Source organism: Schistocerca nitens, chromosome 3, assembly GCF_023898315.1.
Source record: "Schistocerca nitens isolate TAMUIC-IGC-003100 chromosome 3, iqSchNite1.1, whole genome shotgun sequence".
In the NCBI taxonomy this organism is placed as follows: domain Eukaryota; kingdom Metazoa; phylum Arthropoda; class Insecta; order Orthoptera; family Acrididae; genus Schistocerca; species Schistocerca nitens.
Window position 1 is genome coordinate 760,471,631 of NC_064616.1, and position 144,179 is coordinate 760,615,809.

Here is a 144,179-nt window from a genome sequence, read left to right on the forward strand (position 1 = left end):
TGCTCGATGAATATCAAATCCATCACATTGCCATCATATGCCGTCCACAGAAAGAAATCCACGACGTACAAATCCGTAGAAAATCCTCCGCAAGCTACCGTACGGTTCATGGCGATGGTAACCCCGTACCATTACCTGTCTTTTCCTTTCCTACTCCACTCGCAAATAGAGCGAGGGAAAAACGACTGTCTGTGTGCTTCCGTATGTCCCCTTACTTCTCGTATATCTTCATGGTCCTGATCCGAAATGTTTGTTGCTGGCAGTAGAATAGTTCTGCAGTCAGCTTCAAATACCGGTCCTCTAAAATTTCTCAATAGTTGTACAAAACATTTTCGGACTTCTTACTATATCAGTTCAGGGTAAAACCTCGAGCTTTCGACAATTACTTCCATCGTCTTCTTCAGGAGCAACTGACTTTCAAAACTGTTTTTTTTTTCCTTTATTGTATTTCAATTCCCCATCGGGGCGGGCTGGCAGCAGCATAGGCGCTGCTCTTCAGCCGAAAGACATAGAACAAAACAATAGAAGACATTTAAAAACAGCAAAGGAGACAATAAGGTGAACATAGATATAAAAAAGGGGAACATCATGGAAGGCAATAGACAAAAAACGGGGTGACTGTAAAATGGAGATAAAAAACTGTTTAAAAGTAGCACACACAAAAAGCCACACACTGCGACGGTTAAAAGAACACGAGGCACAGTATGACTGGAGCATAAAGGTAGCGACGTATGGCATAGCACATAATGTAACACTGACGGCGAACCTCAAGGCAGGACACAATTAAAATCACACCTCTTGACGCACACGAGAAACAGCACTAAACAACACTGATGTGGCACACTGATGAAGAGCAACACAGAGGATCTGCCAGGCGCTAGGAGATGAGGGAGACCTGAAGAAGGGAGGGAGGGGAAGAGATGGGGGAGGTGACCGGGGGGCGCGTGGAGGAGGGCCAGGGAGGGAGGGATGTGGGAAGGAGAGAGGCAAGTATGGGGTGCAGGGTCTCAGGGGAGGGGGGGACTGAGGAAAATCCGCTCTGGGAGAAGGAGGAAAGAGGGAAAGGGGCCCTGGGGAGTGGGGGGGGGGGGGAACAAGGCCAGGTTATAGTTGGAAGGAAGGGTAGATGTCACGGCGAAGTTCGTCATCCGGGAGGGGGAGGCGTTGGAAATTGCCCTGACGAAGGAGATGGAGGGTGTGGAGGTGGAGAGAGGGAGGGATACAGCGATAGAGGCGCGGCAACGGGCGGGGGGTGGAGAGGAAGGAGGAAACCAGAGGGTGGGGGGGATCAAGCCTGCGAACAATGTAAAGGATGCGGAGATGTTGGAGGAACAGGAGGAGGTGGGGGAAGGGGATCAGTTCATACAGGAGCCGTGTGGGGGAAGGAAGGCGGATACGGAAGGCAAGGCGGAGCGCATGGCGTTCAAGGATTTGGAGGGCCTTGTAAAAGCGGGTGGGGGCGGAGATCCAGGCAACGCTGGCATAACAGAGGATAGGACGAATGAGGGATTTGTAGGTGTGGAGGATGGTAGAAGGATGCAAGCCCCATGTCCGGCCAGACAGGAGTTTCAGAAGGCGGAGGCGGGAATGGGCTTTCTGCTGGATGGTCAGGAGATGAGGGGTCCAGGTGAGGTGGCGGTCAAGGGTGAGGCCAAGGTATTTCAGGGTGGGGGTGAGTTGGATAGGACGACCATAAAGGGTGAGGTAGAAATCATGGAGGCGGAAGGAGCGAGTGGTGCGGCCTATGATGATTGCCTGGGTTTTGGAGGGGTTGAGACGGAGGAACCACTGGTTACACCAAGTGGTGAACTGGTTAAGGTGGGTTTGGAGGGTACGTTGAGACCGTTGAAGGGTAGGATAGAGAGCCAGGAAGGCGGTGTCATCAGCATACTGGAGAAGGTGGACTGGTGGGGGTGGCTTGGGCATATCAGCTGTATACAAGAGATAGAGGAGAGGGGAGAGGACAGAACCCTGGGGGACGCCAGCCGTGGGATAAAAGATACGGGAGTTGGTGTTGTGGAGGGTGACATAGGAAGGACGGTGCGAGAGGAAGGAAGCGATCAGACGGACAAAATTGATAGGCAGGGCGTAGGTTTGGAGTTTAAAGAGGAGACCGGGATGCCATACACGGTCATAGGCATTTTGGAGGTCCAGGGAAACAAAAATGGCGGAGCGACGGGAGTTGAGCTGGAGGGACAGAAGGTGAACAAGGTTGAGTAGTTGGTCGTCAGGAGAGAAGGAGGGTCGGAAGCCACACTGGGTAAGGGGGAGGAGGTGGTGTTGAGCAAGGTGCTGATGGATACGGCGGGAGAGGATGGATTCAAAGACCTTACTGAAGACGGAGGTGAGGCAGATGGGACGATAGGAAGAGGCGGCAGAAGGGGGTTTGTTGGGTTTGAGGAATAAGAGGACGCGGGAGGTCTTCCACAGGTCAGGGTAGAAGCCAGTAGAGAGGACGACATTATAGAGATGGGCGAGGACAGTCAGGAAGGAATAGGGGCTTTCGCGAAGGTGACGGTAGGTGACACAGTCGTGACCAGGGGCCGTGTTGCGTTTGGACTGGAGGATAAGTTTAATGTCTTGTGCTGTGATGGGAGTGTTTATGTCAGAGGGGGGCAACTGCCCCAAGTACTGGAGACTAGGAGCAAGAGGAGCGACCGAGGTATCGGCACGTTCCATGACCGCGGGGAAAAGAGAATAATCAAAGTGGGGATCATCGGGGATGGAGAAGACCTCGGAAAGGTGGGAAGCGAAGTGGTTGGCCTTACTGAGGTTGTCAGGAAGTGGGCGATCGTTATGGAGAAGGGGGTAGTGGGGAGCGGAAAGGGAACCAGTAAGACGATGGAAGGCGGACCAGTACTTGGAGGAGTTGATAGGGAGGGTGGCGTTGTTCAAAACTGCTGCAGTGGTGGCGTTATATAGACCAAAGGCGGCTTCTGATTGGTCGGTAATAATGTCATGCTGTCGCAGATGATGTCAACGTCTGCGCTGGTGGCGCCACCACTCCCGCCATAGCATAAACATTGCGACTGACATCTCTAGGTCCCCTCTGCATCAAGAGCTCGCTTCCATGCAACGCTAAGACCATACCACAGTCACATTTGAAGATTTCTTCTTACATTCTTGCTTGTACAGGCTCTTTAATTGCAGAATCCCAGTATGAAGGAGCCTGGGACAACATTTTTGTTTCGTCAATCAATATTTTATGTTTGTTTGTGAGGCTGTGCTCAGCAACTGCAGATTTCTCCAGTTCTCGATTTTTAGTACACTATTTGACGGAAAGAAGTTTTGTCCCAGGCTCCTACAGATTAGGATTTTGTAATTAAGGAGGCTGTAGAAATAACAGTGTGCGATAAAATCTTAAACCGTGACAGCAGATATAATCTTAGGTGTGCAGAGAAGAGCCAGAGATTTTAGTCGCAATGCTTACGCTACGGCGGGAGCAGTGGTACCACCAGAGCAAACGTTGATATTATCTGCAACAGTATGGCGTAATTACCGGCCAATCAGAAGCCGTCTTTGGGCTATATAAGGCCGTCACCAGAGCAGTTTTGATGGTCAGTTGCACTTGAGGAAGACGATGAGGATAGTCGTCGAAAGCTCCAGATTTTACCCTGAACTGACGCAGCAAGAAGTCCGAGAACGTTTTATACAACAGTACAGTCGCGAAAGACTTCGTTCTCATTTCTCAATAGTTTTGCTGGAAACGAATGTCACCTTCCTCCAGGGATTGCCATTTGAGTTCCAGAAGCATCTCCATAATACTTGCGTATTGTTCGAACCTACTGGTAACAAATCTAGTAGCCCGCCTTTGAACTGCTTCCTTTGATCTAACCTGGTACGTATTCCAAACACTCTAGCAGTACTCAAGAATAGATCGCACTACCGTCCTATATGCAGTGTTCTTTACAGTTGAACCACACTTTTCTAAAATTCTCCCAAAACTGACCATTCGCCTTCCCTACAGCAAGCCTCACATGCTCCTTTCATTCCATATCGCTTTGCAACGTGACGCCCAGATATTTAAACGACGTGACTGTGTTAAGCTGGACACTACTACTGCTGTACTCGAACATTCTGGGTTTGTTTTTCCTATTCATCTGCATTAAATTTAATTTTTCTACCTTTAGGACTAGCTGAAATTCTTCACAGCAACTAGAAATTTTTTCCAAGTCATCTTGTATCATCTTACAGTCACTCAACTTCGACACTTTCCCGTACGCCATAGCATCATTAGCAAACAACAGCAGATTGCTACTCACCGCGACCGCTAGATTACTTATGTATATAGAAAATAATGGCGGTCCTTTCACACGTCCGTGGGGCACTCCTGATGGTACCCTTACCTCTGACGAACACTGCCCGTCGAGGATAACATACTGGATCCAATTACTTTAGAAGTCTTCGAGACACTCACACATCTGGAAATCTATTCCTTATGCTCGTGCCCTGCTTAACAATCTGCAGTGGTGTGATGTGTCAAATGCTTCCGGATACCTAGGAAAATGGAATCTGCCTGTTGCCTTTCATCCATTGTTCGCAGTATATCACTTGAGAAAAGAGTAAGCCGAGTTACACATGGGGGATGCTTTCTGAAACCGTGATGATGCGTGGTGGACAGAAAATTTTCGGTCTCAAGGAAATGTGTTATATTGTAAGTCATAATATGCTCTAGAGGTCTGCATTAAAACGATGTTAATGCCATCGGCCTGTAATTTTGCGGGTCCGTTCTTTTTCTCTTGCTATACACAGGAGTCAGCTGCGCTTTTTTCCGGTCGCTCAGGTCTTTGCCCTGGGAGAGGGATTGACGATAAAAGCAAGCTAAGTAAGGGGCCAGTGCGGTAGAGTATTCTTTGTGAAACCGAACTGGGTTTCCTTCTGCACCTAGAAACTTATTTGTTTTCACTATTTTAGTTGTCTTTCTACGCCAGGGATACTCACTACTGTGTCATCCACACAGGACTCTATGCCATGGCCAAGCGACGGTAAATCTGTACGATTATCCCGCATGAACGATTTCTGAAACGCACAATTTAAGACCTCGGCTTTCGTTTTGCCATCTTTGGCTGAAGTCGATTAGCGGGTTTAGAGGAAGTTATTGCATGCGTACGCACATGTCAAACACATTCAAATATATTTAACATTTTCACACATACACTACTAGCCATTAAAATTGCTACATCACGAAAATGACGTGCTACAGACGCGCAATTTAACCGACAGGAAGAAGATGCTGTGATTTGCAAATGATTAACTTTTCAGAGCATTCACACAAGGTTGGCGCCGTTGGCGACATCTACAACGTGCTGACGTGAGGAAAATTTCCAATACACAAACAGCACTTGACCGGCGTTGTCTGGTGAAACGTTGTTGTGATGCCTCGTGTAAGGAGGAGAAATGCGTACCATCACGTTTCCGACTTTGATAAAGGTCGGATTGCAGCCTATCGCGATTGCGGTTTATCTTATCGCGACACTGTTGCTCGCGTTGGTCGAGATCCAATGACTGTTAGCAGAATATGGAATCGGTGGCTTCAGGAGGGTAATACGGAAAACCGAGCTGGATCCCAACGGCCTCGAATCACTAGCAGTCGAGATGACAGACATCTTATCCTCATGGCTGTAACGGATCGTGCAGCTACGTCTCGATCCCTGAGTCAACAGATGGGGACGTTTGCAAGACAACAACCATCTGCACGAGCAGTTCGACGACGTTTGCGGCAGCATGGACTATCAGCTCAGAGACCATGGCTGCGGTTACCCTTGACGCTGCATCACAGACAGGAGCATCTGCGATGGTGTACTCAACGACGAACCTGGGTGCACGAATGGCAAAACGTCTTTTTTTCGGATAAATCCAGGTTCTGTTTACAGCATCATGATGGTCGCATCCGTGTTTGGTGACTTCGCGGTGAACGCACACTGGAAGCGTGTATTCGTCATCGCCATACTGGCGTATCACCCAGCGTGATGGTATGGGGTGACATTGGTTACACGTCTCGGTCGCCTCTTGGTCGCATTGACGGCACTTTGAACAGAGGACGTTACATTTCAGATGTGTTACGACCCGTGACTCTGCTCTTCATTCGATCCCTGCGAAACCCTACATTTCAGCAGGGTAATGCACGACCGCATGTTGCAGGTCCTGTACGGGCCTTTCTGGATACAGAAAATGTTCGACTGCTGCCCTGGCCAGCACATTTCCCAGATCTCTCACCAACTGAATACGTCTGGTCAATGGTGGCCGAGCACAATACGCCAGTCACAACTCTTGATGAACAGTGGTATCGTGTTGAAGCTGCATGGGAAGCTGTACCTGTACACGCCATCCAAGCTCTGTTTGACCCAATGCCCAGGCGTATCAAGGCCGTTATTACGGCCAGAGGTGGTTCTTCTGGGTACTGATTTCTCAGGATCTATGCACCCAAATTACGTGAAAATGTAATCACATGTCAGTTCTAGTATAATATATTTGTCCAATGAATACCCGTTTATCATCTGCATCTCTTCTTGGTGTAGCAATTTTAATGGCCAGTAGTGTATTTGTGCACAAAGTTCATCTGTATCTCTAGCGAATTTCGCACTGACGTTTTGTTTTCACGCAGGTCAGATTTATGTCGTCATATCTCCTGAACTATGTGTCTTACGATAATGTAATTTTGTTCGTACATTCAGCGGCATATGTGGATACTGTCAGCGAAACATGTTGCGGACAGTGTTGGTAGCAAAGAAGTAATTAATTTAAAAGTCTTTCAATATGCAGCAGTTTTACTGCAGTAGCAGCGAATCGTTTTTTGGGGGTATTCAGAGAAAAAAAATTTCGTAATGGTTTAAAATTATGTGTAAAACTTGCTACAAGTCGCTAAGCGCCCACATTCTCAAATAAAGTGTGAGTAAAGTCTGGGTAGTCGCACCTTGTGATCTACTCTACTTGTTCATCCCCACTCCCACTCCTTTGACAGGTAGATGGCTCTTATTCCACAGTGATTATTTCCAGACAGTAAATGGTATCTTTACCCAGTTTGGTTCAAATCGGTCCATTGGTTTAGGAGATGTAGAAGACACATACATACGTAAGTACAGCCATGAATTCTTGGCGCAGACAAAACGGAAGGCCGACAGAGATTTAAATCCAGTGAAACAACAGAGAAATTTTCAAACCTTGCAGCAGACATCAGAAAATCTTGCGGATATGGTCGAAGACTCCCAACAAGAAAGTTTACACACAAGATCATAGCATACATCGGAAAGTTAAAGACAACAAGCAAGTTAAAAAACACCTCGAAAAGCCTGGCTAGAAGCATGAATCAGATTCTACATAAAACACTACGTACATTTTGTCTTAAACCCTTGTTTTGATTCTTGGTAGTTGGCGCTTTAATTCAAGAAAATCCATGTTCTCATTTTTGCGTGAAAAACAGTTACGGATAAATAAGAAATAATGATTTACTTCGCAATTTTGATTCGCTAAAACTAAGAGAGGAATTAGAGTTTTACAAATGTTGCCCCACATATTATTTTTTTCCGCGCATTCGGATAAGTTTTGATTGTTTTTTGCAAAACTCTAATTCCTTTCTCTCAAACTCCACCCTATGGGGAGAAAGGGAGTGTTTTAGTTTTAGCGAATCAAAATTTATGAAGTAATGTATGTAGTTTCTTATGTAGAATCTGATTCTGCGATAAAAAATTGGGGTTTCCATTTGAAATTTTAAAATTGCCTCCCACCCCACCCCCAGGGGACTGGGGTGGTGGGCTAATTTTAGCAGCAGCAGATGTCCCCCTCGAAAATAATCAACTTTGGATTCTACACATTTTTTCGTGTGAAGCTTATTTCTCGAATTATTCTAGTTTGTCAACTTAAAATTATGCCCAGTATGTAGACCGATCTACTTCTTCAGTCTAGAGATGGCTTCTTCCCTTAATTTTGAGGTATAGCTCAAACAGCGGAGCCTGGACGTGAAATCAAGGAGTTGGCAGACAGCCCTCGCCTATGTAGGTAGTGTCTTGTGCCCCACGGGTTCAATGTGCCCCCTCGGGTTCTAAAGACTGTTTCTGAATTTAGTAGTTGGTGGCCTTAAGTAATCAGTCATGTTACTTTTCCAATGCGGAAAGTGCATTCCCAAGAGCCAGTGTGGAATTGTGTTTATTCACTTTCCGGTTGTCTAGGCGAGTTCAAAATGGCTCTGAGCACTATGGGACTCAACTTCTGAGGTCATTAGTCCCCTAGAACTTAGAACTAGTTAAACCTAACTAACCTAAGGACATCACAAACATCCATGCCCGAGGCAGGATTCGGACCTGCGACCGTAGCGGTCTTGCGGTTCCAGACTGCAGCGCCTTTACCCGCACGGCCACTTCGGCCGGCGTCTAGGCGGGTGTCGCGTGTAGGGTGAGCGCGTCCGTGGCCGGTAGATACTGCTCTAACATATCGCAGAGCCAGTAGCTAACTGGAGGATGGTGTTTTACGTAGTGAACAAGAAGGACTTTCCGAAGTTTAATAGAAGCCAATAAATTACATTTTTTTGTGAAAATTCAAATGTTCAAATGTTTGTGAATTCCTAAGGGATCAAACTGCTGAAGTCATCGGTCCCTAGACTTACAAACTACTTAACCTAACTTATGCTAAGAACAACACACACACTCCCATGCCCGAGGGAGGACTCGAACCTCCGGCGGGAGGGCCGCGCAATCCGTGATACGGCTCCTCAAACCGTGCGGCCACTTAACGCGGCTGCCGTGGAAATTCGAGAGTGATGCTTTGCGTGATATTTTCCCTTATTAGCGGTGGTTTGTTATGTGGAGTGCCGGAAGTTGTTACGAGCCATTTGGAGGCGATGTAGAAATTGAAAGTTGTGTACATATTGCAGATCAGTGGCTAGACCTCGGAATCTTGGATTGCTATAGGGCTTCTATTATTTCCTTGGAGTAGTGAGAAGTTTAACCGTGTCTCGTGGGTGAAAGCTAGGCTGTCGATCCTTATTTAGACTGGTTTGGTAGCGTAACAGAGCAGAGAATTAATTCCGGTCCGCCGATAATGTTTCCGACTAAATCCGCAAAACAATACATCGCGTAATGTGTCTCGCTCGCCGCGTGTCGAAATAGGTGCGATGATTCAGCAACGGTTGCGACTGTGACTTAGCTCGATGCCACGAAAGCTCGGAGTCACATTCGAAAGAAATATTTCAACCTCATGCAATTATTTGTTGTTAAAACAAAACACAGTGTGAGATATAGAGGATAAGGCTGCATACGTCGAATGGCACTCATAATGTATGGTGTTATGGCAACCAAACACCACGGAGCGTGAAAGCTAAAGAGATAAATGATTCTGACAAGGAAATATCACCAACGTTACCTTATATTTTAAGGAAAAATAAGTATTCTTGCAAGCTATCAACCCCAGAAATCGATCTCGCGCCAAAATATGGGCCATAATTATGACAGTACGCATATACGGGGTGTAAACGGTATAAGGCGCCAAAATTATACAGATGGTACATCTCGGTGTGCTTCACAAAAAAGTCTAATGACATTTTCTTGTATCATGTACTTTATTTTTGTATTATTAAAACCTAATGTTCGTAGGATAGATAGTATACGCATTTCCGTTTACGTAGCCAACCGACAGTACACGGCGTACCGAGCTTATTGCCTACAATGACGGGGCGGCCAGAGAAAGGCAACGAGCCGACCAGAGGATTGAAATCATTAGACGTGTAAAACGACGTGGTGTGATAATCAGGTGGTACCGAAAAAAGGAATGTAAACGGTTTTTGGGTTGTTAAGAATGTGTAATTCGCTTTACGTGAATTGAATACAACCAGTCTGTTTCTCAAGTCGATAACGAAGGTCGTAGTAGTAATGACAAGCTAATATCAAACACAATGTATTTCCATTAGTACAAATTAAATCAATCACCAAGTAGATAGTTGTGCATTAATTACAATCAACTGTTTCACCTTTTTACGGCAACGCCATAACGAATACTAAATTCACATTATTTTCCTTCTGTACAACAGCATCGTAACGAAAAGAAAACCCATTACTTCGTTTCCTCTTACACCAATACTTTAATAAATGTTCGAAATGACCACCATTCACTTCTACACATGCTTCATTACGGCGAACCCAGTGTCGTCGCACTCGTTCACACACATGCACATTGGCCTTTATGGTATTGGCAGCATCTAAAATCTTCTGCGTCAATTCTTCCACATTATTTACTGGCTCAGCATAAACAAGTTCCTTCATATGGCCCCAAAAGTAAAAGTCCAGTGGATTTAAATCAGGGCTGCGTGCTGGCCATCGACGTGGACCCGAACGCCCGATCCATCGTCCTGGAAATCGACTATCCAAAAATCTGCGTACTCTGTGACCAATGTGGGGTGGAGCACCACCGTGGAGGAACAACATGTTATGACGTATGCCTGACGAAATGTCTTTTAACAACGTTGGTAACAATGTTTCCTCTAGAAACGTTCGGTAATAGTTACCAGTCAAACGATCAGGTAAAACATAGGGCCCAATAATGCAATTATCGACCATACCCGCCCACACATTTACGGAAAATCGTCGCTGAAAATGTGTTGCCACTACGTGGCGAGGATTGTGTACACTCCACGAGTGCATGTTATGGAAATTAGTTATTCCGTCGCGAGTGAAACACGCTTCATCTGTGACGCGTATTTTGTTGACAAAATCACGCTGCGCACTGTGTAACAAAAACCACTCTGATAATTGACGTCGTGGAGGGAAATCTTGTTCTTCCAAAGCTTGTACACGTTGAAAGTGGTAAGGCCGCAGACGCTCCTCTTGCAAAGTGCGATGAACGACAGTGTGCGATATACCCACGTGGCGGGCAATGCTTCTAGTACTCTGAGAAGGATCCTCCTGGATGCGGTCCAGAATTCTTTCCTCAGCTTCCAATGTACGATCGGCGCGTTGTGGGGCTCTGCCTTCTGCGCGGGGCAGTAAAGAACCAGTATCTCTCAATCTAAGGAAATTAAATACGTACTCGTCAGTTGTATTCTGTCATGATGTAACAAAAACGGAAAGCATATCAGAACAGAAGATACGTTTCGCATACGGACAAAAATTTAAAAAGGTGCAGATAACTACTGTACTTTATTAAGATGTAAATGTATAATAATTGCATACAAGTAGAGAATTACAATGACACAAACGTTTGGTGCACAGCAGCAAATGTCTTTCGTGCAGGAAGTCGTCGTTGTGGGAAGCGTTCTCGATAAATTCGTGCAGCTGCCCTCGCAACACCTTTTGCCTCGCCATAAATTAAATGCATATCGCATAGTTCAGCTATATTAAATCTCTTTCCATCCTAACAGTTAACAGAGTTGCAATAACATCTGCACAGGTTACTCGCCTACTGTCGTCGCTCGGTGTATTACAATGACGCGGCCGCTCAGCCCGCAGTTGCCTATGTGTTTACGATTTACGCTCACGATGTCAATACGCGCAGCGGGCAGTAACAGGAACCGATTGCTTACGTACGTGCACGGCCAAGTATCTACTTTTCCAAAACCATTATCCTGAGACGAACTGTTTTTTTTTTTTTTTTTTTCTGGGACAACCGTAGGAAATACGCAAACATGTTACTAGACTTTTTTGTCAAGCATTGCGAGATGTGCCATCTGTATAATTTTGGCGCCTTATACCGTTTACACTCTGTATGACCTTCTGAAGGTACAGATTTTAAATTTCCCGCCCACTTGTTGTTCGTCACTCCCTTCGCTCCACTGCAGCTGCCTTAATGCCAGAGCGCGAAATACCCTACAGCGCGACAGACAACCAGAGCCCTTCTATGCGCGGGCTGTTGAGGACGAGGGAAGTGGATGGGGGAAGTGTTTACATCTGCCAACGTGTAACGAAATCTCGCTCCAGAGCACATGCTATTCTACGCTAAAAATAAGAAAGTAATGTGAATTCGCAATATGTCAGTTTCACCCATATATATGTTTAGTAATATTTAACAATGTTCTTCAGCGATATATACGTATCAAAATAAAAATAAGTAAACGCAAGCAGCTGAATAATTACCAAGAAATGAAGTTAATAAGTTTAGATTTACAATTTAATTATGCCAATCACGTTGAAGATAAGCGCATATCGTGCAAACATACTTCACTTTAACATTTTCAGCCTTAAAATCTGAAGAAAATAACACACAACAGCGGTATTAATAATGAAATACCACTACGTTACTTCCTTGATGACACACCCATTCGTTACATTCATTTACACATTTGTGAATCGCAACATAAAAATGTTCAAATCTAAGAGATCTCTGGCTCAAGCTGTAGGCTATAAACCGTGTATTTGGACATAATGAACAACGGATGTTGCCAGTTTCAAAGCAGCATTTCACAAATTTTCTCACTCATTCCGCTGTACAGTATTTCCCTCTTGGTTAATAAGGGGCTACAACGGGGCGGAGCGAGTAACATACAGGGTGTTTCAAAAATGACCGGTATATTTGTACGGCAATAAAAACTAAACGAGCAGCGATAGAAATACACCGTTTGTTGCAATATGCTTGGGACAACAGTACATTTTCAGGCAGACAAACTTTCGAAATTACAGTAGTTGCAATTGTCAACAACAGATGGCGCTGCGGTCTGGGAAACTCTATAGTACGATATTTTCCACATATCCACCATGCGTAGCAATAATATGGCGTAGTCTCTGAATGAAATTACCCGAAACCTTTGACAACGTGTCTGGCGGAATGGCTTCACATGCAGATGAGATGTACTGCTTCAGCTGTTCAATTGTTTCTGGATTCTGGCGGTACACCTGGTCTTTGAAGTGTCCCCACAGAAAGAAGTCACAGGGGTTCATGTCTGGCGAATACGGAGGCCAATCCACGCCGCCTCCTGTATGTTTCGGATAGCCCAAAGCAATCACACGATCATCGAAATATTCATTCAGGAAATTAAAGACGTCGGCCGTGCGATGTGGCCGGGCACCATCTTGCATAAACCACGAGATGTTCGCAGTGTCGTCTAAGGCAGTTTGTACCGCCACAAATTCACGAAGAATGTCCAGATAGCGTGATGCAGTAATCGTTTCGGATCTGAAAAATGGGCCAATGATTCCTTTGGAAGAAATGGCGGCCCAGACCAGTACTTTTTGAGGATGCAGGGACGATGGGACTGCAACATGGGGCTTTTCGGTTCCCCATATGCGCCAGTTCTGTTTATTGACGAAGCCATCCAGGTAAAAATAAGCTTCGTCAGTAAACCAAATGCTGCCCACATGCATATTGCCGTCATCAATCCTGTGCACTATATCGTTAGCGAATGTCTCTCGTGCAGCAATGGTAGCGGCGCTGAGGGGTTGCCGCGTTTGAATTTTGTATGGATAGAGGTGTAAACTCTGGCGCATGAGACGATACGTGGACGTTGGCGTCATTTGGACCGCAGCTGCAACACGGCGAACGGAAACCCGAGGCCGCTGTTGGATCACCTGCTGCACTAGCTGCGCGTTGCCCTCTGTGGTTGCCGTACGCGGTCGCCCTACCTTTCCAGCACGTTCATCCGTCACGTTCCCAGTCCGTTGAAATTTTGCAAACAGATCCTTTATTGTATCGCTTTTCGGTCCTTTGGTTACATTAAACCATGTTGTCTACAGCACACTTGCACGTTGTGAACAGCACACGCTTACAGCAGAAAGATGACGTACAGAAAGGCGCACCCACAGACTGCGTTGTCTTCTATATCTGTCACATCACTTGCAGCGCCATCTGTTGTTGAAAATTGTAACTACTGTAATTTCGAAAGTTTGTCCGCCTGAAAATGTACTGTTGTCCCAAGCATATTGCAACAAACGGTGTATTTCTATCGCTGCTCGTTTAGTTTTTATAGCCGTTTCAAATATACCGGTCATTTTTGAAACACCCTGTACATCTACTGCGCGTAAAATTTAAAGGCTGTGCATTCATGAAGACATAACTGCATAATATCAGAATTATGGCCCAAATTTTTGCCCGAGGTCTATTACTGGAGCTGATGTCTTACAAGCTTGCTTTTTTCCCTTAAAATATGAGACCAATTTGATGATGTTTCCTTATAAAAACGATACTGAGGTCGCCCTCTGCCACTACTCGGAGAGAGAAACGGACTCAGAAGATCATTAATAACAGCTTCACAATAAATTTAATATTGCAGCGAGAGTGTTTGAAGTTATCTGGAGTCACAAATCTACAGCGTTGGATTCATAAACTGTTCTACTAGCCCCAATACAATTGCTTGGGTATTTCTAAGTGGTATTATCAAACGTCTACAATAGACACCTGAATATAATTCAGTATAGCGTAGATGTGACTGACGAATAAAATCTTTCTCTTACCTACGATAACATCCCACAGACATTACCTAAGTTTTCAACAACGCCGAGCTTCTGCTATCTGTATTGTTGATATGAAATTGTTTCTCATTTAATGGAAGACGTTCGTGAAAATCATACACAATTTAAAAGATGAACCCAATCCATAATTTTGAAGGTACAGCATGAAATTTTGTATCATATTTTACATAAAATTAGCACATTTGCTGTGATGTTCCTTCGACTATACATATTTAACTTTTTACGGAATTTAAAAATTTTATTTTCTTAAAATAAAATATGCACCTATTCTCAGAAACTATAGAAGATACTTCTACAATACTTTCCGCTTTGCATATAGTAAGCTTCTGTCATGAAGCTTTTTTGAATACTTCGAATAGGAAAATTTTAATAATTTTTACTGTAATTCTGTAAGAATAATATAAAATTCACGCAAAACTCCAAGCACATTGCCCCATATTTCAGCTTCCACTCAGAATCCCAAAATTTAGTCTTGAGACAACATTTATTAGATTTATAAGCGCACAAAATTTCATAAGTCTAACCTTCATAGATTCTGAGAAAAAGATATATATACTTTAAAGAACATAAACTTCTGGAATGTTATTTTTCTTTTGTCATCTCTTCAGAAAACCTCAGATTTGTACCCAGGGACTCTTTCCCTTCAAGGCTTCTCTTCTGGTATCTTGTTTTCTGCCTTCTTTCCTTTCCCAGGTCTTCAGCTGACTTTTCAGGTGCAGATAGGCGCTGTAAAGCTATTTTTCTCAAGATGTTTTTATTGATGGTTCAAATGGCTCTAAGCACTATGGGACTTAACATCTGAGGTCATCAATCCCCTAGACTACGTTACTTCTTTGATGACACACTCATTCGTTACATTCATTTACACTACATTTGTGAATCACAACATAAAAATGTTCAAACTACTTAAACCTAACTAACCTAAGGACAACACACACATCCATGCCCGAGGCAGGATTCGAACCTGCGACCGCAGCAGCAGCGCGGTTCCGGACTGAAGCGCCTAGAACTGCTCGGCCACAGCGGCCGGCTTTTTGATTGATATTTCTTGTCTTAAAGCCCATTCTCTCTTATACCTTCGTCCTCCCTAAGTTCCTATCAATAAATACAAGAACTTCATCATAAGTTGCAATCCTGGCGATTACAGCAGGTAAAAATGTGGTTTTAGAGCATCGTTTCCATATGAGTGGATTTAGAGGCTCATTTGGATTCTGGGTTTTTCCATGAAAATACGTCTTTAGAAGTTCAGGGTCTGCCAGAGAGCTGTAAGTGGGCTTGAAACATACAGAATACAATTTGGAAGTCTCTCCTTCTCAATTTGGAGTTTGTTACCCCTCTGAGCCTGTAGATATTTACACCAGCTAATATGGCACAGATGATGAATGGGATGTTCATGTGGAAATATATAGCCCGTACTGCACTTTATATATCACGTACACTGGATAGGATCTATCTGATAGTCTTTCCATAATACACTTGTTGGTTGGTTGTTTTGGGGAAGGAGACCAGACAGCGAGGTCATCGGTCTCATCGGATTAGGGAAGGATGGGGAAGGAAGTCGGCCGTGCCCTTTCAAAGGAACCATCCCGGCATTTGCCTGGAGCGATTTAGGGAAATCACGGAAAACCCAAATCAGGATGGCCGGACGCGGGATTGAACCGTCGTCCTCCCGAATGCGAGTCCAGTATAATACACTTGTAGAGCGTCTATCTTCTTCTTTGTGAGTCTGTTGAGTCCATCAATGCCTTTTCCATTATTAAACTCTTTGCCCTTCATATGACGGACAAGTTTCCTCAGTCTAGAGCCTTATCTCTTCAGGATGTGTCCACAGTCGTCTAGACGTGACACTTGAAAGTTTGCTTGCAAGTAATCCACGGAATCATTGTTCACCGAGTTAGTACTGAAGTGTTGCTTCAAGAAGTAGGAGTGGCAGGAAGATCACATCAAACATTAAATTATATTTTACGCACTTCGGATGCGATTTCATCATTGAAGCTCTGAAAACTTGTTCCGCATGAGTTTTATTAAATAATAAAAAATAAATTGAAAATTGATTTTTTCGATCAATTTCATTAACGGGTCCCTTCAGTGACATCGTAATGTTCAGATATAGATTACTGGCATAATCCGTTAGCCGTTTCCGCAGTCAGCCTCTGCTCCATCTCACTGACGAAACAGGATACAACCAAACGAATCTTGTGTGGTTGGGAGGTGGGAGAAAGCAAAAGACAGGAAGAAACAATGTTTCCGTTAACACAAAACCGGTGGAGTGAAAGTAAGACAAAGTAAGTGCCCAGTAATTACCGCGCAGGAACCTGGACTCGGAGGGGCTTCAGCTGCCTCCACGGCCGCAGCAGCTACTGTCGACGTAATTGAACATGCGCAGCTCGATTACGCTTGCCTAAGCCGAGCACGGAGCCTGGTGTGCGTTTACTGAGTGATACGTCGGGGCGGGCGTCAACAAGTGCGTATTGTTTATCACGTTCAGGCGCGGCGTGGGCACTTAATTCTGAGCGGAAAGCCGCATTAAAAGTGCGGGGCGTGCCGTATCGAGCCCCGCGCCGCCGACCGCCGCCTCATCTCCATGTGCGGTCACGTCCGCCAGAAGTAGATATCACCGCCATGCCTCACTTCACCCCTCACAATTTATGGCACAAATTTTGGCTCACGGATAAAAGCGAAATACGGTTTTATGGCGGGCGTTCCTTTAGAGCTGTCGGAATACCTTGTGAATCGCTTACCCGTATTTTGCGTCTTTGTGGTCGCGCGTGGGATAGCGTCGCAACCTCGCAATGTAGAAATACTCTGTCCGGAGTTTCCGCTTAGTATTCCTATCGCTAAACGTGCTTCATCATACCAGAATCTGCTAAAATTATCTCGCGTGGAACCTTACTTATTCACTTCACGCGTTAAATAATGCATTTCGGATTATTTAATACGCCGAGAGAGTGGATATAGCAAAGCAAACGAAAAAAAATTATTTATTGATCTATTAGGAAGGTGTAAAATGTTGCCAATTTATGAGGGTGTAAAATATTGCCAATTTAAGATTGCCAGAGCAAAAATACACTTCTTGAAAACGTGGTGAGTAATGAGAAATACAATGCCGCTTCAATAAAAAACATTGCAAGTAGCAGCTTAATAAATAATTCCATATCGCTTCGTAATTAAATATTTAGTAATCACTTATGTTGATAATTTCTATTATTATCATACACTGAGGTGACAGAAGTCATGAAATACCTCCTCACATCGTGTCGGACCCTGTTTTTGCCCGACGTACTGCAGCAACTCGAAGTGGTATAGATTCAACATGTCGTTGGAAGTACGCTGCAGAAATATTGAGCCATTCTGCCTCTGAAGCCGTCCATAATTTCGAAAGTGTTGCCGGTGCAGGATTTTGTGCACGAACTGACCTCTCGTTTATGTCCCATAAACGTTCGGTGGGGTGCATGTCGGGCAATCTCTGTGGCCAAATCATTCGCTCGAACTGACCACAATGTTCAAAACAATCACGGACAGTTGTAACCCGGTGACTGCGCGTAGTCTCAGCCCTAAAAACTCCATGGTTGTCTCCAGTTACCATTCCGCGTTCAAAGTCTGCTAATTCCCATCGTGCGGCCATGATGGTGTCGGAAACCTTATCGCATGATTCATCTGAGTACAAATGACAAATTCACCAATGCGCTGCCCTTTTATACCTTGTATACGCGATGCTATCGCCATCTATATATGTGCTCACTATCCCATGACATTTATCACCTCCGCGTATTTATTATTATTGCAGTAACTTTTGTCAAAACATTGACAAAAAATAAAAACATAGTCACAAACAAGTATTTAATTTACACACTGACAGATACCTACTACAAGACATCTGTCAATCTGGCAACACTGCCAACTCATCATAAATATTTTTGTCCGAAGGCAGTTATTTAATTCAAACCAGATACCAAGTATAAATAAAAGACGACTTGTACTTTTTGTTTTACGTTATACTCACAAATAGCGTTTGTTGACAGAGACTGGTACACAAGTATTGGTTGAAGCCGGCCTCTGTGACTGAGCGGTTCTAGGAGCTTAAGCCTGGAACCGCGCTGCTGCTACTGTCGCCGGTTCGAATCCTGCCTCGGGCATGGATGGGTGTGATGTCCTTAAGTTAGTTAGGTTTAAGTAGTTCTACGTCTAGAGCACTGATGACCCCAGGTGTTTAGTGCTTAGAGCCATTTGAACCATTTGTATTGGTTGAACTACTGTATAAAAACATACTGGGTGTTCCTGGAGGAATGGTCAGTATTCAGGGACATGACAGAAACGATCATTTGAAGCAAGAACACGTTTAATGTATATTGTTATTTATTTTGCGTACTATTCAATAAATTGTGAGGTTTACACGCATACAACAATTTAGTAAACATTATGAGATGCGTTTTATGCAGTCTCAGTTGAAAAATACGTATTTTTAACACATTCACTTCTAAGCATTATCGTACACATCACATTACAGCTGAACCACTTCAACAATGTTTTGCTGTTCCTGCACAGATTGTTCAACTACATTTTCGGAAGAAAAATTCGAACTTGGAAGCATATCTGATCCACCCACTGCGCCAAATAATATGGTAAACACTCTAGGATCAGGAATACGACATTTCGGAAAGCGAAGACGGTATTCTTCGGTAGCAGCAGGGGCACCATCATCGCAGAAGCCGTAAACATACACTACATCTGCATATCCTTCATTAACGTAGATGTATAGCATTATAGCCAGCCTGTGTACATAGCTAACGGATGTTTCTCTCTGATACATCCTCAGTCTCTCGCAGTACTTCACCCACAACACACCATGGAGAACGGGGCGTTCGAAGTGTTAGTTTAATGGCAGAAAAGTTCCGAGCAAATAGGTTGAAAATAACGAGGTAGGTTGGGCTAGAGTAAGAAATCAAAGACGCTGGGTGAGTAATAGATATAAATGAATATAAGTATTCGCCGTTAGCCCAAAAACAAATATACATTAAATTTGTTCTACCTCGGAAACCATTCGGAAAAGGGCTTATGTTCATTTGAAGTTTTGTGCTTCAAATGAACGTTCCTGTCATATCCCTGAATATTGATCATTCATCCTGGAACACTCTGTATACGTAATAGCGAATCGAATATGGATGTCACTTATAACCGGTCAACTTTCATTACATTATCTGCACCCTTAATTAAACATTCTTCACTGCAATGTTCGGTTTCACGCAGACACGTTTCACATTGCATGTTTCTCTTTCTCACCCATCCCTAATTTTAGTCCGTTCAAACATTTTCAAGTAGATCAACCTAGGTTACCTTCATTAGATGAAACTCTGAAAGCTTCAGTCGCTATTGATATTTTTGGTTCACACTGCCTGGATTTACTGGGTAACTACTCTTACTTCAGTCTTCATATAATTGATTCATAGGCTACAGTCTTGTCTCAGTTCACCTCACTAATGATAGGACGTTAGCTCATAAGTAAACAACTAAACATCCGTCTCCTCTATTAGTGCATTTTCATAATCGATTACGAAGATTTGACTCTGGAAATTAAACTGGTTAAAAAAACTATATCGATAGTCATCAAAGGGAATTACTGATTTTGGTAACGTAGAAACATAACTGCTTGATGAAACTGAAAATGCGCCGACAGATAACACGAAGAAAGAAATATGCTAAAAAAAAGAAAAGAAATTGACGGAGGTATAAACTGTTCCGGTACCATTAGAAGATAAGACTTCTTTTAGTGCCGATCGTTTGTACTCAATGAAATACGAACGTTGCAAGATACGCGTAAACGAGTGCGGGACGATCGCAAAGTGTTTAATTAACACGGCTGACTCTCTTTCGGGAACTTAAAGGCTGTGGCATGCTCCTTACAATTTGATTACGTCTAAACCTGTTCCTCAGCTTTTCTCATTAAATATCGTATATGCTGCAGACATTCCTTGGGAAGCGAAGAGCGATACAGTCATTTTTTATCCCTCAGAGTCGTCCTGTCGTTTGGAACTAAGGTGGCCAGTGCAAACCGGTCCGCAAGGTATAAATTTATACACCCGAGGCGCTACGTTATGTAAAATAAGGAAATCGTGTTCTCGATGTCTGCCTCCGTGTCGAAATGAGATCTCAATAATTCCATTCTGTGTACAGCATACAACGTAAATAGGCTCTGTTTAACCAAGATTTGTGATTTGCCAATCATAAACCTGCGTGGGATTCGGATGAAGAAGAAAGTTTCCTGCCACTCAGATCAAGGAATAATTGAGCCTCTGAAAGTCGCTTACCGTCAATCGATACATACCGCAACTTTGATGGATTTTACCTTTAGGGGATAGGTTAACGATACGCCAACCAAAGCTGGGAAAATTTTTGTTTTATTCCCGTTCTTAAGTTCCGCCGTAGCAACCTGCTTCCAAATATTTTATTTAGCTCGGTGTCACTCAGCAATATATGAACAAATAGTTATAGGTACGGAAAGCTGGCTAAAGCCGGAAACAAGTTCAGCCGTTTTTTTTTTTAAATGACCTAATAGTGTTCAGAAAGGATACATTGAATACAGTTTGTGGTGGAGTATTTATTGCTGTCAGAAGTAGCTTACCTTGTAGTGAAATTGTTGTAGATAGTTCCTGTGAAATTGTGCGGGTTAGAGGTTATACTTGACAATAGGACTAAACTATTAATTTGATCGTTTTACCGACCCCCCGATTTAGAAGATAAGGTTGCTGAACAGTTCAAAGAAAACTTGAGTCTCATTTCAAATAGATACCCTACTCATACAATTATAATCGATGGTGACTTCAATCTACCCTCGATATGCTGGAAAAATTATACGTTCAAAGCCGGCGGCAGGCATAAAAGTTCATCCGAAATTGTACTGAACGCTTTCTTAGAAAGTTATTTTGAACAATTATTTCATGAGCCCACTCGAAGCGTAAATGGTTCCGACAGCATACCTGACCTGTTAGCAGCCAATAATCCTGGACAAATAAGGAGTATCAAGACGAATACAGGGATTAGCAACCACAAGGCAGTTGCTGCTAGGCTGAATACCGTAACACACCCAACCACTCAAAAGAAACGCAAAGTGCATCTACTTGAGAAAGCTGATAAAAATGCTCTTGACGCCTTTTTTAAGAGACAGTTTCCACTACTTCCGATCTGATCATGTAAACGTAAAAAAGAAGTGGAATGATTTCAAAGAGATAGTATGGACGGCAATTGAGAGATATATACCACATAAATTAATAAGTGATGGTACTGATCCCTCGTGATACACAAAACGGGTCAGATCACTGTTGCAGAAGCAACGAAAAAAGCATCCCAAATTTGAAAGGACGCAAAACTCCAAGATTGGTAAAGTTTTGCAGAAGTTCGAGATATAGCGCGTACTTCAATGCGAGATGCTTTTAATAATTTCCACAACGAAACTCCGTCTCCTAATCTGGCAGAAAACCCAAAGAGATTCTGGTCATACACAAAACTCACCAGTGGCAAGACGCCATCAATACCTTCACTGCGCGATAACAACGGTGAAGTCACTGATACCAATGCCGCTAAAGCAGAGTTATTAAACACGGTTTTCCGAAACTCCTTCACCAAAGAAGACGAAGTAATATTCCTGAATCCCAATCAAGAACAACTGCCAAGATGAGAAACATATAAGTAGATGTCTTCGGCGTAGAAAGTAGCTTAAATCACTTAATAAAGGAAAGGCATCCGGTCCAGATTGCATACCAGTCAGGTTCATTTCAGAGTATGCTCATACAATAGCTCCATATTCACCAATTATATACAACCGCTCGCTCACAGAAAGATTCGTACCTAAAGAATGGAAAACTGCTACAGTCACACTAATGGTTCAAATGGCGCTGAGCACTATGGGACTCAACATCTTAGGTCATAAGTCCCCTAGAACTTAGAACTACTTAAACCTAACTAACCTAAGGACATCACACACACCCATGCCCGAGGCGGGATTCGAACCCGCGACCGTAGCAGTCCCGCGGCTCCGGACTGCAGCGCCAGAACCGCTAGACCACCGCGGCCGGCTAGTCACACTAATACCCTAAAAGGGAAGTAGGAGTAATCCGCTGAATTACAGGCTCTTAGCGCTAATGTTGATTTCCAGTAGGGTTTTGGAACGTATACTGTGTTCGAACATTATGAATTACCTCGAAGAAATTGATTTTTGACACATAGTAAGAAGGGATTCAGAAAATATCGTTCTTGTGAAATACAACTAACTCTTTATACTCATGAAATAATGAGTGCTATCGACAGGGGAACTCAAATTGATTCCATATTTCTGGATTTCCAGAAGGCTTTCGACACCGTTCCTCATAAGCGTCTTCTAACCAAACTGCGTGCTTATGGAATATACTGTAGCCTCAGTTGTGTGACTGGAGTAATGATTTCCTGTCCGAAAGGTCACAGTTCGTAGTAATAGACGGAAAGTCACCGAGTAAAACAGAAGTAATATCCGGTATTCCCAAAGGAAGTATTATAGGCCCTCTATTGTTCCTCATCTATATTAACGACATAGGAGACAATCTGAATAGCCCTCTTCGTCTTGTAAAGTCATCAGATGACCAAAACGAATTGCAAAATGATTTAGATAAAATATCTGTATGGTGCTAAAAGTTGCAGTTGACCCCGAATAAGGAAAATTGTGAAGTTATTCACATGTGTACTAAAAGATATCCGCTAAATTTCGATTACACTATTAGCCACACAAATCTGAAGGCTGTAAATTCAACTAAATACTTAGGGATTAGAGTTACAAATAATCTAAACTGGAACGATCACATAGATAACGTTGTGGGTAGACCAAACCAAAGACTGCGATTGATTGGCAGAACACTTAGAAGGTGCAACAGGTCGACAAAAGGGACAGCGTACACCACGCTTGTCCACCCTGTTCTAGAGTAATGCTGTGCGGTGTGGGATCCGCATCAGGTGGGACTGACGGATGACATCGAAAAAGTTCAAAGATTATCGCGAAATAGAGAAGACTGTGCCACAGACATGATAGGTGAATTGAATTGGTGTTTTTCATTGCGGCGGGATCTTCCCATGAAATTTAAATCATCAGTTTTCTCCTCCGATTGCGAAAACATTCTTTTGGCACCCATCTTCATAGGGAGAAATGATCACGACAAAATAAGAGAAATCAGGGCTCGTACAGAAATATTTAAGTGCCCGTTTTTCCCGCGCGCCGTTAGAGAGTGGAACGGTAGAAAGACAGCTTGAAGGTGCTTCATTGAACCATTTGCCAGGCACTTCATAGTCAATAGCAGAGTAATCAAGTAGATGTAGATGTAGAATCATGCAGCGTAAGAACTGACCAAGTGAAATGGTGCAGTGCTCAGCATACTGGACTCGCATTCGATGGGACGGCGGTTCAAATCTACTTGTGCCTACACGGGTTTTGATTTTCCATAGTTTTCCTAAATCACTCCAGCCAAATTCTGGTATGGTTACTTTTAAGAGGCAAGGCAAATTTCCTTCCTCATCCTTGAGACGACAGATCCGAGTTTGTGCTATGACCTCCTTGTCGATGAGATGTTAAACCTACGCTTCCTTCGTTTCTTCGATAACAACTGACATTGCGCCCAAAGCACTTCCTGATGCCACAACGCCACTGAAACTACACTAAGAGAGCAAGTCTTGCATCCTTACCCAGTACACTTCTTTAGAAATCTAGAATTGCCTTTGTGTGCTAGGTGGAAAATGTCATTCATAGCTAAACAAACGCCTCTTAGGTAGAAAATGTCTCAGAGAAGACAGGACTAAAGCGTCCAGCGGATAGCCACTGCTCTACTGACTGTAAAAAGCTCCGATTCATTTCGAAAGTAATGTAAAGCTTGTTAAATGTGACATGTTAAAAGTGTGTTCCGGACAAGAATTCGGAGCTGAAACCTGACTTTCGTAGGCAGTTTTTACAAACTGAGCCACCGAAGCAAGGCTGTCGAATCGTCTCCTACTTTCAACTAAAAATCGCTTCCTCTCCATCACTTATGAATACCACAAAGACTCCTGCAATGTTGTGTGACTAGTGCCTCCGGAAAAATTATTTTAACTTTATCATTATAATCAACATAACGCAATACAGTCGACGTAGTCGATTTCTGATTATGGTCACTCGTTACATAGGTAATCAATTTGAGTCATGTTATTGGTAGAATTTGTAGTCACAGTTATTTGACCCAAGGTGGTTCATTGGTAATGGCGTGCATTTGCTGATAACCGCATTGTGCATAAAAGTCCTAGATTAAATCGCAAATATGTCTGCACTGTCTCATGGTTTCTTATGATAATTCGTCCATCGGTAGACGCCGGTAATTTCGTTCCGTATTACCCAAGAGGAGGCGGGAATACACGTTAATGCCGAGATTCACCAATATGCCACTCACTGTCGACATAATCAACAGCACAAACATGACAGTACACTCTGCAAACACTCATGGTGATTGTTTACACTGAACAGTTATGTTTACGATAAAACAATAATACCTCGCAGAAGAAAGGCATCTACACATACTAAAAAAAGAAAAACTATTCATACAGTAGACTGAAAATCCCGTAGAGGAATCCCAGCCAATAATGACACGCAGCAGACTTTTTTCTAAGCATGCATACAGTCCATACTTACAGCATTCCCTGTATTACCACCCTGAAGTTACATTTAATTCAAACTAATTACTGAACCCTTTCTTCCACAAGTCTTGCTTGGATGGCTGATTAAGCACTGCCTTATAAACGCAGATGAGCGAATTCGACACCTAGTCTAGCACGCAGTGTCACCTCGTCCCATATAAATACCACAACTTATACAAGAACAAAAATTACGGGATTCAACTCATAATATGTCTCCCGTAAGATTGAGATCAGATAGAAATTCTGAAGTGATACCGACATCGGTAGTGTCAAATAAACATTTAGTTCACTTCCGTAGTGGGTGGAGTACTAGAACTTTACAAAACGTACACGATTTTGTTGATGCTGCCCACGGGAAGCGGGATCATTGACCACTACCTAGATCAGGAATACTAAGTAATTAAACTACTGGTCAATAGTTTACGCTACTCTCTAGTCCGCAATTATGAAAAGTCAATGAGTTCTAGAGACTATTTTGTGCACACCCTCTCTCTTCGCTTGGTTAGTTGCCGCACTCTGCAGAACTGCCTCTGCCAGTGGCAATAACATATGAACCTCAAAATATTGCCGGTGTTCTGTCGCTTTTATGGTAAATTCATCAAATTCCCCGATAAACCGAGCAATATGGCGTAATGGTTAAGGCTCTGTAGGAGCGGAGAACAGATCCCGTTCTAATAATCCATACATAAATTTTCCATAGTCTCCTTACGTTTGCTAATGCGACCCCCGGGATGGCTCCTCTGAAAAGAGAAATCGGCCAATTTTCTTCCCCATTAATATCCTATCCAGGATTGTGTTCTAATGACATATTAGTTGATGAAACATAAATTCTAATCTTTCTTTCTTTCCGCCCAATCTCTAAAACAATCCTTATTAGGAAAGATTTGATCACAGCCCATATAGAAGGCTTAAATTCTTGACACTTACTTATAGTTACCGTCTCATAGAGTGTCCATTCAACACAAAAAGTAGAAAACTGTCTCTTCTCTTAAACCATAAGAGATATTGGGATAAGCATTATCTCCTAAATATTCCGTCATATTAACGATCGTCATTATTTTGCTAAAGGAAGATCGCTTTTTCTTCCGACAGGCCATGTGGCTATGTGGTGGTTTTAGGTTCGATTCCCGGCTGATGCAATTTTTTAAGCTGGTTCTACCAGCCAATCAGTGAAATTTAAAATACATAAAGATAGGAAAAATCGCTGGTTCGAGTCTCGTTTCGCTCTTTACTTTTGCATTTTCTCCTTCTGCTCGAATACTTGTGTCATTTAAATATTTAAATTTATCAAGTATATGGCAATTAATAGACATCTAATTGTTATTGTATGAAGATACACGTTCTTACTTCTAATTACATATCGCACACAAAAATCCAGGTTTTTTTTTTTTTTACAAATATAAATTCGTAATTACTGAGCTTTTATAAAAGATTGTTCAAATTTAAAAAAATAATAAATTCAATTCTTTTTCATCCTTAGGTATTTTACGCTTCAGTAATACACTCCTGGAAATTGAAATAAGAACACCGTGAATTCATTGTCCCAGGAAGGGGAAACTTTATTGACACATTCCTGGGGTCAGATACATCACATGATCACACTGACAGAACCACAGGCACATAGACACAGGCAACAGAGCATGCACAATGTCGGCACTAGTACAGTGTATATCCACCTTTCGCAGCAATGCAGGCTGCTATTCTCCCATGGAGACGATCGTAGAGATGCTGGATGTAGTCCTGTGGAACGGCTTGCCATGCCATTTCCACCTGGCGCCTCAGTTGGACCAGCGTTCGTGCTGGACGTGCAGACCGCGTGAGACGACGCTTCATCCAGTCCCAAACATGCTCAATGGGGGACAGATCCGGAGATCTTGCTGGCCAGGGTAGTTGACTTACACCTTCTAGAGCACGTTGGGTGGCACGGGATACATGCGGACGTGCATTGTCCTGTTGGAACAGCAAGTTCCCTTGCCGGTCTAGGAATGGTAGAACGATGGGTTCGATGACGGTTTGGATGTACCGTGCACTATTCAGTGTCCCCTCGACGATCACCAGTGGTGTACGGCCAGTGTAGGAGATCGCTCCCCACACCATGATGCCGGGTGTTGGCCCTGTGTGCCTCGGTCGTATGCAGTCCTGATTGTGGCGCTCACCTGCACGGCGCCAAACACGCATACGACCATCATTGGCACCAAGGCAGAAGCGACTCTCATCGCTGAAGACGACACGTCTCCATTCGTCCCTCCATTCACGCCTGTCGCGACACCACTGGAGGCGGGCTGCACGATGTTGGGGCGTGAGCGGAAGACGGCCTAACAGTGTGCGGGACTGTAGCCCAGCTTCATGGAGACGGTTGCGAATGGTCCTCGCCGATACCCCAGGAGCAACAGTGTCCCTAATTTGCTGGGAAGTGGCGGTGCGGTCCCCTACGGCACTGCGTAGGATCCTACGGTCTTGGCGTGCATCCGTGCGTCGCTGCGGTCCGGTCCCAGGTCGACGGGCACGTGCACCTTCCGCCGACCACTGGCGACAACATCGATGTACTGTGGAGACCTCACGCCCCACGTGTTGAGCAATTCGGCGGTACGTCCACCCGGCCTCCCGCATGCCCACTATACGCCCTCGCTCAAAGTCCGTCAACTGCACATACGGTTCACGTCCACGCTGTCGCGGCATGCTACCAGTGTTAAAGACTGCGATGGAGCTCCGTATGCCACGGCAAACTGGCTGACACTGACGGCGGCGGTGCACAAATGCTGTACAGCTAGCGCCATTCGACGGCCAACACCGCGGTTCCTGTTGAGTCCGCTGTGCCGTGCGTGTGATCATTGCTTGTACAGCCCTCTCGCAGTGTCCGGAGCAAGTATGGTGGGTCTGACACACCGGTGTCAATGTGTTCTTTTTTCCATTTCCAGGAGTGTACATTCCTTGGACATGCACCTTTGTTTACAATTTTTCTAGGTCTAGGAATTGAACCTGCATTACGCATTACACACGCATTCTACTGCACAACCACAGGGCTTTTCGAGATAAATCAACCTTGCTTTAGTTTATTAAAGACAGTCAGAAAACTTCAAAATTGATTTTCCCGTTACATTTTGAGAGTTGTATCTAAATGCTTCTGAAAAGTGATATTTGAGTTCTAATCTTCTAGCATCACACATATAAAAAAATACAAAAATACGATGGCCACGTGGTCCCGTTGTTAGATGCATTTACTTGAAGTTAGGTCAGGTGAAGCTACAGAGCCAATCAAGTATCCGTATTCCTCTTGTGTGTCTTTCAGACATGGTTGTCTGTCAATGGAGTTGAGGGCTATCATGCTAAACGTACTGATTTAGAAGGTGCAGTAAGGTAGCGAAGTTCTGCACACAACATGTTGGGAGCCTCCAGTATCGTTCGTTCAAAAAATGGTTCAAATGGCTCTGAGCACTATGGGACTCAACTGCTGAGGTCATTAGTCCCCTAGAACTTAGAACTAGTTAAACCTAACTAACCTAAGGACATCACACACATCCATGCCCGAGGCAGGATTCGAACCTGCGACCGTAGCGGTCTCGCGGTTCCAGACTGCAGCGCCAGAACCGCGCGGCCACTTCGGCCGGCTATCGTTCGTCTGTGAGGGATGGTGACGTAATGTTGTTCCACTTTATTACATATAAACATTTCTCATATGAGGGCACCTTACGTCAGCTTTGGTCTGGCGACCAAAGGGATCAACCACATCATGAACTTTTGAATGTTGCTTTGTTGGTATTCTGGGGCGCTGCTGAATCTCGTAACAATTCTATTATGGAACAGTGTAAAGTTTTTCAAAATTTGATTTATCAAATATTTAGTAACATAGATCAAAATGTATAAAATGGACAACTTTGAAGCGTAAAAAGGTATTTAGGAGACTTTCACTCAGACCAACAAGAAACATACCACTAGCGAAAATTTTGGGAAGCAGTTACAAGTTCAAATCTTATAAATTCGTATTAAATGCGAAACCTATTGTTAATGAAACAGAGATAAGCTGATAAAGTTAACAATATATAAAGATTTACCATACTAAATTTTGGAGTTTCCGCTGTTAATTAAATTTAGAAAACGAGCTATTTCGAATCAGTCAGGGATTATCTCGAGGCTGAAGGGTGGTGAGACCGACGCCACGGAAGCCATTCTTCGTCAGACGGTAGAGAAGAGGTATCAGTCACAGGGGCTGGCGGTGTTGGTGTTGGGTGGCTGGTTCAAATGGCTCTGAGCACTATGGGACTCAACTGCTGTGGTTATCAGTCCCCTAGAACTTAGAACTACTTAAACCTAACTAACCTAAGGACATCACACACATCCATGCCCGAGGCAGGATTCGAACCTGCGACCGTAGCAGTCGCACGGCTCCGGACTGCGCGCCAAGAACCGCGAGACCACCGCGGCCGGCGGTGTTGGGTGGAAGACCCACGCCACTGAGAGCGACAGCGACTGCTGGAGCAGCCAACATTGCTGCTGCGCCACGCCGTATACTTTTATACATCAGTTGAAAAAATCACGAGTAGTTAATACTTCTTTTAACTGGAATATTGTCGTACCTACCGCTGTCAGTATCTGAGTTGAAGATGGCTGCCACCCACATAACAAGGTAGAAGAGTGCAACGCCATCACCGCTGAACTCGTAAAAATCCAGAATGGACGGAAATTAACAGTGAATAGTTGAACTGCTCAGAGTCGAGTACATGGTAGATCGAGTTTTTTGTTGTCACCTTCAAAGTTTTCAGAATGCATCTGCTTGGTCATTCATGAAAGTTATTGGTGGATTTCTGATGATCATATCTACCTTCGAAGCGAATAAACGTAATTTCAGTGCTATCTTCCGAAATGCTCTGTTTTTCTAACATATTATCTGACAGTGACCAGAGGAAACTTACGGTTTCCGCAGACGTCTGTGCACCGAAAACGGCGGTGAGAAGATATCACAAGCAAGTGAACTGAAGCGATACCAGGTTACCAGCACATTACATCAGTAGTGACTTAATTCAGTTTATTCATCTACATCCCTCAAGAAACCGACGCTACCATAGTAACTTTTCAATGCATTTTAACTCCCTTTTTCATGAAACTAATCCGGTTTCTATAATGAAACAAATTATTCAATACATCTAAGAAAATTTAATGTGTCAGTCTGTTGAGGTAATGCTGAGGGAGCTTACTCTTTCTGCAAAATGAGAGCTGCTTTTCATCGTTGTTGCATTGCCTATGTATGGTGCTCAGTGTTCGATCACGGGTGGAGGAATCATCATTATTTCATATAATTATTACGCATAATCCGAGTTTTAAACCAAAGGTAACTACAAGAAACATTGCAAATGTGCTAAAACTATTACACGGTATATCGGGAACAGGGGGTTTCGTTCTGATCAGCCGTCGCCAGCTGGGGAGAGTATTTGTAGCATCCCTGCACGCGAGGGAATGGGGCAGGTTTTTTTTACGTCATCAGGTCAGCGCACCGCTCCACCGAGGCATCACTACTTCGATAATTTTACAAATACGACAATATGAGCGATACGCCGTGATAGTTGGCGAAAGAAAACCAAACTAAAAAAATGTCCCATAGCCGAGATAGGCATTAATATCGTCAAAGAATCATGGACGACATCGTTACAGTTGCCATGTGGAAACCGAGTTTCGTGATATCATCTCCATGCCAGAAGGGTGCAGTGTTCCAACATGACGCCTTGATATATATCTGATCGCGATGCGAAAGTTTGAGTCCCTAGGCTTATTGTAAAGTAAATTCGTATGGCATTAATAGTTGGGAGACCCCGAAGGGTAGGTTCACCTGCCTAATTGGAAAGTTTATTCTTGACCTTTGCGCTCGCACACACCTTTCCGTCGCTAAATACGAGAACTGTCTGGGTAGGTCTATTTGTTAAATGCAGATGATTGCAGTGTGTGTCTGTGTCTATGTCTGTGTGTGTGTAGTGTCGTAGAGTCATATTCGTGTTGTAGTTTGAGAGAGAAGGGAGAGGGTGAAACCCTGAGACGTCACATAGCCTACTCCACCCGAATAGCGCCATGAGGACCGTCGAGCTTAACGTTTCCATTCGCCGGACGGATCATTATCATGCTCTCACTTCATGAAACACTGTGGAGACGTCTGGAATTTAATCCAGGACATTGGCGCAAATACTTGTGAACGGGGAGTTTACACCATCATCGCTCCTGTGCTCTCTGCCGTAAAGACAAAGGGAAAGTTGTCAACAATACTCGGCGTACAACCAAATACCGACCACGCTCGGTGGTGCATAACTTCAGTGAGATGACGGGAACCGGTGTATCCACCTCAGCACATCGTTGACGTCAACAGTTACTGATGCCCACTCGAGTTGCTTACCACACAATTGCGCAGAAGGTGCTGTTCCTAGAGTGGTTTGGCTGTGACATCACTCGATAACAGACATACTAGGTGGAGGATGGTGTGTGGCCGGCAGCCGTGGTGGGCTGTGGTAGAGCTCCTGATACGTCCTCTAAGAAAAATTATAAGTTACTGTGCTGGTAAACCTCTTACGTTATTTGATTTTCAAACAGCTGATCAGAACTAAACGTACTCAGACTTTTCTCTCTTTACTTATTCTGATCAACACTAAACTGACACACAATATTTTTAGCGCAACGCAATCTGACTTTCAAAAATCCCTACAAAAGAATGGCCCTCACTAACAATAACCTATACCTTTCATGAATCACTTACCTCACAAAAATCTTCGTTACTCGAACTACTGCAATACAGCGAGCGCCAATACTGGCAGCTAAATAAAAGATTCTAACTACTGAAGGCATTAACTACTGATAGGCATAGTTAGCAAATGAAAGATTTTGATAGAGAACAAACAATGCATTTACCTTAATAATGTTCAAAAGTGATCTCATATATATATATATATATATATATATATATATATATATATATATATATATATATATATATATATCAGTTCATGATATGCAGTATTACAAATTTACTCTTTCTGATGGACACACGTCCAGATCGTCCACTCTCAAAATTCTGCCATCTCTCTCCTCACATCCACCACTGCTGGCGGCTCACCTCCAACTGCGCAACGCTACGCGCTGTTCATATCCAACTGCCCAACAGTACAATAGCGAATATTCCAACAATGCTAACCAGCCACAGACTGCACACAGCACAGTCAGTGATTTTCATACAGAGCGCTACGTGGTGTTACCAACATAAAAACCTAAACAGCCAACTTACATTCCCACCATTTGCTGATTTTTCTATCCCTGACTGACATCGCCGGAAATGTGACGGAGGAAATATGCCGTTGCCTGTGCACTCGGATACATACTGGACTACTACACAAGAGGATTTAGTTATTACGTCCGATAACCTGGCTTTTGATGGGTGAATATTCTGGTTAAAGTACTGTGTGCTGTTTTGAATTCTGGAGGAATTAGTTCGCGCGGACAGGCTATGAACTAAGGCGCCTGTACTCTCACTGTTGTTTCAGTGTGTAAAAAATCATAGTATTCGTCAAGCTCAGTAACGAACACTGGCATTTCCAACAGAGTACTAAAAGCTTGTTCCCAACAAATAAGTAGGATTCTCAGCCACATATGTAGTAGCTCACTGAAACAGGGCATTTTTCTAGATAGACTGAAATACACTATCGTTAAACCATTGCATAAAAAGGGGATAGGTCTGATGCTAACAACTACCACCCAATCTCACATCTGACAGCTTTGTCCAAAATTCTTGAAAGAGTAATGTATTCAAAGAGTAGCATCACATATTAGTAAAAATGAAGTACTAACCAAATGTCAGTTTGGTTTTCAGAAAGGCTTTTCAACAAAAAATGCTATATATGCTTTCACTGGTCAAATATTAAATGCATTGAATAACCGAACATCACCTATTGGGATATTTTGTGATCTCTCAAAGGCTTTTGATTGTGTGAATCATGAAATTCTTCTAGATAAGCATAAGTATTGTGGTATGAGTGGGACAGTGCACAAATGGTTTAATTCATAATTAACTCGAAGAATGCAGAAGGTTGAAATTAACAGTACAGAGAGTCTACAAAAACCACCAGAGTCCTCTAGCTGTGGAGGTATCAAGAATGGTGTCCCACAGGGTTCCATCTTGGGTCCCTTACTGTTCTTAATATATATTAACGACTTACCACTCTCTATTCATGCAGATGCAAAGCTAGTTCTTTTTGCTGATGACACAAGGATAGTGATCACACCCAACAAGCAAGAATCAGCTGAGGAAATTGTAAATAATGTCTTTCAGAAAATTATTAAGTGGTTCTCTGCAAATGAACTCTCGCTAAATTTTGAGAAAACACAGTTTATACAATTCTGTACAGTAAATGGCATAACACAATTGATAATTATAGACAATGAACAGAAGTCTGTTGCTAAGACAGAATACTCAAAATTTCTTGGTGTGGGCATTGATGAGAAATTGAATTGAAAAAAACACATCGATGAACTTCTGAAACCGTTAGGTTCAGCTACTTATGCTATTTGGGTTATTGCAAATTTTGGTGATAAACATATCAGTAAATTGGCCTAGTATGCCTGTTTTCAATCACTGCTTTCATATGCCATCATATTTTGGGGAAATTCATCATTAAGAGAGAAAGTATTAATTGTACAAAAGCGTGTAATAAGAATAATAGCTGGCGCCAACGCAAGATCACCTTGCAGACATTTATTTAAGGAACTTGGGATATTCACATTACCTTCGCAATTCATATATTCACTTAGGATATTTGTCATTAATAATCCATTCCAATACAAAAATAACAGCAAACATACAACACTAGAAGAAAGGATGATCTTCACTATTCTGGATTAAATCTCACTTTGGAACAGAAAGGGGTGAATTATGCTGCCACAAAAATCTTTGGTCATTTGAAAAATAGTATTAAAAGTCTGACAGATAGCCAACCAATATTTAAAAGCAAATTAAAAGAGTTTCTGAAAGACAACTCCTTCTACTCAGTAGATGCAGTCTTATATATGAAGTAGTACTTGCAACAAAAAAACAAAAAAAATGTAAAAAGGAAAAAGAAATAAAAGAAAAAATTAATTACTTATTTTGTGTAAAGGAACCTTATGTTAAAGTGACACGTTCCACGTCATTACGAAATGTCGTATTCATGATCTATGGAACAAGGATTAATGTATGTATGTATGTACACTTCACTGACGTTAGCATGCAGAGCCATAACCAGCATAAGTTTCGCATGTTTCGTGACCACCCAAGCAATTTATTCATTATTATTGTTTGGAAGTTATAAAGAGGCTCCCCATCTAGCCCCTAAGCTGACTTAATGAGAGGTGATTTATGTCAAGTGCTGGACGCCACCAAAGCATGAGCGTTAATTGTTGACTATTGTCAATGACGATGGTATGACATTAGCTCTGGATTCTGAGAATTTTTGTAAGGATCCGTAATGTTGTTCAGTTGCCTCATTCAGCTCATCCAACCTGGTTTAAAGTGAAAATATGCTTAAGTTTGCACAGTTATCAGAGTGACCACCGAAGTTAGGTTGCGTTCTGCGCTTAAAGTGATGACTTCTTCCAAGAGTTAAAGACAGTTTCAGAAAAAAAGAAGAAAGTTCTCTACAGATCGAGAAGAAAGGGCAACATTTACACGGTCTCCTGTTCAATGTAGAGACAGACAGTTTCATGGGTGTCAAACGAAGGACCCATTCCAGTCCTAGTGGTAGTCTGTACAACATACCCACCATCATTACACGATGTCAAAAGCAGAGTACCCTTGGAAGGCACCGTGCCTTCTTCTCTGGAAATCTGCAATAAGGGTGGAAGTGCTTATGGTAGGTCACCAGGCAAAACCTATTACCGTACAAGTGAGCGTGATTCCTTTTACACAGCGTAGCAAGTAGCTAGGGCCTACTTTTTTATTCTTTCTCTGGACAGATGAAGGTGGCTAGATGGCGTACGCAATGGTGTACTCTGTGGTATCTTAGTTATTCTATAGCAAAATAGCAGCAACTAAGAAGCGTCTGTAGTTCGTACAGGGTGGGACAAATAAAAGTGGCCCAGAGAACAGAATACCAGGATACAAAGAAATAAAGCATAGGAAAGGAATTACAGTACTATCTTGACTATAGCAGATGTTGAAAGTGACCACCATTCATCTACTGGTACTTCTGGGTTCTGGTCAGCAAGTTGTTGAAGGCGGATCGAAAATGGACTGCTCGAATTACAGCACTCTCATCCGAAATGTTCTGCTGCATTTCTTGAAGTCTGTGACGATTGTTGGGATACACCGAGGGCTCCCCACACAAAGGAATCCACACTGACAGACCAGATGACCTGGGTGGCCAGCTAGGCCCGCGACAAGACTGATCTCTGCTAACAACTCTGTCAGGTGTGAAACTGTGTTAATGTGCTCGAAGGTAAGGCCGACTGTACGGTCAGTTGCTCCATCATGTTGGAAGTAACTGTAGGTCTTTTCTTCCTCCGTTAATGCATACACTCACGTCCAATCGTATTCTGTCGCCGGGACCACTTTTTTGCCCCATCCTGTACAAGAGTTTTGCGGCGTCTGTAGGCTGGTTGACATGGGATAGCCTATAACTGGTGCTTTATTTTAAAATAAGTTTGAGTGTAATCAACTGAAATATGACTGTTTTATTACCTAATGTTTTCAAAGAAAAGTGGCACCATATGCCGATTGAAAGTGGCATAGTAACTAATTTTACCTAATACGGATTACAGTTCTTTGAAATTCGTTATTGTTGGCATTATGTCGATGGCAGTTAAAAGATGTTATGTTTGTTTGAAGTTCTCTTTGCTTATGACATTTCCTAAACATCCGACATTTTCTTAAAGGAATTCGTAGTTTTGTAGATGCCGCTACAGTGCAACTTCCAACAATTGTCTGAGTATGATGACAAGCTTAGCCATTGTAGTTGCGCTCTACGAAAACTACGGTTCTGTAGCTTTGGTATAGGACTTAAATTATGTAGTAAATTGAAGGGTTAACGGTAGTCTTGGTAGTTCTAGTAAGGAAAGAAACATAAATGAATGTGTGGAAGAGGAAATGAGTTTCTTTGTTTCTTGTTTGTTTGTTTCTTTGTCTGTCTGCTTTGCACATAATTAGAACCGCACATCGTTCAGTGTCTATCCATTAAGTATTTGAATAGCTGCTCGTGTAACTACTGTGCTTTTACATAACCAAAGCAATTACTTTTGATGCACAAATACAGAATAACTCTATAATTATTGTTGTTATTTTGTACTCAGTTGAACATTGTTCAGTATGATCAAAGAGCAAGAGTTTCCTTTTATAAGTGATGATTGCGAAAGTTGTTTAGCAATAACAGAAACATGTTCTGTACAAGCTCGACGAAGTATTGGAGCGATGTTTGATGTGTTCTTGGTATTAGTGTCATTTAGACTCGATACATTGAAGGTAGCAGTTTTTATACGTTTTATTAGGAAAAGTGATATTGACAGTGAATCCTAACATCACTTATATATGTTTGACTAGCGCAACCTGCGACCGTTAACAGTTAAGCAAACGTAAAATACGTGGTAAATTAGTGTTACAATACAATATCTGAGTAAATCAATGTTACAATACAACTTCTGAGCCCTTCTTACGTACGGTTTAGTTAGCATAAAGCTAAATTCACCTCGCCGTCTGCTTGAACTCCTTAGCTTGTTGTGGGTTTTACTGATCGTGTACTGTAAGGCCATCGGTTCCTATAAAGAAGAGTTCGTATTTGTGTTTTACATTCTGAACTCTTATTGTTAGCTTAAGGCTTTGTTTTGTACCTGCATCTGTCAGTGTACAATACTCATTTACGTTTATTAGTGTCATTTAGATTCGATACATTTAAGGTAGCTGTTTTTATAGTTTTACTAGGTCATTTTGGCGTGTACGTAAACGCTTGTTTATATTATAAATACGAGGGTAATCAGTAGGTGTAGGTTATTGTTTAATTCGTTAATAATATTCACTATATGGCCCCTAGCAGTTTACTGTATGTCACTGTATTATTCTTTAGTATTCACTGGATGGACCCTAGCATGAAAATAAGCACCAGATCTAGCTTCTACCATACATTTTTATTATTTTTGATTGTCGAATGTCCTTTCTGCCAACTAGAGTGTAGCTGTTAACCTTGTGTGGCAGTAGGTTTCCTTAAATTTCTTACATTAAATAAGTTATTAGCTACATGGATAGGGACTGTGTCTGTTGTGTGCTGATGCAGAAGAAGTTGGTCACAGTCCAAACGCAGCTGGAAGCTTTGTTGGCCACAACCAACAAGATCCAGAGTGCCACCTTGAGGTGCGGTGGAGATGGGGTTCCAGGGGCAGCCTCTGCTGTACTAGATGTGCAGGGGGGGATGTCACAGGTCTCTGCCACTGAACCGATCTCAGGTGCGACTGAGCCGGCCGGCCCACTCTCACCTCAGTGTGGGTGGCGGACTGTGTCGACGTCTCGAGCCTCAAGGCGAAGGCTGCACGGGTGACACAGGCTCCTGCCAAATCCCATGCACCTTGCTAATAGATTCATTGTGCTATCTGATGCTGGGGGTGAGGCTGAGCATGATCAGGATGCACCTTCTGCCAGGATTGTGACCGCTCCTTCAGTAATGTCCGGACAGGCACGTCGGGGTAGGGGTTTGTAAGTTATTGGGAGCTCCAATGTTAGGGGGGTCATGGAGCCCCTCAGGAACATAGCGGCTAGGACGGGGCGGAAGGTTGCAGGACGCCCCTCCATAGATCAGGGGTGCACTACACACAGGAAGCAGCTATATGGACAGCACAGTACTTGTGGCATGTACATGGGGGTTTTTTATATTAGGTTCCTCCCTACGGGAAACAAACTGTTGCACTAAAAAATTACCAGTTCATGACACTGATGTAGGTGTACAAACTGTAACAATTGTTAGTTCGCCTAAACATGTCATTCCAAAGGATTTAAATGTGCTAAATCTCATGTTAGTAAATTGTCGAAGTGTCTGTAGCCAGATCCCCGAGTTACTCTCCGAAATAAACAGTAGCAATGCCAATATTGTATTAGGTACCGAAAGCTGGTTGAAACCAGGTATAAACAGCAGTGAAATTTTGAACTCTGATTGGACAATGTTTATGAAGGGTAGGACTGATGATATGGGAGGTGGTGTGATCATTGCAGTTAAAAGCTGTTTAAACGCAGCTGAGATCGATACTGGGTCGGACGGTGAAATAGTCAGAATAAAGCTGTCAATCAGACAAGGACTGACCATCGTATTAGGATGTTTCTATAGACTACCAGCATCCGCAACAAACGTCGCAGAACGTTTCAGGGAAAGTCTTGAGTACATAGGAAATAAATATCCAAATTATCCATTAGTTATATGTGGAGACTTTAATCTGGCATCCATTGACTGGGAAAATTATATTTATCACACGGGGGCAGAAGCAAAGACTCGTGTGAAGTTATTCTAGGAGCGCTCTCAACATACAACCTTGGGCAACTGGTTGGAAAATCAACTCGAAATGGGAACATATTAGATATTAGATATCTTAGCGACAAACAGACCTGATCTCTTTGAGGAAGATAATCTAGAAGAAGGTATTAGCGACCATAATGTCGTTGTGGCTTCTATGTCAGTGGAAGGTGAAAAAAAAAAAAAAAAAGAAACAGCGTAGTGTTGTCTTGTTTGGGAACGCAAATAAAAGTGTCGTTAATGAATATCTTTATAGTCAGATCAATGCATTCACCGCAGGACACAAAGATATTGAGCATCTTTGGTTGGAATTTAAAGGTATTGTTCACCACATGCTAGAGAAGTATGTGCCTAGCAAATATAGAGGGGAGGGAAAGGATCCACCTTGGTACAACAACCACATTAGGAAGTTGCTGAGAAAGCGGAGAATTTTGCACAGTCGTTTTAAACGTAGTCACTGCGCCGCGGACAAACAGAAATTATGCGAAATGAAAGCAGCTGTCAAAAGGTCAATGAGAGATTCTTTTAACGAATTTAAAAGCAATATTTTATCTGCAGATTCTAAAAATAACCCCAAAAAATTTTGGTCGTACGTAAAATCTATGAACGCTACAAATAATTCAATGCCTTCTCTTGCTGACAGTACGGGTAATATAACGGATGATGATAAACAGAAGGCCGAAATTCTAAACCTAGCTTTCAAAAACTCGTTTACGGTAGAGGACTGCAGCGCCATTCCCTCTTTCAATTATCGAACAAACGCAAGGATGGCTGACATAGTGTTTAGTGTATCTGGGAATGTAAAACATTTAAGATCCTTCGACGCCGGGAGGGCATCTGGCCCAGACAGTACAAATATAGCACCATTCTTATCCACGATCTATGAGAGATCATTGGAACAGCGGGAAGTTCCACGGGACTGGAAGAAGGCCCAGGTCATAGCAATCTATAAAAAGGGTAGAAAATCGGATGCACATAATTACCGGCCAAGTTCAGTGACATCAATTTGTTGTAGAATCACGGAAAACATTTTGTGTTCAGACATAATGACCGTTATAGACTCTGAGAAGCTCATCGGCGGAAACCAGCACGTTTTTAGGAAACAGCGGTCATGCGAGACATAGCTGGCCCTCTTTGTGCATGATATACAACGGGTTCTAGATACCGGCTCCCAGGTTGATGCCATATTTCTCGATTGAGTTCCGCACTGTCACTTGCTCCAAAAAGTGCGCGCTTACCGTCTATCCGATGGCATATGCGGTTGGATAGAAAGTTTTCTGACAGACAGAGAGCAGTATGTCGTCCTGAATGGGGTGACTTCAACAGAAACAAGCGTAACTTCAGGTGTGCCCCAGGGCAGAGTAATAGGTCCGCTGCTTTTTACGATATACGTAAACGATCTGGTTGATGGTACTGACAGCGGCATTAGACTGTTTGCCGATGATGTTGTAGTCTACAGGAAAGTAGTATCACACGAAATTTGTGATCAAATCAACGAGGATTTGCAGAAAATAAATGCGTGGTGTAATGACAGGCAGTTATCTCTCAATATTAGTGGTAACATCCGTCAATTATTTGGGTGTGACTATTCGAAATGATCTCAGATGGAATGATCAGATTACACAAGTAACGGGCAAGGCGAAGTCTAGATTGCGGTTTATTGGTAGAATCCTGAAACGATGCAGTCCTTCAACAAAGGAAATTGCTCACAATACGTTAGTTCGTCCAGTCTTAGAGTATTGTTCGTCCGTATGGGACCCTTACCAGATGGGTCTCATTCAAGAGATTGAAAAGGTCCAAAGAAGAGTGGCAAGATTCGTGACTGGTACATTTAGCTATCACGAGAGTGTTACAAATCTCATAGAAAGTTTGAAGTGAGATACACTTGCAGATAGACGACGCGCTAAACAAAAGGAGCTGCTCACTAAATTCCGAAATCCGATCTTCGCCGAGGATGTAGGGCTTATATTATTACCACCAACTCTTTCAGATCGCGCAATGATCACCATTAAAAGATAAGGGAAATTAGAGCTCGTACTGAGGCGTTCCCTTGTGCGGTCCTCGAGTGGAACAGAGGGGGGGGGGGGGGGGGGGGGAATATGACTTTGCTGCGAATTGTGCTCTCCGCCACACACCACTTGGTGGCTAGCTGCGTATATATGTAGATGTAGATGCATTTTTTAAAATTATACCTTTTTTGGGTACTATATGGAAAAAGTGTACTGTTTTAAAATTTTTACTACAAAACCCTTCTGTTCCAAATTACAAATCAATAATTTTTAATAATACCTGAATTACCTAATGACAGTTCCAGTTTTGTTATAAATACTGTTTATTTTTAAGTAACAGACAGGAGGATAACTATGTAGAACGAAAAAATTCCATAGGATATGCGGCCCTTTTATATCCACTGTTCCGGCCTAGCATCAAGTGCAGGCCGCACGGGATTAGCCGAGCGGTCTTAGGCGCTGCAGTCATGGACTGTGCGGCTGGTCACGGCGGAGGTTCGAGTCCTCCCTCGGGCATGGATGTGTGTGTTTGTCCTTAGGATAATTTAGGTTAAGTAGTGTTTAAGCTTAGGGACTGATGACCTTAGCAGTTAAGTCCCATAAGGTTTCACACACATTTAAACAACAACATCAAGAGCAGGCACGTCGGCCCGAAACGGTGGAGCAGAGAAGGCTATGAGACGACGTCAGCCAATAGAACGCTGACTAGGACGACACAACGACAGGAGCGCCACCTGTACGAGGAGAATATAAGCGCCGCTCCAGCGAGCGTCGGCCGCACTAGAAGAGCTTCACTGGAAGACGAGCAGTGATCCAAACGATTTAGCTGTGACTTGTGATCTATTAACGGCATGGAAATTGTGTACAGGGTGTTACAAAAAGGTACGGCCAAACTTTCAGGAAACATTCCTCACACACAAAGAAAGAAAAGATGTTATATGGATATGTGTCCGAAAACGCTTAGTTTCCATGTTAGAGCTCATTTTATTACTTCTCTTCAAATCACATTAATCATGGAACGGAAACACGCAGCAATAGATCGTACCAGCGTATCGATGGACATTCATTATTTGCATGTAACCAATTGCTTGCGATACCTCCTGTAAAAAAGCAAAGTTAAGTATTGTCAATTTAATTTACTGTAATAAAATCCCTTAATAAGATTTGCTTGAATTGTTGTCTAGCTGTCCGAGAAAACTGCTTCCTAGGCACCCTATATTAGACGAGTGGGCAGGATCCCACACCCACATTCAGTTTCTAGATGGTTCACCGCTTTCGGTTTCTGGGGTACTTTAGTAAGGTACGATCTCATATACAGAGTAAGCAATTGGAATGAGGTAACGCGCAATAGGTATCCAACACATCTGACGTACTAATAACGCGGTTACGAATTCAACTGAACAAAGGCACTAGAAAAACTACCGTTATCTACGCTCACTTACGATAGTCTACAGTAGCCTAAAGAAGTTGTGCAACTCCATTAGCAATATAATCATGCTGAGTGACACCTCTCTTTATAATGTCATCTCGTGACACCATATCGCTTCATAGAGGGATTAGTTGTAGATAAACTCCAGGTAAACTTGTTTAGGAATAATAGTTGACTTCCACCACATTTCAATAAAAGTTCTCTATACAGGATAATGGGCATGTACCAGTTATAGTCTCAGTGTTAATCGTTGCTTTAAAATATCACATTAAGGGTTTGTTTACTGCTGAAGGAGTTCCCCACCGGCTAGATGCAGTCGTTTTGATGACATCGAATGTTTCTTTCTGGTCGAATTTTGTTTCCATGGTAGGTTTTACTGGCGTGAGTGCGGCAGAATTTCGACTCTGCTGAAGAATACATAAAAATATTGCTTCATAGGCAATTACACAACCTATACAGGTAACCAAAAGAGGGACATAGTGCCAGCAGAGATTATATAATGCCAGAAATGTAGTTACGTAAAAACAGAAAAAGCATTATGTCCAAAAATATTCTCAACTGTAGCGTTGTTCGCTACGAGTTCATTGAGAGGGTAAGACATTTTTCCGCGCAACTCTTCCATTTTGAACCGCTTCTTCAGCGAACTGTTTGATATTTGTAAGCGACGAAGTGACGACGGATATCAAATAACAGTAGATACAGGTAATAAGCTCGTGTTTCTGTATCTAAATGAAACTGGTCGCAGTAGCTACATGGCCCTGGTTCGGCCATCTGCCACCTGATACGTACATCATTAGACGGGTCCACATAATGTGTCATGTTTCGGAAACTATCAGAGTACAGAGATATAACGCTGTTGTTAAGCAGGCCTCGTCCAATATGGTTCAGATGGCTCTGAGCAGTATGGGACTTAACATCTGAGGTCATCAGTCCCCTAGAACTTAGAACTACTTAAACCTAACTGACCTAAGGTCATCACACACATCCATGCCCGAGGCAAGATTCGAACCTGCGACCGTAGCGGTCGCGCGGTTCCAAACTGAAGCGCTTAGAAGCGCTCGGCCACAGCGGCCGGCCTCCAATGAGAAAGTCACTGTATATGCTGAACTCAGCTGTAAGATAACGCGAACATCTGTTAATTCTTATGTTTCCTACAATTGCTGCTCCCCAGCCCATGTCGTATCAAAAGGCCGAACGATTCCTAAGACGTCTAACGCGGACGGGCAGTTCAAGAGCCTCTCTACTCACATCGCTGTCGAATCCGAACCCAACTACAGTGTTTGGACAAAACTGTGGAAACACTGCGAGAAATGCATGCTTGAACATAAATGAAGACGGCAGCTTGCGCTATTGCATGTGACCATGAGCGCCGTCACAAATGTCAGTCGTGGTCACTCTAATGTTCTCTGTAGTTGTGAGTCCATTATGTCGCGGTTAAGTGAATTTAAACTTGGGCAGATCGTTTGTGCTCGTGTGGTGGGTTCTTCCATAAACAAGACAGGTGAAGTGTATGGTGTTTCAGGAAGCACTGTCTCCAAGATCCATACCGCATACAAGGAAAGCGGAAAAACATCATTTACGAAGTCACAACGCTGAACAAAATGTGTGTTGAGTGATCGCAACAGACGGTAATTTAAGAGGACTGTGACGAAAAATAAGAGGTCGAAAACTTCAAAAGTCACTGCAGAACTTTATGTCGCACTCGCCAACTTTGTCATCACCAAAACAACACGAAAGGAGCTCAATAAGCAGTGAACTGCAGGAAGAGCTGGAATTCCAAAACCAATCATCAGTAATGAAAATGCCCGAAACAGGAAAATAAGGTGCCAAAGATATAAAACAGGGTTTTTGAGCAATGAAAGAAAGTCGTTTGGTCGGTTGTGTCTTCTTTCACACTGTTTCTAACATCTAGCCGAGTTTGCGTTCCAAGAGCGGAACATGTCGGGGGTTCAGTGATGCTTTGGGCAGCCATATCGTGGTATTCATAGACACCATGAGTACTCTGCAAGGCCACATTACTGCCAAGGATTAAGTGAGCAATTTAGCTGATCAGGTTCATCCCATCGAGCAATATTTGTTCCCCAATGGTGATGCTGTGGTCCAAGGCTACAGGGCCACTGTTAAAACAGCTCGCATTGTCCAGGACTGGTCTTGTGTGCACGAGGATGAGTTGTTGCACCTTTCCTGGCCACGACAGTCACCAGATCTCAGTACTATTGAGCTTCTGTGGTCTACTTCGGAGAAAAGGGTATGTGATGGCTATCCACCTCCATCATAGTTACAAGAACTTGCCGCTGTATTGTAGGAAGAACGGTATAAGATTCCATGGAAAATCGTACAGGACCCGTATTTCTACATCCAGAAATGTTTAGTAGCTGTTTTAAGTACCAACGGGTTTCTACACCATATTGTGCATGGTTATGTGTTTTATTTGTAGTGTTAGGTATTTCAGTCTACTTCCTGTATTTCTCAAAGTTAACTCTTTATTCAGCACGGTTTAGTGACTCAGACCGAGCTCACAAATAAGCTCATCGGACAAAATATGAATCACTGACCGCTTTGAAGTGGCGTGGATGTTATGTATCTGATACCAGGCAGCCATGTGGCCCTTCGCCGCCGACGTAGGTCATGGCAGTCAAGTAGTGTGTATGTATATATGAAGACGGTATCTGTTCTTTCGGACATGTCCGAAAGAATCTTCATATATATATTGTTAAGGCTCACCGGCCTTCAGTGCAGATGCACAAACAGTGCCCGAACTCTTACGGGAATCGGCAGTAAAGCAACGAGTAATGAGTATAATGGGCAGGGGCACTATGAATATAGTGTGGGGCAATAAGTTGAGAATGTGGGTCTCACGGGAGGCGTGCCAGAGATAAGTCCCTGCAGTCGCACTATGCTGTATGTCCTCGGTGGCTCAGATGGATAGAGCGTCTACATGTAAGCAGGAGATCCCGGATTCGAGTCCCCGTCGGGGCACACATTTTCAACTGCCCCGTTGACTTATATCAACACCTGTATGCAGCCAGGGGTATTCATTTCATAGTGTGTATGTGCCAGTCAGTTGATGAAGTCAATGCAATAAAATTGTCCTTCGTGGAGACGAGACAGAATGACAGAACAGAGTTATCGTATTTAGATAGTGCCCGCGAATCTGTCGTGATGAAGTTGCCCGATTTGTTGATGTATCAACGTGGTATGTCCAACGCGCATACAGGGGTGGTTTACCTCTCGCAACCATTTACTATGGCATAAGAACAGTGATCGTGAAAAGATGTAACTATCACGAATCGGTGACGAGCGACACCCCTAATCAACGACAATGTGTTTCAGACCGGACAGGTATTGCTCTGTTAGTGAATAGAGGTCAATCTCAGCCAGTTTCCGTGTGAATACTGTGAAAGGAGCTGCATACAATGGACATTTGGAGTCTGAAACCTCACAAAATGCCATTTATGACGGCGGAACATAAAACTGGGGCCAAATAACACCGAAACTTGAGGATAGTTAACTGGAGATATGCAGTGTGGTCCGAGAAGTAGCGATTTTTCTTCTTTATAAGTGACACAAGGGGTAGAGTATACTGTTGGTCCAGTGAGTTGTATAACATGCCTTGTTGAAAGGTGTAGTTTACTCTCTAGATGATTCTGTAATGTTTTGGTTGTGCTTTTCGTACCATGAATTGGGTCCACTTACTCAAGCTTCCGGGAACATGAACCTGTATGTTTATTTCAACATGCTCAGAAATGAAGTGTTGATCTTTTTCATTTTTATTTATTTTTTTCATCTGCATCCTGAATCCTATATACATCCTCCCGTCCTCTATAGTGACAACAGCTCTTTTCACAGGGCTCCAATCATACGTTTGTTGTCTGATGTACGCTTAGGCACGCTGTGTCGTTCCTCGACTGTCAGCTAAATCATCCCAAATTAATACCACAGAATATACCTAGGAGTATTTGGAAAGAAACGTAGAAATCAGCATTCCAGCAGTTTGGTAGCTCTGCGGTGACTAATCGTCTATGAATGGCTTCAGCAGGATGTGGTAGACCTGAAGAAACTTCTACTGTCTGTGTGTCGCCAGATTGAAGTCATTATCAACGCTTGAGGCAGCATTAGATTGTTTTAGCGACATGACTCCTGTGGACGATTAATAGTTTTCCTGATCATTTCATTTCCCTGCGCAGAGTATACACAAAGGAGGAACTTCTCACTGATTTTTCACATGCGTGTGCTCAGGTTAAGGACCGTAAAAATGAGCTCTGATCCGCAACACATCAGCTGTCTACTAGAGCTTCGAAATGCATTGCAGCTGGCCGTTGCTGTTTTAATATATTTTGTGAGGAAATTTACGAAATTAAACAAAACATTAGATCACAATGTTTCATTTACTGTTACCTGCATTACTCTTGTTCCTCACTATTTGCGTTAGTTTCCTCGGAAACTGTTAAGAAAGTGACACATGTTCATATAACATTTTTTGTTCAGAGTTCCTGATACTGTAATTCCTGAAAGGATGTACCTTTTCTCCTGACTCACCCTATAGCCACACCATTCAATTACTATAGATAGTAGTAGTAATAGTGGGTCCATTCTGAATTGTATTCCAGTAACATGTAGCAGCAGTTCTCAAACTGTGGGTGAACATCTTCTGGGGAGCAGAAGGAACGATGTTCCTAAAATTCAGTACTGTAATTCTTCTTCCTGATTTCTTAAAATGTATTTAAAGTTGTAGTAATTCCCAAAAGAGATACTTTTATTTAAGACACGTTAATTCTTGCCAATGGGGAAATAATGTGCATTAAAAAAAGTGCCGTGGTGTAAGAAGTTACTACAGTACTGTGAACCGCTTTCGTTACAAATGATCTTCGACGAGATTGTAAACGTAATGAAATCAAAGCAAAACATAAAATCATTTGATTACTAATTATTGTAGTTTCTAGACGACGTGTGTAGTTCGGTCGTGGTGAGTAAGTAAGCTGTTGCTTCCATGATTTTAAAGTAAATGAAAAATTAATTTAGGGGTTGTGCAGATGGATTCAAACGTGTGGAGTTAATCGAAGGTTGCAAACTAACGTGAAGGGCGTCCGTAGACCTTTAGATATGTCAAAGGGAGCGTCAGGTTCAGTACAGTAAGAAAGGTATCGATTGAAACCGAAATTCTTAGAGCTGAGTTATTGTTCAATGTCGCCGTCATACAATGGAACGAGGACACTAGGATGGTACCCCATAAAGAAACACTAAATTTTTGTGGCTGAGATAAGAGATCGTCTTTTTACCGCAAATGACCCACGGCGACTGCTTTTTCTTCACGTAGTCCGTACCGATAGCGTTGAACGCTGTCTGTATATTCCTTAATTTTGAGAGGTGGCATGAGCCCCCTCTCATATTTCTATCTTACGATTTTCCTCCCTAATTGCATGCGGTGAAAAGTTGCTATTCCTTCATATGCGGACTTCCCACGCAGTGTCTCTCGTCACCCGGGTGGTCCGGTGACAGGCGGGCTCTGCTGATCTTGAAAGGGTAAGCCGACGGGTGTGAGGGAGTCGAGTGAATGCTTTCCAGACGCCGACATTGTAGAATAGCGGCGGAGACACGCTCGCAGGGGCCTGAAGTAGCGGCTGGGCTAGAGGTTCCGTTACTTCGCAGAAACTTAGCAAAAACACTTTCTGGCAGGCTACCAGCGAGGCGTGGGAATGACTTGTGTTCCCAAGCAGCCTGGGCGCGCAAATTCCCGCGTTTTCCGCCGCTTTTCGAGTTGCTGATTGGAACGTTTAACCACGGCCACTGTCGTGGGGGCGGGAATGTTCTGTGTTCGGTTTGTACGGGTGCTCTTGTGGTAGTCGGCTCTCGCCTTTCGGTCGGAGTAGGTTACAAGACTGAGCTCTCGCTGCTCTGGACAGCCTGCCTTCCGTTGGCTGTCTAATATACTTTTATTTAATTGTAACTGTTTGACGAAGTTGCTGAAGTTTCGACTTCAACGTAACTTTCCGAGTACAGTTGGCAATTGAGCGTTCTGCGTACAAGCGGCCTATGTTGTCTGTTTTGAGCAGTTTTGACTAAAGTTGACTGTATCGCAGTTACAGTGTGACTTCGCTTGTTAAAATCAATCACTGTACCGTCAGTGATTATGTGGCGAGCCTTCTTCGTCCCCCTCAGAGGCGCATTTGTATTGCTAGGAAGTCTTTAGTCTGGAACAACCAAACCAGGATAATTAGTTTCGGGCTATACTCGCGACATTATCATCACCACGACGGGACGACGAAGCAACCAGCCATCGCCTCCGGTACACCAGATCGTGTTCTGGCAGTTAAGAAGACAGTTTGGTAACGTATGTCCGCAGCACTGGCAGATAGGGATTTTCCTAGGTGATAATCAGAGCTCAGCAGAGTGCGCCTGTTCGTCTTTTTCTAACTTTGTTCTGTCTTGGGTAGCAGCAATAAATGTTGGGTTGGCTGTGTGTTTTCTCTTAAGATTTGAGTTGCAAGGAATTGGCTCCACATACCACTTCGTCATAAATGTCACAATCTAGTTTAGGGACAACTTCACCTTCACAGCATTTATTTGAGTATCCAATTTGAACCAATTTGATGTATTGTAAATGTTTCATGTGTTTTGTTTATTATTTTGAGTTTAGTCATAATAAATCATATTGTTATTTTGGACAGAACTTTCATTCTGTTAATCAGTAGAGCAACCCTTTCATTTCTCACTACATTACTGAAACTTTCCTTTATTTAATTAATGTCTATCAAACAAAATTATTGCAGGTGCCAAACTCTTTTGTACTCCACTTGCAGGGTCGATTACAGTCAGTTCGCGTTTCTTTTTAATCCATGTGCAACAGCAAATGTCGGAGTTAGAATAGGGGGGGCTTAGAGCATCCTCTATATATGAAGATTCTCAAAGAATTTAGTGTTAAATACACTGCTAGCCCCGGCACCTCGCAATTTATTTTCATTAACGAGAAATAAATAAATAATGGCCGCATGTTCTATCGAAGGTATTTAAAATTCCTCTTCACAACTTCTAAAGTGCGTATTTATTTTCACACGTGCTTTTCGTTTCTTTAATTTAAAATATCGTCGCTGGTAGCATTTTTGTCTCATTTTCGCTTGCATCTGGAAATGTCGTCTACCTGCTCATTTTTCAGACATACCTGCGTTTGGCTCTGGTGTTTTTAGTTTGCAGTGTTACACATTTTATGAACTGAAATACATCACAATATGAATCTCAATAGCGTCTGTTCACGTGAATCCACGGAACGTAAATAAACATTAATGGTGCTATGTCTTTCCGTATTAAGCCAAAGAAATCAGTGTCGCACTTAGAAATGCCTGGAAAATATGCAAGTAGACGTAATTTCCAGATATAACCGGAAATCATACAGAAATGCTACCACTAACGCTTCAAATTAATAAAAAGTAACACTTATGGTAATATGAATAAGTATATTTAGTATAGTTTCAAAGACGGAAGTTAAATACCTTTAATAAGTGTAAAGAAACTAGAGAAACTACGGTACCACAAGTGAAGAAGCTGTATATTCTGTTTATGACTAGGATGCAGAAACTGAAAGCCTGATTTACTCAACTCGCGGATATTCTTGAAGTACCACGTGCCCACTCGTCTCGGGAGATGGAATGCCCGATGTGTCTGGCTCCATTTCGGGTCGGGCGTCGTAACCAATATGCAATTTCTCTCGGTAAATGAATGTAAATGTCGTGTGCCTAGGGCCTCCCGCCGGGTAGACCGTTCGCCGGGTGCAAGTTTCTCGATTTGACACCACTTCGACGACTTGCCCGTCGATGGTCATGAAATGATGATGATTAGGACAACACAACACTCAGTCCCTAAGCAGAGAAAATCTCCGACCCAGCTGGGAATCGAACCCGAGCTCTGAGGAGTGACATTCTGTCGCGCTGACCACTCATCTACCGGGGGCGGACTATTTCTCTCGCTCTCAAGCTGCCATCAGGCGCCATCTCTCCAGCATGGCAGCTGCCTCCATTTCGGTTAATCGTCAGTACAGTAGTACGTATTAAGCTGTCAGCTGCTGGTACTTCGGTAGAAACTCTCGTCGAATTTCAGTGTTTGCATCTTCAACATTGTATTTCGCTCTATGTGAATAGTTTAGAATGAAATGGTACAATTTAGCTGCCAAGCAACTACGTTTCCACTGTAATAGTTTTAGAACTGCAGGATGACATATTTGTATCTCTAGTTCGTCACGTGCTTCTGTCTACACTCTAAACGGCGTATTCCAACGTTTCTAAACACCTTTCTTCCATCAGGTGCAGGGGAGAGAGGGTTGTACATTGAAACTCTGTTCAGACTTTCACCTTTAGCAAGCTTTGTAATAGAAGTTTAATATATTTTCTTACTCCATTTTGAAATAAAAGCATTCACTTCACGTGTGCTACAGTCTTTTTCTGATATTACAAAGATTACTCCGGAAAAATAAGCTTTTTACAATTGTGAAAACCGTTCCAACGTGCAACATGGTCATGTACCTAGAAACAAATATTCTGTTCGAATTTAAAAGTGTTGCAGTCGAATAAATCTTGTCAATACTGTTCTTAGTAGGCTATGTGTTACATTATTACTCTACTATATACCAATGATCAGTAAGTAAAATCATATTAAGAAGAAATATTACTAAAAAGCAATTGCAAGTTTAAAATATTTTGGAATAGAAACTGTTATCGCCCTCCAGAGTGGTCGAGAGGTACTAGGCGCTACAGTCTGGAACCGCGCGACCGCTACGGTCGCAGATTCGAATCCTGCCTCTGGCATGGATGTGTGTGATGTCCTTAGGTTAGTTAGGTTTAAGTAGTTCTAAGTTCGAGGGGACTGATGACCTCAGAAGTTAAGTCCCATAGTGCTTAGAGCCATTTGAACCATTTAGAAACTGTTATCAGCTAACACAAGTTGCCATTAGGGATACAGGAAAAATTGTTAAGACATTAAAGAAACTAAGGTAATTTACAAACATCGCCTGTTTCATGGAAAGAGACCTTCCGTTACAAGGTAAAGGATGATTCACGAGTGACGAAGATCGGCTTAACCATTCACACGTTATGTAAATAGTTTTAAAGCAATACAAAATTTTGCTCACAATAACACTCTGCAACAGAAGAATTAACGATATTCTCAGAAAACAAAGGGCGTCCAAAAAGTTTTGCACAGTCGTCTCTAATTTTTTTATTTTTTGCAGGAGGAGAATGAAATTTTTTGTGAACGTACTTGGAACGTTTAGCTATACATTGAGCCTACTCAATGTAGCCTCCATCAGCTGTGACGCATCTGGCGGAACGTTTTTTCCATGATGTACATGCACTTTGGTAAAATTCTGGGGATTGACTTTTACACCATCGCTTGACACAGGAAATAAGGTCTTTCTAACTATCAAATGTTTTACCGCGCAGGTGGACCTTCAGGCGACCAAAGAGGTAAAAATCATACGGAGCCAAGTCCGGACTGTAGGGAGGATGAGGAACAATTTTCCAACCCATTTTCCTGATTTTCTCCTGCGTCGTAAGCGCTGTCTGGGGTCTGGCATTCTCATGGTGTAGTCTGATGAGCTGACCCTGAAGCTGTAGCCTGTGGGTCTTGATGGCACGTCGCAGCTTGTCCAGTGACAAACAGTAACGGTCCTGCTTAATTGTGGAGCCAGGTTTCAAAACGTCAATGAAAATGACACCACACTGATCCCAGAAGAAGGAGGCCACCACTTTTCGGCCTGCTGTTCGTGAAAGACTTAGTGTCTTCCTCCGAGGGGAGCCTGGATGACGCCACTCCATGGATTCGGTTTTGCTCTCAGATTCGCACAAAAACAACCATGTTTCATCCTGGGTAATGACGCCGTCAAAACAATGTTTCCACTCTTCAGTAAAGGTTTTCATTAGATCCTCTCACACATTCTTCCTCATCATTTTCATTTCTCTTGTCAATAAACTAGGCACCCAACGTGAACAGATTTTGCTGTACCCTATGACTGTACCAGTGATACCACACTACCAAATGACAAGCGAGTCATTTCAGCAAGCTGTCGTGTCGTCACACATCTGTCATTTTGGATGATTTGATCAATGGTCTCCTTATTCACATCACTCACTGCCGTCGATGATCTACCGCATTGTGGATTGTCCAGTAGAGAGAAATCACCTTCTTTAAACCTCTGCAACCACCGCTGGATACTGCTGCGATCCATTGTGTCCTCTCCATAAACAAGGAGCAACTTCCTGTGAATCGATGTGGCAGGTGGTGGAAGCGTTGGTAGTTGTCATCAGTCTGAAGATTAGTTTGCTGCAGCTGAGCGCCCCCTCCCCCCCCATCCACTATCCACCCCCCCCCCCCTCCGCACCCCCCCCACACACACACACAAACACACACACTTCCCCTAATACTAAACCGGTCTGAGAATGGGTCCTATCAACAGAACCCTTCTTTTAGTCAAACTTAGGCCACAAATTCCCTTTCTCCCCAATTTATTCTGTACCTACTCCTTAGTTACATCTTCTACCTAGCTAATCTTCAGCAATCTTCTGCAGTACCACATTTTAAAAACTTGTATTCGCTTCTTGTGTGAACTATTTATCGTCCACAATTAACTTCCCTGCAAGGCTAAACTCCAGACAAATAGCTGCAGAAAACATTACCTAACAATTATATGTATATTTGATATTAAAGAAGTCTCTTCTTCAGAAGCTCTTTTATCGCCATTCCAGTGTACATTTTATATCCTCTCTACTACGGCCATCATCAGTTATTTTAGTGCCCAAATAAAAAAACTCATCTACTACTTTTAGTGTCTCGTTTCCTACTGTAAATACCTCATAATGAGCTGATTTAATTTTACTACACAACATTACCATTTTTGCTTTCGCTAATGGTCATCTGATAACTTCCTCTCAAGACACTTCTCATCATGATCAACTGCTGTTCCAAATCCTTTGCTGTCTCTGACAGAGTTACATTTTCATCGGCAAACCGTAAAATTTTTATTTCTCCTCCGTGAACTTTAATTTCTTCTGCAAGATTTCTTTGGTTTCCTTTACTGCATGCTCCATGTGCAGATTGAGTAACATTGAGGATAGGTTACAAACCTGACTCACTTCCTTCTCAATTACTACTCCCCTTTCATGCCCCTCAACCCTTTATAACTGCCGTTTGGTTTCTGTACAACCTTTCGTTCCCTGTATATTACCATTGCTACCTTCAGAGTTTCAAATAGTGTATTCCAGTAAATACTGTGAAAAGCTTTCTCCGAATTTACAAACGCTATGAGTGTAGGTTTCATTTTCCTTGACCTACTGTATATTCTAGGATAAGTCGTAGGGTCAGTCTTGCCTCACGTGTTCTTACGTTTCTCTGGAATCCTAACTGATTTTCCCTGAGGTGGGCTTCCACTACTTTTTCCATTATTCAATAATTAATTCGCGTTACTATTTTGCAACCATGTCTTATTAAACAGACAGTTTGGTAATATTCACACCTGTCAGCACCTGCTTTCTTTTGAACTGGAATTATTACATTATTCGTAAAGTCTGAGGGTATTCCAGCTATTGTATCCATCCTGTATACCAAGTGGAACAGTTCTGTCATGACTGGTTCTTGCAACAATATCGCCCGCATCTCGTGGTCGTGCGGTAGCGTTCTCGCTTCCCACCCCCGGGTTCCCGGGTTCGATTCCCGGCGGGGTCAGGGATTTTCTCTGCCTCGTGATGGCTGGGTGTTGTGTGATGTCCTTAGGTTAGTTAGGTTTAAGTAGTTCTAAGTTCTAGGGGACTGATGACCATAGCTGTTAAGTCCCATAGTGCTCAGAGCCATTTGAACCATTTTTTGCAACAATATCAGTAGTTCTAAGCGCAAGGCGTCAACTCCACAGTTTTGTTTCGGCCTAGATCTTTCAGGATTCTGCCAAATGGTCCTCGCAGTATCGTATCACCTATTTTATCTTCATCTACCTACTCCTTCCATTCTGTAATATTGCCATAAGTTCAGTTCCCTTGTATTGTCCCTCTAAATGCTCTTTCCACATTTCAACTTCCCCTTCTTTGGTTGGTACTGGTTTTCCGTTCCAGTACTTGATATTCTTTTCGTTGTTTCTCTTTTCTGCAAAGGCCGCTTTGACTTTCCGATAGACGGTATCTATCCTCCCCAATAGCTACACTCCTGGAAATTGAAATAAGAACACCGTGAATTCATTGTCCCAGGAAGGGGAAACTTTATTGACACATTCCTGGGGTCAGATACATCACATGATCACACTGACAGAACCACAGGCACATAGACACAGGCAACAGAGCATGCACAATGTCGGCACTAGTACAGTGTATATCCACCTTTCGCAGCAATGCAGGCTGCTATTCTCCCATGGAGACGATCGTAGAGATGCTGGATGTAGTCCTGTGGAACGGCTTGCCATGCCATTTCCACCTGGCGCCTCAGTTGGACCAGCGTTCGTGCTGGACGTGCAGACCGCATGAGACGACGCTTCATCCAGTCCCAAACATGCTCAATGGGGGACAGATCCGGAGGTCTTGCTGGCCAGGGTAGTTGACTTACACCTTCTAGAGCACGTTGGGTGGCACGGGATACATGCGGACGTGCATTGTCCTGTTGAAACAGCAAGTTCCCTTGCCGGTCTAGGAATGGTAGAACGATGGGTTCGATGACGGTTTGGATGTACCGTGCACTATTCAGTGTCCCCTCGACGATCACCAGTGGTGTACGGCCAGTGTAGGAGATCGCTCCCCACACCATGATGCCGGGTGTTGGCCCTGTGTGCCTCGGTCGTATGCAGTCCTGATTGTGGCGCTCGCCTGCACGGCGCCAAACACGCATACGACCATCATTGGCACCAAGGCAGAAGCGACTCTCATCGCTGAAGACGACACGTCTCCATTCGTCCCTCCATTCACGCCTGTCGCGACACCACTGGAGGCGGGCTGCACGATGTTGGGGCGTGAGCGGAAGACGGCCTAACGGTGTGCGGGACCGTAGCCCAGCTTCATGGAGACGGTTGCGAATGGTCCTCGCCGATACCCCAGGAGCAACAGTGTTCCTAATTTGATGGGAAGTGGCGGTGCGGTCCCCTACGGCACTGCGTAGGATCCTACGGTCTTGGCGTGCATCCGTGCGTCGCTGCGGTCCGGTCCCAGGTCGACGGGCACGTGCACCTTCCGCCGACCACTGGCGACAACATCGATGTACTGTGGAGACCTCACGCCCCACGTGTTGAGCAATTCGGCGGTACGTCCACCCGGCCTTCCGCATGCCCACTATACGCCCTCGCTCAAAGTCCGTCAACTGCACATACGGTTCACGTCCACGCTGTCGCGGCATGCTACCAGTGTTAAAGACTGCGATGGAGCTCCGTATGCCACGGCAAACTGGCTGACACTGACGGCGGCGGTGCACAAATGCTGCGCAGCTAGCGCCATTCGACGGCCAACATCGCGGTTCCTGGTGTGTCCGCTGTGCCGTGCGTGTGATCATTGCTTGTACAGCCCTCTCGCAGTGTCCGGAGCAAGTATGGTGGGTCTGACACACCGGTGTCAATGTGTTCTTTTTTCCATTTCCAGGAGTGTATATGTGATTCTATATCCTTGTATTTTTCCTCTAGCTAATCTTCCTTAGTCATTTTTCACTTCCGGTCAGTCTCATGTTTTAGATGTTTGTATGCCCTTTCGCCTGCGTCTTTTGCTGGATTTTTATATTATCTCCTTTCATCAATTAAATTCAATGACCCTGTGACATTCAAGGATTTCTACTAGGACTTCTCTTTTTACCTATTTGATGTCTGCTGCCTTCGGTATTTCATCTCTCAATGTTACCCATTCGTCTTCTATTGTATTCCATTTCCCTGTTTCAGTTAATCAGTTTATGCTCCCTCTGAAACTGTCAACAACTTCTGGTTCTTTTAAATTTTGCGGGTCATATCTTTTCAATTTCCTACCTTTTTGCAGTTTCGTCAGTTTTAATCTACAGTCCATATCCAATAAAGTGTGGTCCGAGTCTACATCTGCCGCTCTAAATGTCTCACAGTTAAAAAGTTGTTTCAGAAATCACTGTCTTACAATTGCGTAATCAGTATGACCTTCCGCTGTCTCAAGGTCTCTTCCACGTATACAACATTCTTTCGTGGTTCTTAAACTACGTGTTAGGGATGATTACATTATGCTTCGTACAAAACTGTAACAGGCGGCTTCCTGTGCCATTCCTTCCTCCCACTTCTTGTTCACATACTCGTATTATTTTTCCTTCTCTCAATTTTCCTACTACCGAACTGCTAATCGGCATATAAACTTGCACTAATGTGGTGGGTGTTGACTTCGTGTCTGTCTAGGAAATAGTAATGCGTTCACTATGCTGTTCGTAGTAGCTTACCAGCATTCCTATTTTCTGATTGATTATTAAACCTACTCCTGCATTATCTGTATTTCATTTTGTTTCAGTAATACTGTACGCACCTGACCTGACCTGAAGACCTCTTCATCCTGCCACCTAATATAACTAATTCCTAATATATCTAACTTCAGCCTATCAGTTTCTCTTTTTAAATTTTCTAACATACCTATCCGATTAAGGGATTTAACATTTCACTCTCCGACCCGTAGAACAGCAGTTTTATTTTTCCTGATGACGACGCCCTCCTGAGTAGTTCCCGCCCTGAGATCCGAAAAGGGGAAATTTAACCTCCGGAATATTTTACCCGAGAGGATGACATCATCATTTAACCATACAGTAGAGCTATATGCCGTCTGGAAAAATAGCGGCTGTAGATTCCCCTTGCTTTTAGAAAGGTCATGTTTAATGTTACCAGACTAGATTAGTCAATCATCCTCAATGTAGCCCCCGCAACTACCGAAAATGCTGCTGCCCTGCCCCTGTCCAGGAAAAACACGTTTGTCTCGCCTCTCAAATGATACCCCTCCGTTGTGGTTGAAACTAAGCCTTTATTTATTTTTATCGTTTAAACACGGACCTACAGAATTTTCCCGGACAAAAACAACTCATACTTAACCTATTCATTTAGTATCCTCAATAAACAAGGTCAGCGCAGTCTGACTGCTATACAGTGACAACAACTTCCAATAATTAACACAAAGAATGGCCCTGTATTGCAAGAAATTGTAACAATAGCCCATTCTTTTTCAGAAGTCACTTACCTCACAGAAAATCTTCATAACACCAACTACAGGAATTACAGCAAGTAGCAACAACAGCCAGCTAAATAAAAAAATTCTAACTAGTATAGACTCTAACTTCTAGGAGGCATATGGTTAGCAAAAGAAAGATTTTTTTGAAAAGGAAACAGTGTATTTACAAAATTTTAGCTTATTCATGTGACATCCTGACATCCAGTTCTAAAATTATGTAGTTGTTAATAATTCCACTGCCCAAACATTACCAATCAAACATTCATCATCCTACATTTCCTTACGTCTCACTTTACAATGCATGTCCTACCAACACAAGGTCTGCACGAAGACAAACATGTTCATACGCTTCTTTATCCACTCGCTAACTGCTAGTCCGTCCAATCACAGAATCTCTTGGTGAGGGCGCAGAGCTCTGTCAGCGCTATTAACACAGTCTATAGCGTTGCCAACATACAAACAGGCTACTTACATGGTTGCACCTACATCACTGCTATGTATCATTCATCTGTGCAAGCCATACCAACACGGCGAGGTCCATAAGCCTCTGCTTATTTTAGACCAGACTTTTCAATGTCATACTACAACTCTTTCTAAGCATAATTGCATCTCGTTCTCTGGAGTACATTGAGGATATATAATCAGTTGAACATACAAACGGAGCAACACTCTGCTTCTTTGGCTCTGCTCAGCTTTTTCCGTTGCCCTCGTTCCGTTTCTGCACAGAATCTGTATGGTTTTTAACGGAATTGGCCTGAACACTTTAAGATGTGGTCGCATACCCTAGGCGCTTCAGTCTGGAACCGCGCGACCGCTACGGTCGCATGTTCGAATCCTCCCTCGGGCATGTATGTGTATGATGTCCTTAGGTTATTTAGGTTTAAGTAGTTCTAAGTTGTAGGAGACTGATGACCTCAGATGTTAAGTCCCATAGTGCTCAGAGCCATTTTTGGATACCCTACCTGTTGCCATTCCGTAACACCAGGAACTCCACGGAAAGTGTGTAGCCCAATTGTCTGCGTGTTTGTGATTCATGTGAAAGTGTGTGAAAGTTTTTGAATCATATAACAGGCGGAACTTAGGTACCATCCAGGTATTCACGTACTGTGATGTTGGAAACCGCCTAAAAACCACATCCACGCTGGTCGCCACACTGACCCTGCTCGTTATTCGATACGTTTCTGGCACATCACCCCATCTCGAAAGGGGCTCCTTAACACGCCCCGCTATGTGGGCAGGTTTCGACTCCACGCCGTTAAAGGTATAATATGTTTTGTCACTTAAAGCGTTAGATGTGCAGACTCAGAAGAGGACGTGTCCAGGTTGGGCAAAAGTTGGCAACTGAAGAGAGGTTTTGCAGTCAAAGAGTTTGTTAAAAGTTAACGCATTATACAGGGTGTCTCAAACCTTTTCGGTCAAATTGAAACAGATAATGACGGGTCCACAACTGATTATATTCAGACAGGGAACCAATGGTCGGAAATGCATATTTATTGTGAATGGGTGCACACAGCATACACCACCTAACAACAACGAAGCTCACAGTAATTTGTTCAAAGTGACGACCGCCAATCTCACCCCTATGCGTGAAGCGTTCAGTGAATTCGAAAGTAAAATTCTATGTACCGACTTGACAGAAAATCCCAGGAAGTTCTGGTCTTACGTTAAATCAGTAAGTGGCTCGAAACAGCATATCCAGACACTCCGGGATGATGATGGCATTGAAACAGAGGATGACACGCGTAAAGCTGAAATACTAAACACCTTTTTCCAAAGCTGTTTCACAGAGGAAGACCGCACTGCAGTTCCTTCTCTAAATCCTCGCACAAACGAAAAAATGGCTGACATCGAAATAAGTGTCCAAGGAATAGAAAAGCAACTGGAATCACTCAACAGAGGAAAGTCCACTGGACCTGGCGGGATACCAATTCGATTCTACACAGAGTACGCGAAAGAACTTGGCCCCCCTTCTAACAGCCGTGTACCGCAAGTCTCTAGAGGAACGGAGGGTTCCAAATGATTGGAAAAGAGCACAGGTAGTCCCAGTCTTCAAGAAGGGTCGTCGAGCAGATGCGCAAAACTATAGACCTATATCTGTGACGTCGATCTGTTGTAGAATTCTAGAACATGTTTCTTGCTCGAGTATCATGTCGTTTTTGGAAACCCAGAATCTACTATGTAGGAATCAACATGAATTCCGGAAACAGCGATCGTGTGAGACCCAACTCGCTTTATTTGTTCATGAGACCCAGAAAATATTAGATACAGGCTCCCAGGTAGATGCTACTTTTCTTGACTTCCGGAAGGCGTTCGATACAGTTCCGCACTGTCGCCTGATAAACAAAGTAAGAGCCTACGGAATATCAGACCAGCTGTGTGGCTGGATTGAAGAGTTTTTAGCAAACAGAACACAGCATGTTGTTATCAATGGAGAGGCGTCTACAGACGTTAAAGTAACCTCTGGCGTGCCACAGGGGAGTGTTATGGGACCATTGCTTTTCACAATATATATAAATGACCTAGTAGATAGTGTCGGAAGTTCCATGCGGCTTTTCGCGGATGATGCTGTAGTATACAGAGAAGTTGCAGCATTAGAAAATTGTAGCGAAATGCAGGAAGATCGGCAGCGGATAGGCACTTGGAGCAGGGAATGGCAACTGTCCCTTAACATAGACAAATGTAATGTATTGCGAATACATAGAAAGAAGGATCCTTTATTGTATGATTATATGATAGCGGAACAAACACTGGTAGCAGTTACTTCTGTAAAATATCTGGGAGTATGCGTGCGGAACGATTTGAAGTGGAATGATCATATAAAATTAATTGTTGGTAAGGCGGGTACCAGGTTGAGATTCATTGGGAGAGTGCTTAGAAAATGTAGTCCATCAACAAAGGAGGTGGCTTACAAAACACTCGTTCGACCTATACTTGAGTATTTCTCATCAGTGTGGGATCCGTACCAGATCGGGTTGACCGAGAAGATCCAAAGAAGAGCGGCGCGTTTCGTCACAGGGTTATTTGGTAACCGTGATAGCGTAACGGAGATGTTTAATAAACTCAAGTGGCAGACTCTGCAAGAGAGGCGCTCTGCATCGCGGTGTAGCTTGCTCGCCAGGTTTCGAGAGGATGCGTTTCTGGATGAGGTATCGAATATATTGCTTCCCCCTACTTATACCTCCCGAGGAGATCACGAATGTAAAATTAGAGAGATTAGAGCGCGCACGGAGGCTTTCAGACAGTCGTTCTTCCCGCGAACCATACGCGACTGGAACAGGAAAGGGAGGTAATGACAGTGGCACGTAAAGTGCCCTCCGCCACACACCGTTGGGTGGCTTGCGGAGTATAAATGTAGATGTAGATGTTGTGTTGCAACGGTGCATGCAGTTCTGCCGCACTCTCGCAATGATCTTGGGTGTCTGTGGGTACACTGGAATAGTCAGCGGATGATGAACAGCATACATCCCTGTCCACCACACAGATATACTGTACACAACTTAGCTCATAGCATTTGTGTCGTGAGGACCGCATGAATCGCACCGGCACATTAACCTGTGCCGCACGCACACCACTATTCATGGTGTCAGCTGTTTGTGGCATCAGACACAGTAACGCACCTCACCACGGACACATTGCAAGCTGTCTGATGCAATGGATAACGGACACCACGGATAGTGGTGTACGTACCGGTGCGATTCATGCGGTCGTCATATAACACATGTGCCATGAGCTAAGTTGTGTACAGTATGTCTGTTTGGCGGTCGGGTTTGTACTCTGTTTATGACTCGCTGTCTGTTCCAGTGTGCAACAGACACCCTGGATCTTTGCTAGAATGCAGCAGAACAACGTGAGCTGTCGCAATACATGCGTTCAGACGGGCAGTTGTCGCTTTGAACAATTACTATGAACTATGCTGATGCTATGCGGTGCATAACCTCTGTCTCAATATAATCAATTCTAGACCCCCTACCACTTGTTTCAGTTTGACCCAAAAGGTTTGAGACACCCTGTATTCAGTAGACGGAATACATATGGGTGCTCATAGGCCTGTGAGGCCGTCAGGCAGTCATGATGGTTAGAGAAAATATTAACTCCGGTGTCGGAACAACGCCCGAGAAAGAAAGAAAGTAGGAGAGAATTCTCGTTATTGATAGATGAAAAACGGACCAAAGCGAGCTTGTAAGCAGATCACAGGAACAAACAACCATCGCTGAAGCGACGATCCTACTCGGCATATAGGCTACAACGTATTTTGCTTGAACATTACATGAACAGATTAAAACGAAAAATTATAGCTAAAACAAAATGTTTAAATATGAGTTAGACTGGCAGGGCGACCTGCACTTAGAATGAGCTCCAGATCCCTTGCTTCATCTGCATAAGTCCGTCTCTAATTACGCTCTGCTTGACGGAACGTTGCCCGCTAGGCTCAAGAGCTAATAACTTCTGCGCCTTCTCACAGATCTGCTCTTAAGTTCAGTAAACTGCCTGGAAATAAACCAGCACTGCATGCCACGTTATCTAAAATATGTGTGCATAATCGTTAACTGCCCCACTGTCGACCAGATCCTTTTACGGTGTTACGAACTTTTAATGGCTTCTCTCGATACGGCTACTATCCACATGATGATCCCCTTAGTTCAGCTGATCAGTTCCATGAATCCCGTCCTTCCTCCCGTAACTCTTCATCGTACAGTTTTCCTCGAAACTTTACGTCGTAATATAAACTTCCTCTTCGAAAGTCTAGGGCTATGATTGATAGGTTAAGTACAGCCAGCCATAAGTATATTCAGTGACCGACCTGTTTTCAGAAATTATAAAGTCAAGTATTAATTACTAAACTAAACTGAAGCGTTGCACTGTTAGTTTGCAACCACCAGCATATTTCTGCCTAATACCTAATTTTCTGTACGTCACGATCACTTTTAAATAACATGGGGATACGAGTATTTGAATCTCTCATGAAACGTAAATGTATACATACGTAAACTGACGTACTTTGATTTTAGCGGGAAAGAAGATTAGAGTTTAATTAGCGTTGACAACGAGGTTATTAGGGACGTAACACAGACTTGGGTAGGGCCAGAATGTGGAGGAACATTTCCTTACCGAATGACATATCGTGACATTCGCGCTGACGCGAACCACAAAGAACCTAAAGTAGATGAAAATTGTTCAAATGGCTCTAAGCAATATGGGACTTAACATCTGAGGAAATCAGTCCCCTTGACTTAGAACTACTTAAAGCTAGCGAACATAAGGACATCACACACATCCATGCCCGACGCAGGATTCGAACCTGCGACCGTAGCAGCCGCGTAATTCCGGACTGAAGCGCCTGGAACCGCTCGATCACAGCGGCCGGTTCTAAGGTAGATGACCAGATTGTGACTGGAACCACGTTTTCTCTAGTGGGAGTCCGTTGCACCACATCAAAAAAATGGTTCAAATGGCTCTGAGCACTATGGGACTTAACATCTGAGGTCATCAGTCCCCTAGAACTTAGAACTACTTAAACCTAACTAACCTAAGGACAGCACACACATCCATGCCCGAGGCAGGATTCGAACCTGCGACCGTAGCGGTCGCGCGGTTCCAGACTGAAGCGCCCAGAACCGCTCGGCCACAGCGGCCGGCTGCACCACATCCCGTTTAAACTTTGTGATAGGTAATTTATCGTAATCAGTACGAAATAATTCCTCAAAACAAGGAAGGAATCTTTTTAAAAAAAAAAAACAGTAATCAGCATGCAGCATCTTTTCATTCAGATGAGTTTCTTGATACTTGGATAGATACATGTTTACCGATTTATTTATGTAATGAAATATTGTTGCCTTTCGGTATTCGCCCAGCAAACTTTTATATAATATCGCATCTTGTTCTAAATTCATCGTTGTCGTTAATCCCTCATTGCACGAGAGAAGATTATTCCCACTGCTTCCCTGCTACTCTATAGGATATCTCTCTCTCTTCTCTATGTACAGAGCGGCAGAATAGGGGAGAGTGTTGTACGTAGAGGATAGTGTACCCAGGAACACATAATGTTTATTGATTGATCGAGTGACTGATTTTTGAATCACATGAATCAATGCGTACTAGAGACCACCGTTAGCAGTTTCCGTCATTTTCTACAGTTTTTGTTGTTGTTAGACGTGAGGTTGTGTTTTGTGCAGAATTTGTAAGTATTTCGAGTGCTTCCCAGTTAAGAGCTGCATGGCACAGGACGTTCGGAAATTCCTGTTACAAGCTTCGAGAACTTGTAGAGGGGAGTGAGTACATAATATTTTGTAAAGCAACCCACGGCTGGAAACGTACCGTTTCCGTTCTTCGACGGGTTCAATTCAGATGTTTAACTCATCCACTTCTGCTTGAGAAATTGAGCTAGGCGTGACGCAATGCATAATATTAGGTAAAAAATCGGAAAGAAACATAACAAAACATCCATTTATCACTTAAGCGCATTTATTTGTATCAACGCTTAAGCATTACTTGTTTATGTTATTCCAAAACAGAAAAGAACCCAGCATACTGTATGTACAGAGCACTACTGAAGCATTACAACAGCCGCTCCATGTGATGACCACCAACGTTGTTGCAGACATTGTACCTACGAAGCATGTTCTGGTACACACTATCCATTCCACCTGGTGTCTCTTCAGTTTCTGGTGCAGCGACCAGAACCTGTGTCAGCAGATGTTCCTCTCTGTACAGGAGTCTCGGGGCAAGGCAGATGTTACGGGACGTCAGGTGACCCTATGATGTAGTGCACATCATCGTGTCTACCCTATGGCATACCAGGACAAGCAACTCTAAGGCTTTTCTCTTTCTCTCAACACACATGGACGCGTTACACATTTAAACTGAAACCGTCGTAGAAAGGAAATGGTACGTTTCCGGACATAGATTCCTGTTCAAAATATTATGTACTCACTCCCCTCAACAAATCCTAGGAGTTAGCAACGGGAATTTCCGAACAACCTGTATATTAAATCTGTTTGGAATATGCTGTTAATTCTTCAATTATAGATTTTTATGGCAATTAGAAATGGGATATTTTTAAAACTAGTTATATAACGTGCGAACAGGTAAACCATATTTCGTCGGTCGTGCACCATCTTGTACCTTGAAGCAGAAGGCCTTGTACCATGGAACATGTGATATTTGCAGATTAACTGAGTTTAGTTATTGCCTTAATGATTTGCCTTTCTTTAAAATGGAAATTTGTCTCAGCTTCTAATAGTTTCAGTACCAAAATGTATTTAATTTGTAACTGGTCTTTGATAAAACTTCTGCTTAATTCGATTTCACTTATTTATTATTGGTGTGTCGTACAGTAATAACGTAACAGATAGTCGACTAAATGCAGTACTCACAAGATCTTCTCTACTGAAACATTTTTAAATTACATTAGGGTATTTGTTCCTAGCTACATGGCCATGTTGTACCTTGGAACATGTTTTCGCATCCGGAAAAATCTTAATTTTCCGGACTAATTTTCATAATTTCGGAAAAAGACTACAGCACATAAAGAGTGAATGCCATCTTTTGAAAATGTAATAAGCAAAAATATTAATCTTCTATGACATGCCTGGCTTGAAGCGAAAGTCTGAAAAGTTTTCCAAGCTACAATACTCTCTCCTACTTTGTACGTCATACAAAACTGCAGGTGCCTTCATATGGATTGGAGGCGAAGTGCATAGGTAGGAGAACGAGTGAAATGTATCTCGTCTATTTATGTGTCTCATCTAGAATATAGCGACCAAAGCGCTCGTAGCATTTTTTTATTTTCTTCCGGGCTTATTGGCATACTTTCTCCTTCTTTTCTGTCCTGTGGACCACTAATTGGTAATAAAAACAGTTACTAGTATTCTGTTATCAGCCACGAGAGTTGTACAGAAATATCAGCGTCGAAAACCTTGTGCTCCGGAAAAGAATTTATGTTATTTGTCAACGAAGGAAACGATGTACCACACAAAAATTACAGCATTCTTGCTTTTGTGGTACCAACAGCAGGATGAAATGTTACGCATTTACGCAAATAAAAAAAAAAAAAAGCTCATGGAATTCCCTTTGAACCGAACGTGCAACTATCGTATAGACGACAAGAGTAGTCTCTGAAATAATAGAAGTCGTCAATATAGCAACGACTCAGGGGGGCGCCCCACGGCCTCTCAGAGGAATACAGTATCACCGCACTTGCCTCCGAACGTCACGTCTCGTTGGACTTCAACTTTCACTGTAAAACGGATAAACAAAGTCTGTCCAACAAGCAATCAACAGAAGGAAAGAAGCTGACTCACCGTCTGCAATTAGCCATAGTGACAGCTTCACAAGCTACTGATACAAGCCGTTGCACATGAGTGCATTCCGGATGTTTCTCCCGAGGATTGTTTTCGGAACCTCTGTGATCGGAGGCGAGTGCCGGCGTTTGAGTACCATTTGCCACGGTTCCTATCAATCCCATGGTAAGACATGCCGACAAAACCAACGTCCGGTTGCCTCCCAGTTCATTGTCAGGACGAGTAAATTGCTTCGCAGATAACTACTGTTGGGTTGGTGCCCGCACAAGCCACCGGAGAACTTCACCGAAACAGATGAATCATTACCCATCAGCTGTTTATCACCCTTCGTTGTTCGGTATCGTCGCAGTTCTACTTTTCTCTGTTCATACACAGTGACGAAAACCAAGCATTACAGTATGGAGCATCATTCAACTGTTAAATTTCATGGAGATGTTCATCACATTACAAGTATTACATGATTAAACGCTAATTCCATTAGAAACTGACGTCCATGATCAACATCAGTATGAGGTGTGACTCCACGGGCTCGTATGCACTCTTCTTTTCATATCCAATAGCTCCCTACACTACCATATAAGAAGCTGAAAAGGTACCGGATTCGAGAATCACTGCTGCCTGTGGTCTTCCAGCAGCATATCTATTGACACACTGGCGTCGATATGACTACCACAAACAGAAGTGAGACTTATGATTGACCACAAATGTCACTCGATGTCTCGCTCGATTCTGCCTCTAGACCACGTATCTCACTGTTGTTTGTGGTGCAGTGTCAGCAATAAACGACGCATGACAACTCAAGATCTCAACCCAGCTGCCAGTAACTTGTTCCCGACAGTTCGAGGTGACACAGTACCAGTTCGGATTTCAGCTGTTGTCACTCAGCTACTCGTCCGAGCCAGTCGAATAAATCTACGATCTTCTCGTGTTGTATTCATTCTATTCATCTTGCCAACATGTTGTTTTGTAGGGCGGACAACCACAGCCAAATTTTTCAAAAATATTTTTAAATTTTAACTACCGCTTTTACCAGATGACAGTATATTGGACGTGAATGGTGGGGAGTGGCTACAGGGCAGTGTTCAACGTTACTATGTTATAAATAGCGTATATTGTCTGAGGATGCACCGATACGTGGTGCATGTGAAACATAAGGCAAACCACCTTACACTTTGCTCATAGCCGCTTCCCGAAAATACTGCTTCACTATCGTGAAACTTCTATGAAATAGTAGAGGTAGTAACGCTCTGTGGTAAGTCTGTATAACTTTCTCAAAACAAGAATTATTTAATTTTTTAAAAAATAAACACATCTATGACTGTCATAGTTTCGGTCACTGACAGTTCTTCGTATTTAATGCACGGGCTTACTGAAAGGTGGCAATAACCAAAGCAGACAGTTGCTACTTCATTTCATGTAGAACAGATTACGAAGCTAACGTGTACATTAATCTATTTAAAGAAAGTCTGAGCCAGACACAGCTTACCATGGTTCCATTTTCTGCACTGACTTACCACAAACGAAAGTACTTTGAGACCTTCCTTTCTTTTATCCGTTTTTCAAGAAACGGAGAGATAGCTTTGCTTTCTGACGACGTATGTTGCTTCTCTGTCGAGTTGGTGTATGAAGTGCCTGATAGCCGCTATCTAGCTGTGTATCATAAATTCAAATGAAATCACCGAGAAGGCTCGTCCAGGGGTTAATAAACTGGATTTACGCTTGAGACAGACGGGAACCAAATTCTCTTCGTATTCTGCGGTTTCCCTAAATAACTTCGGACGTGGATGGTCCCTCCAAGACGATCGCAACTACGTACATGCTAGATATTTACCCGTATGAATCCGTATGTTTCCAGCAACCTCGACATCGATAAGGCTTAGTTGTAGCTCTATTTCTGTACTCCATTTAATAAAACTGTTGGTAGTATATGAGTCTGTAAGGAATATGTGTATGAAACAACATGTCTGTTGTCGAGCTATAGACAGAAGATTCTACGTATGGGATACAAACGGAATCCTATAGTTTCTGTATGAGACTTCATTATGGCACGAGGACTACTGAAAAGTAATGCCTCAGAATTTTTTATATGAAAACTATTTAAAATTCTTTTAATAAAACAATCTTTATCAACGTTCTACACCTTTATTCTTCTACATATTTGTAGTCCTCTGCCGCTAGATGGCTCCTAATTGTTGCGTCTAACAAGGGAACCTCCCCATCGCACCCCCCTCAGATTTAGTTATAAGTTGGCATAGTGGATAGGCCTTGAAAAACTGAACACAGATCAATCGAGGAAACAGGAAGAAGTTGTGTGGAACTATGAAAAAAATAAGCAAAATATACAAACTGAGTAGTCCATGCGCAAGATAGGCAACATCAAGGAGAATGTGAGCTGAAGAGCGCCGTGGTCCCGTGGTTAGCGTGAGCAGCTGCGGGATGAGAGGTCCTTGATTCAAGTCTTCCCTCGAGTGAAAAGTTTATTTTCTTTATTTTCGCAAAGTTATGATCTGCCCGTTCGTTCATTGACGTCGCTGTCCACTGTAATAAGTTTGTGTTTTGCGACCGCACCGCAAAACCGTGCGATTAGTAGGCGAAAGGACGTGCCTCTCCAATGGGAACCGAAAACATTTGATCGCAAGGTCATAGGTCAACCGATTTCTCCACAGGAAAACACGTCTGATATGTTCTATACGACACTGGTGACGGCATCTGCGTCACATGACAGGAATATATTGTCGACCCACCTAACTTGTACAATTGGCGAATGGGTAAAAAGATTCTTCTACCTTGCCCGATTTAGGTTTTCTTGTGGATGTGATAATCACTCCCAAAAAAGTGATGAAAACATAAGAGTTTGTCACATAAACTGCAACAAATGAATGCAACAGTTTCACAGTGGCACAGATTTCCCTGTGCTCTGTCAAAACATATGTTTTTAACGTTTTCAAATTTTTCCGTTTAGGTGTAGCGTCCCCATACTACGGTGCAGTTACCTCGCATCGGACGGTCGGACGGACGGATAATAATTGTCTGAAAATAAAAAAAAATAACTTTTCACTCAAGCGAAGACTTGAACCAGGGACCTCTCGTTACGCAGCTGCTCACGCTAACCACGGGACCACGGCGCTCCTGAGCTCACAGTACCCTTGTTGTTGCGTATCTCTCCATGGACTACTCAGTTTTTATATTTTGCTTATTTTTTTCATAGTTCCACACAACTACTTCCTGTTTTCTCGATTGATCTGTGTTCAGTTTTTCAAGGTCTATCCACTATGCCAACTTATAACTAAATCTGAGTGGGGTGTGATGGGGAGGTTCCCTTGTAAGATAGCTGTGTGAAACCTAGTTACTGAGGCGTGGCGCCTTAGAACGCTCCTGTTTAGAGCCTGTGTATCGGGAGAATGACTCATGCGTGCACAGTTGCGAGGTGCCGGGGCTAGCAGTGTATTTAACACTAAATTCTTCTAGAATCTTCATATATAAAGGATGCCCTAAGCCCCCCCCCCCCCCTATTCTAACTCCGACTTTTGCTGTTGCACATGGATTAAAAAAGAAACGCGAACTGACTGTAATCGACCCTGCAAGTGGAGTAGAAAAGAGTTTGGCACCTGCATAATTTAATTTGATAAATAAGTTAAATAAAGGAAAGTTTCATTAACGTAGTGAGAAATGAAAGGGTTGCTCTACCGATTAACAGAATGATAGTTCTGTCCAAAATAACAACATGATTTATTATGACTAAAATCAAAATAATAAACAAAATACATGAAACATTGTACAATACATCAAATTGGCTCAAATTGGATACTCAAATAAATGTTGTGAAGTTGTCCCTAAACTAGATTGTGACATTTATGACGAAGTGGTATGTGGAGCCAATTCCTTGTAACTCAAATCTTAAGAGAAACACACAGCCAACCCAACATTAATTGCTGCTACTGTAATGAGAATTCAGACAATGAACACCCAAGACAGAACAAAGTTAGAAAAAGACGAACAGGCGCGCTCTGCTTAGCTCTGATTATCACCTAGGAAAATCCCTATCTGCCGGTGCTGCGGACATACATTACCAAACTGTCTTCTTAACTGCAAGAACACGATCTGGCGTACCGGAGGCGATGGCTGGTTGCTTCGACGTCCCGTCGTGGTGATGATAATGTCGCGAGTATAGCCCGAAACTAATTATCCTGGTCTGGTTGTTCCAGACTAAAGACTTCCTAGCAATACAAATGCGCCGCTGAGGGAGACGAAGAAGGCTCGCCACACAATCACTGACGGTACAGTGATTGATTTTAACAAGCGAAGTCACACTGTAACTCCGATACAGTCAACTTTAGCCAAAACTGCTCAAGACAGACAACATAGGCCGCTTGTACGCAGAACGCTCAATTGCCTACTGTACTCGGAAAGTTACGTTGAAGTCGAAACTTCAGCAACTTCGTCAAACAGTTACAATTAAATAAAAGTATATTAGACAGCCAACGGAAGGCAGGCTGTCCAGAGCAGCGAGAGCTCAGTCTTGTAACCTACTCCGACCGAAAGGCGAGAGCCGACTCCTTCAAGAGCACCCATACAAGCCGAACACAGAACATTCCCGCCCCCACGACAGTGGCCATGGTTAAACGTTCCAATCAGCAACTCGAAAACCGGCGGAAAATTCCACTCTATTGCCGAGGCACTATCATTCCACCAATGGAGATTCTTGGCGCCAATTTCTGCGCCGATTTTGCTACGTCACGGACCTATGCCCTGAGCAAGCCAATCACAGTTACGATTTTGCAGAAAGCGCGGGAATTTTCCCGTCACAACTGCCTGGGTACAAAAGTCATTCCCACGCCTCGCTGGTAGCCGGCCAGAAAGTGTTTTCGCTAAGTTTCTGCGAAGTAACGGAACCACTAGCCCAGCCGCTACTTCAAGCCCCTGCGGGCGTGTCTTTTGACAATGTCGGCGTCTGGAAAGTGGAAAGCATTCACTCGACTCCCTCACACCCGTCGGCTTAACCCTTTCAAGATCAGCAGAGCCCGCCTGTCACCGGACCACCCGGGTGACGAGAGACGCTGTGTGGGAAGTCCGCGTGTGAAGGAATAGCGACTTTTCACCCCATGCAATTAGAGAGGAAGATCGTAAGATAGAAATATGAGAGGGGGCTCATGCCACCTCTCATAGCCTCTACGCCATTTTAGATTGTAATTGGTGAACGGTTGGCTCACTTAGGAGCAAGGTAGTGAGTCAATCGCCCAAGAAGAATCTCTCAAACTGAGTCCACATGCCGCACTCTGTACAGAAAATCACTGCAACTGAAAAATGCAGCTCATAGAGGGAGGGTTATTTATGATGTAGCCTACTTCACCTTCTTAATATGGAACACCAACACTCACATCACACATCCATACCCATGGAGCCCCTTCCAAACACCGATTCACACAGACATTCACACTCTAAATATGGCCCGGGCATGTGAGCCAAATATGGAGCAGTTTATTCTTTACAATCAGAGTTGGAGTGCTCCACAATTAAATGCCCAAGATTTTACAACAATTTGAATCATTAAACTAACCTGAACTCACTCACACATGATACTATTTAAGTTAACAATCTCCTTTTGTGAGCTTTCATAATCTAATTACAACCTCCGATTCATTCTGTCTCCCTGCAGCAAGAATAACCTTTACAAAATGTTCCCTGAACTGATGGTCCATTCACAATGATAGTGGTGGTATCTGCTTCAGTTTATGGGGACTTCAGGCACACTGTTTGCATACACACAACAATAAATACAAAATACAAAAAAAAAACAACATGGTGTGGACAACAATACAGTAATTTGTAATTTGTGCGCCCTACTCTATCACTTACATAAGAATTGCAGTTCTAAAACGCAAACACATACAAGGTATGACATACATTACAAAAACAACACTAGACAAAGAAATTTAAGAAAAAAAACAATGTTCATGGGGCGTCAAGTTGTGCTTGCACATTACACAATGTTCACGACTGTGCTGAGAATGAGGCACTAAATCACATTGTTAGAAATATTCGAAGCACTTCACAAGTCGTTAGTTTCTGTCAGGGGGTTGGTATGTTGAGTCATATGCATTGATGCACGTGGTTCCATGTCTTGAGCATCGGAGGGGGGCTTTTGGGATGGGGCCACAGTACTGACATCCCATAGGGCTAAACGTCAGCTGTTGTTGCTACGTTGTTGCAACAGCAATAGGCTGTGCTGAAGCATCTGCAGTACTCTGTTGAGATTGCAGCAAGACCCACGCATTTGATCACGGCAGTACGGTAGGAAGACACAGTGATAGGTTCTCCTCACGTCGATTAATTGTCTCTGAGGTCTACTAGTTTGGATACATCACTAGTCTAGGTATCTTCTCTCGCTGGACAGTACTTTACGTTTCCCAATATTGCAGTTTGACGAGGGATGATGGGACGTGGAGTGACTCCACAAGTGTGTGAGGTCATCCATACAGGATCGAACTAGGAGCGACGATTGCTAAAACTGCTCTCTAATAGAGAGGGGACGTTAGAAATGAGACCATTCATTTGTTAGAGTGTGTGGCACGATACTGCTTTGTGTATGCAGATCGGCCAATGCTAGTGAGTTGTAAAAACCCAAACAGGTGAGTATATAGCGTGCCTTTCTGTCCTGAGGCACATGAGGCGCAGGTTCTGACACCATATGTGATCTTCTTCGTGTACTTACGACAACGTGGTCTGCCGCAGGGAATCCCTCCAAATGGCTGCCGCGTCCGGAGAGCTAGCAGGCTGTCGCGTGTGGGTCGCGTGTCAGTCTCAACGGCCAGCCTCACTTTCGCTTGTGGCCCGGCGAGGATCCCGCCTAATCCCTCAGGTATACGGCCCGGTGACTGTCAGCTTGCAGGACCGGACGCTCCCGCGCCCTTCTCGTTAGGTGGTGCGCTGACGCTGCCCTTCTTGCAGGTAGCCGAAGACCTCTTGTTTTTGCTCCGGCTGGCCTCTGCATTGCCACGATACCCGTCATCTGCACAATTCTGACAAGAATCTTATGCCTAACTTTTTCCCATGACCTTCTATGTTATAATAAATTTACATAATGACACATTGATGGTCTGTCATTTCAGACACTCTTATTTTAATTTTATAGTTATGAATCTATGGCAATCATTATAACAAAATCTTGGTGTATCTAATCTAGACATGGAAATAATCTATCTCGATATATGTGTAGAGACCGATCTCACTACTGTACATGGTGTGTGACGCTATACTGGATGAACAACTAAATGTGCGTGCCCGCACCAATATTACTATTACTTATATAGATCGACAGTAGACATGCTCAAGAATTAACTACCATATGCCAACGATCTACATTCTATGTCTTCTGAATAAATTATGTTATTATAAAGGCTGAAGTTTTACTGAGCTATAAAGAACATGCAACTATTCTACGTTCGCTCGCCAGTCGTCCCTCCATCTCGGGTCTGTGATTTGATGACCTGAAAAATAACATCCCAACAGGCGCGCGCCAAACATTCCTACTTGTGGTAGAAAACCCCAATAATATTAATCTAGTTATTGTTAAATCCTACGGTTTAACTTATCCTAGTACACTGCTGGCCACCGTAAATGCAACACCCTGAAGGAAGCATCCGAATCAAGTGAAATTTACACCATGAGTTTGCAGCGATGAGATATGCAACTGATTAGAATTTCAGCGCAGACGCACATCACGCGCGCCTGTGGCGCCAACTCATAGCGCCATTTACGGCTTGGCGATTTCGACGAGTGTATGTTCGGCACGTGTGTTTACCTTGTGGTTGTTTCACAAGACGATCAGTTATGCCTCGTAGACAACAGCGAACATCTTTTGATCAAGTATCCGAGTTCGAAAGAGGAAGGATAGTGGCTTACCGAGATTACGACGGACCGACGTGGTCGATCGCATTCACCTCGGTGCACCACTGCACGTGCTGATAGGCAAATTGTGCGCATGGCAGTGACGGATCGCTCAGTGACATCCCGAACCATAGCACAGCACATTGCGTCTGTAACGCATCATCCAGTGTCTGCGCGTACCATTCGACGCCGTTTACAGCAGAGTGGTCTGTCCGCAAGACGTCCATTGCTTCGTCTACCATTGACGCAGAACCACAGACGTCTCCGTCGCCAATGGTGTGATGACAGACGGATGTGGACGGCAGAATGGAATGACGTTGTCTTTACTGACAAGGCACGCTTCTGTCTGCAGCACCACGATGGTCGGATTCGAGTGTGGAGACACCGTGGAGAGAGGATGCTGGACAGCTGCATTATGCACCGCCACACTGGGCTTGCACCGGGTATTATGGTATGGGGCGGTATTGGATATTACTCTCGCACGCCTCTAGTACGCATTGCCGGTACTTTAAATAGCCGGCGCTACATATCCGAGGTGATGGAGCCAGTTGTCCTTCCTTACCTTCAGGGCTCGGCCACAGCCATATTTCAACAGGATAATGCGCGACCACACGTAGCACGCATTGTCCAAAGGTTCTTCGTCAATAACCAGATTGAAATGCTTCCCTGGCCGGCTCGCTCTCCGGATCTTTCGCCGATAGAAAACATGTGGTCCATGGTTGCTCAACGAGTGACCCAGATTACATCCCCAGCTGCCACACCAGATGATCTTTGGCAACGTGTGGCAGCTGCTTGGGCTGCTGTACCCCAGGAACACATCCAACGTCTCTTTGACTCAATGCCGAGACTTGTGGCAGCAGTGATCTCCAACAATGGCGGCTACTCTGGCTACTGATTCTGGCAGGAACCACATATCACAGCCGTCTGTAAACGTAATCATTTGATACTTGGTCAACATGTTATCTACAAAATAAATTTTGTTGTGCTACCTCTTGTCTTTCTTGGTGTTGCATTTACGGTGGCCAGCAGTGTATATCGTACCTTTTTTTTTTTACGTTATACAATACTCTACCATAATTCCTGTTACGCTGAGATGTCTCGCTGCTCGCCGCTATTGACGACAGTGATGTGCGCGCCGTACGACATGGCCTCCGAGTTCTCACTACGCCTCACTGAAACTCCAGAGACTGGGTTAGCCATGGCTAAGACAATAAATTTATAGTTGAACTTAATTTTTTATGTGATGCAGTTTTAGCAATGAAAGCGCACCTTTCCAGAGGCAATGTAATATGACCAAGCCAAGACTGGTTCCTATTGAGGATTCAGTCGACCACCACACGCCAGCTACACAGTATGTCACGAATATCCAAGTATAAGTCCCTGGTTATTCATCTCTGACAGTCGCAAGCAGCATGCTAAATCCCCAACCAGCACATTGGCGTGGTAGGCTTTATGCCCGCATTTCTACCGTCTAGGGCACCATTGGAGTCAAACGCTCACAGGTTCACCCCGACTTGCAAGACAACGATGCTGGCGCATCACTGTAAAAACTATACTGCCCATATTCATCCTCTAAATCACGCAATATACCACAATCTTGCAGTGCACTGTTGCGTGCCTGCAAGCATTGGTATGAACGTCTCACGAACTGGTTGTGGCCGCTATAGAGCGTATCACGACTTCTCAGAACGCTTCTAAAAGCACGTTCTTGTATGCGCCCGTTTGTGCGACATCTCCTCACTCATCATTATTCCTCAACATGGAAACCAGACAGGAAAGGACAAAAACATTGCTCATGAAAAGGTAGTGTCTCCTACTCCATCGACATTTGAAGTCGCGAACATAAACAAAAAGGATAGCAGCAGTAAATTCTTATGCGAGACAACGCAGCGTGTTAATACTTTAGCAATCTTAATGTATTAATGCAACGATTATTGTTCCCTGAAGAAAGGTTCATATATTTGCCTATTCTACTATGTACACCACGTTACACTACTATTATTCCACGAACTTCTTTGTGTGAGAGATGTGGTGGAGTTCTATGGACTAGCGCCAATCCCTTGTTAGACTCCCCCTGCTCTGATGTGCATTAGGATTTGCAGGTCTAATTTCCATCTCCTGGTTCTCCTGTTGTCCTTGATTTCGCTCTCTCCAATTACGGTCGCTTTGCCGCTCGTTATTCCTCCCGTCCAAGATTCCTTGTCTAGATTGACCCTGTTCCCTGACGTTCTGGTTTCCGTGTCTCTGGTTTCCATAACCTTGAATAGCGTAACCTTGATTTCCATAACCCTGGTTTCCTAACTGACCAGTGCGATTATGCGATCTGTTGTCGTCTTCCCTTGCTGGCCCGTGGTATTTGTTATTTTGCGCCTTCTTCCTGTCCTTTGCATCTTGTTTATCGAAGACTACTTCGAGTTCGCGCAATAGACTCTTGAATGCTTCTATGTCAGATCCACACTTCCCGACAAGTGTCTGTTGATACCTAACTGGCAATTTGGAAAAGCAAAATTTAATGATTTCTCCGTTGCTATATGGGCTATCTAAAACCTGATTCTTCTTGAGTAAATCATCAAAAAATTTGGTTGCGCTCCTATGCCCGGACACTTCCAGTTCAGGACAAATTATTATTTCCTCTTTAGTCCTGTCTTGCGTATCCTTTGACCAGTAGATCCGCAGGAATGCACCAACAAATTCCTGATAAGTCCGACACGTCGCTGACACACCCCGCATCTTTTCCGCGGCTTGGCCTTCGATGTGTCCACACATGAATTCTAATTTTGCCTGGTTTGGCCATGGCGACGGTAATGAATTTGTAAAGTGCATCACCCAGCTCTTCGGATGCATCGACCCTCCATTATCTTTGAATTCCTGGAATTTTAGTATCGACAGGAGGTGATTCTGATCAAAATCCAGTCCGATCCTCGCACTGGTGTTGTCTCTCGTTTCCGATACTTGCACGTCTGCTGAGTGTCCTGATCTATCTTGCTGATAACTCTGATGTGCTACCTCTGTATCACAGTGGAAGTGGCATTCAGCATTCACTCTTCTAAGTGGGCTGCAATTATTGGAGCTATTACTCGCTGTTTCTGCGTGTGCATTGTTAGTTCCGCACTCTGTCACTGGGCTGGAGCACGGCGGGCTTTTCCTCGGCGACACAATTCCTTGTACTCCATCATTGGTATCCGAACGCGCAGTGCTCGAGTGCCCGTTTCGCTCTAGTTTTGCTATCCGACTCTCTACTTCTTTCATTCGTTTCGTGATGTTCGTAACAGCAATATTACCTTGAGTCTTTAACACCGCTAGGGATTTTGAGTGGGCTTGTGTCGCACGTCGCAAGCGCCCTGCGAGTTGAGAAGTGGCTTTTGCGATTTTCATTGTCCCTTTTGCTGCCGTTTTGGCTAGGTCTGCTACTTTTTGTGCTACCATTGACATTTGTTTTGCTTCTCCACATTCTTTCTTTATTGTTAGTAATTCCCCACGAATTTCCCCTATATACGAAATTATTGCCTCAGTGTCCTTCTTACGCTGTTCGTCAGCTTCTTCCTTCTCCTTCTTACGTTGTTCTTCAGCTTCTTCTTTCATTGATCGTAGGAAGCTCAGTATTGGGTTTATGTCATCTGTTTGATCCTCGTCACACATGGGCGATGTAACTCTGGACACCTGGGCGCTAGAGCTCTGACGTGACCGAGCTGGCCCCTGCCTGCTCTCGTTCGTTTGCTTATAAACTTCTGCTACCGTCTCCACCTGTATGCCTGGCTCTGTTTCATGCTCTACCTCACTATCATAATCACGACCGCGACGTTGCTCTAAGATCGCGTCCCAGTCACCTTCCTCATCAATGACCCTGTCGTCCTGTCCTGCTAAAAATGTGCCCATCTCATCTCCGAACCTATCCCCGTCAGTAAACTGCCCCTTATTCATTATGCTATCCTCTTTTGTTTTCGCTTCGCTCGATAATAGTTGTGCCTTACTTCTCGTGATCTTTCATGAAAAACAAATTTAGCTAAAATGCACAATACAAATAATCTACTCCATATATTTTTCCACATAGACATAAAATTTCAACAACGCCGTTCCAACGCTGTGATTACATACACGATTTGTTGTGGTACGGAAACCGCACACAAACCCGACAAAGTGTGATGTGGTACGGACACCACATCAAATAAACACATAAAACAATCAACATACAAAAAATATATACCCTGAAAATAAAAACAGTAATCATGCGCTGCTACATAAAACTAATCACCACGCAACTACAAGAAAAAGAACTTGGGTACTAATCATTAAAAAAAATTAGAGAAAAAAAATTTGAATGTCCCTGCTAAGAATACTGTTTGCTTATCAGTGATTCACAGGAAAGATCCGAGGCTAAGGGTCGCCATTTTATGCGAGGTGCTGGGGCTAGGAGTGTATTTAACACTAAATTCTTCTAGAATCTTCATATATAAAGGATGCCCTAAGCCCCCCCTATTCTAACTCCGACTTTTGCTATTGCAAATGGAATAAAAAAGAAACGCGAACTGACTGTAATCGACCCTGCAAGTGGAGTAGAAAAGAGTTTTGCACCTGCAATAATTTAATTTGATAAATAAGTTAAATAATGGAAAGTTTCATTAACGTAGTGAGAAATGAAAGGGTTGCTCTACCGATTAACAGAATGAAAGTTCTGTCCAAAATAACAACATGATTTATTATGACTAAAATCAAAATAATAAACAAAACACATGAAACATTGTACAATACATCAAATTGGCTCAAATTGGATACTCAAATAAATGTTGTGAAGTTGTCCCTAAACTAGATTGTGACATTTATGACGAAGTGGTATGTGGAGCCAATTCCTTGTAACTCAAATCTTAAGAGAAACACACAGCCAACGCAACATTAATTGTTGCTACTGTAATGAGAATTCAGACAATGAACACCCAAGACAGAACAAAGTTAGAAAAAGACGAACAGGCGCGCTCTGCTTAGCTCTGATTATCACCTAGGAAAATCCCTATCTGCCGGTGCTGCGGACATACGTTACCAAACTGTCTTCTTAACTGCAAGAACACGATCTGGCGTACCGGAGGCGATGGCTGGTTGCTTCGACGTCCCGTCGTGGTGATGATAATGCCACGAGTATAGCCCGAAACTAATTATCCTGATCTGGTTGTTCCAGACGAAAGACTTCCTAGCAATACAAATGCGCCGCTGAGGGAGATGAAGAAGGCTCGCCACACAATCACTGATGGTACAGTGATTGATTTTAACAAGCGAAGTCACACTGTAACTCCGATACAGTCAACTTTAGCCAAAACTGCTCAAGACAGACAACATAGGCCTCTTGTATGCAGAACGCTCAATTGCCAACTGTACTCGGAAAGTTACGTTGAAGTCGAAACTTCAGCAACTTCGTCAAACAGTTACAATTAAATAAAAGTATATTAGACAGCCAACGGAAGGCAGGCTATCCAGAGCAGCGAGAGCTCAGTCTTGTAATCTACTCCGACCGAAAGGCGAGAGCCGACTCCTTCAAGAGCACCCATACAAGCCGAACACAGAACATTCCCGCCCCCACGACAGTGGCCGTGGTTAAACGTTCCAATCAGCAACTCGAAAACCGGCGGAAAATTCCACTCTATTGCCGAAGCACTACCATTCCACCAATGGAGATTCTTGGCGCCAATTTCTGCGCCGATTTTGCTACGTCACGGACCTATGCCCTGAGCAAGCCAATCACAGTTACGATTTTGCAGAAAGCGCGGGAATTTTCCCGCCACAACTGCCACGCCTCGCTGGTAGCCCACCAGAAAGTGTTTTCGTAAAGTTTCTGCGAAGTAACGGAACCTCTAGCCCAGCCGCTACTTCAGGCCCCTGCGGGCGTGTCTTTTGACAATGTCGGCGTCTGGAAAGCATTCACTCGACTCCCGCACAACCATCAGCTTAACCCTTTCAAGATCAGCAGAGCCCGCCTGTCACTGGACCACCCGGGTGACGAGAGACGCTGCGTGGGAAGTCCGCGTGTGAAAGAATAGCGACTTTTCACCGCATGCAATTACAGAGGAAAATTGTAAGATAGAAATATGAGAGGGGGCTCATGCCACCTCTCACAGTGACAGATGGTCTGAAGCGGGTTCAGTCGAGTATGTAGTTCTAGTTTTCATCGGCTAGAGGACAGTAACGGACAGAGAGATTCAAGAAACAGTTCAAGAGAATGTTTTTGTGAATTGTTCTTCTTATTTCTTGAAGGTTTTATTGTTTATTTACGTTTGTATAGTTTTGTATATGCTTTTAGCAACGTGAATGGTGCTTGAATATGGTATAAAGTAAATATGTAGATTCTTGTTCTACTGACGAACGTTATACGACGGGTAATTTTGAATAATAATGTGTTAAGTAAGTTTACGGTAAAAGGAAAGCTAATTCCAGTGCAAATGACAATAGTTAATAACGTAAAGTATAAACAAAATATCAGAGTGTTAAATATTTATTTCGAGAAAAAATACAGTTCGAAAGTGTATCTGTTGATTGGCTAGTCATGAAATGCGCGGACTAACGTGGGAGAATGTTTTTCTATTTCTGACCAATCAGAACGGAGTATTCTTCACGCGTCTTTTCTCTTGGAGAAATACGAGGGGCGTTGAGAAAGTAAGCTCCGATCGGTCGCGAAATGGAAACGACTATGAAAATCCGATAAAGCTTTGCACAGATGTGTTGGGTAGTGTCTCTAGTATAACCCCAGTTAGCATCACGTCGCTCTTCTCATTTCTGAGCTCGCAGTGAGTGCGTAAAGATGTCTAGAAAATAGTGTCTGCCGCCAAGTACGAGGGCCTGGTGAGAAATTTCGCCTGAAGCTATGCAGCTAACATTACATAACTGTCGTGCTGTTTCTTCTTCAAGACAATTCTCAGCCGCATTCTGCAGGGGCAATGAAGGTGCTCCTGCATCGTTTTCAAATGGAAATGTGAGATTACCCACAATACAGTCCGCAATTGTCTCCCCCTGAGTTTCATCTCTGGTCACATGAACCGCTGTCTTTGAAGACAACATTTTGACACAGACAACGAGGTGTAGGCCAGCGTGGAGAATTGGCGGAAAGCACTGGCGGCTGCCTTCTATGATGAGGCTATTGAAAAGTTGGTACAACGCTATGACAAAAGTCTAAGTCAGAACGGCGACTACGTAGAGAATTAGCTGAAAGGTGTAGCTAATTGTTACAAGTAAAACATTTCTGATGTTCACTGTGGTTTCAATTTGGCAGTCAATCGGAGCTTACTTTCTGAACAGGCCTCGTAGAATGCTTACAACAGTCTAAGTGGTCGGAGCTCAGCCTTTCAATGGTACGGTCGTGCTTAGTATGAGCTCCGAAGGAAGTTATAAGTTGGCGGTTTTAGTTGTGTTACATGTTTCAAAAGAGTTTTAAAGTGAAGCCTATTTATTCCGGTGTGTCTTTTTTTAGAAAGCACGGATTTTTTAAGTAATATTGTGTATGAGAAAAGACAATAATCCAGCGTCACGTATTGAGCAGTTCGGTGATTAAAAACTTGAGTACATTGGGCACCGATAAACTTAATAGTATGGCGAGCATTTTCATTTAAGAACAATCCGTGCTTCGTGACTGTTACGATTTCGGGAAATACGTTACCATGAACTTGCTAACGTGAATAAAAGGTTTTGTGCATGACTGTTGAGATTAGCGCGGGTTTGGCAGTGAAGTTGTACATTATCAAGGTTCAGGATATACCGAAGTTTTGCCAGTATTTCCACCTCTCATTCAAAATTAAGACCTTTTCCCGATTCTACGTTGTATGCAGATTGGTGCGAGTTGCAGCACGGTAGGTTTCTGGTCCGCTTTCCTACAGGGGACCTGCTGCAGAGAGTTCACAGGTAGGTGCAAGGTAATGGACGAAAGGAACCGCGCCGCCGCACTACGTCCACCAGAAAGAAAAAGTGTACTGTAATCGAGTTTCAAATTCGAACAGTTCGTCCACGCGTGTATCATCCTCTCCTTGAGCATGACAATGCCAGGTCACACACGTGCGCTGTGACGTTTGCAACAATCCGACGCCTTGGGATCACTGTCGTCGATCATCTTCCATACAGTTACGACTTGGCCCCATGAGATTTTCATCTGTTTCCAAAAGGTGAAGAACACCTTTTATAGTGATGAAACGGTGCAAGCAGAGGTGAGGTTGTGACTCTGTGAACAAAGTCAAATGTTCTATCAAGAAAGTGGTTCCCCGTTGGGAGAAATGTGTTCGTCGCTAGGGTGGCTATACTGAGAAATAAGTATCTGGACTTGATGAATAAATATGTAGAATGTTAATGAAGTTTGTTTTATTTAAAAAAGCTTTAAGAGTTTTCACATAAAATATTTGGAGCATTGCTTTTCAGCACGCCCTCGTTTGATTATCACTATCGGCGTTAGTCATATCTGGGCCCTACTGCGCCACGCTATGTTCGACATGGGGTATGTTCAGAGTTTTGCTTTAGCTTTTCTTTGTGTCCATATTAGTTTCTTTCTCTTCGAATGAGCTCTTTTCTGCTCGTCCCACCCCTTAGATTTTTCTGCCAGACCAACTATCCAGTCGTGAATTTTCTGCCCAAAAATTCTCCTGTCTCGTACATGAAGTTGTGTTATTCCTGCTTATTTCAAGCTATTTTTACTGTAACGATTAATTTTATTGTTTAAATTTTCGGTTTATTACGAGTTTTCTAGAATTCCACAACATGTTTAGTTTATCTGATTGTTTTCATTATTTTAATATGGCCATAGAATTTCAGCCTGCGTTTTCTCATTTTCGTGTAGATACACTTTTCAAATTATTTATTTGCTCTTAGCTTGTACGTTCCTTTTTCAGTATAATTTGGGCCTAAAATTTTCCTGATCGCATTTCGTTCTCTCTGTTAGATTCCTTCAGTGCCTCCCATTTTGTTTAAAATGAGTGTCTCCGTCCTATTGTTTGATGACTTTGTTGAAGTACCTCAGTTTGGTGAATTTTGAAGATGTGTCTTTCCTTATAAGTGTCTATCGTACGCCTGAATCATGTTCTCATTTTGTGACAATGAATTTGTAGCCAGTCTTTCCTAGGCCGTCTCTTGAATGGTTTCGTGTAAATATTTGAACCTCTATCGACTTTCTCATACTTAGTTCTTAAGAACTCGCGTATAAGGTTGTTCCTGGACGTGTATTTTGTTTCTTCAAACGATATTTGGAGCCCTGCTCTTTCTGTCCTTTCTACGTCTACATCCACACTCTGCAAACCACTGTGAAGTGCATGTCAGGGCTTTGTCTCACTGTACCAGTTACTAGGGCTTTTTCCCGTTCCATTCACGCATGTAGCGCGGGAAGAATGATTGGTAGAAGGCCTCTGTACGTGCTGTAATTATTCTAACCTTGTCCTCACGATCTCTATAGGTAGGAGGCTGTAGTATATTCCTAGAGTCGTCATTGAAACCCGGATCCTGAAACACTGTAAGTAGGCTTTCTCCAGATAGTTTACGTCTAACTTCAAGGGTCTGTTAGTTCAGTTTCTTCAACATCTCTCCCGTCGGTCAGACAAAGCTTTGTGACCATTCGTGCTGCCCTCCTCTGCATACGTTCAGTATCCCCTCTCAGTCCTATCTGGTAGGGTCCCACACACTTGAGCAATATTCTAGGATAGGTCGCAAGAGTGACTTGTAAACAACCTCCTTTGTAGACTGATTGAATGTTCGTGGTATTCTACCAATAAACAGTTGTCTGCTACCTGCTTTACCCACGACTTAGCCTATATGGTCGTTCCATTTCATATCCATACAATGTGTTTCATCCAGATATTTGTACGAATTAATCGATTATAGTTGTGACTCACTGATATTATAGTCATAGGATACTTCGTTTTTTTTTCATTTTGTGAAGTGCACAGTTTTAAATTTCTGAACATTTAAACGAAGGTGAAAGCGTCACTTTGAAATCTGATATCTCACTGAATATTTATGCAGTTTCTTTCAGACCGTACTTCATTATAGATAACTGCATCATCTGCGTAAAGTCTGAGGTTGATATTAATATCGTCTGCAAGGTCATTAATGTACAACATTAACAGCAAGAGACCGAACACACTGACCTGTGGTACAGCCGCAGTTACCTCTATATTTGCCGATGACTCTCCATACAAGATAACTTGCTGCGTCCTACCTACCACGAGATCCTCAGTCCAGTCACAAGATTCGCTTTAAGAATTTAAGTTTGTGTTTGTGCTGTTCGAATGTCCAAACAAAGAATCGCCAGATCGTCTGCAAAAGGTAAGCAGTTATTCTTATATTTTTTAACTCTAATTTGAATGGATCGTCAATTTTTTAGCTCTGAATTTAGTTTCCGGCACTCTGGATTACTATTCCCAAGACACAGTTGAAAAGTAATGGAGAGTGTCCATCAGCTTATCTCACTCCTATTTTAATTTTAAAATTTACCGAAATTCCTCCCCTCAATATAAAATTAGTATTTGTACGACTTAGTGTTTCACTATATTTGCAGTGGTTTTAAGGTCCATACACTATTCCTTTACAATTTGGAAGAGAGACTTACGGTCCACTGCCTCATAAGACTTTTTAAAATCTACGAAGGTACAAACTAGTTTCTTATTGTAAATGTTTTGATACTGAGAATTAGTTTCAGAAGTAAATTTATTCTGGATAAGATCCATTTCGTCTGGAACCTGCTTGATAGTCTCCAATATTGTGTTCAAGTTATTGTTGCACTTGACCCAGAAGACACAGACTTCTGTATAGTACAGGAAGAAGAGAAATCGTTCTGTAATAATTAACGTCTGTTCTGTCTATCTTTTTCTGTAGTGGATGTGTAAGTGCAGTTTTCCAGTCATTCGAAATTTTCTCAGTGTGTCAAAAGTTTTACATGTGATTTTCGTTAAGATTTTAGGGCCAGTTGATTTCAGGAGATCTGCAACAATTACGTCTTTGGAAGATGGCTTTTTATCTTCTAAGATTTTAATTTGCCTAGCAACAACATCTTCATTTGGTGTTCCTGAATTTGTATTGGCCCTTAGGAGAATTTCTGGTAGAATTCTTTCCGTGGGCTCAGTACAGTTTAGAGGATTTTGAAATATTTGCAAACGTCTCTTGATTGTTAAGTGCCAGTTATTCATTTTACATCCTGAGGCAGGGATTGGAGGACTGGAACCTATTTAGCTTTGCTTTAAATACTTTGTACAAAGTCCTGAAGTTGCTTTTTTAAAAATATTCTCCAGTTTCACGGATTTGATTGTGCCCATGTTGTCTTTATGCTGTCTGATTAAATCTAAAGCTCCCTTTCCAGCTGCTAGAAACATTTCATATTCATTTTCCGATATTTTACCACTCCATGTCCTGAATACCTGGTGTAGAGATTTTACATCATCTTCACAGTCTTCTTTATGCCAAGACTTTTTTCGCCTTTGTAAAGGGATTTGGTTTCGGTAAGTTCTATTAAGCTTGTGTTTGAGTTGTTCCAAATTTTGTGCTTGCATTTTGTCGGTTTAACTGGCTAATAGCAGTAGTTGGTTTATCCTAGTATCAGATTTAGGAATTAGGGACTTTTTTGCTGAATTTTTCGTGTTTCACATTTGGTTTTACTCGGGTTAGGTAGTGGTCAATGTCAATATATGCATCTTTGTGTATCTGAAAACTTAAAATCTCTTTTTAGCGTGAATATGAGATTTAGATATGACCAATTTGGAATTCACCTATATGGGTGATCGATATGACATTTTTTGTTTTTTTGTTTTAGGGATTTTATCTTAAAATTGGTTGACATAATACTGAGGCTGAAATTTCTACACAGTCTTACCAGTCTGTTTCCATTTAAGCTGGTCCATTTTTGCGCAGAGAAGTCATCAACTGTTTTCCTGTATTGCCTCTCTTTCCCTAAGTGTGTACTAAATTGCCCATTAGAAATTTTATTTGATTTTTTTTTAATTCTGAAGATAGTATTTTCTACCACTTTCCATGGTTTAATTGCTTTCCTGTGTGTCTTTTATGTTCTTCGTTGATGAGCATATTTGCATTAATTACTGTGAATATTCTACTAGCACATATCAGGTAATTGTCGTTAATCTGTTGTTCACAGGCCTTACTTCGATTACAGAAATAAGAATATCTTGTGAAACTACGCATACAACCCCATGATCTTGTATATCTGTTTTACTTATGACATTCTAGTAGTATATATACTAGGTGTCTCTCCTAAGAGTCGTCAGGCACATTTTCTCTGGTGTTTCGGCAGATATTTGCAGTTTCGTTTTTACAACGTGTAGCTGCGGTCAGTCCAAACAAATACTGCCTACCACATGTTTCATCCGACACACAGCGTCGACGAAATGCGTCGGTTTGTGCCCTGTTTCAAACAAAACCATTATTAAATACATATTTTACGTGCGCATTACATAGAGCGCTATCAGATTAGTCTAGTGTGATGCTCGTTTTAACAGTACGTATTAACGGGAACAGTAAAACACGAGGAATAGCCGTTACTCTAGCAGCGATTGCTCAGCACGATTCTGCATGGCGGTAGCATTCAGGGCGGGCCAGGACGATGCTGTCGCTGCTATAGTACTTACTATTCCTCGTATTTTACTGTCCCTATTAGTACATATCGGTAAAACGAACATCGTACTAGACCACTCTGTCGAATGGGAACGTAAAATTCCACTTTATAGATAATTTTGTTTGTATCGGAAAACAAACTGACACTTTCCATCGATGCTGGGAGTCGCATGAAAGACGTGAAAACCAGCATTTGTTTTGGCTGACTCCTGCAACACGTTGCAAAAACCAAATTGCAAATATCCGCCGAGACACCAGAGACGACTCTTGGGAGAGACACCCAGACAACCGTCTATTCAAGTTAAAACGTGGTAGGCGCATTGATATCAGATAAGAGCCATCGCGAGCAGGTGTTCACGCAGAAAAAGGATCATCAGCAACGATGGTATCGCAGTCAGAGATGAAATAAACATGAGAAAGTTAACAGTTCATGCCTGTGGTCGTTTGGGGCTTTTTAAATTTAACTTTTAATGCTTCAACAGGAATGAACAAAATGAATGAAATGCCACGAAAGTATGTCGCAGTGCGGTTATTACGAAAATCTTAAAGGCAGATAACAAAAAATACAAAAAAGATTACAGTTTCTTTTGCGAAAGACCATTTCGTTTATTGTAATGGTTGATTATAAATCTACGGGGTCCAGCCCAGGTGATCTTGGAGACCACGGAAAAGGTCCTCCTCGATTTCATCTTTGGCCATGTTGGCATGTCAGACGTCATCTCACCATAGCAGAAAAATGTACTGGTGCTCCATCATGCATGTACCACATCCTCTGGAGTTTCTCTAAGGGAACATCCTTAATTCTGCAAGATGATGTAGTAAAAACCGAAGATAATTCCGTCTTTTTCGTTTGTTTGGTAACATCTACGACCCATTAAGACAATCACCTAGTACCCTAACCACATAGTCAATGAGAAACATTGCTGATGTGCTCACTCAAGCCATGCACATACATGTGGGTTGGAGCCTGGATGTCTCCAAACGTGAGAATTATGATAACAAGCGCACCATCACGAGTGAACCCTGGTTCATCCGTAAATAAAATGTTATTGTCAAACGTAGGGTTGCCTACAGCTTGTTGCATCCATTGACAGAATGTAAGTCTAGGACCGAAGTCGGACTCACTAAGGCACTGAACTCGTTAGAGATGGTGAAGGTACAATCTGTTGCGATGCATTGTTCTCCAAACACTGATATGGCTCATTCCAGGAAATTGTGTGGCAAATCTCCTTGCAGAGATTCCTGGAGAGTGTTCGACTGTTTCCAGCACCACCTCTTCAAGCACAGGTAATTCGTGCAAGCCTACCTGCTCCCGCAGCATGTGAAAAGTACCCAGTTTCTCGGAGGCGTTGTTGCTCCCTCGTAAACGTTCGCCTCTCGGAGTGCCTTCGGGCAGTGTATTGTTCTTGTTACAAGCGTGTACCCACCCGTGTTTTGCTGGTAGCTCTACCATCCATGAAATATACATCCGGTTAAACATTTTGGCCTCCACCGCGAACTAAACTTATGGTAGACTAGGATAATGCATTTTCCTTGAAATCTGAGGCACATCTTCAGAAAGTTCAGAAATTATGAAACTACGTCTCGCACGCACAAGTTCGTCAACGTGCTGTACACATTCATCAGTCACACCTCAATGACTTCTTCGACCACTTTCAACATGCATAGTTATGCATGTTATCACACTTGAATTTATATTCGGGAGGACGACGGTTCAATCCCGTCTCCAGCCATCCTGATTTAGGTTTACCGTGATTTCCCTAAATCGTTTCAGGCAAATGCCGGGATGGTTCCTTTGAAAGGGCACGGCCGATTTCCTTCCCCATCCTTCCCTAACCCGAGGTTGTGCTCCGTCTCTAATGACCTCGTTGTCGACGGGATGTTAAACAACACTAATCCCCCCACTTTAATTTTCAGCACCACTCCCTTACAGCACCATCGCTCATACCTCCATCCTCATACACATGACACTGTAGACGATTATTCTAGGTGCCATTGATTCCTTCTAATTGGAGGAAACCAAGGACAGAACGTACCTCACAACTGACGGGAGACGCAGCAAAATCGCCGGCCGATGTGGAAGAGCGGTTCTAGGGGCTTCAGACCGGAACCGCCCTGCTGTTACGGCCGCAGGTTCGAATCCTGCCTCGGGCATGGATGTTTGTGATGTCCTTAGGTCAGTTAGGTTTAAGTAGTTCTAAGTCGAGGGGACTGATGACCTCAGTTGTTAAGTCCCATAGTGCTAAGAGCCATTTGAGCAGCAAAACCGTCCGTTTAATCCTTTTTTGATTACAAACTGAAGAACGAAACAGAGCTGACTGACACAATGTGACCGTTAAGGCCTCCTTTCTCAATCACACAAGCCCCAGGAAAATACGTGAACTTGCTTACTTTTAATAACTAATAGGAGATCAGCCTGTGAATAGCCTTTACATAAATGGACATGCCCATTTCTAGTGTACCTTCACAGGTTCAATAGGAAAGATAATATCTGTAAGTATGGTCATACGAAAACCCCCGAACATATCATCTTTAACTGTGACGCCTATAAGGAATTAAGGAACCAGTCGAAACTAAGCAACCACTATAAGAGACTTTCACGAAAATTGTAATGGAAAACGTTAACACACAATGTCGCTAGTCACTTCCTGGCATGAAAAACACAAATTTGCCAGAGTACAACAATATAAAATGTGCGTGTGCGGCCAATGTCACCAGACAGAATCCACAGAACCATATCAGCCTCACGACAGAACACTCAGTTCCACTTTGCGACGGTGACTAGGAAGTGCGCGTTGGAGGGAAGTTCATAACACATGAATTGTAACACAGTGTTGCAAAGAGCAAAGTCTAGCCCTGTTGTTTAGAGACAATTGTAGAATGTCACGTACTTTTAAATCTTATCACTCTATTACCCATTCCTGTTTAAAACTATTTTTAGCCAATACACACGCATATATTCTCTCAGCTAACATTGGAACCGATACACAGCATTTTTTAACATTACGTAATCATTATTGCTAATAATATTCCATTGTTATTATTATTATTAATAGTAGTAGTAGTATAGTAGTATTATTTGTTGCAGTACCCTGAGACACAACTTTCTAATTAATTACAACAGTAGCAATTTCAAAAAATTCAACAGAAAGAGTAGGTCCAAAGGAGTAATAAATAATTAAATAAAATAAAGTCCAGTAACATATAAAAGACGTTCTGAGGAATTTGGAAAGTGTCAGGGAGGTAATCCATGAGACGGTCAGTGGGTGATATTTAGATAACTTACTCAGTGACAACATTTACCGGGTAGTAAAGTCCGGCTTCCTTGCTGGTCTCTTAATTACATTGTTATTCGCGACGAATTTCTTCAGCACAGACCAAATGACCATTGTTACCACGTCCTTCTACCGCCCCCGGAGCTGAGTGTTCAGTGTAGTTGACTGCCATGCGGGGGACCCAGATTCGAAACCCAAAATTGTCAGGGATTTTTCGTTGCTGGGAGAATTGGTATGGAGTGCACTCAGCCTCGTGAGGTCAGCTGAGGATTTACTCGACAGATTAGCAGCGTTTCCAAGGTCAAGAACCCAACATCGACCGGGAGAGCGGTGTGCTGACCACATGACCCTCCATACTGTATACGATGACGCCATTGGCAGAGGATGACTCGGCGGTCAGTCGAGATCGTCTGGCCCGTCTGGCATGGGACTTAACTTTACTTCTACCCTGTCCTGTACGCTTTCCATCAGAATTCTTAAAGGATCACATTAATAGTTAGTATATTTTTCTTTCATAGCTATTTTTAAGTACATTGAAGCGCCAAAGAAATTGGTATAGACATGCGTATTCAAATATAGCGGTATGTAAACAGGCAGAATACGGCGCTGCAATAAACAACGCCTACAAAAGACAAAAAGTGTCTGGCGCAGTTGTTAAATCGGTTACTGCTGCTACATTGGCAGGTTATCAAGATTTAAGCGAGTCTTAACGAGATGTTTTAGTCGGAACACGAGCGATGGGACACAGCATTTACGAGGTAGCGATGAAGTTGGGATTTTTCCGTACGATCACTTCACGAGTGTACCGTGAATATCAGGAATTCGGTAAAACATCAAATCTCCGACATCGCTGCGGCCGGAAAAAGATCTTGCAAGTACGGGACCAAAGACGACTAAAGAGAATCGTGTAAGGTGACAGAAGTGCAACCCTTCTGCAAATTGCTGCATATTTCAATTCTAGGCCATTAACAATTGTCAGCATGCGAACCATTCAACGAAACGTCATCGATATGGGCTTTCGGAGCCCAAGGCCCAATCGTGTACCCTTGATGAATGCACGACACAAAGCTTTACGCCTCGCCTAGGCCCGTCAACACCGACATTGGTCTGTTGATGACTGGAAACATGTTTCCTGGTCGGACGAGTCTCGTTTCAAATTTTATCGAGCGGATGGACGTCTACGGGTATGGAGATAACCTCATTAATCCATGGACCCTGAATGTCAGCAGGGGACTGTTCATGCTAGTGGAGGCTCTGTAATGGTATGAGGCATGTGCAGTTGCATTGATAGTCTAGATACGACTCTGACAGGTGACACGTACGTAAGCATCCTGTCTGATCACCTGCATCCATTCATGTCCGTTGTGCATTCCGACGGACTTAGGCAATTCCAGCATACAATGCGACACCCCACACGTGCAGAATTGCTACAAAGTGGCTCCAGGAGCACTCTCTGAGTTTAAATACTCCCTCTGGCCACCATACTCCCCAGACATGAACATTATTGGGCATTTTTGTTTATTTATTTATTTACTCGTCTAGTTCCGTAGGGCCAAACGGAGGAGCAAATTTCCAAGGTGATGGAACATGTCAGTACATGATATTACAACATAAAAGTAATAATAGATAAAATAAAATGTTTATGAACCCAAAAAAGTCAGGCCGTAAGTTTAAGTAAACTCAATCGACAATACAACATAAGAATCAGCTTATTTTTTCAAGGAACTCCCCAACAGAATAGAAGGAGTTACACATGAGGAAACTCTTCAGTTTCGATTAGAAAGTGCGTGGATTACTGCAAAGATTTTTTAATTCTTGTGGTAGCTTATTGAAAATGGATGCAGTAGTATGCTGCACACCTTTCTGCACAAGAGTTAAGGAAGTGTGATCCAAATGCAGATTGGATTTCTGCCGAGTACTAGCTGAGTGAAAGCTGCTAATTCTTGGGAATAAGCTGATATTGTTAACAAGAAACGACAGTAAGGAATATACCGAGAGGAAATTTGTTAATATCGAGTATAGATTTAAATGTCAGGAAGTCGTTTCTGAAAGTATTTGTATGGAGTGTAACCATGTATGGAAGTGAAACATGGATGATAAATAGCTTGGACAAGAAGAGAATAGAAGCTTTCGAAATGTGGTGCTACAGAAGAATGCTGAAGATTAGATGGGTAGATCACATAACTAATGAGGAGGTATCGAATAGAATTGGGGAGAAGAGGAGTTTGTGGAACAACTTGACTAGAAGAAGAGATCGGTTGGTAGGACATGTTCTGAGGCATCAAGGAATCACCAATTTAGTATTGGAGGGCAGTGTGGAGGGTAAAAATCGTAGAGGGAGACCAAGAGATGAATACACTAAGCAGATTCAGAAGGATGTAGGCTGCAGTAGGTACTGGGAGATGAAGAAGCTTGCACAGGATAGAGTAGCATGGAGAGCTGCATCAAACCAGTCTCAGGACTGAAGACCACAACAACAACATACTGAGAGGGCAATGTCAAAATACCCACACTAGTGAACGGGGGTCGACAAGAGGTTCTCAAACTTACACCACTTATTGCCCGAACTGCCCGTTTCTGAACCAAAAATATCCTTTCAGAATGGGAATTGTTACTCCAAACTATAATACCATACGACATAAGCGAATGAAAATAAGCAGGGCAGACTAATTTTCGTGTCAGACGATCACTTATTTCAGATACCATTCGAATAGTAAACATGGTAGCATGAAGTCTTTGAACCAGATCCTGAACGTTGGGCTTTCCACGACAGTTAACTATATATGTGAACACCTAGAAATTTGAAGTGTTCAGTTTCACTAATCATATGCCCATTTTGTCAATATAAACGTCGGGTTTTGTTGAATTGCGTGTTAGAAACAGTAAAAACTGAGTCTTACTGTGGTTTAGTGTTAGTTTATTTTCTACAAACAATGAACTCATGTCATGAACTGCGCTATTTGAAATAGGACCAGTGTTGCACACAACATCCTTCAATCCCAGCCGGCCGAAGTGGCCGTACGGTCCTAGGCGCTGCAGTCTGGAACCGCGAGACCGCTACGGTCGCAGGTTCGAATCCTGCCTCGGGCATGGATGTGTGTGTTGTTCTTAGGTTAGTTAGGTTTAACTAGTTCTAAGTTCTAGGGGACTAATGACCTCAGAAGTTAAGTCCCATAGTGCTCAGAGCCATTTGAACCAACCTTCAATCCCAAGTTAGTGCCACAAGCAAATAGAAATATTTTAGAATTACCTGTAATACTAGAGAGCATATCACTCAGACCCCACATCACAGCCATTCTGAACACTGTGAATAATGACCTTTTGCTGTCTGTTGTTAAAGTAAGAGGTGAACCAACTGTGAGCTACTCCCTATATTCCATAATGGTCCAACTTCTGGAGCAATATTTTGTGATCAACACAATCAGACGCCTTAGTTAAATAAAAAAATATGCCAAGCGCTTGAAACCTTTTGTTTAATCCATTCAGTACCTTGCAGAGAAAAGAAAATATAGAATTTTCAGTTGTTAAACGACTTCTAAAACCGAACTGTACATTTGATGGCAAATTATGTGATATAAAATGATCAATTATCCTTACATACACATCCTTTACAACAACTTTAGCAAACATTTATGGCATAGAAATAGGTCTAAAACTGTCTGCATTATCCCTTTCTACCGTCTTATAAAGCGGCTTTACAAATGAGTACTTTAATCGTTCAGGAAACTGACCATATCTGGGATGTTCAGAAGAGATCCCCAGCCCCTCGTAGTCTTACGGATTTATGGATAGCCATGTAGGATTCATGTTGTCAGTTCCCTCCAGCAGTACTTCAGACATTAGTCGAGTCCATGCCACGTCATGTTGCGACATTTCTGCGTGCTCGCGGGGGCAGGTGTACCAGTATCTCTGACTCTTCAGTGTACATTGAAGTTACCTTCTTTGCAGTATGCAGCTATGATCTCTCTTCCAGTTTTTATGAAAAAGCCTGTAGATCCAGAGGTTTCCGATAGCAATATCGCTGAACAATGTTGACACTCTTATAGGACGTAATCAGTTTTCTTCGTTCGAACGTAATCTCAAACATGTCCTACCCACTAACTTGAAACAAATAGGCACCATATTGAGTGCCATGTAAAACACATTATTTTTGTCTTATTCAAGGTAGTTCGGAGTATACTGCTTAGACGGGAAACGTCAGTCCATGCATCACACTGCGAAAGGTTATGAATGTAATTCATCTACCAGTAGTATGTCTGAACGTGTTTTTGTTCGGTGGAAGGTAACTTGTCCTCGCTCAGAAATACCTCTGTAGATTTATTTACAGTCTGTTACGCAAATGCAGAGGGTGTACAACCTTTGCGATTTTCTGGAACTTCCTCTGCAGGCACTGCATTTCGCTGCACTGGCCAGTATCCTGCCTTGTCTATTATATCGTGAATACTAACGGGCCAATAAAGCAACACAGCGGGATGTCCGACGCTATCTTGCCGCAGGATGAATATTCAGGCTGTGCGCGTTCTGTTTCTCAGCAGGGATGCGTGGGTGCGTGCTGAGCAGGGAAGCAATCCCTCACGTATATCACCTGGCATTACATCATTGGAAGGTACGCTAGAAATACTACCGGCCACCTCATACCATCTTACATGACATAAGCAGTAATCTTTTTCATAACTAGATCTCCACCGTGCGTCTTGTGTCTCAGATTTTACCATCAGCATCTTGAATATTTGCTCAGTGGGCACTACACTCCGCCATTGCAGCTTCGTCGGCACATATATAGCCTAATGTAGTCTTACAGGATGAAATGAGCTCTGTACAAATTCCACACCGGTCAAATTGTAGCACCTCTGGTGGCATTAACATATCACAATGGTGAGACGCCGGAATTATACAGAATGTTTAAAAAGAAGTGTAGTATGTTGCTACAGGAGGTTGTATCAGTCGAAACTAGACGAAAGTTCCTTTAATTACACATCCGGAAACCAATACCTGTTGATGTGTGGACCGTTTTGCTTGTGACGACTAACGAGCAGTATTTACAGCTGAGCCGGCCGGAGTGGCCGAGCGGTTCTAGGCGCTACAGTCTGGAACCGCGCGACCGCTACGGTCGCAGGTTCGAATCCTGCCTCGGGCATGAATGTGTGTGATGTCCTTAGGTTAGTTAGTTTTAAGTAGTTCTAAGTTCTAGGGTACTGATGACCTGAGGAGTTAAGTCCCATAGTGCTCAGAGCCATTTGAATTTTTTTTTGGTACCCTATATCTATAGTAAACCGTTGAGACAAGAAGAGACTAGCCGGCCGGTGTGGCCGAGCGGTTCTAGCAGCTACAGCCTGGAACTGCGCGACTGCTACGGTCGCAGGTTCGAATCCTGCCTCGGGCATGGATGTGTGTGATGTCCTTAGGTTAGTTAGGTTTAAGTAGTTCAAAGTTCTAGGGGACTGATGACCTCAGCAATTATGTCCCATAGTGCTCAGAGCCATTTGAACCATTTACAAAAAAATGGCTCTGAGCACTATGCGACTCAACTTCTGAGGTCATTAGTCGCCTAGAACTTAGAACTAATTAAACCTAACTAACCTAAGGACATCACACACATCCATGCCCGAGGCAGGATTCGAACCTGCGACCGTGAACCATTTACAAAAAAAAAATGGCTCTGAGCACTATGGGACTCAACTGCTGAGGTCATTAGTCCCCTAGAACTTAGAACTAGTTAAACCTAACTAACCTAAAGACATCACAAACATCCATGCCCGAGGCAGGATTCGAACCTGCGAGCGTAGCGGTCTTGCGGTTCCAGACTGCAGCGCCTTTAACCGCACGGCCACTTCGGCCGGCGAACCATTTACAGCTGAGGCAGGATTCACATGAGATGGCATAGTAAATTACCCCAATACGCACGTGTGACAGATGTAAACCATCGATCAGTCATGGAGATCAGGCATCAGGATCGCTTCAGCACCAGTGTATGAGCAGAAATGGCCGGTGACAGATTCCTAGAACGATAAGCTTTACCAAATAGGAAGACAGGTGCTTTGTAGAACCGATGTCTGCTCGATATATCACCAGCACTACTGGAGAACGTTATTCTTGCAGAAAGACAACGACAATGGTTTATGCACGATGGGGCACAACCCTATTTTCTAAGGAACGTGCGACATTATGTCACTGTAACCTTTAATGGCGATGGAGGTCCGGTAGCATGACCTCCCCGTTCACAGGACCTGAATCTGTTGGATTTCTGGCTATGTGGACATTTTAAGGTATTGGTGTCCGCCCAGCCCTTCGAAAACATGTAGATGTTGCAGGAGCCTGTGATCATCGCATGTGGCGCAGTCCGAATGCAGCCAGTTGTATTTGAAAGATTACATGATTCACTGCAAAGAAGGGTAGAAGGACGACTCAGGTTGCATGGTAACCATATGCAGCACCGCCTGTTGTGTCAACTTCTACGTACCAGACAGATGGGAATGAACGCCCAGATTAGTCCACATCCCAAAAGTTATTTGCTTGTGGACATATCATTATGGGAACTTTTCTTATACTTTTGACCAGTACTAACTACTTAGGAGTGTGTGTCACTTTTTTAGAAAAACCTTGTATTCACATTGTTTCGAGATCCCGGTCCCTTTATTTGCAGTTAAACTCATTAATAAGTACGTAGATGTTCAATTGTGTTCCAGCTTTTGGATAGGAAAACTGGAATACAACCCATTTCGACATAGTAGACAAATAACATTGATGTCCCTAGGTGGTTCAAATGAAGTCATTCATATCATACAAATATAGCATTTCATTGGCTCTCCAGTTTCTTCCCCTCACGTCAGTTGAAAACAGTTTACTTATGCCGGCCGCGGTGGTCTCGCGGTTCTAGGCGCGCAGTCCGGAACCGCGTGACTGCTACGGTCGCAGGTTCGAATCCTGCCTCGGGCATGGATGTGTGTGATGGTCCTTAGGTTAGTTAGGTTTAAGTAGTTCTAAGTTCTAGGGGACTGATGACCACAGCTGTTAAGTTCCATAGTGCTCAGAGCCATTTGAACCAGTTTACTTATGGAAGTATCCCCCACCCGCACCAATCTTCAGATTTCATTTTTTTATGCACAGTACCTTGTATCCTGTTCTTTCATGTGATAACTCCTACAACTACTTCAGCTAGTAACTGAATTCTTTAATTACGCTTTTAATTTTGAGAGCAATAGCAATTTTCCGTATCTGTTTTATACCTCGTGCAATAATATAACACGTAAGATAAAGTGATATTAAAAAGCAGTAACAGTCACACTTTCTTTATTAAAACAACTTATTTGCAGGACTGAGCCTATATTCAGGTGGCAGCACATTTTTCCTTTTATCCGTACGTTAAGTTAATGACATTATCAGAACATTCGTTGTACATCAATTAAATATTTTTCAATTAATTGTTCACTGTCGAATATCACATTAGGCTACATATTTTAAAATACAATTTATCACAGAAAAATCTTGAATTTCCTTATGACCACTCTATACTATTTTTTACAGTTTTACTTTTTTTTATTTTGATGCTGTATTGCTTAGAGATCATTTTAGTCAGTTTTGCGAGATTAAATAACCTCGGTAAAGTGCTGAATGTATAAATAATGTCTAAATGTCACAGTCAACCTCCAAGAAACAGTGTAGTACCTACTTTAGGATATTCATGTGCAGCTTGTAAACTTGTCATTCACCATCGCATGGAGTCCCAGACGTCCATTACTGCGTGCATACCTTAAATGAGGAATGTACGAGGGCAGTTCAATAAGTAATGCAACACATTTTTTTTCTGAAATAGGAGTTGTTTTATTCAGCATTGAAATACACCAGGTTATTCCCCAATCTTTTAGCTACACAACACTATTTTTCAACGTAATCTCCATTCAATGCTACGGCCTTACGCCACCTTGAAATGAGGGCCTGTATGCCTGCACGGTACCATTCCACTGGTCGATGTCGGAGCCAGCGTCGTACTGCATCAATAACTTCTTCATGATCCGCGTAGTGCCTCCCACGGATTGCGTCCTTCATTGGGCCAAACATATGGAAATCCGACGGTGCGAGATCGGGGCTGTAGGGTGCATGAGGAAGAACAGTCCACTGAAGTTTTGTGAGCTCCTCTCGGGTGCGAAGACTTGTGTGAGGTCTTGCGTTGTCATGAAGAAGGAGAAGTTCGTTCCGATTTTTGTGCCTACGAATACGCTGAAGTAGTTTCTTCAATTTCTGAAGAGTAGCACAATACACTTCAGAGTTGATCGTTTGACCATGGGGAAGGCCATCGAACAGAATAACCCCTTCAGCGTCCCAGAAGACTGTAACCATGACTTTACCGGCTGAGGGTATGGCTTTCAACTTTTTCTTGGTTGGGGAGTGGGTGTGGCGCCACTCCATTGACTGCCGTTTTGTTTCAGGTTCGAAGTGATGAACCCATGTTTCATCGCCTGTAACAATCTTTGACAAGAAATTGTCACCCTCAGCCACATGACGAGCAAGAAATTCCGCACAGATGGTTCTCCTTTGCTCTTTATGGTGTTCGGTTAGACAACGAGGGACCCAGCGGGAACAAACCTTTGAATATCCCAACTGGTGAACAATTGTGACAGCACTACCAACAGAGATGTCAAGTTGAGCACTGAGTTGTTTGATGGTGATCCGTCGATCATCTCGAACGAGTGTGTTCGCACGCTCCGCCATTGCAGGAGTCACAGCTGTGCACAGCCGGCCCGCACGCGGGAGATCAGACAGTCTTGCTTGACCTTGCGGCGATGATGACACACGCTTTGCCCAACGACTCACCGTGCTTTTGTCCACTGCCAGATCACCGTAGACATTCTGCAAGCGCCTATGAATATCTGAGATGCCCTGGTTTTCCGCCAAAAGAAACTCGATCACTGCCCATTGTTTGCAACGCACATCCGTTACAGACGCCATTTTAACAGCTCCGTACAGCGCTGCCACCTGTCGGAAGTCAATGAAACTATACGAGACGAAGCGGGAATGTTTGAAAATATTCCACAAGAAATTTCCGGTTTTTTCAACCAAAATTGGCCGAGAAAAAAAAAGTGTTGCATTACTTATTGAACTGCCCTCGTAGGTGCGAATTTATGGTTAGATAGTAATCCAGAAAAGTTCGACGTGGATGAATTCTAGCCATCTAGGCGGAAAGTCAACAGAAAAAATTCAAAGCCCTTTCCAAACGACGGCCGGAGAGGTCGAACGGTTGTAGGCGCTACAGTCTGGAACCGCGCGACCGCTACGGTCGCAGGTTCAAATCCTGCCTCGAGCATGGATGTGTGTGATGTCCTTAGGTTGGTTAGGTTTAAGTAGTTCTAAGTTCTAGGGGCCTGATGACCTTAGAAGTTAAGTCCCCTAGTGCTCAGAGCCATTTGAACCAGTCTTTCCATACCAGCAAACAACGACATTACCCCGGTGACATGCTGCACTTATATGACTGATTATTACCCCAGTGAGCAATGCATCGTGTCCATGATAGGGGAGCACATAACCATTTTGCAAGTGGCACTGTATAACAGGCACAGATGTACCAGAGAATGTACACTACTAATACGAATACACCACAAAATATGACGTCGCCAGTACGTTACACTGGCGTCAACTCGAGTGGTGTGCTCACTTTCAAGAGAATAGGGTTTCAGTGCTTATTCCTAGAACTCCACATCCACATGTACAACTGTTGTGCACTTAGAACCAAGCTTCAAATATGACTTGTGCATAGTGAAAGGGGATCAGCCTTGTACATGAGGCCTGCAGGCATCACGACATCACATACTCAGCAAATGAGGATTTCCCAGGACGGAACACTGCGGATTAACTAGAATTTTAGCCGACATAGCAAAGGAAATATGTGCAAAAAGGAATATCACTGTTGGCCAGTATATTGCTGCACTTGTATTTGATAAATCAATGTATGCAGAACTTAAGCTGGGAATGGAGTTGCATTTCAGTCAAGTTATGAAAGCAGCTTGTCTTCCACTGAAAACAAAGAAGAAGTCCACCTCAAGATTTTTAAAAAAATTCGGTCAATTATCCCTGAGGACAGCTAAAACAGCCTCAAAAGGCAAACAAATTAAATGGCCTACTCTCCTACAACTGCACAGCACATCAAGTGGAATCCTTTCGTTCATAATCCCAGCTCTGGTGGGACTTTCTGCGATTGTCTCTTTAGCAGGCGATGCTGCTGCTATTGCCAGAACAGTAAAAAATCCGTGAAACTTACGCCATCAGTTAAAAAATAAATAAAAAGACGTAATAGGTTCGTGGAATCGTTGTATACTGGGAAAGGACTATATTTAATACTGCACAGGAAACTACCTAAGCTACATGGAAATCTGATTATTGTGAAATTGTAACTTTAGACGTTAAGGTAGGACCTGGAACTCACTAGGTAGCACATTTTAGAATAAGAATCCGAAACAAAGTTTACTACTTTGATTCATTCATCACTTACAGCTATCAGAAGTATTACAGCATTAATTTACTGATGACTATGTAGTCTACAATTTTCAGTGCTGCAAGGACTTCAATACATACCTGAATGATTAACCATGTCTCGTGTTCATTCTAACAGCTATAGGAAAGGAGACATAGAAACGATACTCACACACAGTTCGTCAGTTGAGCTTGAGGAGCGATGCCATATACTCTGGCTCTAAAAGATCGATCATTGGGACTATGTGGGAATTACTGCCCACCAATCACATTAAGCCAAAGAGGTAGAAGTATTGGGTTGACAGGTTTAGAAATATGTAACATTATCCCTGATATCACAGCATCAAATCGCGTTTTACATCTGGGTAGTTAAACGTATGTTTAAAACGGGCTACACCTGGTGAAACGTGTCACTCTGTTCTGTACTGACTTGTTTCATTTTTATATTTTTATTTAATTAATTAATTTACGGATCTAAGACATTCACGTACCGAATAAATAAATCAATGCTGATCATAAGTAACCTCAGTGACTTTAGCGATTAAACTGTTATTTTCTGTTCTGTTCCACACTTACAGGGTAGCTATTACATATGAAATTTTCTGTAGCGTAGTTTACAAGAACACCGCTGTTAGTAATATAGAGGTATATGGGAGTCCATTACTACACCTACTTAGGCTGAAGACTACAAAGACAAGGATTGTTTGGTGTGTGCATTTGATAATGTACAACTTCCATTAAACTGGATAACAAATAAATGACTTTTATTTAACAAAGATAATATCTCAAGTCTTGTCACTTCGCAACTTCCCCCTAGAACCTCCCCCAACCCCACCCCCGGAACCCCCTGCCTTATGCAGCGATCCTTAGTGAGTTATGCTACTACTGGTTGAAATCCACCCTCACCACTGCCCCCCTGGATGCAACTATATAAGGCATCATCTCAGTCCACATTTCACATCAGGTTGTTCATAACATTTGTGCATGTCATTAGCATTGTCAGCATCACCATTATGAAGAGATCCAGGAGCAGCAGAAGCAGTGGTAGCACCAATAAAAGCCGTAGTGGCAAGAAATGCAATCATTTTGAGGCTGATGGGGATGACAGAATACCGCCACTTCTCTGTAATGAAGACATATTTGAAGTTTCGGCTCTGAGCACTATGGGACTTAACATCTATGGTCATCAGCCCCCTAGAACTTAGAACTACTTAAACCTAACTAACATAAGGACAGCACACAACACCCAGTCATCACGAGGCAGAGAAAATCCCTGACCCCGCCGGGAATCGAACCCGCGAACCCGTATTTGAAGTTTTCATTAGGTGCTATTTTCTATACATGTGTGCTTACATCTATATAAATTATCGATACTTAGAAGCTGTTCTTGTTGTTTTAGGAATACTGAATGATGATGATTTTAGTGCAAGCCCTGTAGATGTGGCTACACCACTTCAGGACCCCGATAATTTTTGTGTGTGTATTACAACACCAAGGAGTTGTGTGGCATAAACGACAGTTGGTAGGCATGTTTCTACGTCTAGAAATGCTGTCTATTCCAGTTTGCTTTAAATATACTCTGTAACGGTCTTGAGCATTAGTTACCTATGAGATTGGACGTGGTGAGTTGATGTTAGTCAAGAGTGCCTGTAAGACGACGAAAATGCCTTTATCAATAGCTCACTGAATTTGAACGAGGAAGTGTAACAGGGCTATGAGTAGCTGGATGCTACTTCTGCGATATTTCGGAAAGTTTTGGCACTAATATTGAAAGGTCCCCTTAGAAAAATTATACATGACAGTGCTTAAACTGACACACAATAGTTTTTTGCGCAACGCAATCTGACTTTCAATAATCCCTACAAGAGAATGGCCCAGACTAAATTAACCTATACGTTTCACAAATCACTTACCTCACAAAAATCTTCGTTACTCGAACTACTGCAAACAGTGAGCGCCACTACTGCCAGCTAAATAAAAGATTCAAACTACCGAAGGCACTAACTACTGATAGGCATAGTTAGCAAATGAAAGATTTTGATAGAGAATAAACAATGTACTTACCTTAATAGTGTTCAAAGTCATAATCTATATAGCAGTTCATGACATCCCTTCTTACAAATGTACTGTTTCTGGTGGACACACGTCCAGATCACCCGCTCTCAAAAATCCGCCATCTCACTTTCTCACATCCACCACTGCTGGCGGCTCACCTCCAACTGCGCAACGCTACGCGCTGTTAACAGCCAACTGCCCAACACTACAATGGCAGATAACAATGCAAACCAGCCACAGACTGCACACAGCACAGCCAGTGATTTTCATATAGAGCGCTACGTGGCGTTACCAATAAGAAAACCTAAACAGCCTACTTACAATATAAGCACTGTACATGACTGCCGGCAGCTGTAGTTACTAGAATGTAGATGCGGAAGAAGACTAGGTTCTGGATGGCCACGTGGCACTGCCAAGAGGAAGACCATCGTGCGTAATGTATGCATCTGCAGCGGCAATTTGAGCAGCAGTTGGACCCTCTCTGACTCAACGAACTGTTACAAGTCCGTTACCTCAGGGACAGCTCCGAGGCAGACGTCCTCTAGCGTGCGTTCCACTGACCCCAAATCACCACTTTTTGCGACTTCAGTGGTGTCAAGCGAGAGCTCATTGGACGGCAGGGTGGAGGTCTGTTGTGTTTTCTGATGAAAGCTGGTTCGGCCTCAGTGCCAGTGATGGTCGTGTGTTGGTTAGAAGGAGCCCAATTTGGACCTGCACCTGACCTGTCTGCGTGCTAGACACACAGAATCTACACCTGGAGCTATGTTTTACAGTTGGGTAACACTCGTCCACATACCGCTGTTGTAAATCAACATGTTCAACAGAGCGTCGACATGTTGCCTTGGCCTACTCGATCACAAGATCTGTCTCCAATGGAGCACATATGGGACATCGTCGGAAGCCAACTTCAGCGTCATCAACAAACAACATTAGCTGTCCCTGTATTAACCGACAAGTGCAACAGGCACGGAACTCCATCCCACAAACTGACATCCGGCACCAATATACTCATGGATAACTGGTTGTATGCTTGCATTCAACATTCTGGTGGTTACACCGGTTATTAATGTACCAGCATTTCACATTTGCAGTGGTTTACCTTGCGCTTACGTTAACCTGTGACCTTCCAGTCTTAATCACTTAAATATATACCCAGACAAACGTATTCCCGAAATTTCATTACTCTAAACGAGTAATTTTTTGGTGTTGAGATTTTTTCTTCAGTGTGTGAGCACTACGGGCCATTAAAATTGCTACACCAAGAAGAAATGCAGATGATAAACGTGTATTCATTGGACAAATATATTATACCAGGACTGACATGTAATTACATTTCATGCAATTTGGGTGCATAGATCCTGAGAAATCAGTACCCAGAACAACCACCTGTGGCCGTAATAACGGCCTTGATACGCCTGGGCATTGAGTCAAACAGAGCTTGGATGGCGTGTACAGGTACAGCTGCTCATGCAGCTTCAACACGATACCACAGTTCATCAAGAGTTGTGACTGGCGTATTGTGACGAGCCAGTTGCTCGGCCACCATTGACCAGAAGTTTTCATTTGGTGAGAGATCTGGAGAATGTGCTGGCCATGGCAGGAGTCGAACATTTTCTGTATCCAGAAAGGCCCGTATAGGACCTGCAACATGCGGTCGTGCATTATTCTGCTGAAATGTAGGGTTTCGCAGGGATCGAATAAAGGGTAGAGCCACGGGTCGTAACACATCTGAAATGTAACGTCCACCGTTCAAAGTGCCGTCAATGTGAACAAGAGGTGTCCTAGACGTGTAACCAATGGCACCCCATACCATCACGCCGGGTGATACTCCACTATAGCGATGACGAATACACGATTCCAATTTGCGTTCACCGCGATGTCGCCAAACACGGATGCGACCATCATGATGCTGTAAACAGAACCTGGATTCATCCGAAAAAATGACGTTTTGCCATTCGTGCACCCAGGTTCATCGTTGAGCACACCATAACTTGCGCTCCTGTCTGTGATGCAGCGTCAAGGGTAACCGCAGCCATGGTCTCCGAGATGATAGTCCATGCTGCCGCAAACGTCGTCGAACTGTTCGTGCAGATGGTTGTTGTCTTGCAAACGTCGCCATCTGTTGACTCAGGGATCGAGACGTGGCTGCACGATCCGTTACAGCCATATGGATAAGATGCCTGTCATCTCGACTGCCTGTGTTACGAGGCCGTTGGAATCCAGCACAGCGTTCCGTATTATCCTCCTGAACCCACCGTTTCAGTATTCTGCTAACAGTCATTGGATCTCGACTAACGCGAGCAGCAATGTCTCGGTACGATAAACCGCAATCGCGATAGGCTACAATCCGACCTTCATCAAAGTCGGAAATGTGATGGTACGCATTTCTCCTCCTTACACGAGGCATCACAACAACGTTTCACCAGGTTAACGCCGGTCAACTGCAGTTTGTATATGAGAAATCGGTTGGAAACTTTCCTCATGTCAGCACGTTGTAGGTGTCGCCACCAGCGCCAACATTGTGTGAATGCTCTGAAAAGCTAATCATTTGCATATCACAGCATCTTCTTACTGTCGGTTAAATTTCGCGTCTGTAGCACGTCATCTTCGTGGTGTAGCAATTTTAATGGCCAGTAGTGTATATAAAGGGTGTCCCACATAACAATACCACCTCATATATTTCTGAAATGAAATAAAATGTGGAAAATGCAATAGGCCAGGGATCTATCAATGTCAGGGGCCAATAGAATGGGTAGGAATGCACAATCCATAAATATATACAAATATCGCTTTCAACAGACTTCCGTTTTTTTTTTTTTTTTTTTTGATGAGACATTTCTGCCGTAATGTGCAGAGCAATGATTGCGTACTGCAGGTTTCAGGACAGTGTAGGCAACCCATATGATTGCACTACAGCGTTACAGCGGGAACTGTGTCACTATTTCCGTTGTTTCAAGTCTAAGTATTGCTGAAGGTATAATTTTTAGAGCATCGAACCAAGGCTGCACTCACTAATTGTTCATTTCGTTTTCATTTCAATAGAAATATATATATATATATATATATATATATATATATATATATATATATATATATATATATGTACCAATTACAAAAGCATAACATTGTGTTGAAAATGATGTCTGTTTACTTGTAGTAATTCTGTGTTCCTGCCTGCCCATTGTGGCCCTGACGTAGGTGCATCCTTGGCCGATTGCATTTTTCACATTTTGTTTCATTTCAGAAATATATGAAGTGGCAACTTTAGGTGTGTGTGTGTGTGTGACATTACATTTAATGACTGATTTCCTTGTAGGATCGATTAATGTTGATGTTATGCTGTCCACTCCACTGTCGACTTCACTAGCAGCAGAGTGTTGGTGCTCTAATGTTAACTGAAGCACTGATAAGGTGGCCATGCCATCTCAATGTTACGAACATACATGCACATCTGTGCAAGTCTCCTAACGTTAATTCATGCATAAAGGTGTTGGCCACACCATCTCAAGATATTAATGATTGTGATGGTTTGTATTATATATCTCTATTTCTATATGTGCCTACATGTTGAGTACTGTCGTTTTCATGTAGATTTAAAACGTGTCATTGTTTTGTCTGTTATAGTGTTTCATACGCAGGGAATGCAGTATGTAATGAGGCAATCCATCCCATTGTGCCAGCTCATATCGTCGAAGTTCTGATGATGAGACTTCTGAAATTTTCCCGGCGAATTTCTTCTTCCAGTAATTTTCGGGTTTGCAACCGGATCCCATCAACATTTTGCCATGATATTTCGGCCAAGAGACGTCCGACCATCCTCACGTGGGCAGACGAAGTACTGAAGAGACCCGATGCAGTCATCGTATTTATAGCGAAATCCGTGCATGCGAATCGTACTGGCGGTTTGTGTCTCTTGCGTTAGGAGGTGACATGCGCGAGGCAACCAAGTTGTGTGTGCTGCCCTCAGTGGTGAAGTAAGAACAGTCTAATCGCTAAGTATCGACTGAGCATGTCGATTCCGCTGTGACCGCATAATTTTAATAATTGGATTCCAATTTTTATCCAGCTGAAAGCCGTTATCAGGATTCATTAAATTATCAACAAGAGGTATGTCCACGGCTTTTTTAATTACAGAGTCCCAGAAGCTGGAACCCGGTGCTAAAATTTTGATATTAGTGTATTCCATTGAATGTCTCATAGAAATGCAATGTTCTACTACTGCTGATTTTAAGGGTTGCCGCAGACGGATGTGTCGTTCGTGTTCCACACAGTGCTCCTAGACCGTTCGTACCGTCTGACCTATATATGCCGAGCCAAACTCAGGGAATTTTATAAACACACCCTTCCTTAATTGGAAATCGTCTTTAACTGACCCAACTAAGGCTCTGCTCTTAGCTGGTGGACGGAAGATGACATTAATATTATTCTTCCTAAGCAGTCTGCCTATTTAAGAAGATACGTTCCCGGCATATGGAAGGAATGCAGTCGATTTATAGTCTTCATCAATCACGGACACCTGGCTTCCCATATCTAGAACACGAGACAAAATGCTTCCATTCACATTCGTTCATGGCACTGGACTCACAAAAGCGTTAACACCTTCCCGTCTCTCATTCAGAAAAAGCTTCTTCAAGCCTTCAGAATCCAAAATATTCGACTGTTGACAGCTATTGGTCACCTCATTTGCAGTACCCGAATCGGCTGTAGACAGCAACTGTCAATCACGTGGCTGTGGCCTCTCCGCACGCACATTATTCCTGTCACTTGATCAGCAAAAGCTGCTTAATGTCTTCAAAATTCAACATATTCAATTGTTCGCAGCTATTATTCGTCATATTTGCAGCATCCAAACTGGCTGCTGACAGCAGTCGCCTATCACGTAGTTGCTGGCTCCCTGAAAGCGCTGTGCCATAGATCACCTGAATGTACCCGCACAATGGACGCACCTGAATCTCTATCGTCCCAACGTCCATGAATACCATTTCCTCTACCGCCTCGATTGTGACCAAATAATCTACCATTCCAGCCGTCCTACCTATCCTACAATTATTGCTTTTATTCTGGACAGGTGATTCTTCTCGAGACCCCCATCTATCATTCCTTTACTTACCACGATAATGCCGCCCATGATCATAATTCTGATTTCTTTGTGACCTCCGACCAAGATGAAAAAATGTTTATCACTCTTAGCACGTGACTAAATATGAAACCTGACTAAAATCTGTTATACTTTGTGTGTTAATAACCACTGTGAACAATTGAAAATGTCTCATCAAATATCCGACTGCAATCACCTCCTTCGAACTGTTTCCAGTTCGTGGCCTATCCAAATCCAAAGTGTGATTCTAAACTAGGTCGGCCACGTAGCCCAAGTCAACCGCCCAAAGCCTGCTGGGACTGAGCGGAATCTCCAAAGGTGAAACCATTTGCTACAACACTGGCCTACAAAGAGATAGCTCAAAGAGTTTGCATTACCTATCGATAACAATCACAGGCCATCTTTGCGAAAAGTATGCAAAGATTGTTCCGCGATCTCAAGAAACCAAACTGTGAATACAGTGAAAGTAAAATTTAACATGCATCGTTCAACTTTTAATATCATGCGATCAGCCCTTAACTTTCAGTATCATCTGAGAAGCCTTTATAAGCTTTCCACCACTTGTAACTTCATCGGCCGCTGTGACCGAGCGGTTCTAGGTGCTTCAATCTGGAACCACGCGACCGCTACTGTCGCATGTTCGAATTCTCCCCGGGCATGGATGTGTGTGATATCCTTAGGTTAGTTAGGTTTAAGTAGTTCTAAGTTCTAGGGGACTGATGACCTCAGATGTTAAGTCACATAGTGCTCAGAGCCATTTGAACTTGTAACTTCAGTCAGTCCAGAACAATGTATTCAAAACGCCGGGAAGCTTATTGTTTCCTCAGATGTACGAAAACGATTTAACCCCGGAGTTTGAAACCAGGGGTGTAACGGGTTTAATGGTTTGAGGGGGGCAAATAGGGATGGATGGAATGTTCGAAAATTAATCTGCTTGTGTTTCAAAATCTGGACGCTGCGTGCTGTAGACTCTGAACATGCATTGCTGTGAATAATTTCATTCCACGCTGACCGGAAAAAAATCGCAACACCAAAAAATAATTAACGAATTAGGTCTACAACTATGCCTTCGGCGTTTTGCAATAACGGCAGTAGCGGAAAGTAGTGGTGCAAGTCGTTCGTCGTAAGTGTCATACAGTAAGCTTAGACATTTGAGAACATAACGCCATCAACATATCAGTCGATTTTTGATTGCATCATAAAGTTATTCTAGACTTAATACGTTAATTTATAAGCCCAATTCTCGTCAAATGGTTCAAATGGCTCTGAGCACTATGGGACATAACATCTCAGGTCATCAGTCCCCTAGAACTTAGAACTACTTAAACCTAACTAACCTAAGGACATCACACACATTCATGCCCGATGCAGGATTCGAACCTGCGACCGTAGCAGTCGCACGGTTCCAGACTGATCGCGCCTAGAACCGCTCGGCCACCAGCGGCCGGCTAATTCTCGTCATCTGGGGGAGGTTTTAATTTTCTGCTTTGATATGAAAAAATCTAGGGCTGAGACCCATAAAAAGCTAGGATGAGACGCCTGTTAGTGACAGAACTTCGCAGAAAATAGTTTCCATGCTTCAAGAATGGTGATTTTGAAGCTGATGACCGGCATGGTGGTGAAAGAGAGAAAGCTTTCGATGCTACTGTAACCGACGGAAACAGTCACAGGAGATCGTCATCGAAAGCAGTTGATGTGTTTGAGCCGAGCACTGAAAGACAAACGGTCACACTACAGCGACAGACATGAAAAAATGATTTTGCACCATGACAGTGCACGACTCCATGTCGAAAGTCCCGTCAAAACGTACTTGGAAACGTTGAAATGGGGTGTTCTACCTCACCCGCTGTATTCTCTAGGTGTTCTTCCCTCTGACTACCATCTTTCTCGATCTATGACACACGGCCTAGCTGACTAGCACTTGCGGTCATATGAACAAGTGCAAAATTGGGTCGATTCATGGCTCCCCTCAAAAGATGCCCAGTTTATACACTGCGGGATTCGTATGCTGCCCTAAAGCTAGGAGAAGGCAGTGGTCAACGATGGTAAATACTTTGAATCGTAAATTTTTAGTAAATTTTTCACAATAAAGTCTCGAACTTCGAGAAAAACGGCGAAAGCAAAGTTGTAGACCTAGTAGAGCATGAAATTTCGGAAATACAGTTGTCTAGGCAACACAATTAGGTGATTAACATTGCAAGATCACAGATAAATGTAAGCGCAAGGTAAGCCACTGAAAATGTGGAATACTGGTATATTAATAACCGTTATAACCACCAGAATATTGCATGCAAGCATGCAGACATGCGTGTATTGTGTTGCACAGGTGCCAGATGTCATTTTGTAGGGTAGAGTTACACGTCTGTTGCACTTGGTCGGTCAATACAGAGACTGTCAATGCTGTTCGTGGATGACGCTAGAGTTGTTGTCCGATAACGCCCCATATGTGTTCGATTGGAGAGAGATTCGGAGATCCATCAGGCCAAGGCAACACTTCGACGCTCTGTAGAGCATGTTGCATTACAACAGTGGCATGCGGACGAGCATTATCCAGTTGGAAAATACTCCCTTGGAACGCTGTTCATGAATGGCAGTACAACAGGTATAAACACCAAACTGACGTAGAAGCCTGCGTTTAGGGTGCATGGGATAACCACGAGAGTGCTCCTGTTGTTATACGAAATCACATCCCACACCATAACTGCAGGGCAGACAGATTGGGTGTAATCCAAAACTGTCCTCCTTCTAACCAACAAATGGCCATCACTGGGACCGAGGCAGAACCAGCTTTGATCAGAAAACACAACAGACCTCCACCATGCACTTCAATGAGCTCTCGCTTGACACCAATGAAGGCCGGTGGTTTGGGGTCAGTGGAATGCACGCTACAGGGCGTCTGTCACGAAGCTGTCCCTGAAGCAACTGATTTGTAGCAGTTCATTGTGTCACTGCAGTGTCAATTGCTGCTCAGATTGCATCTGCATATCCAATATGTTGCGTCACTAGTGACACGTGGTAGTCCAGAGCACAGTCTTCTTGTTACCGTACGCTCTCGTGAATACCACTGCCAGCAATCACGTACAGTGACTATATTCCTGCCAAGTCTTTCTGCAATATTGCATTGGGAACATCTAGCTTCTCGTAGTCCTGTAACACGACCTCCTTTAAGCTCAGCGAGTTGTTGATAATGGCGTCTTTGTCGCTTAAAAGGCATTGTTGACTAACATCAACTCGCTATGTCCAGTCGCAAAGGAAACTAACGCTCACGACCGTTACAGTGTGTATGTAAAGCACACTTGATTTGCATCCTCATAGTGACGTTACTAGCTTGCGAGATATCGAAATACACATCTTTCAGATGTAGAAACACGTCTACCAACTTTAGTTTATGTCGCCCAATTTCTTCTTGGTGCTGCGATTTTTTTCCATCAGTGTATGTGAAGATATTTTTCCATCACCAGACACAGTGAACGAAAAGATTCCTTCCCATTCTTCCCGCATCACAAATATGCACTTGGACAACACTTTCTTAAGCATCCTATAGAAAGAAGTGCACTATTCAACAGGTTTCATTTTCAATAGGCTTCCAGTAGAAGTTACAAAAATGTGTGATTCGTCCTAGATATCCAAGTCGAGCGGTTGCGTTGTCGCACATTCCTTCCATTCTTTGCGGGAGCTCAACGTAATAAATTTTTTCGTGTTTTTTATTGGTTTCGCGTACTAAGGAACACATGGAATTATTTATGTCTCCTTCCTTTCCTCCTTTCTTTATTTCCACTAGTTTTGCATTATTTTCCATTGTTTTTCTCTTCTTTCTTCTGCCCACATTGCACCTGTTTGTTTCTTGGTTTTCTCCTGGAAGCCCTTGAAACTTCTTTATTTTTGCTCTGAACTTCTTTCTTCCCCCTACGTCTTCTTCTATTATTTCGAATTTCCTCAGGTCTGCTTTAAGTTTTTTGATCCACGTCTCTGACGATTTTAGTTTCCGTTAAAAAATTCCAAAATTCTTTTTCTTCCCATTATTTGTCCATAGAATACAACTCTTCTCTTCCTCATTATATCTAGTGTTCGTTCATTTTTTTGTATACTTATTTTTTACTTCTTAATTTCCTTTTCCCATTGTCATATTTTGGTCCCAAGATTTTCATGATTATCTTCCTTTCCTTCATTTCTGTTTCTGCTAATTGTTTGGCTGTATTTAACGAAGGACATTCTGAAGCTTAAAGGCATTAAGGTATAATGACAGTGGTGTAGTACCACAGTTTAACAATTATGTTAATATAGTTCTTGTCTCAAAGGCTTTTAGTTAATTGAAAAGCCTATTCCATGTTCCTTGCCCTTGCTAAGTTACCTTCTTTGTCCAAATAATTTTCTTGTATTATTTCACCTAGATATTTATATTTTGTAGCCTTCATTAGGTTTCAGTGCCTGCTTCGCACCTGACAAGTACTCTGTTTTTTCAAAGGATATACATAGACCTGCTTTTGAAACTGTCTCTTGTAGAAGATTTATCTGCTTTATTACATCTTCTACACATTCGGATAAAATGTTAAGATTGACTGCAAAAGCGAAACAGTCAGTGCTCCCCTTTTCTCCCGATTAAGATTTATTTGAATTCCTCTTCTGTTATTTTCCTCCATTCCACGATTACATTTTCTAGTGCACGACTGAACAGCAATGGGGACAATCCAGCTCCTTATCTTACACCAGTTTTGACCTCAAAAGCGTTGGTGATTTAATTCTCTTGTTCGAAAATTTTCTAATCAGCTCTGTAAACTATGAACTGACACGTTCCATGAACTATATATCTGGCTCCACGGAACTTGAGAGATCAACTAGCGAATAAAAAAAAAAAAAAAAAAAAGCTGCAGCAAGTTCCTGTAACGAACACTCGACATTACCTCAGTCGCAGCTTATCTCCCTAGTGTTCGGCGACGCGGTATTGAATCGGAAGAAGGCTTCTTGGAGAGTTATAATGCGGTGATGGAGCCACCGGCGTGCACGGATAGGGATTCAGTTTCCCCTACAGTGACGAACGATGCGGCGACGCGGCGACCAGAGCGCGTACAGCTGTGTGCGGCTACGGCTCCCGAGATAAGCTGCGCAGTCGCCGGGCCGCGTGATTGATCGGGCAGGCTATGAAAACGTTTTGTTAGTTGGCGTGTCCGGCACCCAATAACACGTCTATCAGATAGGCGGCCGGCTGCTGCCAATGAGGTCGGGTTTCCCGTCCTGGGGGACGCCTCCCTTCCTTCGCCAAATAGACACTGGGACACCACTCTCTGCATTGCGTCGCTCAAAAATCCTGCCAGCGACTCGGTCTGTAGGACCGCACCGCTTACACTTTTTGGTTTGGTTTTTAGGAAAAAGTGGTTGTAGCTTTGTTCCGTGGTCGTAAATCGTAGGCGGTTTTTTGTGAGCGCCGTTCCACGGAAAGGTTGAACACAGCCGAGGGGTAGGGGGAGCAGAAGGGCGGTAGGACGTACACGAGAGGGAGAGGACTCTCCTCGTTTCCTCTCCCTCCTTTTTTTTCCTTTTTCGCCTCCTCTCCTTTTTCTCTGTCTTTTTTTTTTCTTTTCCGTCTAAAATGCCGACATTGTAATATGTAGCGATGATGAGGTAGAAGGCAATTGGTTGCCAGGGAGAGGGATGGGAATGGGCCGAGCGCGCGTGCAAGAGAGAAACAGAGGCCGAAAGAAAGGGAGGGAGAGATGGAGAGCGAGCGAGAGAGAGAGGGGGAGAGAGCGAGAGAGAGAGAAACAGGGACCGCGACTTGGGTGGTCCAGGCTGGCCGTGTTATTAGAATACGCCGCGCCACAAAACGGACGGAAATTACCGCACATCACTAGCATTTTATATTTCTTTTCCTCTCCTGGGAATCTTTGCTCTTTATTCGGTTACGGATTGTTTAATTCTGAGTAAACTGGTGGTACAAAGGCGGCAGCCGAGTAAGGACCGGTCGCCGGTGCCTTTGTCGTTGGCGCATTCCCCCCCGCCCACAGAACCTGACCCGCAGCGAGTTGCGTGCGCGGCCCGCTGTTGAAGATATCCTTAATCGAGAGAGAGGAGCCGCGCTCGGAATTCTGCATATCGGTTCCGAGCCGGGTGCCCAGCTGTAGCGGCCGGCCTATTCCTCTTAGGCTCAAATTACAGTCATCGGTGGCCCGGCGGCGCGTCGTTCTCCCACGTCGTGACTGAGCCACGTTCTCGATTTTTCCCGCAGGCTGTGATGTGGTGTACTTCCCGTATCGCCATAAAGGCGTCTTTGTGCTCGCCATTACCGAAAGAGCTTAACACATTACAGAGAATGTAGGTAACGACAAATGAGCCACATATGCTTACGTGAATCAAATAGATATTTTTATGTATCGACAAATGCTTTCCCTGGCCTCTGTAGTCAATTAGTTAGTACTACTATGAAAGATCAGCTGCGTGATGACGTACCGTCACAATCTGGAACATGTCTGCTTCCGGGAGTTACATAAGTATGATTAACCCTTAAACAATTAAATGCTTATAATTTACCGACAATTAAGTTCGAAAACAATTAATATTTAAGACGAAAAACATAGAAGTAGATACATCGTTCATTTGCACCATACGTTCCTGTAGATCATATTTAAAAATACATCTGTCTACAGAAGATTTCACGAAGGAGGAAAGGTTTTAACGTTCATCTGAAAATTGCATCGCAGGTCTTTCTTTTTTCTTATTGTTTCTTTTCTTTCCTTTTACCACTCAGGAAATGAGAAAAGATTTTACAGCATACTAAATTAACACAGAATTTTGAAGATTACAGAAGTGTAATCTTGGTTCTGTTTCCCCACGATACTGTATATTTCGTCGTTAATGTTACGCTGAAACCGAACTTGAGTAACAAAATTCGTTGATAAATAAGTATATTGTAAGGTGTTGTTACTTTGTGTAGCTGTATAAGCAGGAATTTATAGTACGACAAACGGCATTATACTTATTATACTTCCATGCAGCACAGCCTTTCTGTCTAAATGTCGAATTAATCGAAATTGTCAGTTTTGAATACATAATGAAATTGGTGTGTTGTTTTATGCAAAACATTTTTATTTTAGTTAAAATTATCGTTAATGTGAATATTTAAAAATTTGGGTGGAACTTCAATTAATAGAAATGTCGAACACTTTGATAAATTGTTGTTGCAACAGTTTTTAATTATTTCAGTAATTATTCATTGTTTACTGCATTATGCTTCCTCGCTCGCGCTAACTCAACTTTCTGTCTCAATCTACCGCTAAATTCCTGTTATTTACTCACATTGCCACTTCATACACTCAAATCATTTTAATTTGTTTGTCATACTATAATGTAACTATGTTGTAAAGAAGGTACTGTATGTGTGAAACCATGGTTCGAAATAATCAGATCATGTTAAAGAAATAAATTAAAAATAAAATACACTGTTGGTAACATGCTATAATTTCTGTTGTTAGTAGATCAGTTTGCCATCCTTGCGATAGATTTTTTTTTTTTTAATTTTCTTACCGGGCGAATTATTACAGTCCTTTAAGTGGCCAGTTCTGATCAGCGGTTCTGAAGTTCCGAGTGCAATTTAGTGCCAACAGATTTTTTTTGACACTCATTCAAATATTAATTACTATTGCCAACAATTAGGGAGCAGCTTGAAAGATGTCTAGGTTTTGCTTTTGTAGTCCTGGTCAACAATTTCTGTATCATTGTGATACGTTTATTTTGAGTTTCGGAGTTAATGATAAACTGTAGGTCACTCTATATGTGGCTGAGTAAATCAATTTAAAAGTCAGAGGAAAGTCATTGTAATACGTTCATTTTAAGTATCGGGGTTAATGATAAAATGTAGGGCTCCCTATATGTGGATGGGTAAAAGGGGAAAGTCATTGTAACACGTTCATTTTGAGTTTTGGAGTTAATAATAAGCTGTCGGTGTCCCTACATGTGGCTGCGTAAATCATTTCAAAGTCAGAGGAAAGTCAGCTACACCACTTTCAATATGACCACGCCAATCAAAGTCTTGCCCCTTCAAAAACTCTTCAGTTGACGGCAGATTTACTTACTTAGCAAGATCATCATTTCCATTCATTACTTTCCTACAATCACAATATGCAGTGGCATTGTTTACATACGGTACGGTATGCTGATACAGTCAACACCTCTTTACAGTAATTTAACCATATAAATGAGTTATGAACATTACATAATGAAAAAGCCTCCAAAGATTGTTCTTTCGAAAATTTCTTCACTGTTGGCAAAAGAGGTGTTAGTACTGATAGCTGATGAACCTAAAAAAAGGTAGCAGAGCCTCGATGCGTGTAGCTAGATTAATCGAGGGAAATATTTGGCTGATTTAATTACAGTCAAGCAATGTACTGAGGCTTACACAAAACCTCTCTTTAATTAAATTACTATTTGACATTCTTCACAAATATTTTCTTGAAATTTTCTAGGGAACCTATTATTTTCCATAATATCTTGTCCATAAACACGCCTATAGATAGTTCCTTTTTCCAGCAGCAGTCTGGACATCAGTCTCTGAGGATTAATAAAGAGCATGTAGGGCGTACACTTTCATTGCACACAGTAGTTACGGACAAAAACTGAGTTTCCGATAAACCAAAAAAATAATTAACTTAGAATTTCCCTTTTAAACTGCTAATAACTTCTGCCATAATGATTCGTGACCAACAACATATAAGACAGCAGAACATGTACCGTGAAATTTGTATACGAACATAGGAACTGAGCCTTATGTTCCTAGACATATGCATGTAATGTGAGTACGATCAGTAGCATTGAACAATAAATATAGAGACATACGTCAGAGCTGCATTTACTGGGTATGCGAAGGCTCCAACTGACACATTACTACCTAAATCAATAGCATTTTGTGTTTACAAGAGGTTTACTTACGTACTGCAATTTTTAATAAGTCTGCGACATAAGGTAAAAGAACGTACATGCTTAGTTCACTGCTTTTTATTGCCCTATCTCTTTACAGATTGTTTTGAAATGTGAACCTGCAGTAAGACAGCAAGAATGACTTGGAAATACATGTACTAAATCGAGAAAATTAGGAAAGTTAATTACGTAAAGGTTTGTGAAAACAGATGCCCACAAGTATGAACATCTTAGTCCATCGGTATGGTGTCCACATTGGCACATAATTCAGTGTTACGCCAAACTGACTTTGTAAGTAACCACCAAACGCAATGAAACCAAGTGCTGGCATGCGCCGTCAGAGGGAGAATACAGTAGCAGCACGTGAGTTCGAAATGGGAAAAGTGATTGGTGTCCAGGAATTGTGGTTTTCATACCTTGATATTTTGACTCGCATGGAGAATATAATCTCTCTCTCTCTCTCTCTCTCTCTCTCTGTCTGTCTCTGTGTGTGTGTGTGTGTATGTGTGTGTGTGGAACTAGTAGATAGAATAGGGTTCTGTACTTCGCAATGACGGATGGGTTATGCATCACGCAGTGCGATAAACTTATAAAAGGGAGAAGGAAAGATGATTAGGGTGCGACGACCGGTCGACTAGGTCATAGGTCATTAGAGACTGAGAGCAAGCTTATATTCGGGAAGAATGAGAAAGGGAATCGGGCGTGCCCTATTTAAAGGAACCATCATTGCATGGCCTGACAGGAATTTGAGCTCTTGTCCTTCCTAATACGAGTGTAGTGCCTTACCTCTGAGTCACCGATCCTACATCATCAGTCGCGGTATGGCTTGTTGCTGTAGCACGGTGACGGAAGCGGACCTGTTTGCGTCGATGGTTTGACGCCTTATGCTGCAGACTGGAATGGTGGTAATCTGGTCAGTTAGGTAACCACGGAGAACTTAGACGACTGAATCACAATGTCAACCACACTCTCAGAATATGGACCGCAGGGTTCTACTTCTAGGATACTTCGTCTCGCACATATCTAGAAATGAATTGCCTCAATAAATAATTCTCAGAGGAAGACAAAGCGAATGGCATTCCAATTTTATACCGCAGATGGATTCAAATCCACAAACGGCTTTTTTAGATTAGATTTTTCATGTTTTCTATAAATCACTGAAGATGAAACATCATTTCAGTACTTCAAAGAAGAACATTTGCAAATTCTTCTCCATCTATGTTAGTGTCCACTCAAACCATCTGGGTACGAACGGCTACTGTGCTACGACGAAGACAGAAGAAGAATATCTATGAGTAACAGAATTTCCTTCTCACTTTCATTTACTTCTTGCATCCGTTCTACATTTTTGTTTTAGAGTTGTCCTTAGTTTGCCTAGTGTTTCAAGTCTGTTATCGGGTTAGGAGTAAACCAAATACATATGACTGGCTGTAAATAACGCATTTATTTACATTTAATGGCACTACAAAGGACACACATGTTTTTTTTATTATACATCTAAAATATTAGTTATTCATTTACTTATGTGACCCAGAAAATGAAATCCTGATCAATGAAAACACTCTTCGCTAACCCGAAAACAAAGAAGCCTTCGCATGTTTAAGCACCTGCCTGACACTTTCCTAAATAATGAAAGCTATTTTAAAAATCTCTAAAAAATGAAGATTATCATCTGCGAATATTTTTCATTCTGGCCTTTCCTTGCGCTGTGGAAAACTGGCAGTGAGAGGAACTGATGTTTATAAAGAAAATCTTGAAAGAAATAACGATTCCTTAGAACGTATTCTTGATATTTCTTGGAGAAGTCGCTTCCAAAGGAAGAAACACACAACGACATGATGTAGTACTGCTTTCTCCTCGAATGTTCGATCGCTGGGGTTGACGCTGCATCTTTGGCTATTGCCAAAATTTGTTACTCTTGCGTTTACTTTGATGCCAGCTTCCGTCTGGAAGCTCCAAGCACGTCATTTATCTCTCCAAAGAACGTAGGCCTCTGCGTCCTAAAGAACATTTTAGAGTTTTCTTTTGGAAATTTGTCATACATTCTTGCATTTCGCAATACTAAAGGACGAATTGTCTGTGTAGTGTAGCGTTATCCATGATCTAAACCCAACATAATTAGAAAATTTTAATGCTATCCCAGCAACAATCATGGACACTTCCAGCAAAAAAACGCAGGGGAAACACGACATATGCCACAACAAGAAGTTGTGGAAAAAAGACAAACATTTGCGTGTATCATTAAGGGAGGCTCTCGTAAATGACTGCAAATAAAGTCTGGCCCCATAATACAAACCATTTTCGTCGATGAACACAAAATACATACCAGTTTAGAAGTACAGCACATCCAAATATAAACAACTTAATACTGACAAGGAATCGCAATATTCTGTGAAATTCAGTACACGGGTAAACGAGGACAATCTTTTTCGAACTATATACAAAACATTTCAGTATACAGTACCAGATAAGCCATACAAAGCGTACAAATCACATTTTCATTAAACAATCTATTCAGTGGCAGAAAAATGACTCACTAATTCTCCAAAAATTTATACAGGGAGCGAAATTGATATAACTGGAGATTACAAATTTTCATTAAACTTGTTAAATATGTTATATGCTAGTATTGAGTACCCCATAATACTTTGAAACCTAATTTGCGACGATTTTTTAAAAAAGTAATTTCTTTGTGTAGGGATGTGACTTCTCTATTTCTCGGTTTAAGATAATTATCTCATTTTCCATTAGTAACTAGATGGCCAAATGGCATTTACCCCCAATGCTGAAGATGCTAGTTACATGACTCGGAAGCTTTGGGAAAAATATAAGAACTACAGATCTTGAAATAAAGGGGTAATTGTTTGTAGAACCAAATAAAAACGACATTAATACTAACGAGAAAACAACACAGGTATTTGGTGATTGGAGGAAAAACTGCTGTAAAATATCTGTTAAAATATTCATTACTGTCATCAAAATATCAAACGAAAAAGCTGCAATTCGGTCAACGTCTGTATAAACTTTTGTAATACTCAACGAATATCTGTGACAACATGCAACAATACAGAAACATTATCGAACGTACAGTAGATAGTATATGTATATACATCTTTTTATAGCAAATATGCTGCATAGTCTGGGTTATCTCAGAGCACATATGTGCAGTTCATATAGATATAAATATTCATACAATAATCATTTTGACCATATTTTGCACGTTTATTTACATGCTTAACAGATTAAGTAGCAAACACTATAGTACGTGAGTAGTCTTAAGCAGGCGCTGCCGGAAATATCTAGTAAAAATAGATCTATAACGTCTTACTGCGTCAACACACATTAATTTGTATACAGTGCTGAAAATTCTACAGAGCTGTAAAATACTGACGCAAGATACCTGGTGAAAGGACCATTCTGCTGCTAAAACACTGATAATTTATCTTGCAAAAAATAGTATAATCGCTAAATTGTCGCATTTTATTGTGTTTTTTTTCTGAAACTACATTCTAGCGTCTTTCGAAATTCGCCCAAGGAAAAATGAATGACAAATCTGATTCTCAATTTACACTTTCCAATATAAATACTTTGGCATAATGTCAGTGTGAAACATCATCATACAGCCAAACAAGTAACACATTGTTCCTCTGAAAAGGATACCCTATGTGTAAATTGGTTTCATCACGGCTTTGGCAAATATAATTAGATGCAGAGGTTTCAGTAATCACCTTCCTCTACTGAAACATACTTACACAGCACAGTGCTAGGAAGCAGAGTACACTCGAGGTGCCGAAATCGATAGGATAGCGACCAAAGGGGCTGCTGAAATATTGTGTCAAAATGACTCTATGATCCGGCTGCGGACGCGACAAGAATCCGTTATTTATATAGCACGTAAGCGTATTTGTCTTATGATTAATTCCTCACTTAAAACAGGAAAAGTAAAAAAAAAAAATGGAAATGTGTATTCGCTACGGCCGTACGCGAAATCAGGTCCGTCCGATATCAGAGGCCACGTTCGTTTCAGCACTTCAACAAAAATATGTAAACAACTCACTTATGTGCTCAGATGCATGTCATATACGTACCTAGCCCGTTTTACAAGGACTCCATTCCATCCACCGACGGAATGCCTGACTCTAAATTTATTTCACATTCGCTTAGAATTTTGATGTCGGTGATGAACAGTAAACAGGATTTTAAGACGTCAAAAGGACGTTGAATCATAATTTTCCTTGTTTTTCGTTACACTAAATTTACGATGAACTGTTGTTTCCATGTTTTCTGGCATGTTTGAACAGTGTGTTCACGTCGATATGTTCCACTGAGGAGAGAGAAAGCGACCAGTAGTTGGCTGAAAAACAGGGTGTTATATTTACAGTGTAGTCTGCTTCACGTCACAGATAGTTTGACATAGGGGAAGAGACATGTAGTTCTAGCTACTCTAGTTCTCTTCTGACGCCTTTTAATATTGACATCGGAAATTATTTTGCATAGACAGTTCTTCGTGGTTAATAAATTACGACAATTAACGAAGTAAGTCTAGGAAAAATGCAAGAGTCATATATAAAAGCATCTAACAGAAACAATGTATTTTCCTTATCATAATATAGGAACGTTTAATAAGTAATACAACACTTTTTTTCTGAAAGCAGGTTGGTTTTGTTCAAGATTCCAATACACCATATTATTCCCCACTCTTCTGGCTGCAAACCTCTATTTTTCAACATAATCTCCGTTGAATGCGACGGACTTAATTCGCATTACTGGGAGGACGTCGATTTGCAGTAGCGTTTTGGAACATATACTGCATTCGAACATTATGAAGTACCTCGAAGAAAACGATTTATTGACACATAGTCAGCACGGTATGAGAAAATATCGTTCTAGTGAAACAGAACTAGCTCTTTATACTCATGAAGTAATAAGTGCTATCGACAGGGGATGTCAAATTGATTTCATATTTTTAGATTTCCAGAATGCTTTCGACACTGTTCCTTACAAGCGTCTTTTAACCAAAGTGCGTGCCTACGGAGTATCACCTCAGTTGTGCGACTGGATTCGTGATTTCCTGTCAGAAAGGTCATAGTTCATAGTAATAGACGGAAAGTCATCGAGTAAAACAGAAGTAATATCCGACGTTCCCCAAGGAAGTGTTATAGGCCTTCTATTGTTCCTGATCTATATTAACGATACAGGAGACAATCTGAGTAGCCGTCTTAGATTATTTGCAGATGATGCTGTCATTTACCGTCTTGTAAAGTCATCAGATGATCAAGACGACTTGCAAAGTGATTTAGATAAGATATCTGTATGGTGCGAAAAGTGGCAATTGACCCTGAATAAGAAAAAGTATGAAATTATTCGCATGAGTACTAAAAGAAATCAGCTAAATTTCGATTACGCGATAAGTCACAGAAAACTGAAGGCTGTAAATTCAACTAAATACTTAGGGATTACAATTACAAATAACCTAAATTGGAACGATCACATAGATAATATTGCCGTTAGAGCAAACCAAAGACTGCGATTCATTGGCAGAACACTCAGAAGGTGCAACCGGTCTACTAAAGAGACTGCTCACATCACGCTTGTCCGCCCTATTCTGGAGTATTGCTGTGCGGTGTGGGATCCGCAACAGGTGGGACTGACGGATGACATCGTAAAAGTACAAAGAAGGGCAGCTCGTTTTGTATTATCGCGAAATTGGGGAGATAGTGTCACAGACGTGATACAAGAATTGGAGTGGCAATCATTAAAACAAAGGCGTTTTTAGTTGTGACGGGATCTTCTCATGAAATTTCAATCACCAGTTTTCTCTTCCGATTGCGAAAACATTCTGTTGGCACCCATCTACATCACGATAAAATAAGAGAAATCACGGCTCGCACAGAAAAATTTAAGCTCTCGTTTTTCCCGCGTACCGTTCGAGAGTGGAACGGTAGAGAGACAGCTTGAAGGTGGTTCATTGAACCCTCTGCCACGCACTTTATTGCGAATAGCAGAGTAACCACGTAAATGTGGATGTAGACGTTTGTGCCCGCATGGTACCACTCTACTGGTCGACTTCATAGCCAGCGTCTTGCTGCATCAGTAATATCCCCACCATCCACGTACTTCTTCCCACGGTGTGCCTCCTCCTTTGGGAGGAAGGTGTGTGAGCCGGGCTGTGGGGTAGATGCAGAACTTCCAATGAAGTTTTGTGAGCCCCTTTCTAGTGCGCAAATCTGTGTGAGGCGTTGCGTTGTCGTGGAGAAGGAGAAGTTCATTTGCATTTTTGTGGTAGCGAACTCGCTGAAGTTGTTTATTCAGTTTCCTTAGGGTAGCACAATACACTTCAAAGTTGATCGTTGCACCATGAGCAAGAACATCAAACAGAATAACACCTTCAGAGTCTCAGAGGACCATCGCCTTTACCGGCTGAGGGTGCAGCTATGAAATTTTTCTTCGGAGGAGACATGGTGTGGCCGTTCGAAGTGATGAATCTCTGTTTCAACACTTGTGACAATGTTGCACAAAAAATTTTAACGATCAACCTCGTAATGCGCCTGCACTTCCGCACATATGGTCTGTTGTTGCTCTTTATTGTCTTCTGTTAGGCGGCGAGGAACCCTGAGGGCAGACACCTTTGAGTACCCCAACTCGTGGACGAGTGTGTCAGCAATACCAGCAGAGACGTCTAGTTAAGCAGCGAGATGTTTGATAGCGATCCGTCGATCACCTCTAAAGAGAGTACCCGTTAGTTCCAATATTTCATGAGTCAAGCTGTGTGCGGCCGACGGACACGCTGGAGGTCTGCGCGACCGTCTTGCTGTGATGATAGTCGCCTCGCCCAACGACTCACCGTGCTTTTATTCACTGACAATTCTCCGTAGACATTCTGTGACGCTCTGGTATTCCGCCAAAAAAAACTCAATGCCAGCTCTTTGCTTGGAAGGCACCCCCGTTGCAGACGCCATTTTGAAGGCTACATACGGCGCCGCCACCTAACGCAACTTCGTGCAACTATAGGAGCTGCAGAGGGAATATTCCACGATGTCCCACAACAAATTCCGCACTTTTGCAACTGAAACTGGCCGAAAAGAAAAATGTGTTGCATATCTTACTGCACGTCCTAGTATACTGAGTTCTTTGACAGTAAAGGCAAAAATTTAACATTCTTGGAAGACTGTTAAGAAACGTTATCACTATATGAGGTGACGTAACGGTCATCATTGACAGTTTCTGAAACCATAAGAGTTATAAAAATGAATCTTACTATTTTAAGGTTACAATTTTAGTAATTTTTCAAATATTTTAGCAGCTTATTCTTGTTGCCAGTGACAAGTGCCGATCACATTCAGCAATTTACAAACTATTCTCATATGGAACGGCTTAAGCATCTAATATGGAAGTCAATTCTGTCAAGAACCTACGGAAGTGTTGAAGGATGTGCAATGAAAAAGATATTAACGGTAGATAGACCTGTGGTCCCGGTGACCTTATAACAGAGCACTGTTACATTAATGTGTTCTACAAGCGTTTTTCACTTTGGATACGCTCTGTTAGCTTACAAAATAATGTTCGACTTCTAACGCTTGTTCTCCTATGAACACAACAAACTTCGCAGATTTGCGTCCTGGTCAACGCATCGTATGGTGTCCCAGGACGCTAAAACATGACTTTAACATCTGCGCTAGTCATGCCTCTTAGATTGTAGATAACCGCGGCTGAAGTCTCAGACGCAAACTGTTTCACAAAAATGAATGAGATTTTCACTCTGCAGCGGAGTGTGCGCTGATATGAAACTTCCTGACAGATTAAAACTGTGTGCCCGACCGAGACTCGAACTCGGGACCTTTGCCTTTCGCGGGCAAGTGCTCTACCAACTGAGCTACCGAAACACGACTCACGGCCGGTACTCACAGCTTTACTTCTGCCAGTACCTCGTCTCCTACCTTCCAAACTTTACAGAAGCTCTCCTGCGAACCTTGCAGAACTAGCACTCCTTTGTTTCACAAAAAGACTTCCATCGCGCCTTAACTGTTACTCGAACTGCCCACTAAATACTACCACAATGACTGACCCAGCCTTTTACACATCCTTTGCTTAACATAGTACTTGACATTATCTGTACTTGAGCTCAGTAAAGGAAACACTGTTTACCTTATAACTGACGCGACAGAAGAACTAGACTAGAGAGCGTTGGGTCGGACATGACAAGTGAAACTCCCGTAATCAGCTTAAAACCCAAACGCCCCCAGGCCTCCCCAAGGGTGCGTTATTAAATTAAATCGTAATGATCTGCCGGAGATAATGATAAGGACAGCGGCTGTCGTGCGACAGCCGGTGAAGTCATCACTGCCATTGGAGCAGAGGAGTGTCATTAAGAAGCGCGGCATTGTCTGCCGGGCCTCCGCCGTAAACAATAACAAAAAAACGACCGCTCGACGTTAAGCACCCACTGCCAGGAAGCACGCCTTGCCAATAGCTCCACCTCCTTATAAATGGCCCGTGTTCCTTCGGCTACACATGCCCGCTGTAAAAACCAGCCGCCGACTACCTTATAAAATTTAGGACACGAATCCTACAGCCGTCTATTCTTTCTTCGAAAAATTCGCGTATTATTCCCTGAACTACAACCTATTCTGGAAACAGGGGCCGCACTCACTTATGTACTCATACAATAGCATTCAGCTTTGGTATGTATGAATCATATCTTACAAGTTAAGCGTGACTAGTTTAAAGCGAGAGAATTGTAAATTAGGTCCAAAATAATATTCCACATCTGGTACTCCACTCGAATAAGCGTACTTTCATTTATAGAGTATCTGTTGTATTATACAAAGAAGAATACATATTTTCTCATCTAAATATTACCTAGTCGCTGCGATCGACACTATTTTCCCTGTCACTCATTAGAACCCAACAAGTGTTATAAATTTTGTAGGCATTTCTGCAACATATTGGAACACGGAGGAAGATCTCCTGTTCTTTCCGGAGCTAAATGTGTCAATAATGCTACAGTGTTATAATTATGAGTGCACAGTTTGGAAACACGGAAAGGAAGAGAGTTATGGTTTTAATGTCTCGTCGACGACGAGGGCATTAGCGACGGAGCACAAGTTCGGACTAGGAAAGGATGGGAAAGGAAATCGGTTGTGCACTTTTGAATGAACCACCCCGACATTCACCTTAAGTGATTTAGGCAAATCCCTGAACACCTAACTCTGTGTGTTGCGACAGGGATTTGAGTAACCTTCCTCCCGAATACGACTCCATTCTGTCTTACTGTCATATGTACTCACTTCGCCAGACACCGCACAATCATTTGTGATCATTCCTGGTCATCAGCGCACGATCTCGCGTTGACAGAGTTTGGACCATTATCTCTTTCCTACCACTACAGAGATAGTGATCATTTATTCAACCATTAAGAAAAGAACTTGTAGCCTGTGGGTAGGAAGCCATTGCGTTAGGGATTGTTAGCGTTTGTTATCGACCGGTGCTATTATGATTGATATGAGATTTGAAGAAATTAAAAGGAACTGGAACATCACCGAACTCTGAACTACTTTGTGAGCACTTTACTATTCAAAAAAGACTTTTAGTACTTTCCCGGTGTACTCCTGGTTTTACATCAAACCACGCACGCTATAATAAAATATTTAGCCTCATTCTACCGTTTTACAATTTAATTTGGTACATTATTTGTAACGTAATGGACTGCTTGGCTGATTAACATCGAAACGTTTTCCAATAACCACAGCTCATCTACACGAAGTACTTTACGTTTATATATTTATTAGCGTACGCTCATTGTGCCATATCTTCTTAATTGTGGAAGTGAGTAAAGTAGCGTAGTTCGTAAGACAGTACAGCCAAGTGCAAATCCCAGCTGGCCTTCTTCGTTAAAATTTTCAATAGTTTCCTTAAATTACTTCAGAGGAATGCTTAGGTATCTCTTTCGATAATTTGAGATTCGATTGCTACCTATATGATTCTCCAAATAAGCCAGTACTCCATCTCTATTAACATTTATATCGATGAGACGTTAATTTTAAATTCTCCGTTTCTTCTGAATGATAAGAATTATGTGTTTTGCGTGTGACATTCCGTCCAGAGCCTGACGATACATTATCTGATAATTAGGACTGTGCTACCTATTACAGCCACGATATTCTTATGTCAATAAATGTCTTTGCTGGGAACACCTCAATAACGGATATAACTGTCCACTCCAGTAAAGAATAAAATAAGTACCGAATTTTCTTATAGCAACTATACTAGGTGGTCAGAAAAAGTCTGAAAAGCTTGTAAGGGCGTTGCAGGAGCATCGAAGTTGGCCAATCAGGCCTTCCACACTCAAATTCAAGCGGCCAGTCAGATAAAAGTAGTGTCATTTTTTCTCATAGCATACATAATAGCGCACGAGACTACTCAGCCTTTGCTCGGGTCAATCTCTACTACCGCCCTACGTCCAATTATTGTATTATTCGGTTTTAGTTAACCAAAGAACACGTTTGGCGATACCTTCTCTAGCGCGCAATGACCTGATTGGCTAACTTCAGTGCTAATTAACTAAGAAATGGTGCAACGTATCTGCTGTGCCCAGGTGAAACTACAATCGTCCGGCCACAGCTGTGGGTTCTTTGATTGCTCTGGGAGAAGACCCGTCATACTAGAACACATGAAATAATACATCACTTTATTATATAAATGAATAAAAGATTGTCTTAACTTAGATACACTTTTTTGTCACAGGACTGTTGCATAATTCACAGCTGTCATTGACTAGCAAGGTATCACTTGATGCACTTATTAACAAACTGTTCTCTTGCAGTACAAATGCAACATTTACGACAGTGCCCATTCATCTGAATCTTTAACTACTAGTTTGTCCTACACTACGTTGACTGCTGTAGTCGAGGTCTCGAACTAGGCAGAGCTCTTGCTTGCATGCTCGACGTTATCTTGACCTCAGCGTTAGGGCGCTACTATGCTGATGGGGAGGCGTCTTCTTCTGGAGTGCCTTCCATTAGTTTTTAATAATTGCAGAGAGCCCTTTCTCATGTCTGTGGTATCGATTAGCGTTGCTTACTTAGGCGTGGCACCGCGATCTCTGGACAATACCACAGTATCGAAGTGTTTTCTTAACAATTATTTCTCAGCACAACATACCCAATAACACTCTTACAAACTTTTCGAACAATCTCTGAACGCCCTGTATTGTTAAGGCAATGTGTTGGCATAGTTCCTCTTCCTATTCCTTACTCCAGCAGCAGTTTACCAAAAAAATTATAATTTATTCCATAAAATTATAATTTATTCCATTTTTAGGACGCGTGTTAGCAGTTGTTATTCTCTGGATGATAACAACGGTGTCAAAGCTCTCATCCTCAATTAACGGCACTTATATCACATCTGGATTGCGGTTACGATGCGGGTGGATACTTCTAATGTAAGACATCAAACTGTAGCTCAATATTTTTCTCATATTTTGATAATAGTCGTGACTTTAAATGATATAATGTAAGTGACGGCCAACTGACTATGGGCACTTCGACTTTTTAAACGTTTTGCTCTGTTGGATAAAGAATATATTTCAGTGTGCTACACAGCTACAAAATTATTGTAGTGACAATAACAAATATAACCAGACACACAAGGAAACACCATGATTTATTGGCTTCCTCTCTTAGAGTTGAACGAAAGTATTGATGAGCTTCAGAATGCGCTAATATTCTTTATACCCTCAAATTTCATATAGATGTTCATGATCGCCGTAAACTCAAAACAACAAGACCTTAAAGAGGTCAAATGAGCCTGATTACGGTACTCATCAAAACACAAGTATTAATCGCATTTTTTGATTGTATTTTTGCTCTTTTCTTTTTTTTCTATTTTAAATACTTTTTGCAGTATATTTAGTGTGTGTTTATTGTGGGTTTGCCTTAACATTGAATTTCCGAAATCGTTTTATAGATCTGACTTTTGTTTACAGACGAAAATCAACGTTTGTAACGAACTGTGTACATACGAGCGTATTTTTAAAATACATTTAGCTATCAATAGCCGCATTAGTGTCTTTTTTCCTGTCACACAATGGAAGATTTTCAACTTCTGTGTTAGGTTTCGCAAATATCTCCAGTTGTTTGTGACAAACGTTTGTTTACATTCGTCTGATCATTTAGAATAAATTTGCGTCTGAAGTTACTGAACTAGCGGTAATAACGAATTTAACTCAGTAGCGGTAGTTTTATTCCTTTTTTAGTAGAGTAAACTTATTACAATTCATAATATTCCTTTATTTTTTCATGTTTAAGCATTTTTGGTTCCTATAAATATTGTTTTATCATGAGTGGAATCTATAGGAGCTCTCATAGGAAACTGAGTAGTGGATGCATTTTGGGAGCTGTAATAAATGGTTTCATTTGACAATGTAGTGGGCAGGTCTCTGGGTGGAGCGCTGTGGTCCTCTTCTGAAATTGGAAAATATGTATCAGAAATAGATTAACAGATGAGCAGAAAGGTAGGATCTGTGCCCGTCAGGCATAGTAGGGTCAAAACCAAGAGAGAGCTGTTGAGGATGAGGGAAAGTAGTGGCGAGGGGGGGGGGGGGGGGTTGGAGACTGGGAGTTGGTAGGAGGGCTAGCAGAAGGGCGTAGGGCGTACTCTGACAGCTTTGTTGTGGCTGCAGCAACAGGTTTCAGCTACCCGAATTGATGGGAGAGGAGCCTCAAGATGATGTAGAAGTGGGATACACGCAGCAGACTTTTCCCGTCATTAGAAAGGTTAGGAATAACATTAATGTTAGGAAGAAGAGAGTAGTGCTACGTTAGCAGTCATTGCAGAGGTGTGGGCACTCAATTAAAGGAGAAATTAGGGGAGGAGCATCAGTTCATCAGCATTTCCAAGCAGTGTGCTGGACTGGATTAGGTGATCGAGAGTTTAGGAGCTTTATGTATACTTTCACAAAAGATGATCTGGTAGTAATAATGGCTGGGGCGGGAAACAGCTTGGACAGGGACGGGACACACAACATATGTGGTAACTTGAGTAAGATACCTTCCCTAATTGTTTCGGAGGCATGATCGGCCTCGTCTTGGACAGTGCTATAAGAGTGTCATTACGGAGCTGGACATGGTGCAAATGACTACTGGCCAGGCGCACTTTGTACTGGTGCCATTCGGGACTATTGAGAGATAGGGCTACATTAGGTACGGTCTGCACCTCAAATGGTTTAGGAAAGGGAGGTTAGTGGAGTTGATCACCGAGAGTATAGTGTGTAGGTGTGGAACTACACAAGGTCAAATACCCGTTATCATGATTAGGAGAACTACGCCTTTTTTAAATTCTTCTGCACCCTGAATGCGGAAAATAGAATATACCTCGCCGGAGTGCACAGGCAACACAGAAATTTGCTCAGAATTATCTACTATCCATCAAAACGTGCAGTCCATCAAAAATAAATTGCTCCAAACTGAAGTTGAATTGCAGCCTTTGAGCAGCATGATAGTATGCATTACACAGCACTGATGCAGAGATGGTGAATTGCAGCAAGAACAGAGTCCGCAAGAAAAATGTATACACTTTTTGTCAGGCTCTATCGAGATACCGATATTGTCGTTCGATTTGAGTTACGAGTGTGTTGTAGTATGGTCTTCGACTCAACAGATGTTAGTACTTTCATCTCGGTATTAAGAAAACAGGATGGTTGGAGCACGCTTGACATTCGAGCAGCGAAAATACACTACTGGCCATTAAAATTGCTACACCAAGAAAAATGGCAGATGATAAACGGGTATTCATTGGACATATATATTATACTAGAACTGACATGTGAAAACATTTTCACGCGATTTGGGTGCATAGATCCTGAGAAATCAGTACCCAGAACAACCACCTCTCGCCATAATAACGGTCTTGATACGCCTGGGCATTGAGTCAAACAGAGCTTGGATGGCGTGTACAGGTACAGCTGCCCATGCAGCTTTAACACTGTACCACAGTTCATCAAGAGTAGTGATGGCGTATTGTGACGAGCCAGTTGCTCGGTCACCATTGACCAGACGTTTTCAGTTGGTGAGAGATCTGGAGAATGTTCTGGCCAGGGCAGGAGTCGAACATTTTCTGTATCCAGAAAGGCCCGTACAGGACATGCTACATGCGGTCGTGCATTATCCTGCTGAAATGTAGGGTTTCGCATTGATCAAATGAAGGGTAGAGCCACGGGTCGTAACACATTTGAAAAGTAACGTCCACTGTTCAAAGTGCCGTCAATGCGAACAAGAGGTGACCGAGACGTGTAACCAGTGGCACCCCATACCATCACGCCGGGTGATACGCCAGTTTGGCGATGACGAATACACGTTTCCAATGTGCGTTCACCACGATGTTGCCAAACACGGATGCGACCATCATGATGCTGTAAACAGAACCTAGATTCATCCGGAAAAATGACGTTTTGCCATTCGTGCACCCAGGTTCGTCGTTGATAATACCATCGCAGGCGCTCCTGCCTGTGATGCAGCGTCAAGGGTAACCGCAGCCATGGTCTCCGAGCTGATAGTCCATGCTGCTGCAAACGTCGTCGAACTGTTCGTGCAGATGGTTGTTGTCTTGCAAACGTCCCCATCTGTTGCCTCAGGGATCGAGACGTGGCTGCACGATCCGTTACAGCCATGCGCATAAGGTGCCTGTCATATCGACTGCTAGTGAGGCGAGGCCGTTGGGATCCAGCACGACGTTCCGTATTACCCTCCTGAACCCACCGATTCCATATTCTGCTAACAGTCATTGAATCTCGACTAACGCGAGCAGCAATGTCGCGATACGATAAACCGCAATCGCGATAGGCTACAATCCGACCTTTATCAACGTCGGAAACGTGATGGTACGCATTTGTCCTCCTTACACGAGGCATCACAACAACATTTCCCCAGGCAACGCCGGTCAATTGCTGTTTGTGTATGAGAAATCGGTTGGAAACGTTCCTCACGTCAGTACGTTGTAGGTGTCACCGCCTGTGCCAAACTTGTGTGTATACTCTGAAAAGCTTATCATTTGCATATCACAGCATCTTCTTCCTGTCGGTTAAATTTCGCGTCTGTAGCACGTTATCTTCGTGGTGTAGCAATTCTAATGGCCAGTAGTGTATATTGTGAAGTGGCTATTCAAGTTTGATAATGCCGCTGAAGTGCAATGTCAGTGCAGGTGGAAGTTTGAAACAGAGCCGCCAACCTGCCTAACAATTAAACGCATCATTGAAAAGTCTAAATTGCATCGAACGATTTGTGATATTCACAAATGAAGATTAGGAAGACAGCGTACAGCTACTTGTCCTGCTACGTCGTCTCTCGTGTTGGAAACGTTTGTTAATTCCCCACAGAAGTCTTCTACGCAATGTGCACGTGAAGCTGGGGTTAGCAGTACAAGTGTACAAAGAATTCTGAAAACTGCAAAGTGGAAAGTTTGCATACCACGTTTACTGCACGCTATTAATGATGACGACCCTGATCGCCCAATACAATTTTGCGAAAGGTATCAGCGAATAGTAACTGGTGACGAACAATTTGTGACGAAGGTAGTGTGGAGTGACGAGACACAATTTAAACTTAATGGAACCGTTTATCGGCATAACAGTATGTACCGGGCACCCAAATCTCCGCATGTTTATATGGATAAAGCCGCAATCTAACAGGGTATCATGTGGGGTGTGGACTACCATCTAGGGGCTTAGTGGGACCCTTTTTCTTTGATGCTACTCGCACTGGAGAACTGTACCTGGAAATGTTGAAGAGGTCTTCTACCAACAGGGCGCCACCATACTACCACCTAGCCGTACGAGCTTTCCTGGATGACAATTTTCCGGGACATTGGATTGGACGAAGAAGGCCCATTGAGTTCCCTCCACGGTCGCCAGATCTAACACCTATGGACTTTTACTTGTGGGCAACTGTGAAAGATAATGTCCCTCGACGTAAGTCACGCACGCTGGTGGAACTTCGCCAGGAGATTACAGCGACATGTGCAGCTATCTCCACTGCAACATTGACAGACGTAGCTGCGTCTACCGCATGTGCTAAACAAGGTTGTACGACATTTTTTTTTTAAGCGAGCAGTACCTTTGATAGTACTCAAGGAACTGTGGCTTAGGGCAGTGCGTTTCCAAAGAACTGAGAAATTGGGACTTCCTAATATCCGCAGTTACCCGTCTATTTTCCTTAGCTGCTGCAGTAGAAATAGCTATTTTTGGAAATGTTTCGTCAAAAATTAAATTAAACAGTTTGTAGAATTTAGCTTCTACATTGCTTTCCATATGCATTTCATCCTAGGTTTGATTTGCCAGTGCCCTAGAAAAAGTATGTCTTATGAATTAAGAAAATCCTTTTGTAGGCCTGCAGTTTTGCAGGTTTCACAGAGCCTGTCTTCAGCTTCATTGTCTGAGAGTAAGGCATTCATCGAAGAAAAACTCGTAAGTTGCATAAGTGTACACAACCTCTTTAACGAAGCATAGTTTGGTTTCGGAAATAGGAAAAGTAGAATACTGGTCATTGCAGAGTTCACAAAAGTGGTACTGGTCTCCAATTTCTGTATCATTGTAATACGTACATTTTGAGTTTCGGAGCTAATGATAAACTGTAGGTCTCCCTATATGTGGTTGAGTAAATCAATTACAAAGTCAGAGGAAAGTCATTGTAATATGTTCATTTGGAGTATAGGAATTAATGTTAAAATGTAGGTCTTCCTATATGTGGCTGGGTAAAAGAGGAAAATCATTGTAATACGTTCATTTTGAGCTTCGGTGTTAATGATAAACTGTAGGTGTCCCTATATGTGGCCGGGTGAATCAATGCAAAAGTCAGAGGAAAGTCAGCTACACCACTTTCAATATGACCACGCCAATCAAGGTCCTGCCCCATTCAAACCAACAATGATTTCATTTCCCGCATTATACGGGAAATGAAATCATTGTGGTTTGGGAACCTTCGTAAAACACATGTAGCACTCACAAAATGACTACACAGCAAGCACAATGATGTTGCTTTCCACGACAGAGCTTAAAATTAGGAAGGTAGTACAACAATTAAACAATAAGAAATCAGAAGGCATAAATGAGACACCTGTCTCTGTTCTAAAAGCGTACACAGATAGCACACAAGGCCCATTAACAAACGTGAAAAAAGAGTCCTTTAACTGGTGTTTTCTCAAAGTATGTAAGGCATCCGCGAGTGGTGCCTTCACTAACGAAACGTAATGCGGGAAACACTGAAAGCTAGGGGCCAGTTACAAGGCTGTCTTCATTCCAAACTGAAGCAATCACCGAAGAAAACCTGATAAGTTGCATAAGTGTAGACAACCTCTTTAACGAAGCATAGAGTGGTTTCGGAAATAGGAAAAGTACAATATTGACCATTGCAGAGTTCACAAAAGGCACTGTGGAGCATAAGGCACTATTGAGCAACCTAGAAGCGATAGGTATAAGAGGAACAGTGAATGAATGGTTTCATTCTTACTTGGAGAATAATCTCAACTGTTAGCTATTGGATTCTTTTCTGTGGATCGAAGGTACAAACTATGGACAAGGCCATAATAACTAGAAATAGTGGTCACGCTCATTATAAAGATCTATTTAAAAAACAGGGCATCCTCACTGCACCAAGTGAGTACATCTACCAATCTGTGGTTTATGTCGAGAAAAAGTATGGATCATGCTTACACTTTATATTATCTACTAGTTTTTGTTGTAGTTTATTACATGTGGAAAATCCAGTTTTTACTTTGTGATTTTTGAAAATATTTGCAATCTTCTGTGATACATTGGCAATGTATGGGATACTACTTATACATTTGTTTTTTTTTTTTTTTTCTTCTGTGGTGTAGTTTGTACCTGGGTTTTTCTTCACTTTGTTCAGGATTGTGTCAACCATGGAAGCATTGTAACCATTGGTAACTGCAATTTTTTCCCTGTGTTTATTTCTTGTTGGCTGACGGCCTTGCCTCAGTGGTACACCGCTTCCCGTCAGATCACCGAAGTTAAGCATGATCCATACTCAGACTCTGGAATATACAAGGTAACATGCCAGGAATGCTCCATGTTCTACCTAGGACAAACAGCCCGAAATTTCAAAACCAGGTGCACAGAGCACATAAAAGCCCACACACATGACACACACACTACATCTGCCATAGCAACACATATGCATAATACCCATTTGGAAAAACAGAGCAAAATGTCAAAGTACTCCACCCACTAAATAAAGGACGTAAAATGGATTTGCTAAAAGAACTAGAGATATATTCACATTACAGAACATATGAAGATAAAATATTAAACGAAAATCTATAAAGTGAATCAGTGAATTTCTTCAGATGTTTCGATAGTATACTTAAATAAAAATAGTAACAGATAGAAATAAGCACAACTGTAAAATCGATATAAGTAAATTATGATCAAAATTGTTAAGGTAAATAACGTCTGTGCAAAAGCAAAATGGTTCAAATGGCTCTGAGCACTATGGGACTCAACTGCTGAGGTCATAAGTCCCCTAGAACTTAGAACTACTTAAACCTAACTAACCTAAGGACAACACACACATCCATGCCCGAGGCAGGATTCGAACCTGCGACCGTAGCGGTCGCGCGGTTCCAGACTGTAGCGCCAGAACCGCTCGGCCACCAGCGGCCGGCTAAGTGTGCAAAAGCAAACCATATTCTGTAGAAGACCTATAATGTCATCTCTGTTGACTACTTGTAGGGACAACTTTGTAACTGTTTTGTTTATGTAAAATGTTTTCGATTTTTAAAAGTGTACAACAAGTTGTGTATTGTGTTTAGTGTGTGTGAGACTCTGCACAAACGGACCATAAGGAAACGGTAAGTATAAATTCTTCTAAATTTTGCCACTAACTTCACAAAAAGATAGACAACCAACTAAAAATCGCGTGTTTTCGTACATATTGCAGTAAAGTCAACGAAATGAAGCACACTCTCACACATCGACAACATCACATAGAAATGGCATAAGAAACACAACAAACGCACTTGAAAATAGGACTCATTTCCCGAAACGCGTCGCGCGAAAAATAAAATAAAGACAATCGTTATTGGTAGCAGATGAGTTATTTATAAACAAACCCATTGATCAACTAACTGTACAGAATTTACCAATGACGCGTACTTTATATCAGAGTTTCCAGGCTCTTGTTGGAACTTAGGGAGAATCTAACAGCTTCATAAAATATTTTATAACCATTACACGTGTTTCTTAAGACAATTCGAGATATTTTGCATTATTTAAAAGAAAAAACTGACCTTTAATAACATAGTGAAATACTGGTATTTGTTGCGAGGTGGAGCAAATTATTTTCTGTCTCATTGATAGCTACTTAAATTGTATTTCCTGAATGAATCAACTTCTACAGGTTTTCTGAAGTGAGCAAAAATTGGTTAATTATACCGATGAGGCAAGCATCATGACCACACACTTAACAGCGTGTTGGTCAACCTTAGGAACGTAATACTGCCGCGATTCTGTTTGGCATAGATTTGTTAAGTTATTGGTAGGTTTTCGGAGATATATGGCACTACATATCTAACAACAGTTCACTCAGTTCCCTTAACTTACGGGCCTGTGGTTTCTGGGTGTGAGATGGAGACCGATAACGTTCCAGATGTGTTCCATCTGGTTCTGATCAGGCAAATTTAGTGGCCAAGACATCAACGTCAGTTCAATTCGATACCCTTAAAACCACAGCACCACAATCCTTTCCTTTTGACGCGGTTAGTTATCCCGCTAAACGATTCCACCACCGTCGTGCAGATATCAAGCACAATAGGATGCAAATGGTCCGCAATGGTGATCTCGTTGTCCACAGACGTAATGGTTTCTTCGAATACTACCACAGGTCCCATTGAAACACATAGCATAATACTGCCCCAATTTGCTTGCGATGTCGCGAGTTGCACAATTCGAGCACCTGTTTACTTGCATGAAAACGTATGCGAACAAGACCATCGACCTGGTGTAACAAGAAACATGATTCACCTGATCAGACGACACCTTACCACTGACGCTCGATTGAATCTAGATGATCCGGTGCTAACTGGAATCAAAATTAACAGTTTTGTTGCGTCACCATGGGAACATGTAAAGATAATGGTTTCATGGTCCTCTAGCCACTCACGACTGCAGCACGCGAACAGATGACCAGCTTCGCCGTTTCTGAAATATCCGTTCCCAGGCGCCTTTGGTCCAAGTCACTTATGTCAGTAGGTTTCCACATTTGCGTCCCCTGTAGTTGCTAGAAAGATTTCCCCATTCTGTATTTTGCTAACTGATGTTTCAGTTCCCCACGGAAGTGCGGCCTGGCAACGAATCAAACAGTCTTCCCAAAGCCTTTACATACTTAACAGAGGTGTTGAAATATATAGAAGTCATGCGAAAATAACTGATGTTTTGTAAAATAAACGTTTTGGGACAATTTTTATGATTATTTAAAACTTTTAGATGATTTTATATTACATTATTATATGATCACTGATGATAATAATTCTGTTATGGTGATGCTGGTGGAGCATGTAATTGAATATGGTCATGATGGAGATGGAATGATGAGCATTATTATGGAGTTTTATGGAAGCGTAGGTAGCGACTAAAAGTCATTGACCGGGACGATTCCCCACTCGTTACTGCTCCGCTTACGTTACCGCATTACGTGTCGTTCAGTCTGGCATCGAACAGTTGCCATAGTGCTTGGGCTCCTCAGTATATGTAATATGACTCATGTAAAACAAGTCATGTAATGCTCGGTGCAAGTAAGATGTATTGCGCAAGTACACACATTGCTTGGAAAAGATGTGTCGAACATTTGGCTACAATTGAAGTTGGGTATGAATTAGGACACATTTATACTTAAAGATTATGGTCTCAAGCTGTAAATTTGTTAAAATATCGAGCTGTGCTAACTGAATAAAGTAGGATATCAACCTATATACTTAAATTATGACACTGTTGAAATTCTTTAAAATTTTATAAGTAGGCTGTTTAGGTTTTTATATTGGTAACGCCACGTAGAGCTCTGTATGAAAATCACTGGCTGTGCTCTGTGCAGTCTGTGGTAGTCCGCAGCTCGTGGTTGTGTGGTAGCGTTCTCGCTTCCCACGCCCGGGTTCCCGGGTTCGATTCCCGCCGGGGTCAAGGATTTTCTCTGCCTAGTGATGACTGGGTGTTGTGTGATGTCCTTAGGTTAGTTAGGTTTAAGTAGTTCTAAGTTCTAGGGGACTGATGACCATAGATGATAAGTCCCATAGTGCTCAGAGCCATTTGAACCATTTTTAGTCTGTGGCTGATTGGCATTGTTGTAATATTCGCTATTGTAGTGTTGGGCAGTTGGATGTGAACAGCGCGTAGCGTTGCGCAGTTGGAGGTGAGCCGCCAGCAGTGGTGGATGTGGGGAGAGAGATGGCGGGGTTTTGAGAGCGGATGATCTGGACGTGTGTCCATCAGAGACAGTAAAATTGTAAGACTGGATGTCATGAACTGATATGTATGACTTTTGAACACTATTAAGGTAAATACATTTTTGTTCTCTATCAAAATCTTTCATTTGATAACTATGCCTATCGGTAGTTAGTGTCTTCAGTAGTTAGAATCTTTTATTTAGCTGGCAGTATTGGCGCTCGCTGTATTGCAGTAGTTCGAGTAACGAAGATTTTTGTGAGGTAAGTCATTCATGAAAGGTATAGGTCATTGTTAGTCAGGGCCATTCTTTTGTAGGGATTATTGAAAGTCAGATTGCGTTGTGCTAAAAATATTGTGTGTCAGTTTATTGATGATCTGAATAAGTAAAGAGAGAAATGTCTGTGCACGTCAGTTTTGCTCAGCTGTTTGAAAATCAAATAACGTAAGGGGTTTATCAGCACAATCATTCATAAATTTTTCTAAGGGGACGTTTCAATTTAAAGTGTCATATTTGTGCATTTGTCTTAGGATGATGATCTTGAAATGTGGGAGAAAATTGGTGACATCAGATTTCCCCAAAATTGTAAATAGTGGGGGGGGGGGGGGGGCTGGTCATACATTGGAACGCTACCAGAAAAAGTCATTGTTTTCAACGCACTGTAATTTTACCCGTTAATACTGCAGAGACACGTTCCTTACAATATAACGTAGACTTCGTATGTAGCGATAGTTTATTTGTTTATATAATGCTCTACAGTATTTTTAAACATTACGTCTATGTGTGTCTTTGGATAACGATGTAGAAAAGTGGGAGAAAACTGTAACAAATCATCCTAAAACTGTAATTAGCAGTGGTAGGTTATCTTGGACTAGAGTGAATAGGGGGCGAAGGGGAGAGGGTGGTAACCTGTTTTCCCACCAGTTTAAGTCATCCTATTGTCCTAGCTCGAAGGGGGAGGGCGACCTTGATTTTGAAGCCAGAACCGTAATTGTGGATGGGCGATCCTGGAGGGGTTATCTTGACACTCAGTTGTTATCAGGTTACAATTGACCTTGAATTTACCCTTGATATTTCCAAAGAAGCTTGGGTGGGGTGTCAGATTGCATTGTAATCAGACAGCGTATACTAGGTCTACAGACATGTACGGTCGCGGACAAAACGAGCGAGACCCCTCGCCTTTTCGTTATGCTGATCCGCACAGCTTTAAAGTCTTCTACACAGCATAACAGGCAAGGAGACGAAGTGCTACCAACATACTATGCACAGGCGCGAGATTGAAAAACCATCCGAACTATGTCAGACTGTTTCCAATCTTGTGTAAGACTATATTAATGCTGATTAAAAACACAACACGTAAATATAAGATATAAATGAAAGAAGAAACGCTAATTAGTATGAACTGTACTAATAAAAATGAATTTCAGCTTATCGAGATAACACAACTGTTTTAGTAATACAAAGTACCCCAGATCGTTACGAATTAGCAAAATAATATACGCATTCGGCCCGCGAAACGGTCTGCGTCAGCGTTCAGAGCAGTCATACTGGATTACCGTTGCTGACATACCACGAAAGTGTGCAAATTTAGCAATGCGTGAAGATTCATAACGAAATTCAGTTAAAAATCATTCAGTGTCACACTTAAGTCAATTCTGTTATTGACAGAAGAGGAAAAAGTAGGCGGTTCAAATGGCTCTGAGCACTATGGGACTTAACATCTATGGTCATCAGTCCCCTAGAACTTAGAACTACTTAAACCTAACTAACCTAAGGACATCACACACATCCATGCCCGAGGCAGGATTCGAACCTGCGACCGTAGCAGTCGCTCGGTTCGGGACTGAGCGCCTAGAACCGCGAGACCACCGCGGCCGGCAAAAGTGGCGGTAACAAGTATGAAATTCTACGAGTTTCATATTGACATACACAGGGCGCCGGTACAGAACAAAGGTAGCAATAAAACGTATTGGGGGCGCGAGAATTTCTTAAAATTGCTTAACTGATAGTCTAAGAGTGAGACGGTAGAGAAATAGTCCGAAGTTGATTCGATGAACCCTCTGCTAAGCACGTAAGTCTGGATTGCAAGGAAATCCTGTAGATGTAGTCATGTAGATGTAACAACGAAATTATGTTGTAACTGCGAATGTGAGTTACATTTGATCTGAACATCGAAGTTGTTTGCTGTTTATTTATTTTTTGTTCATTATTTTCAGCCATAGACAGACACCAAGGTGCGTTAAATTGATACTGAAATAAAGTGCCATGCGTGGACCAATAACAATAAACTCTTAACTACTTGATATAGTACTGAAGAATCTGCCAGCGTCTTCAGAAGTGGATATCGCATACGACGTTCCTAGGGTGTTTATAAGTGGCTATTGCAGAAGACTTCGAACAAAATTTGAATGTAGCTTCGCAAAATTCCCGTGATCAAACGATTTGAGTTGCTGGCGAATACAGTTTGTCCTCACAAGACAGTATATATTATCATTATACGTGCGGTGAAAAGGGTTTAGCCGGGTGCGGTGGCCGAGCGGTTCTTCTTTTTTTCCATCTTGTTCGTTGTGTTTGGTCGTCGCAGACGTCGCAAGACCTCCGTTAAAGTTCGTTTGTTGAACCTTCCACTCAGTTTTTTTTTATTACAGCGGCCAACCAGCTCTCTGACCGGACACGCTGAGCTACCGTGCCGGCGTTCTAGACGATTCAGAGACGAATCGCGCGGCTGCTTCAATCGCAGGTTGGAATCCTACCACGAACATGGATGTGTGTGATGTCCTTAGGTTAGGAGGGTTTAAGTAGTTCTAGGTCTAGTGGACTAATGACCTAAGCAATTTGGTCGCATAGTTCTTAGAGACATTTTTTGTCCTTTCGTGTAAATTTTCTTTACATAAATTGCGTTGGCATAGAAGTTCACTGTTTTACACGACCAAGGGACCATATACCGCAGGAAGTGTGATACATTTCCGCTTATTATGTCTACCCGTACTCGAGGTAAATAGGTTTTAAGGGCGTGATAGACAGATAGACAGTCAAGAAAGTGAGACTAGTAGGGTCCCATTTTTACCGATTTAGGTGACGAAAATAGCTACGACAGTTACTGATGATGAAAGCCGCATAAATAATTACCCCTACTCTTTATTCGAAATGTTCTAGTTGCAGTCGATACATCAGCATATTACTCGTAGCTACGCTTTCGATCCAAATCACGTTTACAGGAATGCAAATAAAATCCATTTGCCTATACACGTGGTAATTCAGATCCCAATATTAATGCCACCGCGTTTTAGAAGTGCGAGCATTCCCATTGCTAGCTAGCTTAAGAAACACTTCGGCTAATGAACGTTTTCTAGCTGTGACGAGTCTAATGGAGAATTCTAAACCTTGTGCAACACGTTTGGCAGCGTTGTGCCGTTTATTTCCTGGGGTGGTGCAGAATTATCTTACTACATTTACTCGCTAATTACAGTATTTTGTTATTTCGATAAACATCCCCAATGATTGTCACATAAGCGGTGACATAAAGGTAGAAAATTCATGTTTTTCAGTCCAGAAAGCTCTATGTAACAGAAACTGCAGATCATTTTGCCATTTTCATTGCGAAATTGCGACTTATTCATGTCTGCGCTAATAATAGAGGGCTGTTTGCCTGTGTTATCTGCTAGCGTAGTGAAAGGTGTATGCTACTGCAAGGGATGCATGGTTTGTTTTCGGTTCTAATCTCGATGGAGGCAGATAGACTATCAGTAAAGCAATTTTAAGAAATTATCACGCCCCCAATACGATTTATTGCTACCGTTATTCTGTACCGGCGCCCTGTGGATGGCAATATGAATTGACTTAAGTGTGGCACTGAATGACTTTTAACTGAATTTCGTTATGAATCTTCACGCATTGTTAAATTTGCACACTTTCATGGTAGATCAGCAACGGTAATCCAGTATCACTGGTCTGAACGTTGACACATACCGTTTCGCGGCCGAATGTGCATATTATTTTGCTAATTCGTAACGATTTGGGGTACTTTGTATTACTAAAACAGTTGTGTTATCTCGATAAGCTGAAATTCATTTTTGTTAGTACAGTTCATACTAATTGGCGTTTCTTCTTTCATTTATATCTTATATTTACGTGTTGTGTTTAACACACTAATAAGCATTAATATAGTCTTACAAATGATTGAAAACAGTCTGACATAGTTCGTATAGTTTTTCAATTTCACGCCTGTGCATAGTATGTAGGTAGCACTTCGTCTCCTTGCCTGTTATGCTGTGTAGCAGACTTTAACGCTGTGCGGATCAGCATAACGAAAAGGCGAGGGGTCTCGCTCCTTTTGCCCACGACTGTACTTGCAAGAAAGTATAAAATGTATCACATATCTTTATGAAGACTTCATGAATACCCTTGTATTTATTTAATACACAACTCTGTTATACACTTAACAACAAGTTACTCGATAGCAAGGAGGACATGAAGGTTACCATTTAACATTTCATTGACGATCAGGATATTACTCATCGAGCTCAAGCTTAAACTGGCCAGCCAGTTTTATGACCGGTAACTAGTAACGGCCTCTTCCCTGAAACCATTCCAGAATTCGCCTTGAAAGGTCAGTCAAATCACAGAAAACCTCAGTCTGGATGGCCAGACTGGTATTTGAGTCCATTCTCCCAAAGGTGCGTCCAGTGCCTACACTATTGCCCCTTGCCCACTATTGCCCACTATTGCCTCTTACTCGCCACTTAACTGGCATGGGTTAAAATGGAACCCATCAGCATTGTTAATTATAGTGCCAAACCGGTGATGCAGTGTGTTTTACAGATCACTCGATAATCGCTACTGTTTGAAGCAAACACGTTTATGTATTATCGCCTTGTTCAACATGAAACAGATGGTTAACGTCATCTAGAGATTAAAAAATTATTTTTATGTACTAAATAACACAATTCAATACACGCTGGAATCTTAAAGATGGTACTATTATTGAACTGTTATTGTAACTACCCGAAGAAATTTTCTCAAACAACTTAATTTTAATATTGACACATTGCCGTAAGCGCACTGGTTTTGAATATACGAGTGTCTTTCTATTATTCATCTTGTTGCTATGTCCATGCAAATTAGCTCCATCCTATACAGTTTGGCAGTTTTCCTCAATGGACGTTCATTAGGCAGTGATCCACAGTAACGAAATTTCCTATAGTGGATAGTAACTAAAACGGTGCCGAAAGTTAGAAGTTCATCAGAATGATATGGTATTCAGTGTCGATGTGCATTTGTATAGTGTTTTGTACGACAAAAGAGTGGACGTTGTCATGTTATACGAAAGAGCCTGAACTCAGTCCTAAATATGAGAAGAACATTAGAGATGACATTTCATTTTATAAAATTCAGCATTACGTTGATTCGTTTCACTCGAGCGAAGGAAGAGAAAATCAATCACTCATTATATGGCGACTGTCACTGGGCACTGTCTTGAGGAACGAGAACGAGAGAGAGCGGGGGGGCCGGCCGAAGTGGCCGTGCGGTTAAAGGCGCTGCAGTCTGGAACCGCAAGACCGCTACGGTCGCAGGTTCGAATCCTGCTTCGGGCATGGATGTTTGTGATGTCCTTAGGTTAGTTAGGTTTAACTAGTTCTAAGTTCTAGGGGACTAATAACCTCAGCAGTTGAGTCCCATAGTGCTCAGAGCCATTTGAACCAGAGCGGGGGGGGGGGGGACTAATGAAGAATTTAGGAATTTAGGTTAAGGTCCTGTCTATGACAGTTTCATTGATAACTAAACACGAATCAGCTAATATAAGACTCTGATACCAGACTTATGGTTGTGTCGGGAGTATCTCATCTATCTGTTGCAGGAACCTAGAAGTAAATTCTTTGATAGTGACCTACCTAGGTCTGTTCAGTAGACTGCATCCTTTTCTTAAGACCTGTGGAATAATAGTATTTGCGGGAACAGTAGCAGCTTAAGGTGCTTTACCTTAAAGACCCGTGGAATAACAACAGTGACCAGTCCACCACATGCTGATACAATATATACGTGGATGCATGTGGGTGGAAATGTGGATTCAGTACATCGAGGTTTGCATAGCTTAACAGTATTACTCAGAATAATAGGATTACTGCACTCATGATCCACATGTATATGTGACTGTACTTGGGATCCTTAGGTCGGGCCTCCATATTAACAGTAATTTCCCGAGAAGTGTATGAGATAACGTAATCTATCGAAAAGAAACTTTGCAAGCCACTTATTCCGTGGATGATGAATTGCATTCCCTTAAGACTCTACCAACTAATCTCAGCATGCCATCTGATTCTCCTACAAGTTGTAGCATGTATTGTAAACATTCTATATTAAGGTATCATAAGTTTTTTACTTGTTCCAGTGGCTTACTATCAGTAGTTGAGTCGCACAGCAATGGACCTCTTCATCTCTTTATATACTCAATATATTATATTTATATACTGTCAGTCCCTACATCAATCGTCAATCCTAGCAGTTCTTACTGCTGCGTTTTGCAGCCCTCCTAGAGAGTTGTCTACATCTGCATCCGAACAGATAATCTACACGCCGTTGTGCAGTGCATGACGAAGGGTACCAGTATTATCAATTTTCTTGGTGGTGGTTACAGCGCAAGTGGGGTAAACTGTTTTGTGTACGCTTTAGCGATGTCTTGCATATGGTTTTTAAAATTAAATACTTATCTGTAGAAACGCTCCTCCTCGGGTGTTTCGATTGTTATTTACAATTCTGCTATAATCCCCTAGTGTTCAACTCCTCTAAGGCATCCTGTTAGTGATGTCATTGTTTCTGACCCATTATGAAGTCATTTTTATGCCGGTGGTGGTGGGTAGCAGCACACGTGTGATGGAGGGTAATTTTTGACAGTGTACTTGTAAATTTAATGTAGCAACGTTTTGTGTGTGTGTGTGTGTGTGTGTGTGTGTGTGTGTGTACATACATCGATTTTTCGACATTGTTTACAAGTCCACTAGATTCCCACAGTTTCAGACTCCTCTAA